The sequence below is a fragment of the Limanda limanda genome, chromosome 5, assembly GCF_963576545.1.
Source record: "Limanda limanda chromosome 5, fLimLim1.1, whole genome shotgun sequence".
Taxonomy (NCBI): Eukaryota; Metazoa; Chordata; class Actinopteri; order Pleuronectiformes; family Pleuronectidae; genus Limanda; species Limanda limanda.
The window spans coordinates 13,310,768-13,450,215 of record NC_083640.1 but is presented as its reverse complement, the minus strand read 5'-3'; the positions used below and the strand labels follow the sequence as shown (position 1 = coordinate 13,450,215).

The 139,448-nt window shown below is 41.6% G+C and overlaps 12 protein-coding genes and 1 non-coding gene across 18 annotated transcripts in view; 6 read left to right on the top strand and 7 right to left on the bottom strand.

Annotated features, from left to right (window-relative positions):
- The window catches only part of thbs4a (thrombospondin 4a), an 8,588-nt gene extending 6,100 nt beyond the window's left edge, over positions 1-2,488 (bottom strand). Inside the window, exons 1-5 of the mRNA XM_061070872.1 lie at positions 2,407-2,488; positions 1,457-1,654; positions 1,097-1,344; positions 811-913; positions 555-646 (exon numbers count right to left, since the gene is read on the bottom strand). Coding sequence (XP_060926855.1) covers positions 555-646; positions 811-913; positions 1,097-1,344; positions 1,457-1,654; positions 2,407-2,488 — 723 coding nt within the window. The remainder of the gene's footprint in view (positions 1-554; positions 647-810; positions 914-1,096; positions 1,345-1,456; positions 1,655-2,406) is intronic.
- Positions 2,489-4,605: 2,117 nt separating this feature from the next.
- On the top strand, positions 4,606-10,015 carry mtx3 (metaxin 3). 2 transcript variants are annotated; one of them, XM_061071605.1, is made up of 9 exons: positions 4,606-4,695; positions 5,958-6,027; positions 6,234-6,310; positions 6,400-6,492; positions 6,583-6,765; positions 6,859-6,935; positions 7,305-7,462; positions 7,720-7,808; positions 7,983-10,015. In XM_061071605.1, exons 1-9 carry the CDS (start codon positions 4,615-4,617, stop codon positions 8,076-8,078), a joined length of 924 nt encoding a protein of 307 aa, XP_060927588.1. In that variant the 5' UTR covers positions 4,606-4,614; the 3' UTR covers positions 8,079-10,015. The 2 variants fall into 2 exon arrangements, with proteins under 2 accessions (XP_060927588.1, XP_060927587.1); XM_061071604.1 differs by lacking the exon at positions 7,720-7,808 and having other exon boundaries at positions 4,612-4,695; positions 7,983-8,052.
- A 3,118-nt stretch (positions 10,016-13,133) lies between these two features.
- cmya5 (cardiomyopathy associated 5) lies at positions 13,134-24,430 on the bottom strand. Its single transcript, XM_061071150.1, has 15 exons — positions 24,315-24,430; positions 22,839-23,478; positions 21,693-22,676; positions 19,244-21,578; positions 18,975-19,048; positions 17,228-17,323; positions 16,832-17,054; positions 16,344-16,496; positions 16,120-16,254; positions 15,540-15,686; positions 15,274-15,415; positions 14,293-14,426; positions 14,107-14,206; positions 13,459-13,650; positions 13,134-13,386 (listed from the first exon to the last, which is right to left on the bottom strand). Exons 1-15 carry the CDS (start codon positions 24,428-24,430, stop codon positions 13,134-13,136), a joined length of 5,724 nt encoding a protein of 1,907 aa, XP_060927133.1.
- A 1,241-nt stretch (positions 24,431-25,671) lies between these two features.
- Positions 25,672-32,301, bottom strand: tent2 (terminal nucleotidyltransferase 2). Of its 2 annotated transcripts, none has more exons than XM_061071194.1 (15): positions 32,232-32,301; positions 31,760-31,956; positions 30,776-30,883; positions 30,403-30,649; positions 30,171-30,285; positions 30,001-30,086; positions 29,840-29,897; positions 29,510-29,576; positions 29,340-29,416; positions 29,080-29,208; positions 28,942-28,985; positions 28,308-28,444; positions 27,201-27,292; positions 27,007-27,086; positions 25,672-26,897 (listed from the first exon to the last, which is right to left on the bottom strand). In XM_061071194.1, exons 2-15 carry the CDS (start codon positions 31,876-31,878, stop codon positions 26,808-26,810), a joined length of 1,449 nt encoding a protein of 482 aa, XP_060927177.1. In that variant the 5' UTR covers positions 31,879-31,956; positions 32,232-32,301; the 3' UTR covers positions 25,672-26,807. The 2 variants fall into 2 exon arrangements, with proteins under 2 accessions (XP_060927177.1, XP_060927178.1); XM_061071195.1 differs by having other exon boundaries at positions 31,760-31,914; positions 32,232-32,299.
- Positions 32,302-40,219: 7,918 nt separating this feature from the next.
- On the top strand, positions 40,220-53,610 carry homer1b (homer scaffold protein 1b). Its single transcript, XM_061071999.1, has 8 exons — positions 40,220-40,522; positions 42,678-42,809; positions 44,323-44,412; positions 46,944-47,092; positions 52,068-52,224; positions 52,453-52,563; positions 52,660-52,740; positions 53,419-53,610. The coding sequence occupies exons 1-8, from the start codon at positions 40,220-40,222 to the stop codon at positions 53,608-53,610; spliced, it is 1,215 nt and encodes a 404-aa protein (XP_060927982.1).
- A 3,322-nt stretch (positions 53,611-56,932) lies between these two features.
- LOC133001528 (junction-mediating and -regulatory protein-like) lies at positions 56,933-72,285 on the bottom strand. 2 transcript variants are annotated; one of them, XM_061071127.1, is made up of 11 exons: positions 71,175-72,285; positions 68,155-68,328; positions 64,133-64,283; positions 62,904-63,073; positions 62,649-62,814; positions 62,176-62,214; positions 61,581-61,750; positions 60,831-60,914; positions 60,654-60,749; positions 60,063-60,567; positions 56,933-59,964 (listed from the first exon to the last, which is right to left on the bottom strand). In XM_061071127.1, the coding sequence occupies exons 1-11, from the start codon at positions 71,976-71,978 to the stop codon at positions 59,657-59,659; spliced, it is 2,667 nt and encodes an 888-aa protein (XP_060927110.1). In that variant the 5' UTR covers positions 71,979-72,285; the 3' UTR covers positions 56,933-59,656. The 2 variants fall into 2 exon arrangements, with proteins under 2 accessions (XP_060927110.1, XP_060927111.1); XM_061071128.1 differs by lacking the exon at positions 62,176-62,214.
- On the top strand, positions 66,186-66,257 carry trnaq-cug (transfer RNA glutamine (anticodon CUG)). The gene has a single exon. It is a non-coding gene; the product is annotated as a tRNA-Gln (tRNA).
- Positions 72,286-75,235: 2,950 nt separating the features above from the next.
- On the bottom strand, positions 75,236-79,055 carry LOC133001733 (betaine--homocysteine S-methyltransferase 1-like). Its single transcript, XM_061071404.1, has 8 exons — positions 78,954-79,055; positions 78,408-78,540; positions 78,136-78,248; positions 77,854-78,045; positions 77,612-77,759; positions 77,257-77,439; positions 76,022-76,250; positions 75,236-75,655 (listed from the first exon to the last, which is right to left on the bottom strand). The coding sequence occupies exons 1-8, from the start codon at positions 78,972-78,974 to the stop codon at positions 75,538-75,540; spliced, it is 1,137 nt and encodes a 378-aa protein (XP_060927387.1). The 5' UTR covers positions 78,975-79,055; the 3' UTR covers positions 75,236-75,537.
- A 1,132-nt stretch (positions 79,056-80,187) lies between these two features.
- Positions 80,188-83,025, top strand: cenph (centromere protein H). The gene is made up of 11 exons (XM_061072073.1): positions 80,188-80,304; positions 80,392-80,464; positions 80,902-81,044; positions 81,602-81,657; positions 81,737-81,782; positions 81,894-81,962; positions 82,111-82,167; positions 82,259-82,322; positions 82,449-82,500; positions 82,616-82,776; positions 82,886-83,025. The coding sequence occupies exons 3-11, from the start codon at positions 80,923-80,925 to the stop codon at positions 82,976-82,978; spliced, it is 720 nt and encodes a 239-aa protein (XP_060928056.1). The 5' UTR covers positions 80,188-80,304; positions 80,392-80,464; positions 80,902-80,922; the 3' UTR covers positions 82,979-83,025.
- Positions 83,026-83,740: 715 nt separating this feature from the next.
- dimt1l (DIM1 dimethyladenosine transferase 1-like (S. cerevisiae)) lies at positions 83,741-87,918 on the top strand. 2 transcript variants are annotated; one of them, XM_061071499.1, is made up of 13 exons: positions 83,741-83,889; positions 84,473-84,546; positions 84,678-84,764; positions 85,262-85,323; positions 85,706-85,799; positions 85,892-85,941; positions 86,042-86,165; positions 86,292-86,384; positions 86,687-86,751; positions 86,859-86,922; positions 87,045-87,151; positions 87,244-87,295; positions 87,651-87,918. In XM_061071499.1, exons 1-12 carry the CDS (start codon positions 83,832-83,834, stop codon positions 87,284-87,286), a joined length of 921 nt encoding a protein of 306 aa, XP_060927482.1. In that variant the 5' UTR covers positions 83,741-83,831; the 3' UTR covers positions 87,287-87,295; positions 87,651-87,918. The 2 variants fall into 2 exon arrangements, with proteins under 2 accessions (XP_060927482.1, XP_060927481.1); XM_061071498.1 differs by lacking the exon at positions 87,651-87,918 and having other exon boundaries at positions 87,244-87,644.
- Positions 87,919-88,541: 623 nt separating this feature from the next.
- On the bottom strand, positions 88,542-93,882 carry LOC133002041 (kinesin-like protein KIF2A). Its single transcript, XM_061071776.1, has 15 exons — positions 93,781-93,882; positions 93,543-93,638; positions 93,398-93,452; positions 93,145-93,307; positions 92,844-92,934; positions 92,637-92,700; positions 92,435-92,526; positions 91,901-92,043; positions 91,524-91,728; positions 91,303-91,413; positions 91,145-91,212; positions 90,387-90,534; positions 89,847-89,948; positions 88,737-88,872; positions 88,542-88,646 (listed from the first exon to the last, which is right to left on the bottom strand). The coding sequence occupies exons 1-15, from the start codon at positions 93,880-93,882 to the stop codon at positions 88,561-88,563; spliced, it is 1,662 nt and encodes a 553-aa protein (XP_060927759.1). The 3' UTR covers positions 88,542-88,560.
- A 6,766-nt stretch (positions 93,883-100,648) lies between these two features.
- Positions 100,649-120,167, bottom strand: LOC133001311 (kinesin-like protein KIF2A). Of its 2 annotated transcripts, XM_061070857.1 has the most exons (21): positions 119,986-120,167; positions 114,179-114,273; positions 113,338-113,460; positions 112,233-112,287; positions 111,168-111,284; positions 110,979-111,023; positions 108,471-108,571; positions 108,233-108,328; positions 108,087-108,141; positions 107,834-107,996; positions 107,532-107,622; positions 107,325-107,388; positions 107,123-107,214; positions 106,481-106,623; positions 106,111-106,315; positions 105,890-106,000; positions 105,732-105,799; positions 103,816-103,963; positions 103,502-103,603; positions 101,662-101,797; positions 100,649-101,571 (listed from the first exon to the last, which is right to left on the bottom strand). In XM_061070857.1, exons 1-21 carry the CDS (start codon positions 120,044-120,046, stop codon positions 101,486-101,488), a joined length of 2,157 nt encoding a protein of 718 aa, XP_060926840.1. In that variant the 5' UTR covers positions 120,047-120,167; the 3' UTR covers positions 100,649-101,485. The 2 variants fall into 2 exon arrangements, with proteins under 2 accessions (XP_060926840.1, XP_060926841.1); XM_061070858.1 differs by lacking the exon at positions 110,979-111,023.
- Positions 120,168-123,746: 3,579 nt separating this feature from the next.
- unc45b (unc-45 myosin chaperone B) lies at positions 123,747-131,821 on the top strand. The gene is made up of 20 exons (XM_061072022.1): positions 123,747-123,806; positions 124,237-124,398; positions 124,483-124,519; positions 124,613-124,788; positions 125,882-125,971; positions 126,087-126,254; positions 126,384-126,549; positions 126,648-126,818; positions 127,134-127,305; positions 127,386-127,686; positions 127,931-128,025; positions 128,908-129,049; positions 129,132-129,272; positions 129,374-129,501; positions 129,920-129,986; positions 130,198-130,311; positions 130,498-130,613; positions 130,691-130,808; positions 130,932-131,087; positions 131,520-131,821. Exons 1-20 carry the CDS (start codon positions 123,747-123,749, stop codon positions 131,790-131,792), a joined length of 2,853 nt encoding a protein of 950 aa, XP_060928005.1. The 3' UTR covers positions 131,793-131,821.
- The last annotated feature ends 7,627 nt before the right edge of the window (positions 131,822-139,448 follow it).

Sequence of the window (139,448 nt, the reverse complement as noted above, 5' to 3'; positions counted from 1 at the left end):
GGCAGCAGTCTAGTCATCTCATGCGACAACAATTAAATTCACTAGATCCAGATTTTTGTTTTGATCTGCACCCAATTTTCTACATATCAGTCCCCTAAATATGCCAGATTTTTTTCCATCAAAATCCGTGAATCAATCTCTGAGAAATCTAGTAAAACATTGAAAAAACGCCTTCACTCCCAATGTTAAAGAAGGTGAACATTCCTTGATCTGGCCCTGATGTTAAAATCTAACAGACAAACTAACTTTAGATTTGACCACCAAACTAATCTAACCACAAAGAAAAAATGTGATCCAACCCTTTTAAACAACCAGGGTTGGAATTTATCTATAGCTCTCAAGAATCCCCAATAATATCATATACTGTACATCTGAATATTTATTGTCCATTTCCATTAAATCAAACCATTTTTCATCACCATCAATTTTAGCAAAGAGGGTGACATAGCAAGTTCAATGTCTTTAATGGATTTTCCAAACCTTGTGATCAATATCAGTGTTTGTTTCTTGTGTGTTTGTTCTCCATCGGGAGGTGAACTGTGTGTGTGCTCCACCTGTTTGAGCAGCATCTCCCTCAGCTCAGACAACATGCTCTTCAGCTCCTCCATGGTGACCTGGTTTTGTTCTACCCTGCCTCCCTCGAAACCTGAGGGGATGTCACAAATCAGAATTACAGATTATTTACATCACTAATAAAACCTTCAACATTGACAGATATTTCATGTTAGAGTGGTAAATATTTCCCGCTATCTGAGAGGCAAAATCTTGAAATCTCAGACATCTATCAGGTTTAAGTAAAGATGTCCTCACCCAAGAGCTGCACAGATTCACTGTGCTCCACACTACAGTCCTGCAAAGTGGCCACGTTGTCTATGGTGTCCTCTGTCACCAGCTTGAAGTCTGTCAGTTCATTCTGAAAACAAAGAAGAAAACAGTAGTAAGGATGAAATTAATGTACCTGAAGTCTATTAAGATATGGTTCATTCATTCACTTTTCCCAATGCTGTAATTTATAGGATTCACTATATATTTGTTCCCAAGCAGTATATACGGTTTCTGCAGCATAATATAGAAACACTATAAATTGGTGATTCACCTGTCCACTTGACTGCAGCGTCCTCAGTGCCACCTTGTTAGGACCCGGTGGGAGTGACCCGAACGCAGCTGGAAGGTCATCCAGAGAGTGCGCCAGTGTGCAGTCGATGTAGATGTTGAGGCGAGGTGGACCACGCTGCAGACCCCTGGCATGTAGCATCACATGATGAATTCTGCCGTCTGCCAGGGAGGCGTGGTTGAAACTGGTTGTGCCAAATCTGCCGTCGGTCCTCAGGTAACGAATGGTAACTGCAGATGGCAGGAAATAAAAATGGAGTGAAGGACAGTGGACAGAAAATCAAGAGTGAACAAGTTACAATAGCTGATAGTGCCGTGTGTGTGTGTCAGTTTGATAAGTCACCCTTGCTTTGTTTGGCCTGCACACTGAAGTCCAGGTACTTGGTGTTGTCTTTGGGGTTGATGACACTGAAAAGAGAGGTGGGGGCCTTGTTGTGGAGCCTGAAGGAGGAGAGGAGGAAAGCCTCCTCCTGCCCTTTGCTCTTCAGCTTCCCTTGGAGCAGGTCGGGCAGGCAGTCCGGAGACGCCAGCAGGTCATAGACTGACACAGGAGAGGATTGTTACAAATAACGGTCAGTCAGCAGTGTGGAATATTCAGCTCAGCAACTGAAAACACTGGTTTTACTATAAGAGGTGCTGAATTTTTCTTGTCAGAATGAAAAGAGACATTTCTGAGTTTGTGTCTTGACGGTTTTGGCTTGGAGTCTACTCTCCATTGCTACTGCCGAGCAGTGCGTTACTTTATTAAGTGTGACAGCATATCTGTGTGTGTGCACCCGTGTGTGTGTTTATGTTTGTATCCTGCTGTGTTTTACAGAGTGGTAGATGGGAGTTCCAGAGAGGAGCAGCAGGAAACTCTTTCCACTGGAACAGCTCCCACCGCCTCACACTCAGACACATGCACACTCAAAACACTTGCACACAGCCATTACCTGAATTCAAGATAAATACGCAGTGACAGGAAATTGTGTGGAAAAAAGTGCGTGCAGTTTCCAGGCAAATCAAGGGTTTAGCGCATGGACTTTGTCAGTTGTTGTTTCGCCATCTCATTTAGGTCACACTGCCTAGATCCTGGATTGAAAACTTTCACTCCAATTTAAAAATCCCCAAAAGTATATTTCGTTCCAGAATTTTTATTACAAAAAGCAGACGACAGGTTGTCTTATATAAATGGGGGGGGGGGGGGAATTTCAGGAAATGAAGATTCATAGAGCTTCAACATCTACAGCACAAAGAAACACACTGTGTCTAATGTATTCCAGAAGCAGGGTGAGCTGAGGAGCCAGGACTTACCGGTGCCTTCAGCTGAGACAGTGAGCACCAGCTGTTGCAGCACCAGAGACAGAGCTGCTGCTCGGGCCCACACACACATCATCAGTGCTGCAGAGCGGGTTTCTGAAGAAAGATGTAGATTTCCTCCTGTGGATCAATAAAGAAAATCCCAGGCGCAGAAGGATGGACGAGTCCAGAACTTGAAGCAAAATATCAGCAGAGGTGAGAGGGCTTTTTCTGGGGGGGCCAGAGGCAATGTTAAGGGGAGGGTTCTCTTATGCTACTGTTGTGGCAGTGGCACAGGGACCTTTTTACTAGTCTGGGGGAGTGTCTCCCTGCTACCATCGGCCAATTAAATGATAAGTTGCACATTATACCGGTTAATAAAAGCTGAATAAACGAATGCATTCTACAAATAGCAAGAGAGTTAATTTTAACATAAAACATGTTGTAATTTATTATTTAAAAAAGGACTGTGAGACTGCTACATTGATTATACTTGTAATATGAGGTTTATTTCCTCCTTTTATTCTGTAAGTCCTTTTTGTCTACAGTCTGTTGAAAATGTAATAGGATATGCTATCATAAAAATGCTCTAAATCAGTCTGTATGTACCGAGCCAGTTCTAAAAATGCCTGAAATGGATCTTTCCTGGATCTCAGGGGAGGAAAACAGTATTCCAGTTTTCAACCACTTCTCATAAACAGCATTAACCTGTGTCAAAGATGTGCATCATCTCCTGTAGCTCACTTTCAGTAAGTCAGTTGAAATGTATTACTACACGCCATGGTTTAAGTTATAATTCAATCTGATTGAATTTGCTCTAAATGCCCCAGCAACCCGTCTTTAAATTCCATCTGTTGAAGAATGTGGGGAAGGAGAAACAGAGAGGGCTACAGACTTTAAGCCTGGGAAGATTTCCTGATGTCTGCTACTCATCTTAAAGTTTTCTTCAAACGATTTCAACATCTCAACAGAGACGTTTACCATCCCTCAGTGCATTATCACCTTACATTGGTCTGTGTCTGGCCAAACACCTGGCAGCCTTCAGCAGTCTGACTGTCGGCTCCAGGATAGACGTCATGTTATTGCTGCTGAAAAGACATAAAGCACACACAAATAAAGGAAAAATACTATTTAAGACTGAGATCCAAATATAAATGGAGGCATGTTCTATCCAAATGTATATAATTAAACAACATTGAGTTTAATTCTTGTAATTAAAATATGAGTATCCAAGCTTTTGTTTTTCTGTGACATTTTATAACTTCCCAGGAAGTATACAAGGAAGGAGGAATGGAACAAGAGGTGAATCCTTAACTAACCTCTAATTCTAATAAATATATAGATATATGAATTAGAGGTATATCCCGAGTACGTGAGGGTTTTGTCTGACACACACATCTTGAAGCTCTTTAAGGCAGTTTTGTAGTTTTTTTGGGCCACATAAATATAAACTGACTTGTTTATTGAATCAGCTTTAGAGCAAGACACACAATTCCTGATTCGGTGAATCCCTATTTGAGTTCATCATTGATTTGATGTGGGATCCAGTAGCTGGTGAAACAGTCCGACCACATGGTATTTTACTGGCTGCTCTGGTGATTTATAAGCACTGGACCATACCTTCTCCTTGATGCTGTTCTTTCTCATTACATGTACTATTTTTGGTTCTCTCTCGAATAAACCTGTTGTGCCTCATTCCTGTATGATTACCTCACTATGACTTAACATTTTATGAGCCCTAGAGTCAAGTAAAGGGCCGTTACCGAATGACAGAAGTCAAATGCGGGTGATTTTATGATTCCTTAAGGACACTATTATTACAAAAGTTCCTCTTGACAGGAAACATATAAACATATTGGATTTTTCACCTATTTTGATCAAGTGATTTTTCAAATAATATTGATTCACTTTAACTAATTAAATTTGTTCACCTGATTTGATCAGGTGTTTTTTTTTTACTATGATAATATTTATTTACTTTATATTCTTCGTCTATCCCCTTTTTCACATGATTCTTTATCTCTGTTTTTTACAATATCTCTCAAATAACATATTTCCTCTTTATTTTATTTTATTGAGTTTTATTACAGTTTTTCTTAAATTGTTCTTCTCTTTTAGTGGACGCAGATTTTAAAACAATATTTCCTTTCTTTATTTTATTCACCTGGTTTTTCGTTCACTTCTGCAGGCTCTGACGTCACACGCCCCCTCTATGAATCCAACATGGCGGCTGCCATGGAGCTGAGATGCTGGGGAGGAGACTGGGGTTTACCTTCTGTCCACTCCGAGTCCCTCATAGTTCTGGTAACGTTCTCATCCAACATTAATCATAATATGTCCATTAAGCCCGCTAGTGCTTTTAAAACGAGCGGTTCTTCGCTCTCTGCTCTGTGTATCTCTGGCTAGCTTCCATGCTAACTTGTGCAGTGTGTCTCTGTGCATCTCAGGTTAGCTTCCATGCTAACCTGTGCAGTTTGTCTCTGGTGCGTTGACGTGCAGGATGATCGTGTAGTTAATGTCCCAGTTGCACGTTACACCTGTTTGCCCTGTCCTCTGTGTCTCTGTCATGTCGCTGTGTCTCATTACAAAGCTTCAAGGTCAGTTTACACACAGTTTCATTCCCAGTCTTTATATATTCGAGCTCACTCTCTCGCTGCACATCTATCAACTGGGATCGGTGCAGTGAACTGGTTAGAAAATGAACAGACAGTTATTTCCTGTCTATTATCATAGTGCTCCTCAGTGAATACATGCAGTGACAACTCTTGCCACCAGGTGACGCCGCTCATTTAAAGGACTTGCCATTTAGTGACAAGTTATTTAGTGACACTCGTGATGTTTGGTTTGCTTTGGTTTATTGACAACAAGCTGATATTGATTTTAAAATGAAACACATCAAACGTTGTCAGCGACAGGTCTGGACGTGTTGGATAGAGACCAGGTTCATTATGTGACTATAAGGAATCTCAGAAAACAGGAAGTTAAACTTAATAACTGATAATGTAAATCATATCAACGGTCAGTATTTTTTTCAGAAAGTTGACAAGGCGTCTGTTTGACATTTACTGGCAAATAAACCTGTGAGAATTCTCTGGCTCAAGCTTCACTGATGTGATTTATAGCTTTTCTCTGGTTTATAGTATTGTAAACTGAACATCTTTGGGTTTTGACTAAATGAGACATTTCAAGATGTCTTCTTGGTCTACTGAACATTGTGTTTTCCAATTTTACTACTAATACTAAAAATATTTAGATATTATCATTATATCTATTAAAATGATTTGTTGTTGGAACCTCTAACTGATTCTAAAATATACACTTGTCATTATTTGATGTCTTTCTTTGTGGTTTGCTTGTGTTTCTTGCTATAAACCGTGTAAAAATGCTCCTGGTGGTACAAAGACCTCTACAAACATCCAGCTGCATTACAACATTGATACAATATAAAACCAGCTTCATTTTTCAGTCACCAGTAGTTCCATTCTAACTGACTTTTTAAATCATAAATTCAATGACTGTTGTCTCTATTTGTATATTTTCTGATTCAAGTGTGTGTTTTCTTTCAGGCATACTCAAAGTTCGCTGGGGCAAAAGTCACAGTTTCTCCTATAGACTGGACATGGAAAACTCTAACAGGTGGGCAGCAACTTCTCATAAAAACAAACATTTTAAAACATTGACAGAATGCGGTATGCCACAATATGTGGTAATAACATGTGGTGGGTGGAGAGTTCTATGATTTTACTATGAATGTAAAATAACTCACACAAATAAATAACACACAAATACAATGTTGAAGAACTTAAACTTTGTCTTGAATATCCTTTTTATTCAACCTGCAGCCACAGTCCCAGAGCTGCTGTGTGGAGACGCTGTAGTTCAAGAACCATCACAGATACTCAACTTCCTGAGGAAACAGGTGAGAGTCCATCCATCATCTGATCATCATGTCCCCATTTAACAGAATTCATGGCTCGACAGTTATTGTTATGATTGTTCTTTTTCCAGAGGTATAACGCAGACTATGAGCTGACAGCCAGACAGGGAGCAGACACCATGGCTTACATCGCCCTGCTCGAAGAGAAACTGCAACCAGCTCTGGTAAATCCATCGCTCCTCTACTTCTACCTGTTTTCCAGTCAAACCTATAATTGGTGAGTCGTGATAATGTTTCTGTTCTGTGTCCAACAGCTGCACACGTTCTGGGTGGATGCAGAAAACTACGCCAATCTGACACGGCCATGGTTTGCTTCACATTCGCCGTTCCCACTTAACTTTCTGGTCCCTTGTCGCCATGCCAACACCGCTCTCTCCCGCATCCTTCTAACCAAAGGAGAGGCGCCTCTACACAGAATCACTGAGGTGGAGGGGAAGGTAATTACTGATGTGTCTGACTCATCAGCCTCACGTTGTGTCAACTGTGTCTTTCTATACAACTCTGACTCTTTCTCCCTGCCTGTGCCTCAGATCTACAGTGATGCTAAAGAGTGCCTGAATCTGCTCTCGTACAGACTGGGGACAGCAAACTACTTCTTCGGCAACTCGTGAGTTGTCTGATGCGTCTGATAGACCACGTCTGAAAATCCAGAATATGTGCAAAGTGGAAAACAGAATGAATCGAGAAGCTTGAAAATTGAGATGCGAATTTTGCCTGTTGAATTATATTTGTGGTCAGGAGTCATTTGTTTTTCTTTTTAAGTATTGATTTGGATGTTTGATTATTTTTTACTGGTATAGGAAAAATAGGCCACATTTTGGTGTATAGATGGAACAAGTCCTCTTTCTTCATGAATACGGAATAAAAATGTTAATTTAGACGATATGATCAACTGTAATTTATTGCTTTATGAAGCTCTCTGACAGTATCAGTCACATGAATTTGTGTTTGTATACATGTGTGTTTGTGATTTTAGGCCGACCAGTCTGGATGCCTATGTATTTGGTTTCGTGGCACCCCTCATTAAAGCCAATCTTCCCAGCAGCCCTTTGCAGAGCCACCTCAAACAGCTGGATAACCTCATGAGCTTCTGTGACACCATCCTCGCGGTGTACTTCAGCTCGGACCACCCTTGTAAGATCTGCACACTCTGGAGCGATTCACATTTTGATGACAGTTTGAAGACAGGGGATTTTTACATTTGCACAGAAACTACTTACTAACCTCTCCAGAATGTTCCTTCTACTTTCATCTGTGTTTCCCTGCATGCCTGCTCTCTTTTATCTTCTTCTTTTTTGGGTGTGGAAACATTTAGTACTCTTCCCGTTACACTTATTCTCTGCATTCTCCTCTTCCTTCTGCGGGTGTTCCCTTGGTTCTTCTCTCTCCAGGTCCTCCCCCACCTGTTCAGGAAACAATGGATGCAAACCTGCAGAAACTAACTCAGCTTGTAAACAAAGAGTCCAACTTAATAGAAAAGGTGCTTCTGATTTCCCTTTTGCTTCTCTTTGTCTTTATGGGTTCATGGTTGCATTGAACTGGTCTCAGTCTCAACTGTAACTACATAAACAGTGCATAGCTCTTGAACCATTGTCATATTATATTTCTGCTCATGCATGTGTGCTCTGACTAAACCGTACATCCTGTTCTGTAGATGGATGATAATCTTCGCAGCAGCCCTCAGCACAAACCGCACAGACCAGACCCCAAACCCAGTCTGCTCAGCGAGAAGAACTCCTCCCCTGCCTGACCCTTCACCTCGCAGCCCTGATCCAGCCTTATGAATCCACGTGGAACCGCCCATAGATGAAAGGTGCTCTGACTCAACGTTCTGAAATAATAAAAAAAACATACTGACAGAACTGAGCTGCAGCTTCTGCAGCATGAAAGGAAAATAACTTAATAATTAATGGAAGTCTGACTATATAACTATAAAAAAGACCTTTTTAAGGCAAGATAATGATGAAAGATTTCACAGATGTTCATATGAAAGCGAAGGAAAGTGCTTGTGTGAGGTCTTTAAAAAGGTTTAGTGCATGTATGTGGTAAAGATGGAATGCTATGAAGTGGTGCCCAATGAGAAAGACACAGACAGCTGAGGGAAACTTAGAGTTGAATATGAAAATTTAAATTCCTATGGTAAATACTAAGTTAGAGACATTGGTCGCTAAAGTAGAACGGTGTGGGACTAGAGCACCTTATTTCACCATTGAAGAAATCTCAAATTACTCTAGTTTATAAATCTGTGTTTTTATCATGAAGCAGACATGAATCCTTGTATCTACTGTAAAATCGTCTGCACTGTAAATTCTAATAGAATTTAAAGTAGATGATTATGTACAGTATGTATGCAGTCAGACTATAGGAATAACCAATTGCTTGTATAGTTGTAAATACTTTCATGAGTGTCCTCTAATTGATACGATCAGCTCTTTCACAATCATTGCTTCGGCCTTGAACTCCTAATAATTTCCAAACGTTTTCTTGACTTTTCTTTTCACATATGAAGAACGCAGCAGGAGATTGACCAAGTCAGATGCGTTCAGAAAACATTAAAATCTCCACGATTTTTAGGCGAGTGTTGCTTCTGGGTAGATCACGTGGGGACGTTATATATAAAGTCTGCTGCATGTTTTTTGTTTATAGCACTTTAATACAAGAATCTGCCCTTATCATCAAAAGCTCTTGAATCTCGTTGTCTTTCCAAGCTGACATCTTTGTGTTTGTTGTGTTTTTCCTCCTGAGATATTTGTGTTCTTTTTGTTTTGCTCAGTGATGCGACTTGGCTCACTTGGACATTCTCCGGATATTTAACTCGAGGGGCTGGCAGGAAAAGCTAGAGAATGTCCGGAGCAACTGTCTCTGACATTTGTGTTTTCACATACAGCCCCTCTGGATCATTTCAGGAGAATATGTGGAGTTAAGTGCAGGTCTGAACGCAGCTTTAGATACACTGAGGTAATGGAAGGGCTCTACACACTGTATAAATGTGTTCATGCAAAACATTTGGGACTAACCACTGTGTCTTTCTATCATTTCCGTCCTTATTGTGCCAGATATTCTGGGTCATTAACCCTCCGCTCACTTCTGTTGTTGCCAGAACTTTTTTAGGACCACATTCTATGTGTTATTATTTGTTATTCCTGTTTAACAAACATTCTGCTCAAACTGAAGTGTCTGTCCCGTTTGGGAAAGTCTCATTCGCTGCCTTCTGTTTTCCCTCATTATTACCGTCTGATTATCTAGATTGGACTGTAAAATGAGTTGCCTGTTTTTCTTCACTTGTCATGTTCCCAAGTCTCCTCGCAGCTCAAATCATTACTGAGTCCACTCTGTGTGTGTGTTTCTTTCATGATCCGTGTCCCAGTTTAAAAATGTTGATACTCAAAAAGATTTATGGCTTTTGCAGCTTCTAGAAAATACTTCATGGACATGTTCACCTTTAAAGTTCCATACTCTCAGACTAAAGAGTCCACAGGTGTGAGTGTGTGTGCGTTGCAGAGGCTTGTGAGGATCATTTGGGTGCAGTGTGCCTTCATGACTGCTGGTGTCAACATGCTGACCTTCGCTGTTTTGATACATGGTCATAAATTATGTCTTTGTCATTTCCGCTGCCGTTGTCCATGAACCTGTTCATGGTTGGAAACCATATCATATTATCTTATTAAAAATAATATTTAAACTGTACTTTTGTCTCTGTATTTTTATTTTTAAAAGAGTAAACGTCTCCATCTTCTCACTAAGCCAGTGCATCATCAAGCTGTGTTATTGGCTGACTGGTCTTTCCAGTGAAAATTACAGATGATTTCACTGTTATCCACCGTGCCTCTGTGATTTTGTGATCATGTGTTTAGATGTTGGGGAGGATAGAGTGCTCTTTGTCTGCTTTTGGCCTTAGACATGGAAATAGTCATAGGTCACGTGTGGGAGAGGTTTGTGAAATAAATCACATCAAACTGGGTCACAGAACTAGTGTTAAGCAGCGAAACCGAGTCTTCCTGAATTCAGCTGTACAAAGTAAAGTGTTCCAGCTTCTCTGCTCGGTGTGATCCGCTGCAGGACTGCTGAGAAGAGTCGATTTCAGTAAAATGAGGCTGTCACTTTTCAAAGAGCTCCCCTCCCAGCTCCAGCTGAGCACAGAGCTGTTCTGGAGGCCAGCAGCTGTTCCCTGAAGGCCTGCATGTGTTTGCCCTCCTCTTCTCCCCTCTCTCTCTCTGCCCTCTGCGTTTCCCCAGAAATGAGGAAAGGTGTCAGACAAAAAACAAATGGGGTTGAGTGTCTGGAAAAATAGTAACATAATAATTGAATGATGACATGTCTGCTGGAAAAGACAAGCTTGTCATTTGAGGTGTTTAAACCTCAAATCCTCAGAAGCTGTAGGTCATAAAAAGTATTTGAAAGTTTAAATACATGATAGATTCAGCAGAGAACATTTGTAAAAGTACAGTATAGTTGTCTGAGGTATATTTCAAGGTTAAAGGTTCTTGAACACTTTTTGCACATTTAATTTGTTTATCAAAGTTTATGTAAAATATTTGGTTGATAATGTTATACTATATTAAATTGCATTTAGTGTTTAGGGTAATGACAAGCACATGGCAATAGGATATTTAAAGGCATATTAAAACAACAGAAAGAAACACATTTGTAACTATTACAAGCGATTTCCAAACTCCATTATCAATTTCTTATTTTTGCTCTTTACTCAATATTACAGCTAATGGCGCATGTAATGGAGTCCTGGGGCCCTCTGGTGGTGAGTGTGAGTATGACAAGTGTTGAGCTGAGTCAATGATCAGTCCAGTTGTGCAATTAGAAAACAAAAATCTTGTTCATTCAGCTCAGGGTTAAAAATCTGTTTTAACAGGACAGAGGAAGTTAAACAGTTTATCTCTGTTGACCATCAAATCCACATAAACACAAATTAAAGAACTGATCTGTTTACAAAGGTTATTTACACAAATAGACCTATTCACAATATGAAACACAGTTTAAAAAGTGCTACAGTATCTTTTTGGAGATATAAACGTTCGGCTGACAAAAGACTCGATCTATCACAACTATGACTTCAATGTGTTGGAGCCTTTACTCACAGTCAGGTCAGTAAGGCAACTGAGAGTATATATTAAATCAACAAACATTTACAAAACATACATTACGGCCATAATTACAGAATGATCCACAAAAAAATGCACTTCTCCCTCAACAAAACAAAATACAAGATGTTCAGCGGTGAAAAAAAATGTCAAGGCACTAGGTTTGAAATCCAGTTGTGTTGCACACTTGCTTCTCTTTGATATTTGCAAAATAACAGTTTTAATTTCTGCAGGTTTTCATTTGTGTTTGATCTAAGGCTTGGCAATAAAACCATATCAATAATTATCACAAAGTCATTTTAATAGCAAAATGGCAAAAGTCACATATATAGCTCTATAATGACTATACATTGTGCAGGCACAGTGAAGAGGCATAACTCCTAATTTACCTCATTGTGTTTTTTATTCTCTGTCCATAAAGAAGAGATTAAAACCACATCCTTCACTCAGGAGCAAAATCCGTCTTTAAACCTAAGACATAATAATGTAAGATTTATCTAAATATTTATTTATCAACTAATATGAGCCTTTTTTTTATCTTTATATAATTTTTGACCATATCGTTCTTCCTTAGCTCAATCACAGGAAATTGAGCTCTATGCTGATCAGGTTCCTTTAAAGGGCCCATATTTTATACCTTTCTGGGATTTAATTTGAGGTACTGGTACCCCTAAAATGATATATCAGTGGTTTAAAGCCGAAATAACTTTAGCTATGTGTGTTTCCGTGTCCTCTCTTCTGCTTCTCTCTGGAGCTGCAGACAGAACAGACGGTTTTCGCCTGCCTCTTGAGCCCCTCCTCTGATTGGCTGACTGTACTATGAGTGACCCGCGATCAGGCCCATCAACGGTCTCATTCTGGCACCTTCGCTCAGGTAAACACAGCTGAAAGACACGTCGTATGTTTGCAGCTATAGAAGACACATTTTACAGTCGGTTACAACCGGATGTTTCTGAACGGTAAGTTACACCGTCCTCATGTTTGTTCAAGTTTTAGCAGGACATTCGCCAATGTACGAAATAAGTTCTGAGTTACAGCACGGAGTTTCAGTACGGAGTATATGTCTAGGTTACTTCGTACTGAGCGACACTGCACGTCAATAATAAAGCGTACCCGCTGGTCTCGAACAGTAACGTTCTTAGGAGGAATGTGAACGGACACATTCTCTTCCTTGCATCCCTCCACACTGCAGTGTTTCTTCAGTGTTGTTTGCTGCTAGCAAGCTGCTAGCTCAGCAACATGTCTGGGAGTGGGGGTGATGGGTTTGTAGGCTGGACTGGTACCGGCTGGGAGGGGCTGAGAGACGAGTGCGATCCCGAATGACATCATAACGGGGAGGAAGTACGAAACGAGACGTTTCAACAACATATTTCTTAGAATGGACTGAGTGCAAAAGTCCGCGCAGTGACCTTTTTCATACTTTGAGGGTCCCTACTGACCCCTTCAAGTAATAACGGATAGTTAAAGCCCAGAAAATGTGTTTTAGACAATATGGGCCCTTTAAACAAGAAAACAACAAATCAATGGCGCTCTTTAAATGAGTAGGATCCATTTGTGTCTTCCTGCTTGACTGTGGATTTAAATATATTTTATGTCCTGTCAGATCTGTGCTCTTCTCGGTAGAATAGTGGTCATTAAAAAAAAACATAAATAAAGTGATATTGTCCATCATGAAGTGTAAACTCTTCAGTGTGTGAGGTGGGTAGGAGCTAACTCTCCTTGGTAAACTCTGGCACCTCCAGCACCATCCTGACTTCCAGACTGCCCGGCATCTCCAGGGCCAGAGCGGGGTGGCATGGCTGGGTGAAGCGCTGACTGAACGTCCCCAGAAGCTGACCACTGAGGGGGTTGTAGAAAGACAGACGACCAAGCTGGTAATCCAGGAGGGTACCTACTCGCTCCGGCATCTCAATCACAAACACGCTGGACTGAACTTGGTTGTAGAGCAGCTGATATCTGCAACTGCAAAGACAAACAGAAGATTTAGAGAGATGATGTGAGGTATCTTTAATAAGAAGGGAGAGGTATGCTTACCCTGAGGGTGTAGGGACACACTGCAAACACCATGACTGGCTGTTTTCCCCCAGTGAGCTGTCTCTATTGGCTGCGCTGTACGCCACTCCAAGTCTGTACGCTGTGCTTCCTGAGACAATCGTCTCCCAGTAGTAACGCCCTCGTGCTGACAGCAACTCACCCAGGACGGATGGACACCTCGACAAAAAATCACTAAAGGTTTACACATGTTCATGAAACATTTCCTCAAGTAGAGGTTATAGAAACTGTGTTAAAGGTTCAGTGTGTGAAATGTCGGGACATCTAGTTGTGATGTTGTATGTTGCAGCTGAATACCTCTCACCTCACCCTCCCCTTCCAAATATGAAAGAGAATCTGTGGTAGCATTTAGTTGTCATAAAAACTCAAAAGGTCTATAGTTTGTCCAGTTTGGGCTATTGTAAAAAACATGGCGGCCTCAGTAGAGTGGACCCGCTCCTGATGTAAATATAAAGTATTTAAATATAAAGGGCCCATTCTAGGATAAAAACAACAATTTGTACAATTTAGAAGAAACACACTAGTGAAAACATCACTAGCATTTGTGTATACTTATATTCTGACAATAGATTCCTTCCACCTAAATCGTAAACACTGGACCTTTAAACTCACTGTTTGTCTTCGGGTGGCATGTTTTCACGTGCGTCCTGGGAAAAGTGCAGAGCAGTCTGGTCCTCTGAAAGCTCCAATGCAGGGTGAGCCGAGGCCTTCAGCAGGTGGAACCTTGTACCTGGAAGAAAGAACATGTAACAGAAGAGAACTTTAAAAACAAAAACAACAACAAAAACAGTTAAAGTGTCTGTTTTTTTTTTTAACCTTTAGTGGAGATGAGTGCTGCCTCGCTCTGTTCGCTGGCTCCAGTCTCATTCACAGCTTTGATGTAAAATAGATAATTCTCATTGGGCTGCAGAAGAACCCTCTGTTCACAGATCCTGATACCTGAGATACTTCTGGGAACACACACACAAACACACAAACACATTTTAAACCATTGTACAGCATAAAGGTTTAATGTATGAGAGCAGCAGCATCACTGGATTCAGAGGCCAGCAATAAGAGTCAGACATAATGCTGTTGCATTGGGGACAATTTTGTATATTTAAAAAGCAAGTAGCTACTTACCTTTAGACAAGAAGTAGTACTTTTACTTGAGTAAATTTGAGGCTATTTATTTGTACGTTTACTTTTGTAATCAGAATCAGGTTTATTGGCCAAGTAAGTTTGCACAAACAGGGAATTTGACTCGGTAAAGTGGCTCACAGTGTGCTTACACAGAATCACATCACAAAACAAAACAGTAAAATACGAACAGTCACAAAAACAATACAAAATACAAACAGTGCAACAGTCTAAGAAAAGAAGTGCAGGTATAACACGGTATGTGTATTACGGTTATATTGTAATGTATAAATACTTCCTCCACCACTGGGTCATGGCCTGACATTTTAACCTACAACTCATTATCAGATAGTAATTTTCCAAGTTATAATAACAAAATATCTTTTCGAATTAATCATTGCATTTTTCTGCCTAATTAATATATTCTGTTTACAATGTGGATATATTTCTTTCTATTTCTAAATAAAAATATATATTTATTTGGTATATTTACCTATTTATGAATTTCACTGATGTTTCTGTCATCTTTACTGCTGTAACACAGTAGAACTTATTAAGGATCATCTGATCTTATCTTATCTCAGCTACATCATTTTCCTGATTCAACTACCTATCAGATTAAAACAGTGCTACAAACAAATGATCCAGGTCAGATCATGCATGGTCTCAGAGACGCACCTGAGCCCCTCTCCCTCCAGGTCATACTGACGGCAGTACTCCAGAGTGTAACTCTGTCCGGGGGTCTGCTTCTGCCACCTCAGCGTGGCCGAGTCCCACATGATAGTACAGCGCTCTGTGTCAATCACTGGCACTGATGGAGCTGCCAGAGGGAGAATGAGGAGCTGAGACAATAGACAAAGTGCTTCTGCCTGGATAAACATTGATATGTCATGCGACAGATATCTAAACTCTAGATCAAAAAGTTAAAGTGGTTGTGCACTGACCGGTAGTGAAGGCGAGTCTGTCGCTGGGCAGAGAGCAGCCTGTGTAGTTGACAGCCATCACCCACACCTTGTATGTCTTATCAGGCTCCAGCTCCTCCAAGACACAGTAACTCTCCTTCACTGTCACACGGTACTCCTCTGACACAGCTGTGGACAACAGCAATATAAGCATGAAGCATTATATCAAGAGAACTATACCCACTACAAATACTGGAAAATAATACAATATAATAATACAATATAAAACTAAGAAAGAACAAACGTTTATTTTTTTTGTCTCAAGATAGGTCATCATCATCATACCATGTTATCAAGTTCAGAGCTGTAAGTCTAAATAAGTTGATACAAAAAACACAACTTTTCCCACTATTTTCATAGTTTAAATAATAATAATAAAAACAATTATATTTCTATAACACCTGAGTAACAAGGTGCTTCACAAAAGACATGTAAGTACAAAGTTAGCAAGTCCCAGAAGCCAGACCATACGCCAGATAAAAGAACAACATTAATACAGTAAAATACATATTTTTTAAACACACACAAAATTAAAACTATACAAATGTCAGACAGTATTTACCTCCATGTGGATCCTCCATGCAGTAGACCTGGAAGCAGTCTATGATATCTCCAGGGTTGACCTTCCAGTAAACAGTGACACTGGTGCTGGTGGCTGAGCCTGGCTCCTGGGGCTGCAGTGTGGGCCTCTGAGGCACTGAGGCACAGAACAAAACACACATGCATGACACTAGACTTCATGTGGATTCACATGTATCTGTAAAGAGATGTCTGTATTAGACAGACCTGGGATTCCCTTGCGATGTTCAACGTGTGAGCTGGAGGTGTTGCCCTTGGCGTAGTCCTCGAACACCAGGAGTCCCTTGGGACCCAGCTCCAGTGACATGGCTGAGTCTAGAGCTGCATCGAGCCTAAACACACGACCACAACGTTTAACTTCTGGCTCAACAACGAGCAAATGGCATAACCTGTCTTTGCTATAGGTCGAGCTTGGTTTGTGAAATCAAAATCTACACCCCAACTCAATCAGTAATGGTATATCCCTGCTGGTCAAGCAGCATGCTGCACTGGTTATCTCTATCCATCAACATTATTTAGTTGTTAGGAAAACCACACTAGCTCACGCTCCATTCACGGACATTACCTTGCACGAATGTCCTCAGGAGACTAATAGGAGAACAGATCGAAGAGGGGTTCATCAGAAGTGTGACTCAAACCCTGATCACCAATCTTTGTCCAATCAAGACACCAATGGTCTAATCAATCTCCAGGACTCACCCGTGCGTCTGTCTCGGCCTCTCTGGCCGTGGTCTCCAGCGTGACCTTGGTGGTGTCAATGCTCTCTTGGAAGGAGACTATTTGGTCGTACAACTGCTCCAGCTTGGCCTTCTTCTCCTCCTCCATGCTGACGGACATGTTGTTGTACTGCTCCATCACCAGAGCCATCATCTCCTCGTTCTGTGCCTGCATCGCCACCTCGCCATCCACACACTGGTCCTGGTGGCGAGGAGAGTGACCAAGACACAAAGGCACTTTGATTTCACAAACGTTCTCTGGTAAAATTATGTACTGCTGAAAAGTCATGCTAAACAATGAATATTAATCGGATCCTACAAACACTAGAGCAAGAGAAAATGAAATGTGTTTGACATTAAGTGAACACGCCTCACCTCCACAGAGTTGTAGGCCAGCTCCAGTTCAGACACCAAGTCCTCAATGTTCTCTGACTGACCCTGCAGCTCTGAGATCCAGTCACTCAGCTTCTCCTGTTATACAAACATGTATTCGTAAATCACCAGGCATATATATATATATATATATGTACATGTTTATATATTTATATATCAAGAGTGAGAGCCTTAGTTTTGAAAGCTGCACCAAACTTAGACTGTCTCTGTAGTATTACTAGTGATTAAATTCATTCATTTGCTTCTGAAACATGAATTTTGCAAAGGCAATCTGAACAATGTGTGGGAGATGGAGTCTCCTTCTTACTGTTGTTATTTCGACTGATGACACAGGTTAATCTTTAGGTCAAAAAGTTGCCTCCAGCAGCTTTAAGGGGAATCATCATGGAGGATTCAGTAGATCGCTCTCTGATCCTCGTAAAGCCGACTGCTCTCCACTTAGACTGTGGAGAACAGGTGAGTGTGTGTCTAGAGGAGAGTGTGAGGGCACACTTGCAGACATGCATGTCTGGAGACGTGTCGGAGTGTATAGCTGAGAACTGGACTGGAGACAGGTTTGCTAAGCTGTCTTGGTAAACTTGTCACCACTGATGTTCCACTCGGTGTAGTGTCTGAGTGAGGTCAGACTTGTATCACAGCTTTGATCTGCTTCTTATTTACAGTTTACAGGCTGTCAGTGTTTCTTATAAATACAACATCACACAGGCACCAGACCAGGTTCAGATTTCATCTGGAACTGACATCTGATCATTCTCAGTTTGGTCCAGCTTTCCCATCATTTAGATGCCAAATATCTTACTGTGATTGTTTATCGTATGTTTTCAAATACATCTTCATAGATTTATATAAAAACAAATGTTTCAAAACGGAATATTTTCTCTCCTGATGAATGTAGCATCAAACTGAGGAGCGTTCTCTAATTATAGCTTTTTGAAAACTGGGGGTAATACATTTTTTTAGATTGGTGTAATAACATATTTTAAATAAAAATGTGGATGACCCTGTGCTGATCCTAAGGAACTCCACAGCGAGAACATTGTGTGTATGTGTTTGTTTGTGGGTATGTGTGTGTGGGAACAGATCACATCTCAGTCTCTGCTTGATGATGACACACTGGACCTTTCCACAGATCAAAGTGGAGCATTACATCACAACAATTCAATGTGCTTGGCCACAGCCTGAGGGAAACACAACCTTGCCAGGATGAGTGGAAAAGTTATATCCAACCGTTATAGGACCAGTTTATTATATGATGATTCAAACCAATTCCAGTAAAAACCGTGACTATCATAGCCGTGTGTAATAATTCTGGTATTATTCGTATTAGTATGATGATGACCTGCAATTTGATTACAGCCTGCTGTAAGTTATGGAAACTGCTGCTGTGACGTTTCAGCCACGAGCCGCTGAAGCACTCAAACACCTGGGAGACGCTGTGACCCTCCGAGGCCACGGACAGACGAAAAGGAAAAACATGTTTTCTCTTCTAACCATTCAATGTGTTCATATGGGTCTTCCTTAAAGTCTAGTGGTTCATTATTCATTCATATTTCATTGTTTCCCCATAGTGTAACTGAACATAATCTTTTGTTAGAAACTCATAATGACAAGTAAACTGATCTTCATGTGTTATTTCAGTGAAGTTGCCCTTTGCAAACATGTAAAACTGTACATTTAAAACACCATACATACAGATCACAACATAGGCAGTATGTGCTTTGTACACTACCTTATTTTGGTCATACGCTTTGTCCACCGACATCACCTCATGGCTCTGATGTTTCCCTGACTCACATTCGTCCTCTGGCAGCAGACATCCACAGGTGAGACAGAACCAGTCCATCCCCTGCAGCTCAGCAGCCAGTCGGGCCTGATTCTCCTCCTCAGCATCGATGATGTCATAGTCAGCCTCGATCAGCTCTTCTTCTGGGGACACTTTCTCCTCCTCCTCCTCCTCCATCTTCATCTCTACACCCCTTCTCTCCTCTCTGATCTGGCCAGACTCAGCACTGGATTCCTCTGCATCTCTTTGTGTTTCCGATTCAGGCATCTCCTCTGCATCCTGTTTAGAAATCACCTCATATTCCAACTCTTCCACAGGAGCTTCTGGAGCCTCTTCAACCACCTCATCTTGCTCCATCTTTTTCTCTGTATCCTCTCTTTGCAGATCAACATCTGGAGCTACATCCTGGATTATACTGATTGCTTCTGGGCCATCTGCTGCTTCGTTCACCTCGGCCTTCAGTTCAACATCTGGCTCTTCTGGTGGTATATCCTCTCCCTGCAGCCCAGATAAATCCTCCAGGGGAGTAAAGGTCCTAAGAGGAGAAAAGACACCCTCGTCTTCATCTACCTCCTCCTCTGTCTTCTTCTCCTCTGTGTCGACCTCCTCCTCAGGAGCAGGTGGTGAGCACGCTCTGTCTAAGTCATATTCAAGTGGTTCTTCTACCTTTTCATGGACTTCTGGTTCTAATTCCAACTGATTCTCTGTCTTTGTTTCTTTGATTGGCATTGGTGTATCTTCAGATGCTACAAGATGCTCATATACACTATCAGGTTCTGGGACAGCTTGTGCATCACTTGGGGTCTTGTCTGACCACTGACTGATTTCAATGTCCATCTCTACAGCTTGTCCTTTGGGGACGAGGAGGATCAACTCGTCACCTACACTCACCATGTCTTGAACTACAGTCCCAGTGTCGTCTGTGGGTGTTTTAGCCTTGACTTCAGTCATTGACTCCTCTGGTTGCTGCTGCAGGGCTTCATCGATTTCACCATGTTTTTCGTTTGAATCCGCCTCGACTTCCTCCAGGATCACGGGTTTTGCGACTTCGCTTGAAATCTCGGTTCTAACCTCTGATTCCTGATGAGCTTCAGCCACAAATTCTGGTGACTGGCTCTTAGCTGCAGCCTCCAGCCTTGCCGTTGGAAAATCTGCTGTATCATCATGTGCTGCCTCCTGAAGATCAATCTGAACCTGGGTTTGAATCTCTTTTTCATTCTCTGCTTTTTCAGTCACCTCCACGACTGCTTGCACTGCACTATCGCAGTCGGTGATGACTTCCACAGGTCCAACATCCTCAGGAATGTCTTCTGTTTCCTCACACTGTGACTTGTCAACTGATGTTTTCAGTTCACCTGAGGTTTCGGTCGAGGTGATAATTTCCTCTTCGACCACGATCTCTGGTTTTGTCTCAGTCGTTGTTTTCTCATCAGCAGCCTCCATCTTGGTGTCAGCAGCTGCCTCCTCATCATGTGCTGCCTCCTGAAGATCAATCGTAACCTGGGTTTGAATCTCTTTTTCATTCACTGCTTTTTCAGTTACCTCCACGACTGCTTGCACTGCACTATCACAGTCGGTGATGACTTCCACAGGTCCAACATCCTCAGGAAAGTCTTCTGTTTCCTCACACAGTGACGTTTCAACTGATGTTTTCGGTTCACCTGAGGTTTCGGTCGAGGTGATAATTTCTTCTTCGACCACGACCTCTGGTTTGGCCTCAGTCGTTGTTTTCTCATCAGCAGCCTCCATCTTGGTGTCAGCAGCTGCCTCTTCAGACAAGTTCTCTTCACTGGTTTCTGTTTGGATTTCTGATTGAACGTCCCTCTGTGGCACCTCGTTGCTTTCAGGTGCTGTCTCATCTTTGGCCTTCACAAGCCCTTCAGGCATTTTTTCCACCTCTTCTTGTGTCTGATATGGTTGCTTGGTTTCAGTCAAGCTTTGCTCACTTTGTTTGTGCTCTTTTCTCTGAAGCTCCTCACTCTCTCTTTCTTTTTGCTCTACTTCCTTCTCCACCTCTTGAATATCAGGAAGTGGTTCATCAGTGCTGCTAATCTGGGGCTCGGCCTGGTCTTTTTTTACCTCTTGTTTAATTTCCTTAACCTCTGTCAGTTTAAACTCCTGAATTGATTCTTCAGGTGCTGTCTCATCTTTGTCCTTCACAAGCTCTTCAGGCATTTTTTCCACCTCCTCTTGTGTCTGACATGGTTGCTTGGTTTCAGTCAAGCTTTGCTCACTTTGTTTGTGCTCTTCTCTCTGAAGCTCCTCACTCTCTCTTTCTTTTTGCTCTACTTCCTTCCCCACCTCTTGAATATCAGGAAGTGGTTCATCAGTGCTGCTAGTCTGGGGCTCGGCCTGGTCTCTTTTTACCTCATGTTTCATTTCCTTAACCTCTGTCAGTTTAAACCCATGAATTGATTCTTCAGTTGCTGTCTCATCTTTGTCCTTCACAAGCCCTTCAGGCATTTTTTCCACCTCTTCTTGTGTCTGATATGGTTGCTTGGTTTCAGTCAAGCTTTGCTCAATTTGTATACTTTCTTTGTGCTCTTCTCTCTGTTGCTCCTCACTCTCTCTTTCGTTTTGCTCTGCTTCCTTCTCCACCTCTTGAATATCAGGAAGTGGTTCATCAGTGCTGCTAGTCTGGGGCTCGGCCTGGTCTCTTTTTACCTCATGTTTCATTTCCTTAACCTCTTTCAGTTTAAACCCCTGAACTGATTCTTCTTCCAGCTCTCCAGTCAGCATTGAGAGTTCCTCTACTTCTACTTCCTCCTCAAAAGTTGCTGATTGCACATCGTCTCTCCTATCTCCAGCTCTGACCTCCTTTATCTTCGGTTCCTCTGTCTTTGTCTTGTCTATTTCTGCTTCTTCAACCGTCCTTGTTAGACACCCTGTCATCTCAAACTTAGTTTGTGAAAACATCATCCTCCCCACCCTCATATCCTTCACAGACTCGGGTTGGGCCTCCACTGTGGAAGTTTCATCCTTCAAAATAAACTTCTCCAGGTAGCCTTCTGCCTCGTCTGAATCCGAGAAACGTCTCTTGTAAGACTTCTCCGACGTGACGCTCTCCGCTTCTGAGTATTCCTCGTCACTCCTCAGCCGCTGGCCTACAGCGTCCTCGTAGAGGTCAGAGTACATGAAAGACATGGCGGTGGGCTCCTCCAGAAGGATTTGGTCGATGATCTTCGGGGGTCCAGCGGAGATATAGATGGGTGTGAGCGTTGTCTCTTCGCTCCCAAACAACACCGAACCGCCCTCCTTCATCATTCTCTGGCTCTCTCGTCTCATCCTCATCCTAACTCCTCCGTCTGCCTCGTCGTCGTCCTTCCGCTGCGGTGCATCAGCAGGAGATCCTTCTCCGTAAAAGACCTCATCCAGGTGTTCTCCAACCATATCCACATCTGTTACAAAGACAAAAGAGTCTTCGGATGCAGAGGGGCTGTCTGTGGCCGTCTCCTTTGCAGGTGTTTGCTCCTCTGCCTTGGGTTTCACTGGAGGCTGTTGTTTCTCCTGCTGCAGCTCTGGAACTTGTTCTGCAGGAACTGCATGATCCAAAAGGGTAAAATTCTCAAAGTAGTCAAAGTCACTGGTGCTCTCTTTCTGAGTGGGTGTGTTTCCGGCTTTTGTGTCTGCTGATGGCTGAGAAGAGTCCTGTTCCGAGGGATGAGGAGAAATAAGCAAATCAGGACATAGTGATTTTTAAATCTCCAAATAAACATCTTATAGGACAAATTAATTTACGTAAATGATAGGACTAGCATTAGAAATTAGATATCCCATCATAATAATTGTTCAAATCAATCAGATACGTACCTCTTGGTAACCCAATACTTCCCCCTCCTCTGGCAGGACGTGATTTGGTGTCCAGTCATGGGGGTTTCGGGACCTGATCTGTGGAGTCTGGTCCAGATAAGACAAATTGTCGTGCAGCTCCGTGCTCTCCTCCTCATCCACAGTAGGAAGTTTGGAGGGGACCCTGATGTTGAGGATCTCATAACCCTCAGAAATCAAACTAAACAGTTGCTGATCTTTGTTTTTGATTTCTTCCAGGTCTGGCTCTGTTTCCGTTTTCTCCTCTTTGACGTTAGGGAGAGAGACCTCCATCATCTCCGGTCGCTCCACTCCCAGAGCTGAGGTGGATCTCGAGCTGCCAGGTCGGCTAAGCCTGTCCCCCAGTCTGCTGCTCCTTCCTCCAGACCTAATCCTCCTGCGAACTATTTTCTCCTCATCGAAGACGATGGTGATCTTCCCCGCGGCTCCAGAGCCATCCATGCTGTAGCCTTCAGAGATGGAGCTTGTCTCAGAGGCCCAGGGAGTAGAGCAGCGGCTAGAGGCCGTCTCCCAAACAATACCACTGTCCTCACTCTGCACTGTCACCATGGAGAACGATGGATCCACCATCAGGCACTGCAGTTTGGGCTTCACTGACTGGTCCTGGACAACCTCTCGCAGACTGAAGGAGGGAGAAATGGAACAGAGTTAGAGGAAGGAGAGATCAGGCTGTTTGTGCCATTCACTGGAGGAAGGGGGATGACTTAACACTCTGAGTGCAAAAGGAGATCCTCCTGGCACGCCTCTTGGAAATGCCAGCAGAGAACAAACCAATGAATCAAATCAAAACATATCTGAGCAGCATCTGCCCTATTTCATGTTCGCAGCACTGAGGTGATTCAGAAAAATCTAATCTGACAACACCAGAATGCCCGCTGATCTTTCTCCAAGACGATTACTTGACATGTCAATCTCCAGCATTAGACCACGTGTTCAAGCCCAGGCTGCCAATGTGAGGGATGAGCTGAAAAATACAGCCTGGTACAACTTGCTTCATGGAGTGGGGCTACAGCGAGGTGACATCCCAAAGCGTCACTCATGTAATATAAGAGAAGAGATGCCTGGACTTCACAGATCCATCCAACATATCGGTGTCTTCTACTATTTAAGACATGTCACGGATAGCTCCAGCACTGAGTATGAAACACGATAAATGAGATCGGTGATATGGGATGGTGAATATGTCAAATAGTCAAATAGAGCTACCTGCCTTGCCACACTCTAAATTCTTGCTCTGAACTGAATCACAGATGGTCATATTAAGTATTAAGTAACGCACTCTTTGTGTGACATGGGTCTCATTCTCAACAAGGAGACAAGACAAGGCCACAAACAAGTGGTTCTTCCACTCACCGACTCCATTCATACATCTCCCAGCAGAAAAGACCCCACCTCACCCAAACTGATCCACAATTGAGATTTTTCAGTGTGTAAAGTCCAGATAAGTGAGTGAAGCACCTGTTCTGCAGCTCCTCTAACTCGTCTTCATCGTCCTGACTGACGGCCTCGGAGGCTTCAGACTGAAGCTCCTGCAGCTCTGTCATCTCCGGCTCCAGACTCTCACACGCCTCCATCTTGTTATCGTCCTCCCGGCTCTTCCACTCTGCAGTTCCCAATGCTGTTTTTCTGTATGTTTCCTTTTTCACGGTCGTCTTGATGTTTTCAGCTCCTCTGAATTGGGGAGAGTTGCTCTGCCTGTTTGTGTCATTCTAAGTTGGGAGCTGTCCATCTGACTCAGCGAGGGACAGAAATAGACGTGAGTGGGGGAATGAACAGAGGGGAGTGGAGATAGAGAGTGGGTCCATTTCACTTGCTGTTGAGTTAAGCGCAATAACACACCAAATCCAAGTAGTCCGATTTTAAACCTGTTATACAATATTGTTACAGATCTGAGTGAATTGCCACCATGTAGCTCGAGGCGTTTGCCAGTGTCCAACAGCTGACTGAGGGTATGTGCCTTTAAGATCAAAATCCCCCAAGTTAAATATAGGACATGTGCTGAAACAGTACCCCCCCTGCATGGTCCCCCTGCTGCCGGTGGCAACGCTAAAGAGGTCCACGCTCAAGCACCCCCCCCCCCCCATGCAAACATCTACCCCCCCTTGCTCAGCTGGCATGATGCAGAAGTCACAAAAACCGATGAGTGCATAGACAGTCAGAGCAGGCTGCTGAACCAAAGGTGCATTTGCTTTATAACCTTTTTCAAGGCCCGTGAATCAAAGGCACCTGTGATGCACTGAATGACGTTACAGCTCCTAGTACATTAAATCAAGGCACCAAATGTACATCTGCAAACTAGAATAAGCGCCCTAAGTTTGTATGCCTCCCCAAACCAGTGCAGTTTCAGTCAACACAGGTTTTTTTCCCAAACTCTTTCCCCAATGAGATGTAATGAGTTAGTCTTTAAGTGACAACTGGCCAAAATCTGAAGAAATTCCCTGAAGGCAGACTTTAGATGCCATATTCAAGAGTCCAAAAACATGTTTTGAGATGCCACTGTGACCTTTAGCCCGAATCTCATCATTTCATCTGTGAGATTAAGTGAAGATTCATGCCAAATTTAAAATAATTCTCTTGAGACGTTCTTAAGATCAGGTCACAAGGCAAATAAGTTTTTGTCGGGTCACAGCGAGCTTAACCTTTGACTTCCAAAATAGAATCGGTTCATGTTTGAGTCCACGGAAAGGTTTGCATCCAATTTGAAGAAGTTCCCTCAAAGCACTCTTAAGTTATCGTGTTCACAAGAATTCGCGGATGGACAACGTGAAAACAGGATGCCTCATAGAGGTCAAACATGTGAAGTGACATCATCATAAATGTTCAGAAATTTTATTTTTTTTAAACAAACATGTGGAAGGCAGTAATGTACAAAAAGAGCTGAGGAAACATATAAGCTATAGACACAAAAAAACTAAGTCACTCAAGTGTGAATTCTGTAAATAACGTGAGTATTAAGTGAACTGAAAATGAACGAATAACAAATCTGTACTTGTCCGAATAAATCAAGAACATCATAGATCAAAAGGTTTGTTTTTGACCACTTATTCAAAAATAATACAAAAACATCCGGTTCAGTGATAAAGGAGTGGACAAATCCAGAGTGAGGCATCATTGCAGCCCTCAATGATCACCTCAAAATCATTCAAACCTAAACAACACTTTAAAAAGCTCAGAAATAGAAAGTAGGTGATGATTTAAAAAAGAGAGGATCCTTAATGTAGCGGTAGAAAAAGTGAATTTCGTGTTTAAGCCAAAATCACTTAGAAACTGACCAAGAAAAAGGCTGTGATGTTACAAGTTGATCCCAATAGGATATTCATACTGTATATTTTAAATGTATACGTCAGAAACAAGATTTCCCATGACACTATTCAGTACATCTGTGACCACTAAAATAAGTTTTTTATAAACCTGAAAACAGTTGATTCCATTTAAGCTCACTTCAGACATGAGCTGCTTGCAAGTGGATTTTGCATCTTCTCTTTCTTTGTTAACAAACTTAGCTTCATCCCAGGATTTCCATGTGCATTGGGACCAGTGGTGTAGCAGCAATAACCATCTCATGTAACATGAACAATTATCATCCTGCTTCAGTGCATCTCTCTGTCACCAGTTTAGGTTTCGACTCCAGAGCTCTCTGGTGTCACTCAACAAATATTGTAAATTATTTACACTCTTGTTTTCTGGATAATTATGGAACAAAAATTTAAGAAAGACAGCAAAACATTTGACGCTGCAGTATATTCAAAAGGTGATGCCACAGGACACACTGTACGTGTCCGATATGAAAGCAGCCACAACTTTCAGCGTCCCAGAAATGTTTTGGGCTGTGAGGTGCAGAGGCAGCACGGCTCCTCGCTCAGCACATCCCAAAAGTCTGTCATCGTTTCTGGGAAAATGGTCGGGTTGAGGTAGAGGACTCCACTCAGCTCGTCTAATTAGAGGAATCCCTCATCTCCTGCCTGCAGACTCTCTGTTAATGACGGCGCTGACTGGGAGGATCGAGTCCAGGTCCTTCCTCTCACGGAGGATCCGAAATGACTGAGCAGACAGAGAGATGAGAAACAGATGAGAAGAACCTATACAAGAACACAGCGGCTAATGGAAAGGAAATTAAATAAAGAGCACAGTTATCTGGACTAGCATGTACCTCTGCAAACTGATCTTTGATGGTGTCAAACTTGATCTTCTCATGGACAGCCCTGGCAACGTTATTTCTTTCAAATGGCTCTGAAACGCAACAAAACACCATCGACCAGATTAAATATGAGTTTCTGACACTCAGGTTGCAGTTATTATTAAGTGGAGGTGGCAGAAGCGTTTTACATCCACTGAAATGTTTACCTTCCACACATATGTATTTGTTTCTCCACTCTTTGGAGTTGTTCTTGGGAAAAGCTCTGGCCTCTCGAACAGAGATCACATGTCTGTCCCACCTGCAAGACGTTAAAAAGGGAAGAAATTTAGCACTGAAATTAATCACAATGAACAAGTTCCTCAAGAACCACATCAGTGACTTTGCAGATTGTAGCTAATCAGCTACAAAACATCCACATTTTAATGCCAACAAGCAAAAGTTATTTAGATTCTGGGCACCTGTTAGTTTCAGTTCAGTTCAGGATGAAAACAGAGACTTCCTCAGAGACAATAATAATATCCAGTAGCTCTTTTTTTCTTTTTGTTACATGATCAACTTTTTTACAAACATTGAACAAAGGCTTTTCATTCTTACTTTGCCATAAAGTTACTGAAAGAAAGTTGATGAAATAGTTTTCTCTTCAACAGTTTCTGCCTGTCTATTGTCTGTCTTTCTATTATTGAGTCTTAAATGATGGAGCTTCATTGTACCTTGAATTTGATGCATTCAGAGACATTTTGTATTGTGAACAAAGTAGGATCCAATTAAACATTCACTGTCACATAGTTCAGTCTTCTCAGATATAATTGTTTAGTTCATGCATTTGAGCTGTTGTTACAAATGGTTTTGTTACGATTATTTTTTTCCCAAGGAGTAACATCAAGGGAAAACTAGAATCACCGTACTGCAGTTGTATATTCCTCCTGCAACTGGCATGAACATCTAAACCACTCATCAAGTTTGACCTGTTTGAGTGTTTGATTCTGTAAAATGGAAAAATAAGTGCATGTTTTTGTGGTGAGTTCTAGTTCAACCTCTTGACTGTGGCATGACATGGGAACACACATACTGCAAACAGTGACGTTGTATGTCATGAGGCCAAAGGTCCCACCTGCTCCTGCCTCTCACCCAGAAACATGACACCAGAGTAGAGGAAACAGGATAGAGGAAGGAGAGGAAAGATAGGGGGACTGAAGAGGGAGAACATGTTGGCGACAGGAGACGAGAAATGGGAGCGAGACATGAGCAGGCAAAGGCAACCGTGGGTGCATCTGAAACATGAGACTCATTAATGCGATGTTCAAGGGAGATACCTGAAGTTTGTGGCATAGTATTTAAGGAAGCCCAGAAGCAGGTCTCCTAGAGAAGACTGGTTTCTAGAGATGAAGGGGGGGATGTGTTTGGGTGCCTCTGGAACCATGTCGATGTCCATGAAGGGATTGAAACACTCCTGAAAATCAAGGCACAGGACAAATGCTCAAAACTGGGTCACACTGCACATTAGGGAGGTGTGAAATGATTTACAACCATTTGAAATGTGGATGATAACCTGTCAAAGTTAATAACAGTTATAAAAGGTCTTGAGTTTTGTCCACAGCTGCTTTTCATTATTAAATATATTTTTCTTTGTGATGGTTGTTCTCTTTTACATCATAAAAACAATTGTCTGCAAACATTTTATTTCGTGAATTTCCTGACATTGTGCATCTTTTCACGAAATAAGCAAGTATCAGCTGTTTTTTTTTATGTGAGTACAAACGCTAAAAAGGGTGATTGACTCTTTTCCCACTGCCAGTAAAGGAGTTTGTATTTCAGTTTTTTTCCACCTGGTGCACCATGTTAGACGTCATGAATGCAACAAATACTGAGGCGCTCTCTCAACTCATGGCCATACAGTTATGATTCTGAGAGAAAGATGTACATGACATAAGCAATGAACACACTCACTGGGTGGTCCCTCTGCAGAGAAGGAAGGACAGGTTCATTAAGAGCTGTAACAAAAGCAACATCACATACATGAGATTCACTCCAATCAAAGGTTCAGAGGAAACAACAGATTTTTTCTTCGTCTGTGATTGTACTGACTTTGCAGGTAGTGCAGGATCATAAGCACCAGTGTGTAGCTGCTTAATGTTCCTTTGCTGGCATCATTGATGTGGTTATGCCGTGCCCACTTCTTGATGACGAGAATCAAGGGCTTTATCCTGAGATCAGCTGTGAGAGACAACACAAACAAACACAGCAGATCGAAACAAGGAACCTCTTTATTTTCATTCCTACAGCTGACATGGACAAAGACGATGAATAGTTACTGCCACAGAAACTGAAATTTTACTCTTACCCACCATAAGCGTAACTCCTCAGAAGGAATGTGTTTCTGATGCCCGTTAGGTTGTTGATATTTAGATCAAACTCCAGATTACTAAAGGAGGGAGGCATAGTGACAGATTCACATTCAGACTACTTTCTGATTTGATGTAGTAAAGCTTCCAATGTTTAACTCTTTTGCTTCTACCTGTCCTTTTCTTTGAACCTGAGGATTGGCACTTTGGCTCTGATTAGCTGGGTCTTTTCGACATAAGCTGTAAATCAAAACAAGTCATTAGATTCCTTTTAGTTTCAGTTTCCTTTCGCTGCAAACGTGAACCTCCTTTTAAAACTGTATAAAAAGCTCCACCTAGTGGAGGCTGCAGAGAATACAGAGACAGAGGAGAAAAAGAGGCAAAGCTGAATAAGAAGTAAGATGGTAGTAAGATAGCATTACAGTGTTTCCATTTTCAAAGCGTATATTATATATCTTATTCAAACTGATTGGATATTTGCAAAATTATTTCTTATTACTCACGGAGTGTTTTAAACAGCTTTTGCAGTACAGAGAGCACATTAATAGCATCAGGTCTTTTCTGAAACAAGAAACAATGTGTAGGTGTCCAAGTGAAAGTAGATATGACTGTACATTTTAGATATATACTATGACATTTGCTGCAGCGAGCCAGAGATACTTACTTGAACCTGAAGGACCAGACACAGATCAGCATCACTGCTGCGGCAGCCAAATCCACTCATGGAAGATCCAGTCAAGTAAAGTCGTGCTACAGGCAGAAACACATTCAATTACAAAAGATCACAAGAGCAAATCTGAGCAGAGAGTGACGGTATAATAGTTTAACACACACCTGCAAAGACTCGCTGTATGTCTTGCTGCAGCCGAGCTCTGCACATCTCCTTCCAGGTCAGATCTGAAAGTTGCTGCTGACATGCCTCAAACAGCTCCAGCATCTGAGTGCTCAGCTGAGGGCACAAACACATGTAGCCTTAAGTAAACCAAAGCACGAACAAACACATAGTCTAACTTGATCTATGTTAGCTGCAGATTAAGACCATCTGAATAGTAGCCAGGGACAGTACCTTGTCCTTGGTATAGGTCTGCAGGCGGATGGGGTTTTCTGGGACAGGAGGCACCTGAGGCCAGGGATTGGGGTGTGGGCTGGGATGAAAACCAGAGAAACACGATTGCGAGGACCCAGCAAACACTTGGTCAGGACAACAAGAATGGGGAGGGGCGCGAACTGAAGTGGACCCTGTCTTTGGGTGGGTAGAGGAGTCGAGGCATTGGCGTTTCACGACATGGGGGCTGTATTCCTCGTTCTGCCTCCTGGAAGAAAGACACCAATCCGGAAACACGTGACATAAGACATATTAAAACGGTAAACTTTGAAATGATGGATGAGAGTTTAAAGAGATATAAGCATGAGAGAGAATGAATAAGAAAATGACTTACTTGCGCCTGTTGCTCTGGGGGGCTGTGTACAGAGGGGCGACCTGAGAGGTAGATGGTGCGGATTTCCATTCATATGTGGGTAACCTCTCTAGACCAGGAACATTAAAGCTACAAAAAGACAAGCATGTTTTACTGTACAAGAATCTGTCTGCACGAGCCGCTTGGCACATCAAACTGCAACGAAGACAAAGTTATTATCTCCCAGAATAACAAACTCCAGTTTACAACAACTTAGCTCCGACACTGAGACACACGACTGGACAGCCTGGCATCAAAGACTTTCACCTATGATGAACATTTTGAAGCTTGGTCGGGAGAATAGAGATGATAGTAGATACTGTACGATTTGTTCATTCTATGGTATTTCTTCATGTATTTATCAGTATCCTATCTCATACTTACTAGGTACCATGGAACCATGCTACATCCATATACACGAGTGACGACTGTTTTACCTAAATGTAGTTGTATATCTGTCCTTCTTCAGAACGATTTTTGTAACTATTTTACCGTAAGACACTAGCTGTTAAGGCTGTAACCTCCTCCACCGGAGTCTATCATATCCTCTACTTTATAGTAGGGTCTGTGCCAAGACCTTGGTTTCTATGGCAACTGCCTTTGGGGAATCTGCCAGCATCAACCAGGCTACAGACAATAAACTGTTGATTATAGGGCCTTCTAAATGACAATTTCACATTAAGGGGACATAATTAAAGAAAAATCTTGCTCTTAAAGAAAAAAGATGCTTAGGCAAAGACACATGAGCAGGAAAAAAACAACAAACAATAGAATGGATAAAATCAAATAAAGTTTGACTAAAAGCCAATATCAAGCATATCCAAAAGCTTCCTCAACAACTGTAAACTAAAGGGATTTAAAAATAACAAAACCTATAGTCTGTTTCAGATTAAATGCCAGAGAGTCTTTATCGTGTCTTTACTGCTGGTCACCGATGCTGCTGATCTCCAGCACACACGGACTCACCTTCTGACTGCTGCCGGCCTCTGGTGGTTGTAATCATAGTAGCGGGTCACTGGAGGTGGCGGGTGCGGGCCGTGGCTGTGGGCTGAGCGGCCCCTCGGAGCAGCGCCGCGGGGGAACATGCTGCGGCTCTTCGCGGAGATCCAGCATCAACCCCGCTGAGAGGAAAACAATGGCACCTCGTCAACAGTCGAGCAGCACTAGACGATGGAAGGTGACACACACACTCGGAATTACTTCACATTAAAGTGACGGAACACCCATTAAAAGTTAAGAGGAAACCTAAACTTCCTCCAGGCTGTGTAGCAAGTTAGCAAAGTTAGCTCGTGTAAAGTAGCACCTCGCTAGCTAATTCAAACATCGTCAACCATGCTAGCTTGATATTAATACCATTTCTCTGTAGGTTTACATGAAGAGTACCCATGTGATGACATGTGCTAGCTGTCAGTAACAGAACCCACGCTCTGTCACTCACCAAATTTCATGTCAAACGTCAACAAACTCCAGCAGCTACTTTCGAGCGTCCATACTTCCGCATTGATGCCGTGACGTCGTGGAGCTCTGCTTAAAGGGAACGTAGCACTGCGCCCGTTAAAGGGAACATCCACCCAAAACACAACATAGCGAACAAAAGGGTTTGGCTCCTCTGCACCGCAGCTACAGATTGTGTGAGTGTTCTCTTTGTTCCCTGTTTGATTCCCGAATGACTTTCCTTTGAAGGAGGGGAATCAGATAAGGCAGATCACCAGTAAGATCACTATGGCTGATTCAGGCTTCATCACCTCACTCTCTCTCGAACTGAATCGTTCAAATTCAACTACGCTTTTTAATGTTATAAACAATACAGACATGTTTCTTTTTTTTATATTTATTTCAGGATGGTGGTTCACTTATTGCCCACTGTGTTTCAGTTACAAGATATGAATGCTGTGGCAGACGATCGTTACTGTACACAGACACACAAATATAGACCTGTACAGTAAATTAGACAGATTTTCATGTCATTTCATATCAGGGCCCGAGCACTGACAGACACTGACAGGTGAGGCCCTATTGAAATTGTAAGGATTATTATTCAAGCAAATGAATTGGCTTTTTGAGGGCTTTAACATGCTCAAATTCTTACCAAAATGTGCAGAAAATTTGAAAGTGGTGAAAATGAACGTATTCTGGAGGAATTTTGTGATTTTTTTAATTAAATTAAATGAATAAAAAAAATATTAAAAAAAATTAAATGAATGTGTGCAGTGGACTTATGCGCAGGATTCATTTAATTTAACCAATTAACAATTTTCTTTTTAATATATTTAATTTTTTTTATATATATTTTTTTTTATTTTATTTATTTTTTTTTTTTTTTAAATGTACATAGATATTGTGCAATGAACTCCCTAGGCCAAACAGCCTGCTCATTCCCATGAGAAACTAAGCACATTAAGAAGTTGGACAAATTATTGTTTGTGTGTGTGTGTGTGTGTGTGTGTGTATTTTCTACTTAACTAGATATATTTGACAGCCTTACTTAAAAATTACTTTTATATTTTTGGATTTTAGATACTGGATGATTTAACATGCTTTAAAAACCTATTGTTAGAGAATAACCCAGTAGTTTCCAAACTGTGCTTCTGACGCCTTTCAAGAATCAAAGTGAGGGACACATTTAATTTAATATAATCCTGAAAATTCATGCAAACCCTTCTTGTTTATATTATTTGTATTGTGTTTTATGTTACTTTATGCTGTTGTGAGTTATTTGTGTGATGCAACATGAACAACTGATCAATTCAGAGGAACCAGAGGATGGTCAGAAATCAGATATGCACATATGACAAATGCAATTGGTGCATAAATTAGTGACTTTTGAGAGAAGTGACAAATATACAATGTCGATTCAAAGGCTGTCAAAAACAATTATTGACAGATAATAGCCCAAATAACTCTTGGAGCATGAATTGGATAATTAGTTTTGTCCCTTTATTATTGAGCTGTGTCATACTTAAAGAGATAATCATTATCCTCTCACCACTATAGCAATGGAGGGGCGGGTGGAGTGTTTGAGCCCACAAAACTTAGATTATGAGTGAATTTTCATTTCTGGGTGAACTATTCCTTTAAAGACACACCGGTTACACATTCACTGCACGTAACAACACACGCCTCACTTTGAGCTGCAGAGCAAAGTATGTAATCTCATTTTGCAGCCTTACAGAATAACATTGTCTCCAAGCCTATGGGTGAGTGGGCACAACTTCCCATTAAACTTATCATGAAACAACCTCAAACATCGAATGGCATTGGTCCCTTGAGCGCCGAGTGACGTCACTGCGGAGGACGGTGTCGTGACGTAGGCAGTTCGATACTGACACTGATCTGAGTGGGAGGGAAGCGGTTGCATCCATCTGCCAGATGTGGAGCGGCTTTTTTTGGGGGGGGTGGGGAGGGGGGGGTTGCACATAGGGTTCCTATTAGATCAATACAGCACTGAGAGAGGGACACAAGGCACATAGAGGCTGCAGTAGAATGTAAGTCATGCGAACATTAAAACAGCATTGGTAAGGGGCTCATTAACGCACGTATCAATTGGTTTCTGCAGAGGCACAACCGATCGCTTTTCATCCAAAGAGCTGCATCAATCTTTATTACAGGAGCGCACCGGTGACGCTGAATGTGGGGGAGAGCTTTGAAATAGCTGTAGTCTGGGCGAGAGTGGGGGGGGTGTAGCCTGTGAACCCACGGTAATGAGGGAGGGAGGCGAGGAGGGAGGGAGAGACGGAAAGAGAGGTGGACAGTTGTGATGCTGTCTGTGCGTTATCTGCTGCCTAAATGAGGGTTGTCTTTTCCCAGCTCAGGCGGCAGGGCTCTTCCACCCTCCCAGCGACCGGGATCTGGCATTCACGCTCGGCTACAGCAGGGCGCACGTCGAGTCTCCATCGGATCCTTGCGCTGGATCTCCCACAGCCCCTCTGCTGCTGCTGCTGCTGCTGCTGCTCCATCACCACCGAACGACCCCCAGCACCGGAGGAGAAGAGGCAGCAGAAGAAGAAGCTGAGATTTCCGTGCCATGTGCACAGCGACATGTATGTGTGATTTCACCGGCGTACAGCGGCGAATGGAGCGGCTGTCATCAAATTCCTGAAGACGCACCGCACCGATAGAGGGGAGGCTGTCGTGTAGAAGAACCGAGAGAGAGAAGACCTTCATACGCAGCAGCAGCCAATCCGAGACATTCATTTTGTCTTTTTCTTTATTTTTGCCAGTGAGCAGGATCAGTGGTCAACTGTCGCTCTCCATGTCAACCTTAACAATGGGGTAAGTGTGATTATTATCCCACAAAGGCTTGACTGTGAGATCCGTTCGCCACCTCATCCTCTCTGTATTCACATCAGCTGCATGCGGCCGCCTCACACCATATGAACTTCCCTGCCATGGAAACCACAACACGCATAATAATATAATAACGCGGGTGCATATGCGTAAAACACCAGGCCGTCTTAACACGAGGGCTTGTGGCGGTGGCACATATTTGCCGGGCGTGTGGCTTAGTAATGAGCTTGTCATGGCCGTCATGTGCGGCACAGGGAAACAGCCGATTCTGATGTGTATCATGAAGGAACTTGTATCTCTACCCTCACGATAAGATCAAATATGTTCTGATGGGTAAAATAGAAGCCCGCCTCAGGATCAAGACAAATGCAGGTGGAGAAGTTCCATCATCAAACTTTTTACCGATCCAGATCTGCAGGGAGACTCTCCAGGTTGCCTGCATAGGAAAGTTTAAATTGGAATTTACAATCTGAATTCCTCAATGCTCCATATTTATTTTGCTGCCTTGTAGAACAATACGAGATTGGATAATGATGCTGTTTTTCCTAGGCCTCTCTGTCCCACTGTTTACTCCCCACCTACATTATAGACAGTTATGTAATTCTGAAAAAAGCCATTTGTAACACCAGCATCTCCTCCTCAAATATTCTCACGTAGAGGTGCTGTGGTCTGATCTTCTGTAGGATGCTTGTCCTGCTCAATAGGGAAGGTCTGCGAACCATATTGTCAAAAGCAGGTAAATGGCAATATAGCTACAGTGCTGCACAAGGCTCCAGCGACAGAAAGTGGCTTCCTGTCTCTATGGCAGCACGGTGACCGCTGCCATACACATCCTCAACAAACAGACACCCATCAGTGAAGTATCTAGCCTGGTGCGCAGCGCTGCTCATTTGCATGTCCCCTAACCCTGAGCTCAGCGGTCCATTCCCCCCACCAAGCCTGCCGTTCATTAACAGCTGTCTCCTGCAGTTCATTGTGATTAATTGCACAGCAGGAGGTTAACAATATGGCACAGGCATGGTGCGATTTCAAGGCATCAGCCGAAACTCCTGCATTAACTATTTACAATACACTGGAGGCCTCTCAGGCGCCCACTCTGCCCTCCTACAGTGTGGGCAGCACACATCATTCAGCAATCTCCCACTCAGCCCCAGCTCTCCACTGAGCTCTGCCACACTGGTGACTAACTTACTGTTATGCAACTGACTCAGTGGCTCAATTGATCCACAGCGGATTGAAATATAAACTCTGTGATTCAAAGCACAAAGCTGGAGTGTGAACATGTGCAGGTGCAGGTGAGATGAGAGCGAACATGAAGTGGGTGTGTGCAGGACTGCTGTCTTGCTGCCTGTCTGGCAGGAATGGCACTAACACACAGATAGAGTCATATTTCACATACGGCCTCGTGGCTCAATACCAAACCGCTTACAGGTCTAATGGTAACGACACGGAGGAGAACATTAGTGTTATGGGATGAGAACAGGAGATGCCTATCAACACTCTCTCTGCTGCGCTCTCACTTCCTCTGGCAAACACAATCAGTGCTCAGACGGACTCAGCTTCTCTCCCTGTCTTTGCTCGTGTGTGTGGGTGTGTGAGAAAGAGAGCGAGTGTGTGGTGTACAGGCACATTTTAGGTCATCCCTGTAGATTGGGGCAACAGGGAGCCTTCTCATTAATTACTCCTCTCTACCTTGAATAAGATCTACTGGCTGTCAAACCTGTTGCCGTTGAGTTAATGAAAAAGACAGGAAGGACAATTTCAAGAGAGTGGAGGAGTAGAGTTGGAGGTGGCGCGGGAAAGTGAGATCTCCTGAGATGATGCATTACGCTTCAGTTTCACCATCAGCGTCTGTAGAAAGAGGGGCAGCTGCATAGTCAAGGGGGACACACTGAAGTAGAAAGAAAAATGGAGTTTGTGTGTGTGTGTGTGTGTGTGTGTGTGTGTGTGTGTGTGTGTGTGGGTGTGGGTGTGGGTGGGTGTGTGTCTGTGAATGCCCTGTAGGCAGCTGTACAGAGTTGTTCACAGATCAATATCAGTGTTAACATAAGGAGAGTTGAGGTGAACACCAAAAGCTCAACATAGTACAAGTTTTTGTAAATTTTACATCTTTATGTACAATTTTACAAAGTCCATTAACATCCCGGACATTTTTCATGGGGTCTATTTATTTGGTAAAAACTATTCACAATTAGAGCTACTACTCCCAGACAAATGTGGACATTGTTTCTGACAAGATATGTGGGGACAGAACTATCTCAACATCTGGGCAAATCAAATCACTAGATACCACGAGAAGTATGTGAGAATGTTCTGTGTACTGACCCTTTAATTCACATCACACATCAGCCAGTCTGTCTTTATATCAGTCCACCTGTAGTGACTTTTCCATAATTTACCCCAAGTGTCATTTTAGAAGCTGGTATCATTCCTTATTGCATCGCTGAGGAACTCCAACTAAAAGCTGTCCACCAAAACTATAATTAAAAATTAAAGGAGCATTAAAACCTCAGTTTTCTTATAAACAAATAATTTCACGTTATATATATATATATATATAAATAAAAAAAATTGGATAGTTTTACAATGTACAATGTAAAGTAAAATAATGTTATATATTGTAATGTAATAATATAACGTTACATTGCGTTATGTTACATCACGTGTTATGTTACACTTAATACTGTGAAGTCGCAGCAGACCATGAGCCGTTGTTACGGCTCAGGAATGGGTTTTGCTACTATATGTTAAGTTACATTACATTATGTTACTTTATATTATATGACATTCAATTATTATATTATGTGTGATGGATGGTGCACTATGACCAATAGCTATTTGACATTGTAACTTTCTGAGCGTATAGATCTGAGCAGCCACAGTTCATCTAATTGTGTGCACCTCCCAGTTTAGAGCTTCCCACTTCCTTCATCTTCTCCTGCGAGAAGATGGGTGGATTCATCAACGCTCAATCTTCTCCTACATTCATCACCTCCTCCACGTTCCTCCTCCTCATCCCTCCCTCCTTCTCTCACTTCATCACTCTCTCTCATTCTGTCTGCCCTCTCTCTCTCTCTTTCTCTCTCTGTTTTAACATTCACGTTCCATCACCTGCCCTTGTGTGACGCAGTACACTCTGCATACTTAACACCTCCTCCTCCTCCTCCTCCTATTTTTCCTCTTCCTACTCCACACTTTCTCCATTACCTCTCATTTGCTCCCGACTAAAACCACCACTTTTCTTACACTCGTTTCCAGCTTCCATTTCCTCTGTGTCCTCCTGTTAATGCGGCGGGCAGCGATAGTTTTCAAATTCACACTCTTCACGACTCCTTTATGCAGTGATAGAAGTTGGATAGCTTTTCTATCTTCCTCTCTTCTCCCACATGCTAGGGCTAGACATCATTGCTTTAGTGTGAGAAGATCAACATGGTCTGAGTTGACCCCCTTGGGATTGCATTTCACTTGCAGAGTCTTGTTTACATATTTTTTCAAAAGACCGCTGTGGGAGCAAGTCGTATAACTTTCACGTTATATAAACTTGCTTTTAATGAGGTAAAATACACACAGACATTATCTTTATTCAAAATTTGTAAGAAAGCAGCATTCATCATTTCGTTATTTATTGCAATGTGTTTTGAGAGTTCACTTGTAGGAGTAGATATTGCCTATTTGACAATTGGTGGGTTTCATTCTGGAACTAAAGTGTTTGGCTCAGGTGTTCGTGTAAAACTCAAAGCACAAAAACGCTGTTGTGTTTGGTGCACACACACACGAGAAGCTCAACATTTTACCACAGCTCCATCAAATTATGCAATGAAACGCGACGCCGGTTTGCCAAGCGGCTATTGCACAGATCATACAGTCAGGCCGTGGTTGTGTGATGTGTGCCGGGAGAGAGTTGAAATGACTCACAGTTCTGCCACTTACGCTGCTGTCGATGATTATGATAATTCACAAACAGCACTCCACAAGCGGCTTTGTGGGACGGCATTAATCATCCCAGATTCACTCTCTGCCTTCCCATACTCCTCAAATTCCAAATCATTCTGTCTCTTCCTGCCTATAACTTCCCTCTTTCTGTCTCTCTTTCTCCGTGTCTCCATGTTTTTCTTTCTTTCCCAGTCTTGGCTAATCACACTCAGGAGGGGTGCTGCTGCTGAATTTTAATATTAATTTATACAGCAAGCCTTTTGATGTCCCCCATCACCCCCTCAGTGCAGTGTAAGCACTTCTCTATCTCCTGCTCTGCCAGCACTGCCAGCCCAGAATATCTCCCTCTGCACCCTGTGCTTTGAGTGTGTGTGTGTGTGTGTGTGTGTGTGTGTGTGTGTGTGTGTGTGTGTGTGTGTGTGTGTGTGTGTGTGTGTGTATGTGTGTGTACTGACTGTAGATATTACCCAAGAAGCTCCAACAATACTGGAATATATGAGGGAACTGGAGGAGCAAACCGTCGAGCAAGGGATAAATGGACGAAAGAGAGAGGGAGTGAAGGTTACGTGAGAGTGACGGGTAAATGGTTGGTCAATAAAAAAACAAGAAAACGAAAATGACTCTTATACAATCCCCAACAAACACAAATCAGGGTGAGTCTAAACTCAGGTTTAAGTATCACACAAAGGTAAATAAGGAAGCAAGTCAACTCATCTGAACCCGTCATGGATTTTTGATCTTCTCCTCTTCACACATATACTCACATATTTGCATTTATACATATTCATAGGTTCATCGCAAGGATGTTTATGAATTGTGTGTGTGTGTGTGCGTGGCAACTGCAGCTCTGTGGGGTGTGTCTGTGGTTGTTAAGCATGGCCTACTGTCTATATTAAGCCTTGAACCCTCTCGTTTCCCCCCCTGTGCTCCCGAGTGTGACCCTCGCTCAGAGCTGCAGGCATTCCCATATCAGAGCAGTGAGAGTCGAAGCTGCATTACACAGGGAGAAGGACTTTCTGCGGGAGAGCTGCACGCACTGCACGCACTTAGTGTGTAGATTTGAGGGATAATGTGTTAGCAGACGTGTAGATTTAACATGTATGTGTGAACTCTGCTGTAGTCGAGGGTTCATTCAGCTTGTTGTCTTTGGATACAAGACTATGAGTGTGAGCAGTGGTCCTTTGCCTTTCTTCCCGTGGTGTAACTATGGAGGATGGCGAGTTGGAAATCCGGTTGCCAGGGCGATCTGACTCCCCTGTGGGCAACAGGAGGTCCGATGGCGGCGGCGGGTTTGGTGAGACGCTGGTGCTGCGGCACAAAGAGGTTCACCACTTTTTCTTCGCCCCCTTCAGGGAGCAGCCCATCTACAGCACCAGGGCCCACGTCTTCCAGATTGACCCCAACACCAAGAAGAACTGGCTGCCCACCAGCAAGCACGCTGTCACAGTCTCCTACTTCTACGACAGCACGCGCAACGTCTATCGCATCATTAGCCTGGACGGCACCAAGGTGAGCAGTTGATTCAGATTGTTACTGTTCACCTTTCACACACACACACACTTCTTTATACGTCTCCTGCTGCATCCACCCTTTGTGTTATTTCTAATTTCCGCCAGCTGGCATGGTTTTATTAAGGTGTTCCAGATGTTTCTATTTAATCACCTCATCACACATCACACATCCTTCCAGGAGATTTTCAGTGGGACTGTGATCTACTGAGTGTTAATGGTGTTAATAAGCTCTGCACTGGAATCTAATGTGCAAACACATCTCAAAAGAGGTCAGTGTTGCAGCCCGAGACCGACGACTCGTGTTTCATCCTGTGCCTGCGTGCATCTACTGTATTTGTGCATGTATGTCTTAATGTCTCAGGTTATTCTTGTTAGAAATCCAGGAAGGATATTTCTGCTGGGCATGGTGTGATGGAAGATTTTATACTGGGACGGACCAGTCACACACATGCACTCTGCCCGCCAGATATGGAGACAGGGAGGGGGTAGTTTAAATGAGAGAAACAGATGACGGAGTGAAAAGGATGTGTGGTAGAAGGAAAAAAAAACTAAAGAAGGCTGAAAAGTTTGAAGCCAGATAAGAGTTAATCTTAATAGTTTCAATTAACAGCCATAATATTGTAACTATCCAATGTAGAATTACCACAGGCTACGAGAAACAATGTTATATGAACCTGTAGAAGCCAGGAGTATATATGATATCTACTGTGTTTTAAGACAAACATGTCTTATTCACGATGTTAAGGAGAAGTACTGAGCTACCCACAATCCTCGGGTGTAATAGCGACGCCTCTGATTTAGGGAGTTCACTGTTACCATGGTAATGTTAACTGCATCTTCGAAAATAGTGTTGGATACGCAATATTTGGATCGTTCAGTGTTACTACACCAGGTATACTATACTATACACAGGACAATACGAGTTTTTTGCAACACAGCATTAACAAGGTTAAATTCAAGAGGAGAGGTATCATTTGAAATGGTATATGGGACACGTAGTTCCTTCTTTGTTTTCCAATATTTAGTTTTGCTCCAAATCAAATGTTTTATGATCATGTTGCATGCAGTAGCTGTTCGGCCGGGTTTATATAAGGATTTTCTGAAACGCCAATGGAGAAAATGAATGACAAATTTACTTCTGGAACCAGAACCGTTGCGCTCAATAGACACTTGATCCCTGATTTCCACACACACTCTCTGACTGCTACTCTTCTCAAAGTCATTGTCGCGTATTGATGCCAGCCAGAATATCAGCTATTACACAACACTGCTAATTGAACAGCCATTAATTTGTTCTCTACTTGTGTTACCTAACAAAGGGAGTAGACTTATGTAAAAGCAATTTCTATTTTTGTTTATGGAAATTAAAGGATCTCAATACTCCGTGACCAGATGTGAATATATACTTTCAGTCATTACTTGATTTAATTGTTTATATGCCAATAACAGATTGTTGATCTAGTGAGTTTTTACCACAGCCGGATGGTGTGTGTTGGACTGACTCAAAGTATATGTATTTATACATTTTTTCAAACCATTAACCATTTACTTTGTAAATCCTTGTTTTACTTTTTCCATGTCAGCCATTTCCTTTTCCAGTTTTGGAGTTGCTGGTAGAGTTACCAGCCACTCTACCCCCTATGTGTATCTCTTTAAAGTTTGTTGTGTTGTAATGATGCTGCATCACCGACTCTGCAGCTCAAGGCTTTCAAAGTCACACTGAGCCGCCCTCTGTTCACTTACAAACATGGATGTTATCGTGTTGGTGGGCGTGAGCCTGACGTAGAACAGAAGCTATATAATTACTGTTCTCTCAGGCCTCCCCTCCGCACATGCAAAGAAGCACAACTCTCACAGTGCTATTTGTTACAGTCTATAAAGCCTCCGAAAATTTTGTGAAATTCTCAACGCAATTACTCAGAAGCCCCTGGTGACGAATACAGAGACTTTGCTTTTTCTCAGATTTAGTGCAAATCCAAAATTATCCAGTTAGCAATATTTCTTAATAAATAACGGAGCAGAGAGTTATCATCAACATTTTTCAAATAAAGAAGATAGTTATCGATTAATTGTCACACACACACACCTACATGTGTGCACTGCAGTAATACAGTTACAGAATACATGCTAAGTGGGTTGTCTCTGTCTTGCAGGCAATAATCAACAGCACCATCAGTCCCAACATGACGTTCACAAAGACCTCACAGAAGTTTGGTCAGTGGGCGGACAGTCGGGCGAACACCGTCTACGGCCTGGGATTCTCCACTGAGCATCATCTAGCCAAGGTGCCACATGCACACACACACACACACACACACACACACACACACACACACACACACACACACACACCTCTAAGCATCAATCATGGTGGCTTCTCTTTTCTGCTTCTCCCTCACTCCTTGAGAGAGGAGGACGTGTTAACTTTAATTTTACTCTAGTTGCTATAGTTTCAGTCAAAGTGTAGAATCTGCGTGGCAGTTTGCTGTGAGTGTTTTTGAAAGTTATTAATATGTGTGTGTGTGTGTGTGTGTGTGTGTGTGCGTGTGTGTGTTTGGGTAGGTGTTGGATTCTCTCCTCTGCAGTATGATTAAGCTCTGTCGTGAACGGAGGCTCACAGCATCCCCACACATTTCACACACACATGTCCAGTGTATAATATGAAATGTGTTTTTAATATGAGTGTATGGGTGTACATACACTCATATTAAAAACACATTTCATATTATACACTGGACATGATGGGTGGAGCCAGTGATGCTTCAGATTTATAAGGACAATCCACCAATTTTACATATTGGTTTATACTGGTTCAGTCCTTTAATGAGAATTGTCTCGTGATCTTGTGCATTATACATATATATTATCTTGTGTTTATAAACAAACCGTATAAGTGCCTGGTATCATATTAAAGGTGTAGTTTAAATTGAAGCTTCCATCATCGTCACACTCCTGAAACACTTACACTGAGAACTACTGGGTTTATTTCACTGTACCAGACCTATTATATTGCACTGAAGTGAAATGATATTGAGTTACTGATTGCAGCTCACAGCATGGCAGACACAGGACTGGCTCCATTAGAGCTGTCAGATCTCCTCACCACTCAACTCTCTTTACATCTGTATGTACTGAATAACTCTCTAAAACTGTGGGAGTGTATTGTTGGCAGCTAACCACACCCTGATGGGACATCAGGGATGTTTATATTTGCCCAAAGCCCCTCAGCTGAGCTCACCTTACCTCTCCAAGCTCACTGGAAATATCTTTGCACCCGACAAAAATAACCCCACAGATCAACTTCAGCCACCGGCAACTATACTCATTAGAAGGAAACTATACGAGGAAACGGCCGAGTGGCACAGTCTGCTTTGTTCATGTGTGTGTGTGTGTGTGTGTGTGTGTGGGTGCATATGTCTCTGATAGAGAGGTGACTAACGGTGACCTAGTTAGCTCACATTTCTGCTTGGGCATTATGGGTAGGGGCCATCTTTTCTAAGTTCAACTGTGGGTCGTTATTGGCAACAGATTCTCTACGTCCTTCGCCTAGCCACACAGTTGACCTATTACACACTGATCTGCGTATGTGTGTGTGTGTGTGTGTGTGTGTGTGTGTGTGTGTGTGTGTGTGTGTGTGTGTGTGTGTGTGTGTGTGTGTGTGTGTGTGTGTGTGTGTGTGTGTGTGTGTGTGTGTGTGTGTGTGTGTGTGTGTGTGTGTGTGTGAACATATGGCTTTACTGAACAGATTAAACCTCATTTGAATTAAAGTCCATACTGATATCTGTCCTCTGTGTCCAGTTTGCAGAGAAGTTTGCGGAGTATAAAGAAGCGGCGCGGCTCGCAAAAGAGAAGAGTCAAGAGAAGGACATGGCCTCGTCTCCTTCTCAGGTACGTTCACTACACAATACCCTAACCCCGTTGGTTGTAGTTGTGGGTTACTTCCCCTATTTCATACCGTACTGTGAGCATAAGCCATCTCCCTATGAAAATATATGTAAATGAGCTTAATCTACTCCACAGCCATAGATACCCACCTCCTTAATATGGCAATCATGCAAAGTTAACTGAAGTAATTCCCGGATCTGCCTGTTTATCAGGTTCCATTCCAAAATTAAATGAATTTTCCTTCCCCCATGTCCCATGAAAATCTTTTGTGTAATTTTGCTTACAAACAAACCGATATACAAACCAACCAATGAACCAATTAACTGTGGTGAAAACATATCTTCCGTGGTGGATGTAACAAAGCTGTGTGTGAGCTCACCATAGTGGGAGAACATAATTAGCTGTATGTTGTTATTTGTTTCTGTAGGGTAGCTAATAATGAAGTGTTTTAGGGCATGTAGATGTGTCTGAGAGAAAATTAGCTTGTTTCAGAGGAGAATCCCCAGAGAAATCTCTTTTTTAATTTAAAGGCTGCTAACAGGCTTCATGTCCTCCCCTGTTCATTATGGAGGCAACAGGAGCCACCCCCCACCGCGCTGCGGCCTATTACTTGTGCTATCAATGCGGCGGCCCACGTGGGCTGAAATGCCACAGTACCTTTGCGCTTCCCCATGGGAGGATGTTTTTTAATGAAGCCAAGTGGACAGCTTTGCTCTCGTCGGGGGTCGAAGGCTGCACGTGTGCACGCTGGCCGGCGCAGTTCGCATGTTGCTGGAAGAGGAGGGACTGGCGTTGCATTGTGCAGCCTCCCTGCTATAAGCCTGCAGCAGAGCACTGAAGCTGCCTGCTCTGTTTCACCACTGAAAGTCAATGTTTCACCCACATGCCTTCTGGCTCTTTCTAATCTCCCCATCTTATCTTTCTCTACTCTAAAAAAAGAGACGAAAGAGAGGAATTGTTCCGATGAAACGAGATGAGAAAACACGAAGCTAAATTCTATGTGCTGGTCCCAGTGGGCCAGACCCCAGAGGAAAATGTGTCCGGAACAGATATTAAATGGTATATTAATGAAGGTTGAGTGCAAAATGTAGCGCCCGCCATAATCTTTCTCTTATCTCGCACTTCCTGCTTGTCCATTAGAGACGTAGAGGCAGTGTCATTGTGCTGCTGCATTGTGCCTGGGCCCAGAGTTGTAACAGCTTTGTTTTATGTACGCGCAGCAGCTAAATGATTTGTCTCTCGTATAATTCTGTGCTTGTATGGGATATAAAGATAAGCATTAATCTACAATTTCCCACTGTCATAGTAAGCTATTTAACGGCCTATAGGCATGTGGAACCACAGCAGTAAGAGCTTTATCACTGTGTGAGACACACACACAGAAGATTGTTTATGTATGAGATTCTTATTTTTATCTTGTCGCCATAATTATTAAACATTTTGTATTATTACCTGTGAGTTAATCATAATTTATTGGGTAATGTAGGTACAGTCCCTCGGTGGCAAAGGGCTGAAACAATTTGTCGACAGAAAATCTGCATCAGTGTTGATAATTCTGCACAAGAACAGCTTTGATTAACGTCTCAAACATGAGAGTTTAGTGTTTCTCTATTACATTTTGTGTTTGAATCATTTTAAAATAAACTCATATCTCAATTAATTATGAAAAATAATCCACAAGTGAATCACTAGTTAAAATCTTTGTCACTCCAGACAATAGCGTCTGTCATTATTCATTATTCAACTACAACACAGTTCTTATTCTGTGTAAAAACAAATGACTGTTCCTGCTTTTGGTAAATGCTCCGTTTCCTGTTCGCATGATGCTGATGCTCTGGATCAGACATACATTTATTTATGGAAGTTGCCAACGGGAATACTTAATTGTTGAGCTCTTAAAATATCTATATCTTTAAAACTTTTCTTACTAAGGTTTTATACATACAAACATTGCAGATATGTGCTCCACACAAAAAAGCTAATATGACATAATAGTTAAATAAACAGACTTATGGATGCAAAACAAATCTGTAAATAAAGCATTAATACATACGTATATCATGTAAAAAAATAAAATATAACATAAATATACAAAAGGGTTTTTTATTGCTCAATAAAAAATCATTGCAAATTTCCATAGTTTTATTCTCCATACGTGTTAGAGTCTTCATATTTTCTTTGAATCCACATAGAAATCCGTGGAAATTTGGGAAATTTGGGAAGTCAAAGTTATGGTTCTCACCTTTAAAATGTGTAATAAAATGTAATACTATGATTGAATTTACACAATGTATTATATTTCAATCGAGTCCAAATTATACTTGAATGGATGCTATGGTAAAAAGTGTGTCATAGATTCTGGTTTAACGTTGCAGAATTTGTTTTCAACAACTTTGTTTTCAACAAAAACTGTACATAGATAAATTGGATATATATTGTGTAAATGTGAAGAGTGATAAAAGGATTAGGATTTTGCAATCATGTTCGACATCTTAACCGACAGTAACAGCTGAACACCTCTGTGTCACGTGCAGGAGTCTCCGGCTGGTGAGCTCGCGTCACCTTTGACCCCACTGACCCCGCCCATGGAAACCATCAACGGCACGGATGACATCTGCGACTCGACTCCCAACTCAGACAGTCGCCCAGAGCCGTCACAGAACGCACTGGCCTTCACACACAGGTACACTCCACAGCATGGTGCCGTGGTCCCAGTCCCGTGTTGTCATGGTTATTATAATAGAAATGTTACAGCATTTACTGCCAAATATCACACACACCACACACTAATATAGATGATATGTAATAGTTTCTCTCAGTTTACCCATATGTGTGAGGTACAGAGGTGCACACCTCTCGCGTTGCCTGGACGTGTGTGGGTGTGTGTGTTTGTGTGTGTTTGTGTGTGTGCGTGCGTGCGTGCGTGCGTGCGTGCGTGTGTGCGTGCGTGCGTTCGTGTGTGTGTGTGTTGCATGTCAGCATGGTTGTGGACTCCCTCTATTCACCGCTGCTCTCTCGTGTTTTTCCTCTCCAGGGAGCAGTTTAAGACTTGTCGGGTCTGCTCTTTCTGATAGGGATGTCGTTACAAGTCCTGACAACTTCCACATCATAACTACACAAAGCATATGACAATAAAAATATGACATAACTCAGACAAATATGCTCAGCCACAAGCGTTCCCAAAAAACAAAAGCCTGGTCGCAGGTCAATGAGTGGGAGAGTTATGCAAAACCTGCAGCTCTGCCTGGTTTTACTAACTGATAGAAGCTCCAGTGAGGAGGGATATGGGTGCAAGGACATTACAGGACTATTTCTTGAACGATCTCAGTGACACTCACATTGCGTCACTTCACGTGGACCAGCAAGACATGAAACTAAGTGTTTCTCAGGAAGTAGGAATTATTTGTTGAATCTGAGCATGCTTTTAAACTCACCTATTTTTCATGTTTGCCAACTGCAATGCAACGATATCTTATAAAATTGTGAATTCAAAACTTTTGACTTTTATGTTGTTTTATGCATTATAGAGTATGTGACCTCTATATGCATGCGGCACTACTGTTGTATACATTCCTTGTGTCTATGTGTTCTGTTTGCACAATGAATCTGGAAATGAATGATTCCTGTAACTTGTGACTGTCAATACTGGAACTTCACATACACTTAATAATAATAATAATAATAATAATAATAATAATAATTAACTTTATTATATTCACTTATATAGCAGTTTTCAAAAGGGCTTCACAAACAGAAGAACATAAACATTACATACACTAAATTATGTAAGATAAGGGGGTCAAAGTGCAATGTAAATATTTGTTACTGTGCATAATGGATTTTTGAAGAGGTGTGGCTGTGAGGTTCATCACTGAAAAAGGTCAATGACGCGTTTATGTAAGACTTATATAACACACTGTGGATAGTGGGTGGCAGAGAAAGACCAAGACAGACAGACACCAGACACACAGTGCGTGTGCGTGTATGTGTGTGCGTGTGTATGTGTGTGTGTGTGTGTGTCACTAGATCTTATGTACAGACTTTATACAAAGCCCTTGTCTTTCGCTTGTTCTTCCCCTTTCCAGTTTCTGACTCACACATGAACTGAGGAGGCTCACAGCATCCCCACACATTACACATTACACATTACACATAACACATTACACATTACACATTACACATTACACATTACACATTACACATTACACACACACACACACACACACACACACACACACACACACACACACACACACACACACACTGTAGGGCTTGGACAATCAGTTTGAGTCGTTTTAGTAAATTAAGTGATGTTTTTTCTCTGGAAAGGAAATGTTCTGTCGTTTTATATCCTGTCTCTTGTAGTTGACTGTAAACCCATTTCAAATTTTTACAAATCTTCTTTTGTAAAATCTCTGTAATTTGTGCCACTTTGATCATTTCTCTTTACTGCGATTCTTAATAATTAAAGATATCAATCAATCGCTTAATGTATTATCTTTCTTATTTGGCTAACTCTTGGTGTTTGAGTGGAGAACCTTCCCATCTTCGATATTTAAAGATCATTTAAGAGACCTTTAGAGATTGACTGAAGTCGAAATGCCTAGAAATCCTCACCGCAACATCACAAACTCTGTGAGGCTACACAGATCTGTGGAGAGAGAGCAGGATGTAGAGAGGACACCCACTGCCTGCTGCAGCCTTGCTGCTGATATGTCTATTAATGCTGCATGCGTGGGAGAGGGTCGACTCTCGGCATTTGCGATGGCAAGTATGGATGTAACAAGCAAACCTCAGTCTCACATTTTCTGAGAGACATATGCAACGACCATCCAGATATTTTATCCTTTCTGCTTTTACTGTGGCTTCATCAGCCTTAAACTGTATTTGGTGACTAGTTGTAAGCATGTAGTTTGATGGCCAGAAGAAAAGAATAAAACATTTTGTAGTATTTTTTTGTGTGTTTATTTGTACACATCATCAGACCCACGTAGAAATGCCCCTGAAAACAGAAATCTGGTGTTTTTTCTCTACGTGACGGTCTCAGTTTGTCTCTCTGTCATGTGTCTGGAATTAGCTGAGGACTTATCTGCACAGCGTGTACACCACGCTGCTGTGTGGGCAGGTATGAGTGGGTGCAGAGGGCAGAGGAGGAGAGAGAGCTCTATGCAGCGCTGTGAGAGGGGATTGTGTATCGCAGGATGTGGGCGTGTTTGGCAGGTCTGCAGTGCACTCGTTTTGAATCGTTGTCAGAATGTTATAAGACCTTTAGTTGGGGCTGGCTTTGCTGCGTGTGAATGGTCGTCTAGTGGTGGAGGATGTAGGCATCTGTTGGCGGATTTGCTCTGGGCTTGTGTGAACGGGGATGATGCCGATGTCATGCGTCAGGATGCCGCCTGCATCCTCCGTTCCTCCGGTGCTGCCATGGCAACTGCTCTGCCTCCCTGCCTCTTGAAGGGCTCCATGATGAGAAAGAACCTACCTGATAACGCGCGGTGGTCAGCAACACGGTAGAAACATGGAAAACTGTAGAAAATCTTTTGTGTCATACAAGTTGATGCTCTGTGTGTTTGTTTGAATTTTTTATTGAGCCTGGGAGGAGAATTATCTTTGTCATTGTGAAAAAGTAAAAGACACTAAACAAACTGTTGATGTTTTATTCATTGAAGGTGAATTAGCAGTGTGTACAGTATATACAGCATTCAGAATAAAATACAATAAAACAAATTAAAATAAGACAGAAGTTACATTAATCAGATGGAAAATGCTGAAAACACATAACTTTTGTAATCTTCTGTATTTGACAGGAAACTTTTGATTTCTACAGTCTGAGACTTTGAAGATCTGAATTCATTTTATCCAAGCATGGTGAAAAAAGTGTTTAATAATTTCATCCTGGTACAAACAAGAACTTATTTCTTCCTAAGTTCAACATCACATGCTTTTCTCCCAAATGGCTATAAATTGAAAAAAATAGATCATAAACAGAAACTAAAAAGAATCAATAGCTAGGATAAATCCTCATGATAAATGATTGTTGTCTCAATAATCACATCATCTTTACAAAGAGAAGTTCAGCGACACAGCAGCAGCTAACTTACCCTCCACGTCTCACACACCCTCCGCTCTGCTCACCCAGCATCGTGCTCAGGTGCCCTCCTGAAACCTTTCAGCCAGCCTCATTTAATGGAGACGAACGCCAGTGTCAAAACTTCTTGCACTCTTTCCTCTCCTCTAATTCTCCCTCCGTCGCTCTCACTCGCTCTCTCCGTCCGTCTCGATCTGCACATCTTGACGTCTCTCCCGCTCTCCTGCTCTCTGAGCTGCTGTGTGGGGTTTATACATTGGCGGGGCTGCATGCTTTGGTGACAGCATCCCTCCATGTGTGTACATGTGTGAGTGTGTGTGTGTGGTTGTGTGTGCATGTGTAGGATGAAGTGTCGTTTCCCTCCCATGCGTCACACACGCAGACACACTTGCACTCACAGAGGGGGTGGCTGTTGCGTAAGAACTGAAGGCGCCGTGGGAGTCCTGAGTGAATTAGATCTGGGCTTTCTCTCTTTTACACTCCACAGAGTGGGTGTTATGGCATAGTGGAGAATGGCTGCAGTGTTTGAGCGTATATACATGTGTAGGTTCCATGAGGGGGCAGAACAAAAGTGAAAACACTGTTCTGGGTCAAACACATAGACTCATCACTCCTTGAACGAGCTCAGCTTCTTTTTTGTGTTTGCCTGTGAACGTGTTTGCACCACTCTTAGGGATTACTGTGAGGCATGTGGGAGTAGGCGCTCCTTTTCAAAGGTACTTGACTCCATGTCAGTACTCCACAACATGTAGATATCTGAGTATACACCTGCCCAGGTCAGACATTATGTGAGAGTCAGAGTGGGCTTTATATAAAGCTAAATCAATGCCTGCAATGCTCAGATCTAACAGGGGAGATTCACAGTGGAAGCATTTCTCCTTCATACATACATATATCTAATATTACACTTTAACACAGTTTTTTTCCCCCTCCAGCCTTTTCCTCCCACACATGCCACACATCCATCTGGAAATCCAATCACTTCTTCCTTATCTCTCATCTAATTTCCCCCTCTGAGAGTAGCTGGACCAGATTAGGCTCCAGCCAGTCTGAGGGTATAATCTCAGATTACAACTCATGTGGCAGACGGCTGCTTTCACAGCTTCTGTCCGGGAAGTGCCACCCTCCTGCCTGAGTGCCCGCTGCAGCCTCCGTCAACTTTCAGTGTTGGAGGATGGATGGACGGATGGATGGACATACTGTATAACTGAATGGTTCAAGACTGTTAACACAAAGCGCTTGTCTGGATGGATGGATTGATTGGTGGATGGATGACTTAATGTCTGGAGGGTTGGATAACTGGATGTCTGGATGGATGGATGGATGGATGGATGGATGACTGAATGTCTGGATGGATGGATGGATACTTACAAATTAGAGTAGTTCTAATACAGTATTTGTGTGAGTTCTTGTTAAAAATTAACCTTCACAGTCACCACTTGATGTTGTCAATTTAGAACAGACATCACAAATGTACACATTTACACAGTTTACATCCGACATGAAACTATACTCACTTATAATTTTATGTTACTGTTGTGGTAACCTGACATCTCTTTGTGTTTTGCAGCCCCGCCATGACAAAACATTGGGAGGCTGAGCTGGATGCACTAAAAGGGAACAATGCCAAACTAACGGCAGCTCTGCTGGAGTCCACAGCCAACGTCAAACAGTGGAAACAACAACTGGCTGCCTACCAGGAGGAGGCCGAGAGACTACACAAACGGGTGAGGGAAGGGACACGGGAGTGCCTGCTTGTTTTTTTTATGTGTGATACTTTTCTTTTCAAAGCAAACAGGAGGGATCATTTGGAAAAGATTGTGTGAAGTCTAGATGAGGGGATGGGAGTCATGAAAAAAAAGAGGAGAAATGGGTGTAAGCAGGAGGGAGAGTAAAAAGAGTTAGTCTGGAAATTAAAGATGGGTCATTTCACAATGTCCATTTCCTCCTTTCAGGTGACGGAGCTCGAGTGCCAGAGCAGCCAAAGCCCAGCGATCAAATCTCAGAAGACTGAACTCAACCAAACCATAGAGGAACTGGAGAATACGCTAAGGGATAAAGAAGAGGTGTGTGTGTGTGTGTAGGTTTTTGTGTATTTGTGTTTGTGTTGGTGTGTGTATGTGCATGTTACACATCCTTATCATCTAATTACTGTCCTACAGGAAATGGAAAAGTTAAAAGAAGAATTGGAAAACATGAATGACCTGATGGAGCAGAAAGACACCCTTTCCCAGAAACTTGAGGTGAGTGAAATGAAACTTCAGTTGGGACCACATTTGTCAAAAAATAATTTAATTTCAGTAATTACAAGAAACTTATATTTGGTGGTATGAATCTGCCCTGGGACTTAACTTCCATTTCACATTGCACACGAGGAAAGCCTAAGGTTGGGAGAGCACACCTTCCTACCCTTACATGAGCATTCGTGGAAAGTGAGGCAGGGAGAGCGGCAGCTAAAAGAACAGAGGAGGCATCAATAACAAAGCATGACATAGATTAGGTCGGATTCAGTATACAAAGGAGGTGCTGGGGTGGAGGTGGGTTGAGAAGTGGCTTGCAGAGAAAGCAGAGTGCATAACATGAGCTGTGCCAATTGAAAACATAGGAGGAGATCATAGCATGGAGATCTGCTGCTGTCAGTTGACATACTGGATTGTGGCTGAGCTGGACTTTATGAACTAAAGGCAGCGTTTCCCTGTGTGTGAGACTTCTTTAGACTTGGGGGGGACAATTGCTCATGTTAGCGATGGTATGTTGTTCCACATTCTGGTTTCCTTGATGCATCACGTCTACATTAAACTCTTCTGCATAAGACATCAGCTGCTGCCTGAGTTCCCCTTTCACCAGCCTCCAGAAAACTTACATCACAGTAGGTAGGCCTCATATTACCCACCTCATAGACACTGCCTCTGTTTCTCCAGGAGACCGATCTGCGCAGTCGGGTGCTGGAGGAGCAGCTGGCGGGTGCAGAGCAGCGGCTGGAGGAGAACCAGGAGGAGCAGGAGAATTTCAGAAAGAGCCTGCGGACGCTGCTGGAGATGCTGGACGGCAAGATCTTTGAGCTGACGGAGCTCAGAGACACCCTGGGCCGGCTCATAGAGGAGGCCAGCTAGAGACAGGGCTGCCCGATCTTCAAAGACAGAGCCATATGATAATTGACACCCCCAACTCAACCGCATCAATCCCACCCCAACATGCCCCAATGTTTCTCCTACACCCGACACACACTAAGACTGAGACCCTGCACTGCCCCGATTCTAATTTTGCTCAAAAAAGGGCAGCTAACTCCCAGTTTTTAACCTTGCAGGCACCGAGCTCCAACCAACCACAGGCACTCCTGTCGTTCAAGACAATGCAGGGACTACCTCATCTTGGCCTTCTGATTGGCTGGTGTAGAGGTAACCTTGGTTGAATTGATCCTGTCGTTGAGATGCCAGCCACACACACACACACACACACACACACACACACACACACACACACACACACACACACACACACACACACACACACACACACACACAATCACACACATATACATGCACACACACACTCTCACCAAGAGTTAACTTGAGAACTGTGCCTCAGTGCCATCTGCTGTTTGACTGGGAGAGCCGCACCACAGATTGCAGCATGACAACATCTCTCTCTCTTATACACACGCACACACACACACAAACACACACACACACACACACACCATCTCTAAACTGCCCCCCCACAAGGGGAATGTTGAAAGTCATGTGGAAATAATTGCCGTTAAGACTCTGCAAGAACTGCGCCAAAGCTGCCAAATCCCCCCGAAAATATTGTCCTCTAACTAGCAGATGCTTTGATCCAAAGTGACTTAATGTACAGAGAAGTGCTGAACACAGAGAGTCCCACGTTTGAGCCCGGGCTGCCAGCGGAGTGTCACTGGAAACAGAATTAACGGATGGCTCTGTGTACCAGCCTGGACACACTGGGCTTCTCCGAATTAGAGCTTGCTTTATGCTTCTTGAGTGAAAATGAAAGACTGCAATGTATCCACGGCCTATTTAAAAAGAAAAACCCAACATGATGGATAGTGTTCAATCTTCCAGAGGCATCGCTCGTGCCACACAGAAATTTTAATGGGCACACGCCCTTGCTAGATTTGATGTGAGAATTCCTGTATCCAGACTGCTTCCACCGTCTCAGACAAGTGACCTATCTTCCTGCCAAGCTCAGTGTGGTGTGTGTTTCTGAACAAGGCCTGACCTTACAACAAGACGTGTGCCTTCAAAGCGCACGCAAGTGGACACGTGTTTGTATATAATTTGTGTGTGTGTGTTTTGTGTAGTGAGAGGAAGACCCTGTTTTTTTTGTTTTGCTTTTGGACATCAAGGCCGATACACACACACACTGAGCAATACCAAACAGGCTCTATAAGACACCTCTATCTCATTCTATCAGGTACTCTACTCAGTGGACTCATGCAGATAAAGGTCAAACGCAGCTCAGTTGATCGCCCCCATGTCCGACAGAAAGTGTACACAACCGTTGACCGCGAACCTGTGTGGCAGCCCTGTCGAAGTAGTGCGTCGTGAAGGGCTTACAGAGCGTCATCTCCATGTTCGTAAATCTCCACCCTGAAGCAGGCTACAGATATTCACTCCCCACTGGGTGAACACTAAGAACTGTACGCAGTTTCTATTTGTTTTGTTTGATACATAGAATATAACACTGATCATATAATTATAGAACTATATAGGACAACTTTCTACTCATGATGGCATTGTAAATGAATGGATGAATAACACAAATGCAGTAACACCCTGCCGCGGCTTATTGTTGTGTATTAACCAATGGAAAAGTATCGCATAGTATAGTAGAGTAACTAGTCTGGAGGTAAACAATGAAACACTCCTCAATATCTGTTTAAAATGGCATAGCAACACAATGTAAACGCAGTGTTAAATGTTCTGTACAAAAAATATCCACATATAAAGCGGCTCCGGTAAGAGTAAAATCCAAAACTGCATCTTTAAAAAAAAATCACGAGAAATTCGAAAACGCTATATGCTCATATGAAATGCTGCTCATCCTGCCTTTCAACTGAGCACCCTGTTTACACTGTGTTATTACACTATTGTAACTCCACTATATACCCAGAGATTTAATCATTAAGTCCTATAGCCCAGCAGAACTCTATACGTAAAACATTAGTGTAGTTAGTGACACAGCAGGTTAATACACTGGAATAAGACCCATGTAAAGGGAGATGTTACCTAGTTTTTTTTCTCTTCCTGGTTTAACTTTGGCAGTCAAATGTCAGAGATGGAAAACCTTAATATTAATGCTGTTGTTAAATGAATGCCTTTGTACAGTAGTGGATAAGAAGCTTTTCATTCTCCTGTTTTGTAACTTATGGTATTTAAATGTAGGTATTATGATTATTATGATTATTGTATTTAGAGGTATGAGAAGACTGGCAATATTTTTGACTATTTAAAGTAATTTTGAACTCATGATATTAAAGAGGTACCTCAGGCTGAAGATGTTCGTAGATTGGTGAGACTTGTGTGTATGCAGGTGAAAGGATTTGACTGTTTATTATTTAATTCTTTTATCTTATTCAAGGGCATGGTCTTTCAGTTTGAGAGCAGTAATAATAGATTTTCTATTCAGATTTTGTGATGCTTTAGCTCAGACACACTCAAGTAGCCCCTGCATTTGGTTTAATTTTCTCTGCTTGTGCTCAAGCTGCATTTGCACTCAGATCTTTGGTAGCTCAGTTCTTGGATTCTTTATTCTGCACAACAAGTCTGTCAAAATTCCCCACCAATATAACAGGAGTGCATGAACCCGGGTTAAGTAACCCCCTGTACTGTTCTCTCTCTAAAACAAAAGAAGAGCTAAGGCACCCACAGTGAGGGCGGGACAATTTCACCCGACAACACAGCACATGCCATCTATTCTATTGTTTGGGAATTTTGACAGATTTGGTGCACAAAACAGACCGAGAGCAAAGGAGCAGAGAAGCAGCAAGTGTGAGGAAAAGAGCTGAAGCTGGAACACAGGAAATCCAAGCAGCAAAATATCTGAGTGTAAAAGCACAAGCAGAGCACAAGCAGAGCAAGTGTTATGGGGCTATTTGAGTGTAAGTGCAGTGTTTTGGGAAAAAGCATCACGAAACAAAGTCAAGTGCTGCTCTCAAGCTGAAATACCAGGCTCTGGAATAAAAAGCAAATGCTGATGGAGGCCGATCAGGAGACATGCCTGTTTGGTGCTTCTTCCGAGCTCAAGCCTTTTGTTGTGTTGAATTTGCCTGGGCTGAGGAACACACCCCTGTGGACAAAGTAATGCTATGTTTTGTATTCAAATACATTGACCGCACAATTCAAGGTGTACAAATCCCTTTTTGTTGTTTCTTTTCTTTTAAATTAAAAACACATTAACTCAATCAGTCGAAAGTGATAGAGACAATCTTCACAAGGTTTTATTCAAATGCAGGGGTGACGTTGTAAAAAAAGAACTGAATAAATGAAGGTGATAGGACTAAAGGCAGAAGGGTTTCTTTAATGAACAGTATCTGTGTAAAAACAACTGCAACCTGCAATAAGTAATCTGAACACATTATCAAGTTGTTTCAACCCTTTTTTTATGCATTTCTTTATACTGATATTGCACTTGTCAAGTGAGTGCTTATACACACAGAGGGTCATAAATTGTATATATATATAGCCTGTGGATAACAGGACCACATAGGAAATGTTTAGAAGCAAACAAATTTGGCTGGAAATACTTTGGAATCAAGCAAAATAAAAAGAAAGAAAGCGATGAAAAATTACAGTTAGCCGACAAACAAGCTCTGTGAAGGTTATTAACAGCTAAAGGTCTGTTTAAAACAGAAGACAGTGTGTTTATAAGGTGACCCAGGTGATAGTCAGGTCGTGGCAGAGGTGTCACTTTCTCAACTCAGTTTCCCTAAAGTTTTCAGCACATTGTTGGCCAATGTTTTAAGCAGCAACATCTTTTGGGAAACTGTTCTGGTGACATCCAGCCAGGTGTGTTCTGGGTTAAGTTTAAGATCAGGGTTAGATCTCTGCCTCATGCTACGGTACATGATGAAGTTACCATGAAAGAACATTTGTGCTGACAGTGACAGAAGACATGTAAAAGTGCCTCGGATTTGCCCTGACGGGGAAAATAATAACCCCCTTTTAGCACTGAGATATTTTCCATCTGTGTAATGTCACATATACCTTCATAACTTTTCTGTTTTACATCATCGGCCTCATTATTCATCTCAAAACAAGCACGAGAGAAAGAAAAAACGCAAATCTTTGCATCCAAGCTGTTGAAGAATGTGCACGCTGAGGCTGCTCCGACTCAGAGCTTAGTTTATGACACATGTTTTTGCTTCATGTTAAAATATGCGTGTGCCACTTTCCTTTGCCGCTAAGCATCTCACTGGTCCACTCATACCTTCCCTTCAATGCAACTTTTTTCGGTCTAAATCTGCATGTTCAGTACTTTTAAGCTTCCTCAACTACTACAGAGATAATGTTTCACCAGTGTTTAAAAACAAACAACAAAAAAATGTTGTTTCTGTACAGATAAAGTGATTCAGAATGTGTTTCATATATCAACAAACCATTTTAAAAATATCAGTAAAGGCTGCACATTCACTAGAATGTTTTTGCTCACGTTGGCTGTGAGTTTAGTGCACGAATCCATGCGTGTGTGCGTGAGTGTGTTTTCACCTCAAGCGCTGTGAGTAACAGAACTCCCACTGTGCCGCTCTGCCCACTGAGTGCAGAGGAAGAAATTAGGGAAGATGCAATAGAGAAGAGGAGCGAAAGTAAATAAGACGGCAGGAGAGACCGCATCAATCACGACCGCCTGCTCCACGGCCCACGGTTGCTCCCTGCAGCTCCGAGACAATCCAGCCTCCCACATGCCATCCATCATTCACACCAGCGTGACCGCCCTCACAGCTCAGGCACGACTGTCCCACGTACGTTTGGGAACCACCGACCAATTCTGCCCACACAATTACCGACATAAATCGTGACCTCCACTCCGGTAAAGAAACTCTCTTTCAGCTCTCCTGCTCTAGGGGACCCGCTGCAGGTCAGAGATGTTTTCCGGATGAGACGAACAAATAAGTGACTCTGCATATGTCCATGTTTCACCAGCCTGGCCAAACACAGCGGGTCAAACAGATGGATCGATACATCCTCCCTCACCCAGAGAGGGTTGGGGGTGGCGGAGGCCGGAAGAAGCCAAGCGTGGGGGATGGTCACGAATCTGGTGTGACAGACTAAAGGATTTACAGTATTTGCACAGTGTCAGATTAGACAGGCAGGGGTCTTTACACTGACTGACACCACCACCCTCTCATGTGACAGGGAAAAACCAGCTGTTTAGCCCAGTGTGATCAGTCATAATACACTGGACGAGCAAAAACAGGGTGGAAGTGATGCTTGATGTTGCCATGGTTTTCAATCTGGGCGGTAAATCCTGATACCAGTTTAAATTTCTGTGTAATCTTCTTTAAGGTTTTCCCTCATGACCTCAAATCAGCAAACATACCCACATATCATTTTTTGTTACAGTTTCTCATTTCTGATGCTTGGGGGCAACTGGAAAAGATTAGATCTGAGGTTTTCACTATTACAAATAACCGTCAGTGCAGTGTGTCGATGTCAAATGTGTACTGTGCTGTTTCTGAATGTTAAAATGGCCACAGAGGGTTAGTGCAGAGCTCAACAACCTAACATAGGACAAAAGAAAAAAAATAAAACATGGCATTGTTACAGTCTGATTACAGGAATGAAACACAGTGACATACAGTGGAAAAACCACACAGTTCATGTGCTTCATGGAGGTGAATGCAGTGTGAAAAACCAACCGGTCCACCCTCGTCCTTTGGAGCATTTAGTGGTATTCAGTTTGACTCAGGTCCTGGCATAGTCACAGGGAACTGTACATGTGCGACTGGGCTGTGTGAGTGAGTGATGTATATGTGTGTGTGTGTGTGTGTGTGTGTGTGTGTGTGTGTGTGTTTGCAGTACAGCGCAGCTCTCTACAATGCAGTACAGTACAGTTCATGCAGTGCCTACAGGTGCAGGCATTTGTGTGTGTGTGTGTGTGTGTGTGAGTGTTATTTGTTGTGCCTGAGCATCAAGCCCTTTAGCTTTCCCAGTCAGGGTAGGCGAGCCCATCATCATCCGAGTCAGAATCCGGTGAGGCCTCCTTGATGCGGCGCAGCGCCTCATGAATGCTCCTGGTCAGGGGGTCTGTGGAGGCCGGGAGCTCTCCCTTGTCCTTTCTCTCTTTGTGGGGGACACGTCTCAGTTTGACCCCCTTGCGAATCTGAGCCAGGATGCTGTTTGTCTCGTCGTCATCGTTGGTGGGGGGCAGAGACCGCTGGTCGACCTTCCTCAGGTGGAAGCTCCCTCTCTTCAGGGAGGCCAGCACCTCGTCCATGGGTGAGCTCACTGCAAGCAGATGGAAGAGAAGACACACAGTGATTGGCGACTGTAGCTGGATAATCTAAAAAACACTTCCGAGAGACTTTTATTACATGGTCCTGTACCTCTTCTGTTGGCGTCAAACTCTGGAGTTTTCCTCAGCTTTTTACGGGCATTCATCAGCTGGCTGCTGTCAAAGAAGCGAGGGAGGAACGGGCCGAGCGGGGAGAGAGAGAGCTCCTCTTTTGCACTCTTCCCCTCGGCCTTTGGCCCGTGCCAGCCTGGGCTCTCTGACGGTGAATGCCCCTCCCTGGTTGGCGGGGGAGGTGGAGGGGGCGGTGGAGGTGGAGGGGAGATAGGGGAGGCCAGCAGGGAGGACAGCGAGCAGGGGGAGCAGGAGGACTCTGCAGGAACGGGCGCAGGCAGCGGAGGGAGGGACGCCGTGAGGGCTGTGACGGGCTGGGTGGTGAGCGTGGCGCTGGGGTCCGTCTGCACGCTGGTGCTGAGACACAGCGGCTGGACGCACTCCTCCCGCACGCTGCCCAGCTCCACGTTCCTTCCTCGCTCTCTTCTTCTGCTGTGGGCCACACGTAGTCGAGTGGACTTCAGAATCACCTGACCTGGGTACCGCTGGAGAAGACGCAGAGAGAAGTGCATCAGTGAAACTATAGGATGAAAAATGTAGTGACGTCTACAGAAAATAAGAGAACACGTACCTGTTTGAAAGTGCGTAGTCTGTCCAGAGTTGTCTGCCTCTCCTGACTTACTCTACTATTCTTCCTCTCCTCATCTTCCTCTTCTTCCTTTTTCAGCTGGAAATTAATTCAATGACTTTGAGAAGGAGGGAGTTACTGATAACAACACACAGATAGAGAGATAAAAAACACATCTACCTGTAAGACCTTGTGAGCTACAGAGTCTTTGTGGACAGTTTGATGATTCTGCTGTTTCTGAGTGTGGCTGGATACACAGATCTCCTGCAGACAGACGAGTGGAACAAACAAACACACATGTTCATACACACCTCCATCAATGAAACAACTGCTTCCTTTATAATTCTGTTGAAGGCAACATTGACTGTTTTGATAATTAGTGGACATTTAAGATAACAGCAGCTTACTTTACATGTCTATCTTTTGGGTAATCTCACAACCCAATCCAATATTGTCAAGAATAGTTACAGTGCAAAACAACAACAATTGAATTGATTAAGTAAAAGCCATCTCATATTTTGTGGACAATATAACCAGCAGCAAAGAAGGAAGAGAGGCCGCCAATTTGAGAATATTCAAATTAAAAGTTCATATTTTTGGCTGTTTCTTGATACAACAGGACAAAGTGTCACTTTTACAGCATAAACACACTTTATTACCTCGGCCAAGGAGGTTATATTTTCATCTGCATTTGTTTGTTCTAGATCTTGTGGATTTATATGGTTTCATAGGGGTATAAGCTTTTTCTAGCCGGTGTATTACAAGGAAAATAGGGCTAGAAACCTGTAATTGCAACCTGTGTGTTGCTGATAAAAGTGGCTTGTTTAATTAAAGGGGACTGTTGAGCCTTGGCGGAGGTAGGAGCTCTACTGAGTGGTATTTTAGTTTTAGGAATTAACACAAGTGTGAGTGTGAGTGAAGGATACTCACCCGCTTGTTCTTCAGATAGGAGCGCTTGGCAGTGATGCGCCCCCTTCTGGCCTCCAGCTGTCGAGTGCTGACCTGAAGTCTGCGCAGCTCTTCCTTCTCTGCAGTATCATCCTCTGTAATTTCATCAGCACATTCAAAGGTGTCATAGTACACCACTTCTTCCTGACGCTCTGAAAGCACATGGACACAAGAATAAAGACTTAAGCAGACACAAAGTTACAGATCTTTCATGTGACACAGCACCGCGGTAAAAATCCAGACAGTCTTGATCCATGTATCATTCGTTTCAAGACACATGCACGTCTGACAAATTGTGTAACAAAATAAAGTTTGGCCTGTGACCAGTTTTTTTAATATCCTATTTTTTATTCAAGCAACAAAATCGTATTTGTTTTTTTGTTATCAGATAAATAAACAAATGCAAAATAACAATTTTTTTTTTTCATTTTATGATTTTTGAATTCTTAATTAATTATGGAAAGAAAGAAAGATAAATGGATTAGTCTTGTAACAGGTTTACGCACAGCCAGCAATATAGAATAGTTTGTACAATTTTGTGTCTCCTCAAGATTCTCAAGAACAGAGATTTCCAAACCTTTCTGCCCCTGCCTGAGACCTATGACCCCCGTTAGCCCTGGATGTGGTTGGAGCAGACAAAGGTTTAATTTCAGGTATATTGCAAATAAAAAAACGACCTACTTGCACATGTCACAATGTTTGCTATGTTGTATATGAACTTGCTGCAAGTGTTGCTATCACTAATCTGTCAATCACCTCAGGTGTCATGTGGGGGCAAATAAAATCAGAAAGCTGATGAGATTTATTTTATTTTCATGGCTTAAATAGTTGATCTTTTCTAACAATTATGGCTAATTGTTTTCCAATTTAATTATATTTCTGGAAATTACTACATGACTACCCCTTTGTTGTCTTGCAACCCCCCAGGGTGTCCCGACCTCTAGTTATGGAATCAATGGTCTAGAAAATTTGATTATGCATCACAAGCAGCTTATCCTGAGAACTTTCATCCAAAAGCAGCTCGTAAATTCAGCCAGAATCTGTTCGTACCTGACATTTGTCTGCGGATGCTGTCGAGCTGTGCGGTGAGGAGCAGCTCTTCACACTGTAGTATATCTGCCTGGATGTCATACAGGTGCAGCTGGAGCTCATAGTACTGTGTCTCCATGTGGTCCAAGAGAACCATTGCATCCTCACCGCTGCACAGACTCTGCATCTGAGAGGACAGATCAAAGGACACAATGTCTGTGAGTGTGTTGGTGTCTGTGCATATGATTTGGATTCTGTGGAGTGTCACTACCACACCTCGTCTCGCAGGGTGTGTTTCCTCTGCTCCAGGCTGATCTCCCTGGCTCTCTGGAGCTGCAGGGTTTCCTTGGCGACAGAGTAGCGCAGTCTCTCCATGCGCTCCACCGCTGCCGTCCACGAGGATTTGCCAAACTTACGCTGGTCCACTTTCATACGCTCGAACACCCCTGCACACACAAACAAAAAGACTAAGTAGAGGTAACTGAGTTACACATCACACCATTAAATGTGACATATGCTCACGTCAGGGAGTCAACATGTCACTTATGATTCAATTCCTTTTAATGTGATGACTTGAGTCTCACAGAGTAAAGGTTTATTACAGTTATGCAGAGAGAGACATCTATTGGCCACATTTGAACACTACAACATCTTGATTTGTGGTCTGCCTTTGAAGCCCCCCACTAAATAGGGCGGTGTGGCCTAGGGGGAGAGTGGTCGTCCTCCAACAAAAAGGATGGCGGTTCAATCCTCACCCTTCCCCGTGCATGCCGAAGTGTCCTTGGGCAAGAAACTGAACCCCTGAATGGCCCCTCATAGATTGAATGCACTTTAATCCCGATGATGTTTTCCTACACTTGACATCTATTGCACTTCTGTCCGTCCTGGGAGACTGATCCTCACATGTGGCTCTCTGAGGTTTCTACATTATTTTTACCTGTTAAAAGGGTTTTTAGTAGTTTTTCCTTACTCTTGCTGAGGGTTAAGGACAGAGGATGTCACACCATGTTAAAGGCCCTATGAGACAAATTGTGATTTGTGAATATGGGCTATACAAATAAAATTTGATGGATTGATTGATTGACTTATTGTAAGTCGCTTTGGATAAAAGTGTCTCCCAAATGACATGTAATGTAAATAGCTTTTTGATCTAAAAAGATTCAGATAACCGATGGACTAATCAGCATTGGAGAAAAACTGGGATAAGCAGGGGACTGTTGTGGAGAAACCCCGCACAGAGAGGAAGTGCTGGCAGAGCTGTTTGATCAATAGGATGTCCTTGTTTCCTCCGGTCTCTGTCAAAGCATGGCTGTGTGCGCTGTCTCATTACTACCAAATCACATTAGCCCTGCCGTTCAAATCCAAACACAGGTCAATAGCAGGCCAATGCTAACGCTATATGTTCTCTGTGTGTGTGTGTGTGTTTGTGTGAGTGATCATTCAAAGTCATTCCTCTGCTGCTTTATTGACTCGACATTGGCAGTGACAGTGACAGTGTGCCATACCTTTCTGGGCTCTGGCAGTGATCTCAAAGTACTTGACTGTAAACTCCTGGATGTTAAGCACTGCCTCTTGCGCTTTCTTCTGCCAGTCACAGTCCTCCTTCTTTAGCGCTTCTATCCGCCTTAGACCCAAGTAGTCATTGTCGATGGAGATCTGTCGAGAGAGACAATGACGGTCCTCAGTAGGGGAGTGATTAGATAACAGACTTATCGTGTGAAAAATGGTCTGAAAAAGAGATAAATGCATTTTTGATATAAGGTGATAAAAAAGTAAATTTTTGACACATGCTTGTTTCTATTTACGATTCTGAGCTGCTGGAACACCAAATATGTGACACATTACTGCCACTTAGTGGCAAAAGTAAATGAGCAAAAAAAAACGTTCATTTAGTTGTTTGAGTGATGACAGATCTTGCACTACAAAGATCAAATTAGTTAGCCTCAGTTGCTCTAAATCTAATATATGACTTTATTATAACTGACAGAGAAGATTCTTAGTAGCGCTCACACACAAGCAGCCACACCAAACAGCTTCAAGTACGATAGAAGTAGCTCAGCATCAGATCATATTGGAGTGAGCAGATAACAAGTGTAGGTCACATGTCAGGATCATTATTATCTTGGTGAGAGAGAGAAGGGATGGCAGCTCCTGATATAAAACACAAACATATTAATCTAAAGACACGTTGCCTGAATAAAATAAGGAATGAATTCTAACACACATTCATCCACTTTTGCAAACACAGTTTTTTCATACTCATAATTCAATCTTTTTCAAATATCAGCATCGGTGTCACAAGGTTAACAACAAATCCATTTTCAACCAACTTACAAAAATATCAACACCGTATCAATTAAATTCAATTAAATTGATTGAAACTACTGTTAATTTTTCCTGTAGATGAAACAATTATATTTATAAAGACTTAAACAACCACTTAAAGCCTATTTTACATATTTAATATATTTTATTTAACTGAATTTCAGGACCATTTGGAGAGCATCTGACATTCCTATATCCCCATATAGACAAAACATCACAGACGGAGCAAGGCCGATTACAAAATATTGAGTTTAAAGCCCAAAATCTGGAATATAAACGACCAAATGTCAGAGGGGAAAACAAGAGCAGTGTAATACAAGAAGGAAAATGAGCACTATGGGCAACTGAGTTACGCAGCATCTCTGTGTGACCCCGAGTTACCTCTCTATACCTGGGCTCACGCTGCACGACCCAGCAGTGCACCAGTATCATTTTCCACTGCAACTTCCTCCTGTGCGCACTCCTCGGATTTTTCCCCCCCTTATCAAAGTTTAATTTAAGAACTGTTGTATTCATATGCAGTGATGCAACACAAGTTAGTGTTGCAACACAAGTCAGTGTTGCATCAACCTACTATTTAAAATCGAACTTGAAAACATATACGTAATAATCTCTATAGTGACTGCATAAGAATAGAGGATGGTTATGATATAAAGATGCTACGACATAGTTCGTAGCTAGAGCTGCTCTCCAGCAACATGCAAACCTCGTCAAAAAACTCAATGTGTTTTGTCTGTTATCAACATTTTATCTACACAAAAGGTTAAAAGAAGATTTAAAGGATATTAACCTTTCCTCTCACCATCCTGTTGATTCAACACCTTTTTTTAATTCATCATTTGACACAACTTTACTTTAATTGTAAATATGTGAACAAGTTTTTGGCTATTGGATTAAAAAACATGGTTCTGTTGTGTTATAGTTAGTACTCGGCATGCTTGAGCCAGTGACCCAGGCTGAAATATCAGCCTGGCTTCAAATTTCAAATACCAACTTTTAAAAACTTTTTAAGAACTTCCAATTCTCTCATTTCCCACTATTGTTGTTTTGTTAAGTTGTTTAAGAAATGAGGAATTGAGTTTAGAAACATAAATGACAACTTGTAGACGTGACAGAATGAGACACAGAAACTGAAAGTGAAGGAAGTTTGACCAACACAAGTGCTACAGACACTAGTCCCTAAAAATAGACCCACAAGAACTGATTTACTCTCCCCCGGTCACCCAGATAGATGGTGCCATGGTGTAATGGTTAGCACTCTGGACTCTGAATCCAGCGATCCGAGTTCAAATCTCGGTGGGACCTGACCTTTTCTGGACGTTATTCTAACGAAGCCTCTCAGGGATCATTTATTCAAACATGTTTACACACTAAATACCTGAATTAATTTCATACCTTACAAGTGTGGAATCGGGGAGTCAACTGCGGCAAGAACTTTGAACTGCTGACATAGTGATTTTAAAGAAAGCGCAGCCAAAACTAACAATCAATTTTTGCAAATCAATAACATTCTCCACTATTTTGGGTGAGAGGAGGGACACACTACCAGAAAAGTTACCACCTACACTATCAAGCTACTTTGGACTTTGATGTTTACTCAACACCTCATGGATTCTCATTCAAATTAGTAGCATAATGTGACAAAAGTCCTTAGTGTAACGGCATTTTAGAAAGGCAATCACAAAAAAGTCCACTGTAAACCTGCCAAACAGCAGTTTGTACTTCAAAGCTCAACGACAAACCCAGCACATCATCTAAAACCAGTAAGATAACGTGTGTACAATAGGGTGCTCTGCCGACTTTGTGTTAAATGATTGAGGCATATTTCAATGTTTGATCAATTAGGTTAAATGGTTTCATTTGCTTTAAATGTTTTTTACATTAAACTGCTTTTATTGGTCTGATTACAGATTACAGTGTCATTTGATTGACAACACAAACTTTTCTTAAACTTTTTTATCAATATTTCTATATACAACTTTTTATGATGTGATCTTCCTTGTTGCTCTTTATTTCCATAGTTCATACTAAGTCGATAGAATGTAAAATTGCACTGGAATAGTGCAATTTATTTATTTATCTATTTATTTCCCACCTCTGTAAAAATATGTCACTCAGCTCATTGAGATACATCACACCACGCTTACATTTCAGTCCTCAGCTAAAAGGTTCCGGACTTTATTCAGCCACACCTAAACTCCAGAGGTCTTTAATTTCACTCTCCATCTTTCAAAGTCTGCTACACGTCTGCTGATCCCAGTGTGTCAGCATCAGCCTGTGCCTGCTGTAAACCTATAGGACTGCACACAATATCATTTATTCATGTCTCTGGGAAACGTCAGGGAACCGGAGATCCATGCGGCTCACAGCACATAACTCAACATCCACATGCCACGTCCAAAAAGTGCTTCAGATATTGTGGCAAAGGAAAAAGAACTGACAGGAAGTCTGTTCACAGCTGAGGTTGGAAAAGGCCATATGTGCTCATTGTTGACGGATGTCGTGTGGTAATATGATACTGAAGTGTTTTTATTACTGATGTTCTGTGTGTGAGTCAGGGAGCTAAATATAAATGTGCCATCAGCAGTGCAGTGACTGAACAAAGCCTTTCCGCTGTTTATCCACTCACCAGCCTCTGTCTTCTCTTTGCAATTAGATACATCTCACCCCCTCCCTTTGCTTTAATGAGCATTAAAGTAGCACATTTTTCATGACACATCACAGTCAGACATGCACATACATGAACAGTGATGCACACGCACAGAGCGGAAGCTAGTTTAAGAGAATTTTCAGTGAGAACACACTGTATTTCATGTTTTATTTTATGTCCGTGTCTTTAGAGACATACTGAAATTAATCTCCAAACCTAGTCCCATCTGTATGCAATTTGAGCATAGTATCTGAATCAGAGATCTAGAGCCAAACTACCCGAAAGCACAGGGAAAAAACCGTGGTCATATTGGTCTCTGTTGTTTTCTCCAAGTTAAATGTCTTGTATACTGTGTTCTTGTCAGTGGAGCATCAAGAGGCTTGGTAAAATGCCAACAAATTACTGGGTCGCTACAGGATTTGGGCCCAGACATAAGAATCAATGGATTAAAAATGTAGAGTGTGTGTCTGTCTCTTGCGGTGCAGACTTTTAAATTATTTGTTGCATATTTGCAATGTGCATATATTCACTCAAACAGCCGCGGAGGGTTACCTTGATCTGCTGTCTGCGTAGCATCGCCAGTTCCCTCATGTCTCTGAAAGGCTGCAGCAGATACTGGTACAGCTGTGTGGAGGCATCCAGTAGACCTCCATAGGCCAGGTCTTCTTTCTCATAGAGCTCCAACAACTCCACCATGCTGTCCATGGTCCTGTGCTTCTCCAGCAGCTACAAGACACACACACATACATGCAAAGACGTTTGTTTCCTTATCACCAAGTTCAGGCACATTTCTACATTCCCTTTTAAAATCGTTTCATTCTGTGTAGTTGAAAAACATGCTTCAAGTAGCCATGTATTCTGCAGATTTGTGTCTGTATTGCAGGGTAACAGGCAACAGCTATACTTTGTCAGATGACCACATTAAGTAAAAGTCAGGTGAACCAACTTAAATACGTCTTTTAGTGTTACTCAGTTACTCAATGGAAGCTTGCAAATCGCCATCAGACGATGGGGATGCTTTGTGTGTAACAGTAAATAATAGGAGTGTATCTGAGTGCACTCAATGAGCAGAGTCCTTTCTGCTGCTGGGAATACGATCGATACGCACACACATTTTTGCCAGACTGAACAATCCTGTACGGCTACAGTCGAAGCACTGAAATAGCCATTAACTCAGCCCGCAAATTGAGTGGGAGGATGTGTGTGTGTGAGATAGAGATAGATAGATAGATAGATAGATAGATAGATAGATAGATAGATAGATAGATAGATAGATAGATAGATAGATAGATAGATAGATAGATAGATAGATAGATAGATAGATAGATAGATAGATAGATAGATAGATAGATAGATAGATAGATAGATAGATAGATAGATAGATAGATAGATAGATAGATAGATAGATAGATAGATAGATAGATAGATAGATAGATAGATAGATAGATAGATAGATAGATAGATAGATAGAAGAGAGAGAGAGAGAGAGAGGGGGGGGTAGTTTACTTAAGAAACAACAAACTGTGACTGTGTTAAATGAATTACAGAGCACTGCTGCTGCCACTGCAGACAGTAGAGCTCAGGCTTCGATAAAGAGCTGAATAACACCAGGAGCTCCTCCTTCATCCTCAGGATAAACACGTCATTCAGTGTCATTGTTTTTGGTTTTTTTCCAGTAAGGACAGTAAGGCAACACTTCCTGTGTCTGGTTTTTGGTCCTTTTTTTCTAGTGTGCGTGTGTTTGTTTGTGTGGCTGTGTGTGTGTGTGAGTGTGCTAATGGCACTGGGTGTGGGCCTGACTGGGTGGAATGACTGCGATGATTCCTCTATGCTGCTCACAGCTTCTTTTCACTGCCATAAACAGAGCAGAGAGGAAACTCATTGGCCAGAAGTCATATAAACAATAAGTGTAAATACATTTTGTCTATCTCTCCTTACTTACCAGTGTAGAGATTTCAGAACAGGGGCGATGTGGCCTGTTCTTTTGGTTTTGGTCAGAACTCTTACCTCTAAATTTTAAAAAGAGTTGTAGGTGCCTGGATGTCTTTTTAAGGAAGTCCAGTTAAAAGTCTGTTGCAGTAGTCAATTTGACTGGAGATAAAAGCAAGAGACAAGACCATTGCACACCTAAAATAAATCGTTTTTTTACTTTCCTATGTACAGTCCTAGATGTATTTCCTAAACACAGGTAAACATAGGTAATGTTGATCTACCATTTACCGTCATAGCCAGGAGTAACGCTGTGATGCTAAAAATAGAAAACCTCCATTAACACTCCCTCTCCCCTGCTCTCTGAAGGGGCTCTTACGCTGTCTGGCTGCGTGAGTCAGGGATGCATTAATCTACCACCATTGATAAGTGGGAAAATGTGAAGACCAGAGCGTATCAATACAGTGTCTGTTTATCTTAGGAGCAGTTAATCAATCACTAGCTGCTGCTGCTGCTGCTGCTGGTGTTGAGCAGGCCTCTGTCTGTATTCACTGTGTCCAATCAGAGATAAATACAAAGCACTAGAACTATGTTTGATTATATTATTTACATACACGTTTCACAGAATTGTGAAAAATAGTTAATTTTATAAATGGAAGACTTAATTGATTCAATCAAATACATGTTACTCAGGTTCATAACCATATGAGTTGTATTAATAGATTGTAATAAAGACAAAACCATGATATCGTAAGTGATTCAATAAACATTGTAATACTGTGTGTAACTTTAAATCCTCTTCAAATAAGAAACAATCCTTAAAAAAATGCTGACTAGATTCTGATTCACCTAAATGCTAATAGTTGGTAAAGTCATGGAAGAAAACTGTGAACAGTGCAGCTCACAAATTTTGTTGTTGCACTTGACTTTTTGTTTGTGTGAATGTGGGTTTTTACACATTCTTTCTTTCTCGCATTGACATGTGGAGCTGGTTATTCTGCTGATTTTCAGGAAACCTTTCATAGAGATTAAAGAAAAACCTCAATCTTGTCCCTGTCAACTATCTGGTCAGTGGGGCAGTGTTACAGGACACATGTATATGTTTTGTCTTGCCCAAGTCTACAGAGGGTAGATTGTCTTACGGCTGGTTTCACAATGTAACTTCCTCTTCTCACAGATCTCAATTATCTCCATGCTGTAGGTATCTAATGTGTGATGCAAACCAAGTTATCGTGCAAAGCCTGATAACTTGGTCCACTGAGCGGGCTGGATTATATACATTTCGCAGATAAGATGAAGCATAATAAAAGTATTGATTAAAATACACAATTTTTGTGTTTCTTTAGTTTGTACTCAAATTTACCAAAGTTTTGTGGTTGTGTGACTTATGGAGAATCTCAATACAGTATCACATGCCTTCTCTTAACCTGTACTCTACTGTTTTGCACTTAATGGGATGCAGCCATCCTCCTCAGGCTAATGTCTGGTGCATCACATTTTCCTCATCATCTCTATGGTCTGACACAGATTCCAGGAGACCAGTGGTTGTGCTGGGATGCTACATGTGGATGCGGTGTGCAGATGTGAAACAGGCAGGTGGTGTACTCAGGGAGGTGCTGTGGGAGGATCAGTGAATCTCTCACCTCCTGCAGATGTTTTGTTGCCCGGCTCAGCGCCTCCTCGTACCCGGACTGCCGCAGCTCGCTCAGGCTCTCGTAGTACTCGTCCGGATCGTCGTTCTCCGTGAACAGAACCTGCGAGAGGATCCTCCACCCGCAAGTGTCGAGCGCGTAGCCCAGGTACACCTGCAGCCGGTAGCACAGCTCATCCATCTCGGCCTCGGACACCTCCGCTGGGCCGAAGAGCACCGTCCACATCCCCACCGGCTCCTCGGGGAACCCCGGCAGGCAGGGCTCCAGGTCCGAGTTGACCGAGCACAGCTGCTGGTGCACGGCCCGGAGGTCCTGGAAGGAAAAGAGCCCGGCCCAGCTGCAGTCCTCCCGGCCCAGAGCCTCCAGCTCCTCCGGGTCCAGGCCGTCCACAGCGGGGGACCCGGGGCCGGGGCCGACGGGAGGTGCTGCAGCTTTGACCACAGTCTGGATTTTGACAGGACTCGCTTTAGTCGCCATCGCAGACTTGGCTTTACCCGCAGCCCCTCCGGCTCCTCTGCCCGCCGGGCTCCTGCTGGACCCTTTCTCCCTGACAGGACTTTCGGGCCATTTTGTTTTTTCTCCATCTTGACCAGTCGCCTCCTCCACCAGCAGCAGCGGGTCCCGGCCGAAGCTTCTCCTCTGCACCGTCCTGTTGTGACACGTAACAGCGAATCGACCCTCCACCTCGTTCCAGGCCACGATGAAGACGAATTTATGCTTCTCCTTCTCCTCGAACGCGTTGGGGCGGACGGCCACCCAGCCCGACTCCAGGTTCTCCTCCATCGTGAAGGACATGTCTGCTGGAAGTGATGAACCGGGGACGCGAGTGTTTACAGCTGCGTGTTGGACCGAACCACGGTCCCTCTCGGAGGATACTGAGCCCTCCTCCTCCTTCTCTCAAGCGGATGAATGTTGAGCCGTGCGCCGTCGTCTCCCATCTCTGCCCCACCTGTCCTCACTCGCCCTGTCTGTCTTCAGCCCCTGATGTCGCTGCCGTGTCCCATGTCTCCTCCGACACACAACATGTATTTGTTTACCAGCTGGCGGCGGTGGCGCTCATCCTCGGTCCCCTCTCAGTCAGCTCCAGACCCTCCTCCTCCCCATCATCCTCATCATCCTCCTCCTCCTCTTCATCATCATCATCATCACGGAGTGACGACGGGACTCGAACGCAGCACCGTCCACACACCAGCGGTACTGTGGTCAATAGGAACGTGTTAGTAGTGTGCTAATGTTTGCATCGTCTCCAAACTCACAACAACATGTTTTCTTTATCGTTCGCCACAAGTTAAGATGTCGCGTTCATATGCAGTGAGACATATCGGAATTCCCATGTTTTCAAAACGTAGGGAATTCACCAAACACGGGAACGATTCTGTAGGTTATCAAGAGAAACGAATAGTATATCTATGATTTTCTTTTATCATATACTTTCATATAGCTCATACCCACACACTTTGTAACCACAGCAGAAGAAGCTGTGGTGTTTTTGACAAGCGTCTGGGTTATTTTTCTGCTGCCGCTTAATACGCAACATGGCAGAGACGACATATCGGGGGAGCTCTACTTTGTCCTGACGGTACTTGAAAGCAACATCAACTTCAGCAGGGCACGTGAGGACGTGCTGACGTCATGGATCGATGGTGTGTAGCTGCAGTGTCAAGAGCAGTGTTTACAAAGAACAAATAAATACACAACAATGTGCCTCCTTTTTAAAATGCATTTATATTTATTCATGTATAATTGTGTAGGACTTATCTAATAAAAAAGGTTGACTTGACCCTCTCCTACCCAGCACAGTACAGCATAACACAGACCACTGAAAACACTCATTAGCCACATAATCTTTTTGTATAGTTTTATGGTACAGACATAAAGGAGAGGAGAAACAGCCTAGTGTATTCAAGCGCTATCAGATAAATGTATAATAAAAAATAGCGATTATAATAGATGCATAATCTGATATCATTACAATAGTAGCCATATAAAAAACATAAAAGGAAATATTACAAACTAAACAGTCAGTGAAACCCAATCCCAACTATAACTTGCTTGTGGGACATTAATGATATTACTCATTATTTCATAGAAATTATATTCACCTTAAATTAACAGCCAGAGTTTAAAAATGCAATGCACTTTTAAACTCTTTAATTCATTCACATTCATTAAAACAACCAAGGATTTAAAACTAGAGTTAAACTGCTTCCACTAATTACTAAAGTAATGTGGTAAACTTTGGAAAAATGCTGTACAAAAATGTTTGATTTAAATATAAAGATTAATTTAGTCTTCTGGTTGTTGTCACAGAAGGTGTGGGAGAGAGCAGCTGAGTTGACCTCGTTTAAAGACCTTGGCTGCACTGTTAAGAAGACAGGGGGGGGCATCACATCTGATGACACTTACTTCATGGGTTCCAACAGCGATTGCAGCTGCTGCGATGAGCCCTGACCGTGACCCCTGGCACAATGTGTTTGCATTCCTGAGTAGACCCCCGGTGCCCCTCTCAAACTCTAAAACAAATTCAATCCAAGTTTTTTTCATAAAACACTGACTTAGGATGATCATGGCTAAGAATGCTGAAGAGGAGAGAGAGTGGTTTCAAGACAAAGACAGGATGGTAGATCCACTGAAGGGAAAGTATTTTTTATAGTTGTGTGGCATGATTCTGTAGTGATATGTCAACACAAATTGTGTTTCAATTGTTTATAGTAGATTTTGGAAGCTTTACACAAGTTTTCCTTTCTGCGTTCAGCTCCTCTGCTGTGGCTGAAATCCACACCAGTAGTTTCTTTCTCCAGACCCAACAATCCTTATTATACACCCCAGTAAACCCACATTTTGCTTCACTACTACAAAATGTATAATGTTTTTCCCGACTCTAGTTACATTTAGTCTCTAAAGCAGAGTCCTCCTCGACCATGAACAGCTGCACCCTTTACAGGTGTGACTTCTTGCTTTAGAACAAGTGGTTTTCAACTGTTGTAAGAAACTGACACTATAAGGCTTAATGAATTTTAGCCTTTTTTTTATGTTTGTCTTGCACAGAATTGTGTGACACATTATCTTGTGTTGCAGTTAGATTTTTGAAAACCTGTTCAAAGACAAACCCTCAACAACAATTGAAGCCATTGAGGTTGAAAGTCATAATGATTTATAGGACATAGGGATCTGTGGCATAAAAGTTACCGGTCCGGACATTGTGTCCAGCGATCAGAGTTCAAATCTAGGTGGAACCTCACACAGTCTAACCTCACTTCACCTGGAGCAGATCTTGGAAAACATAAAATGGATGTAATGTACACTCAGATAATTTAATATACACTGTTTTATTGAGACTTCTATGTCAGTATTGCAAATTCTATATAAACAGTATGACTCCAACCAATTTATCAAAAGTTAATTATTTTTATTAAAAGAATATTTAGTATTAAAAAAAGTTTTAAAAATGGCTAAATGGAAGAAAAATAATATATAGATGCCAAAATGAACAGTTTAACAGTTCTATAAATCAAAATGGTTCCGTTAAAATTGAAGACTTTATTTTGTTTAAATATTCAATTTTTAATTGAGCATTATTTGACTGTTGCAGTTATATATGTTCATAAGCAGACAATGACATTGACAAACAGAGACAGGATTGCAAAAATCTTGAATTGCAAAATGAGATTAAATGTATCACTCAATTCTGTAAAAGATTAAAAAACTCTCGATTGGTCTAAAGTCTCCCACTGAAGGCCCTCGAATAGTGTCGACATGTTTTTAACTTGTCCCTCTCTAAGTTCTTACACATTAACCAGCACTCTTTATGACACATTCATTCAAACTAGATCTAGAACCTGTGTTTGACAAGTCATGTGAAACACAGCTTGAGTATTAAAAAAAGCTCAGAAAAATAAGGAAATCTGCATTGTAATATTCGGCTGAACATATTGAAGGGTACGATTATGACCAGGTGAAAGGATTTTCTCAGTAGCCTTAAAGATTCCTCATTTTAAATTTTGGAAGTTTAGTTGGTTGTAACTCTTGTAATTATTGACAAAACAAGACTGTTGCTGAAACAGTGATTTATTCTTTTATTGAATGCAATTATAATACAGTTAAAACTTTAGTTAAAAAATTACAAAAATCTGTGTAGTAACTGTGGAGATGTTTTATAATGATTCAATGTATTGACAAGTAAAAAACAGTTTGTTAGTAGGTTCATTAATAGTGTTAGATGTGTTCGCTCACACATTAATCACGCCATCATACAAAGAGGGTAAAGGACAAATCAGTTGGTGAGTATGTGTTGAGAAAGAGCTGGTTAATTGTTTACACAAAGACTACAACACACTCTGCAGTACAGACACAATTATGCCGGTATGTTGGACTTCAGCTGATGCTCCTGATCCTCGGCTGGTGTAGCCATGGAGGGGCATTTGGGACGTCCAGAAGCGGGCAACAGGTTTTCCCAGTACTCTCGTTGAGCCCTACAACAAATTGTGAATTTAGTTGGCTACAAACCAAGACCTGTACTGAGCAGAAACACACACTTCCCAGTTTACCCTCTATTTTTGCATCCTCTATAATAAGCGCCACTACAGCACCGTGTGCTTTGTGTGTACAATATGGGCCACTGTTTTCAGTCTTCTGTCCAAATTTAATGCAGATGCTGCAGCGTCATTGAAAAAACAGCAGACTAATATATAGGGTTAGCATAGTTAGGAGTTTGCATGTTCTCTCATTCTCATCTCTCCCACCAAATGTCAGGTGGGATTGGCTCCACCCCCCCTGCAACCCTCAAAGATAAGTGTTATATATGATGGATGGAGACTAATATAGTTTGTCGGTCTTACCGGGCTCTGACCCAGGGTTTGGTGTGCATCTCCAGAGCAGCTCCCCAGAGCCCATGCTTCTCTGAGGCTGGAGGGAGGAATCCTCTCTCTGCACACAGCTCCTCTGCTATAGCTCTGATATGGTAAGGCTCAAATCCACAGCAACCGCCAATGTAGCGAATTCCTGCATTGTAAGCCTCCCTGGCGTATTTATGAATGTCCCAGCGGGTCATTGCTCTGGTCTCCAATGCTGAGAGGAGAACAAAATACATGATTTAGAAGATTATGTTGAAGCTCTCATCAAGCTACACATACGAAGAGTTTGCAGCACATGGGCTCTAAACTCAAATCCCCTCAGATTTTACACTTAAATAAATGTGCAAAATTATAATAGCAGATATAAATTGAAAAATAACAATGACACTGAAGGGCATTAGGGCATATTTGGAATCATGAGCAGGACTATTTAATTACAGACCCACTTTACTTTACCTAGTTATGGATGTCCATAACAAAGTAAATGGATGTCCATCAAATGGATGTTTGGATGTCCACCAAACATCCATAAACAGTTATGGATGTTTGGTGTCATGTTCTTATCAAGTCGAAGGGAAAGTTATCCTCTTAAAGTACCGTAGTAACAACAATAACAATTGTCGAAATTGACAATGATCATATAATAACATACGCCAAGAAGGTTATGTTTTCACCCCTGTCCGTTGCTGTGTTTGTTTGTTTGTCAGCACAATGAAATTTATTGACCAAGAAAATAACCCATTTACTTCTTTTTTTTAAGGGAATAATTCATTGATCTTGATATTATTTAAGGGAGCGATAAGTGTGTGCAATTTGGGGCAGCTCGATCGAATTTAAAATAACTCCAAAACAGCTGAACCGTTTCCCTGATATTTTTGGGGGAGGGCCATAAGCCAAGGAAGACCCTACAAAACGTTGGTGCTGATTCGGATCAGGGGGCAGATCCCGTGATTTTTTAAAAACTCTTTCTTAAAGATTGTGAGATTTTTCAACAATTTCCTTGATTTCAAATTTTATTGTTTGAATGGATCTTGATGAAATAAATCTGACATGTTCAGGGGACTGATGTTTATGAGTGTTGACAAATAAAATGAGTGCATTTAAATGTGGGTTCATGAAGTGATTGTTGGGTCTTGGTGGAGGGATGTGCTCTACTGAGGGACATTCTAACTGAATAATATTTTCTTGGTTCTGCAAAAAACAAATACACAAACACCAACCAAAGGGGAACTCCGGTAGGGTGAGGTATCCACTGTGGTTGCGCTCAGGTGTGTGAAAGCCCAGCGGCTGGATCATGAGGTGGGCTTTGAGACCAGCTTTCTCTAATCCCTCTTTCATCAGCTTCACTGTGTCAACGCATGTCAGAGGGTCCAAGTGGCAATTTACACCAACAATGTCAGCTCCTGCACACACACACACACACACACACACACACACACACACACACACACACACACACACACACACACACACACACACACACACACACACACACATATATAAACACACATCCAGGTTGTAAAGCTGAAATATGATGTCAGATTTAAAGTAGCAGAACGCAGGAGGTCATTGTACCAGCTTTGACCAGCCGGACTGCACACTCTCCAGGTGGGATTCCCTGCATGTCTCCCTGAGGAGAGATGCACATTGTTGCACCCACTGGTTTCCCGCTGGTCTTCAGCACCTGCACCGCCCACACTGCCTCCTCCACGTGATCAACAAACTGCAGGAGAAATGTGCATCCGATCAGGAAACGTTCACTTGGGACAAAAAAGCAGATCTGATGCATAGTTATATTCCTTTTGAGCTGCTCGTACCTCTACTATAAAGAAATCAATGTCCTTTTTGAGGAAGTCATCCATTTGTTTCTTAAAAATGGCCTTGACTTTGGGCTCACTGCGACTGTTCTGATAACAGGGAGTCATAGACACACACCCAGCGACCAGTGCGTTCCCCTCGTTGGCTACCTCCCTGGCCAGGTCACAGGCTGCCTCGTTGATCTGCGCCCCCTAAATCAGAAAGGATCAAATTAGATTGACACTATTGTAAACAGAATATTAGAGTTGTTTGTATTTCCACGTAATACGTTTTTTTCTAACACTGATGTTGGAGACATTGCCACTGATCTCCAGCTTGTCCTCGCTGCAGTAAAAGGTGAACGTCTGGATGACATTGGCTCCTGCTCTCAGAAACTCCCTGTGAAGCTGCCGCACTGTCAGAGAGAGAGAGAGAGAGAGAGAGAGAGAGAGAGTATAGGCTTGACTAACTGGGGGAAAACCTATGGGTAAAACGCAGGGGAATGGATAGGCATATATAATGTCTGCATTAACAGAGTCCGCTGCTCTTTTATGACAGATTATGTAACGTATACCTGCTTCAGGGTGTTCAACAGCTGCCTCGGGTGTCCAGTGTCCTGCCTTCACATAACCACGTCGCTCCAGTTGCATCACATAACCGCCATCTCCTACGACCACCTCCCCAGCATTTAGGCGCTCCAAGATACCCTGAGTACACACACACACACACACACACACACACACACACACACACACACACACACACACACACACACACACACACACACACACACACACACACACATGACATTCAAACACACACACACACAAACACAGACACACACGCACCCACACACATATCGACGGGACATACACACATTACTCTGGTGCCTGGGAAGGTATGTCACAATACAGTATGTTTTCTCCAGTATTAGTTTTTTCTGTAAACTAAACATTCCATCCAAATACAGGAATACTACATGTTATTATTGATAATAAAACAGCCTCCACACGTCTCAATCTGTAGTTTAACAGATATTATGTTTCGGAAGTTTTAAAGAATAAAGCAAACTTGCAGATTTATGTACAAACTACCAGCAGCAGCTGAGTTCTGCTGTTACCTTGCTCTTCTTGCTCTCCATCACTTCTTCTCTCTGTGCAGCTGTAACAACTGAACCCTGTCAGCTGGACACTGACCTACTTCATGTTCTCTGCTCCTTTTATGAATGTGGCCTGTGTGCAGAAATCATTGCTGTAATCTCGCGAGATAAAATTAGTTGCATAACAAAGCTCTTAAAGGAGAACATTTCTTTATTGATCTTTCTAGGAAAGTGGGAGATCAAATGTAAGACTTTTATTGTTTGCTTTAGTTTTATATATATATATATATTAATTCAAAGAATTATGAGGAAAGTCTTAAAGATAACCTCCAAAAAGGTTTTAAAACTTTTTTTAAGTTTTAAGGATGATAAGGAATAATCTAAAACCTTTATGGTACCCTATATACTAATAATAAGTAGTAATATCATAATATAGAAATAAAGCAGGGATATTAAGTTATTTTTTTAAGATTTTGTAAGTGAGCTGAATGTATGGGTTATAATTGCTTTCCTAATCTGAAAAGAAAATCAGAAAAATCTTTGGAAGTCTCTTAACTGTCAGCTTTTGTCATCTTTTTGAACAGAATTGAATAGAGCTGTTTTATAAATTACTGATTTTCATCAAAGAAGAAAAATACAGGTTCCATGAAGCAAAATTGGGGCAATTTTCTTTGAGTTTTGCAATTGTGATTTGCACTTGAGGGGGACCACACAATTCACAAGAAAGAAAGAAGGAAAGAAAGAAAGAAAGTAAGAAGGAAAGAAAAAAAACTATGAGCTTGTCATACATTATATTTACAATCTACCATTGTTTGGACTCTGCCTTAAACACGGTAAAATCAAAAGTACCTTTGGACACTGTGAATCCAGCTCTGCCCGACCTCCTTATCTCTTAGGTTAGTTAATAATAAAGTGAAAGTTACATTCAGGCAATATCTGTGACCCTCACCGCATCTAACTTTATATTTTATTTTAGGGGTATATTTGATCGTATTTTATTATATTTCATTACTTTAGTTTTATTTTATTTTATATATTTCATTCTATTTAATTTGTTTGCTTGCATGGTTTTCTTACTGAATATTTCGACCATGGCTAGAATGCCAGAAGATGCTGTATGTTATTAATTTTCACATGAGTCTGGACAAATAAAGTCTCGAATTCTTGAAAGTCTGGAAATCTTGAAATGTTTACCGCACCTTCCCTTCTCACTCCGGGCCTGCAGGGGGCGCTGACAGACGTGTGTCGTGATGTCGTCACTTCCTGGCGGGTTTATTTCTCTCTGAAACTAAAGGATGTAAACACAACCACCGTCCACGTACCGAGAAGTGACAGTAAACAAAGCCTCACATGGAACAGCCGCTGAAAGCTTGTGAGAAGTTATGTTGAACTTGTATTTGTCAGTCGTAGCTGGTCGCTAACACTTTAACGTCTGTGTTTGATTTCAATTTACTGACAGCGTTAAGCTCGATTAAACAAAGTGAGATAGTTGAATTCAACTCCCATTAGTCCGGGGTGTGACCTCAGCAACGGTGAGTAGAAAATAAACTTCTTCAGACGTGCATTCGTATCATTATAAGTTTGTTTAAACTTTACGCTGCATTAAAAGAGGTGGACTCTTCTTAAACTGGGAGTGTTGGACCAAATTGCAATTTCTAGACAGTTGTAGTTTGAGTATTTATTATTTGCTATGCTTCCAGCCCACCCGAAAATATTTACCTTTTAGTATGTTTCGTATTTCTTGACTTTTTTCTTCACTTCCACCATAATTCTACTTCTATTTTTATTTATTGCAATTTCAGCAGTGTATAATATTGTTTCCCCATAAAGCCAGTTCATTAGACTCTGACAATCATACTTCTGCCTGCTAAGATCTTAATCCAAATTCAGGAGCATGTAACAGGAAGTAATTTATTATTTAATAGGTAAGTCTGCGATATTGAATTGACATGGACTTTTCCTTGTGAAGATCTTTCATCATCGCTCTCTGATGGACCAATCTGACAGCGTGAGAGACCTCAAGCACACGATGGAGGCTGTGGCCCTGAAAGACGGTCCTGCTCCCGACAGCTCCAACGCACGGAGGGACACCTCGCCCGCAAACATGCTGAGGTTCGTCTCTCACATCTGCTCGAACACTTCTGTTTTTAATACACTAGTGCAGTGCTTGCTCCAAACATGCCTGTTTTTGCAATGGGCTGTTTGCTTGGCCTGTGGTGATGCTGGTTGCAGTAATGGAGTTATGACAAGTAAAGACCAGCTGAAAGACACAGAACCCTGAAGCTGCACCACGGCTGCTGCTCAAAGAGCTTTTCTCTGGTTAATTATGAAGCTTGACTCAGTACGTAGAACGCTAAACTGGAGAATCAGTTGTTGTTGCTGTTGTATTGAAAACACTGTTGTCATGGTCAACAACGCCCCTTTTGTTGATGAGTCCCAGCCACCGCTGCTAAAGAGCCCTGCTTGCCTGTTTTTTCAAACTTTATTAATATTGAACGTATTGCATGTACACATCTCATCAAAGTGGAGACTTAACTTCCTTGACCCCTTAATATCACACATGCCAAGTATAAAGGCGATAAGATGAATTGTTCCCAATTAAAATACTACTTCTTGACATGACACTGCAGCTGTAATCTTTAGAATCTCTGAAATCACTCTCTTTTCAGAATAAAGCAGCAGATGTCCAACCAGTGTTTTGAGATGGCTGTACAGCTCAATGCAGGTATATATGTTTTTCATCACCTTGTAATATAATGAATTAAACAATTGAAGCATTAACATCTTTCTCTTTATTGTGAAAGGGAAAGCAAAGAGGTCATGCAGCACATCTGAAGCAGAGAGAGACTTGTGAGTATTTAACCAATGGGTTTTTATCTAAAACTTAAAAACAAATACAGGATTAAGTTCATTTTATAATTTACATTGTTGTAATGCAATATTTTTCATCTACGTTTCCAGACCAGATTACGTCAGTGAGCTGGAAAGAGTCAAGACAAATCATTTTAACAGCAGGTTGACACTGCATAGGTAAAGTGCTTTAAAAACATCCTTTATTCTCTTTGATGAATGATGGATTTCTCTGCATGTATTATAATACAATGTGAAAATATATGATCTTGAATCCGTAAACCCTTGGTTAACTTTGGAATTATCTGATTTAACTGGTGTTTTTCAGGATGCAGATGTGGCATGCAATTGGAGAAAAGCTGAAAGAAAACAATTCAGAGGCAGAGTGTGTTAACTCATAGCTGAAACAACTTTTACATTTATTTTGTTAACATTATATGATATTGATTGACAGCTTTGTACGTTTATATTTTTAGCGCACTGAAAGCTGTGAGCGATCGCTGCATGGCTTTTTGTTCACATATAAAACAACTTCAGAAAGTAAGTCGTCTCTTCTTCTATTGAGCAGATCGGAAGGAGCTCTGCAAGTTTTCTGTTTTACAAGTTGATACATGTATTCGAATAAACGTGTAAAATTGAGGTGATTTATTTACATTTTTTCTTCAGGGGTCCAGAGATCTTCAAGATGAAATTACAGAAATACAGAAGAAGAGACTTGGTATGTTCTGTGGTTCATTTCAAATTTTCACTTGATGGAGTTTTCTCATTTATTGTTTTGACAGAGTAGACTCACTTTGTCAATAATATTTGTGTGTGCATGTGTGTGTGTGTAGAGATGAAACGGCTCACACATGAGAAAATGAAAGAGATGGAGGAGCTGATGTCCAGGACAGAGCACCCGGACACAGAGAAGTACAAAGCGGTGCTAGAGAAAGGCAAGGCGAACCTGGAGAAATATAAAAAGCTGGCCATCATGACACAGAACGTACTGAGGGTAAATTGTACAAGATTAAAAAAACACATTCTATCACTTAAAGGTCTGACTGGTTAATGAGTGAAGTGAACTTAGCAGCGGGTGTATTGACACGTGTGTCTCTCCTCAGGGGATCCTGCTGGCCTGTAAAGTCAACTGGCTGGATGATCCCAAACTTCGAGACATCGCCATGACACTGGAGGAGATTCCCATCTCTGACTAGGAAAAGGAATCTTTTCACTCATATTTATGTTTCAGTGTTGCATTGTTTAACAGATAATAAAATTAAATATAAAACCAGCTATTCAAATTGTTATTACCTCCGTTATATTCTCAGTTTGTCTATCTTTTAGTTTATGTTAGGATTATACAAAACTACTGGACGGATTACCACAAATCTTGTTGGAGGGAAGTGGTGGGGGTCAGAAAAAAAGCCATTATATTTCAGTGTGGATCCAGGAATTTGTTTTTCCCTTTCTTCTATATTGTGAGATGTGGCGTTTTTTTTTCCACATTTTCATTGATTATTCTGAGAATAATAGAGGAATCTTGATGGAAAACTTGAAATCTATGAGTGTGCGATATTTAGTGCAGATCCAAATAAAAATCTGGTTGTAGTGAATTTAACGGTGGTTCCATAGGGGGACTGTCTGGCCTTGATGGTGGTTCATTGGAAAAAATAACTCCGTACATTTAAACAATTCTGCAACTGAATACAATTTTGAAGTTCCTGTGTACATTTGATATACGTATACATCAACTAATTCAATTTTAAAGTATTTTATATTTCCATTCTACAACATTTCAGAGGCAAACACTGCAGTTTTCTTACTTCAGTTAACTTATATAATGACAAGGGAAAGAATATACAAGGACACAAAAACAACTCATGATGATCCCAGTGATGTTGTAGTTCATGAAAGCGTTCAGCTGCCACTAGAGGGCGACACAGGAGGAGAGGAAAGCTTGAAATCGCTGAAGAAGAACGGAGGGTTTACACGTGTTTCAGGAGCCCGCACGGATTTATCTGCTACAACTGTCAACTTCGTGTTTGTGGATCTTCAAACGGAGCAAACATGCCGAAGGTGAAACGAGAGAAGAAAAGCAGGCAGCACCAGGAAGTCAAGAACCAAGGTTCGTCTCTACGGGGGAGGGGGTTAGCATTAGCACCACAGCTAGCATCACGGTCAGCTGCTGAGAGAAGAGTCAAACCCTCTGTATTTACAGTCTGTGGTCAAACCTCATCTTCATCATCGTGACGATACCAAACATTCACATCAGTGTCAAACACCATTAACAATGAATGGAGTTGTCATGTGTTATCAATAAAGTTTGGTTGTGAAGCTCACGTTCCCAGTTTGTTAAAAGGTAAACAAAGTAATTCAGACAATCTTTATTTAAACTGACATCTCAACACACTAGTCTATATCACTAAATCATTATTTAATGTCAAACTGATAAACAATGATGCGGTTTGTTCTTATATTTAATTTTAAACAATCATTAACTGCAAGTGAAAACTAGAAAATCATGTTTCTCTTTCTCTTATTGAATTCAACTGTTATTATTATTGTTTATTAACTGAATATTAACTCAACACATAATGTAAACTGACTATTTAATTTATGTTTATAAACTGTTTATAATGTATAAGAGTATTGTAGAAGTAGTTTGTTTCCTGGTCTTGTGACACTGTCCTGTTTACTGTCTGTCGCAGGGATCATGTTCAACACCGGCATCGGCCAGCACATCCTGAAGAATCCCCTGGTCGTCAATAGCATCATTGAAAAGGTGGGAGTGCACTCTGCCACTGAGATGTGAACGTACAGTTTAATTTCCACACACAAGCACCTCCGCAGACATACAAATGTATCGTCATTATACACAGTTTTCCTAATTCGTGTGTGTGTCCTTTGTTTCAGGCTGCTCTCAGGCCGACAGACGTGGTTCTGGAGGTGGGGCCCGGTACTGGAAACATGACGGTGAAACTGCTGGAGAAGGCTAAGAAGGTGAGAGAGCCAGAGTGCTACCAGGTCGAGATAGGAAAGTTGACATTTAAACTGCTGTGAGCAATCAAGTGAGTGTGTTGATGAAATCTCTGAGACAAAACGTGTCACTAAGAATACAAACACTTATGGGTGAAACTGGTCAGTAACAGGTGATACTGACGATGATGTAAACTTTGGAAGACGAGATTCAAGAGCTTTCTGGTGATGAGGGCTGATGTGAACTTCTCAAACAAGTTGCAGGGAGAAGGAGTCGTTGACCTCGCAGCAGAAATTATACGTCATGTCCCGACTCCTGCATGTTCCCGACAGTTCTTTGTGTTTGTGAGACAATCTCCTGCTGCGTTCTTCGTGTGCGAGAGGCAAACCACAGAAAAAGTCCGGACCTGAGTTCATGTCAGATTCTCATTGAATGAACACAAACTTTAGCATCACTATTAACAACCAACCAACAATTATCTGAAGGTGTTCGTTCTAAAGAGTAACTGATATTCCTGCAGGTGGTGGCCTGTGAGTTGGACGGCAGACTGGTGGCCGAGCTTCAGAAAAGAGTCCAGTGCACGTGAGTGACGACAACTGCACTGTGCCTCCATAATAGAGCCCGACAATACGTGATTTGTGTTTTTCGAGGCCAATAGAAAGAAATTGTCAATATTCCTCAGATGTAACCATAAACTTTTCTAAATAACTATAAGTAAATAAGAAAATGTATATATAATGTAGAACTTGATTTTAGAAAATAATTTTTTTCTAAATTAACACAAAATGTAAAAAATGCACATCTTTTCTGCATTGTTGATTTTTCTGTGAAAGGCTCATATCGGCAGGTTTTTATCGGCCAACCATAACTCAGCCGGGCTCTACACTGTGTATTGCATGGTGTCTACAATTGAACAGAAGTTGAAAATGTAATCTAATGAAAGGACGCTGTGTTTTTCCAACAGGCCCATGCAGACCAAACTTCAAATATTAGTTGGAGATGTATTAAAAACAGATCTGCCTTTCTTTGACGTCTGTGTGGCTAATTTACCGTACCAGGTAAATGGCTCTCCTCCTGCACGCAGCTGATCTGACAATATATCATTCACTGCATTTATCTGAATCTCTGCATTTCTCTATGCGTTGTGCAGATTTCATCACCGTTTGTCTTCAAGCTCCTGCTTCACCGACCTTTCTTCAGGTCAGAAAGTTTCAAAAAAAATCGTCAAAAGGTTTGAGCTCCACTGGTGTCATGTGCAGGTCGACCATACAGAAGCTCTTTTTGTTTCACTTCTGTTCAGGTGTGCCGTGTTGATGTTCCAGAGAGAGTTTGCCATGCGGCTGGTCGCCACACCGGGAGACAAGCTGTACTGCCGCCTGTCCATCAACACACAGCTCCTGGCTCGTGTCGACCACCTCATGAAGGTCGGTGTGCAAAAGCAACTCTGACACCACTGCATCACGACAGTGTCTTTGGAGGATTCACTTTCATCAAGATTGTTTTCCGTTGCAACAACCGTAGCTCGCTGTTGATGTTTCCCCTTTAATCAGGTGGGGAAGAATAATTTCCGCCCTCCCCCAAAAGTGGAGTCAAGTGTCGTCAGGATAGAACCGAAAAATCCCCCCCCTCCAGTTAACTTCCAGGTAGAGTTTCTTAAAATGGTTCCCACTGTGAGACTGTATTCTACGGTGGCCGAGGCTTCACACACAAGTGCATTAATGGAAAACTAAAATTACAAACCCACACGATGGAAACGCAACCACAACGGAAGTGAGCGACAACGGATGATGATGACAATGAAACAAATGTTGTGTTTTCGTTGTGTGGCTTTTGTAGTTGTGTTTTCGATAAATGCATTTGTGTGAGACGTCTCGGCCACCTTAGTATTTATAGCAGGAGATGAACTGTAGACATTTAACACTGTGCTCTCTTCACTCCTGGACAGGAATGGGACGGCCTGGTCAGAATAGCTTTCGTGAGGAAAAACAAAACACTCAGTGCAGCTTTCAAGTGAGTAACTAACCGCCTGCTGAAGCTGTTTCCACTCCACCTGCAGCCTCTTCTGCCAGTGTGGGGGGAAAAAACACCGTCAGTAATATGGATTTCTAATTTTCCAGGTCAACTGCTGTGGAACAGCTGCTGGAAAAGAACTACAGAATTCACTGCTCTGTGCACAATGTGGTGAGTGAAAATCCCAGTGTACAGCTCTGTCAGCCATGTGAGATTCTGACTAAATGCTGCCACTTGTTAGACACTCCTTAGTTTTTTGTCTGAATCTATAGTCTCGTGCTTCACCTTGACAGGAAGTGCCCACAGACTTCAGCATCGCCAAGAAGATTGAGAGCGTGTTGCAGGAGGTCGATTTCTGTGAGAAGAGAGCCCGGTCCATGGATATCGATGACTTCATGGTGTAAGTTTCTTCAAATTCCTTTTTACCAAAGAGTCTACCTGTTACAAAATGACTGACTTGTTTAATCGTGGGTATTTTTCTTCATCCTTCAGACTGCTGCACGCGTTGAACTCTGCAGGAATCCACTTTTCTTAAATGGCAGAGGTGACAGAAATGAAGCAGCTGTATGACTCCAGTCTTTGTGATGGGGGGGGGGGTTAGTGGTCATGTGAGTGGGAAGAAATCAGACAGTCTGACTCCGTTCTTCTTCTGGAGATTTGCTTGGAGGAACTGAATTTCCCATGTTGAACCACAAAGAATATGTAGAGGAAACATTGAAAGAGCTCATATTGAGCTTTTTACCCTGATGACTGTTAACTTTTGGGACTGGGACAACTTTTCACTGATGGAGGCTAAATAAGTTGCATGTGTGTATTTGTGAGTGAGAATTTGTCATCCATCAAAAATAGTCTGTAATAGATGATTATTCTAATAAAAAATCTGTCTGAAATTCTTTCAGTATTGGGGCCACATTGAAGAGAAAAAAATCAAGAGATTTGAAGAATAAACTCCTAATATGACAGGTAGTACGTCGTAATTTAATGAGTAAAAAGTCTTAATATTTCAAGCTTCCTGGAGTTTCTCCTGGATCCAAATCAATCATTGTTTCTTGAGAAACTATAAAACCTCTTTGAATATCACACCAATGTAACCAACGATATCCTCACAGCTGACCTCTGCTTGTTTGGCCAATTTTTCCAAGTCTGTGTTCTTTCTTCAGAATAGACTACAGTCTAAAGAGTCAAAAGTATTTAGTATTTTGTTATTTGTGAAACTATAAAGTTAATCAGATGAGATGTGGCTGATCTTCTGATTTTTGTTGTCATAACTCCACTGTGCATTGTCCTATCACCACCAAACTTCTGTCTCATGATCAGTCAAAGCCTGAACAACTCTGTCAATACTTCCTCAGGGTCATAGCGCCACCTACTGATTCGCCATGAAACAGGTACTTTGTAAATCCACTCTGCATTGTCCAACTGGCCCCGAAAATACTAACCTTTGATCACAATCTTGACCTAAACAGCTCCATATATTAATACTAGTGCAGGGTCATAGCACCACCTATTGATCAGTGTGAAGATGAAGTTGTCAGAGAAAGTACAAAGAAGTATAAAAAAATAATAATTTAAGAAGGAGAGGAAACTAAACATTAATGAAAAAAAATCTACTAAAAGAAAGAAAACATATTTTCCTTCCTGAGTTTTCTTATAAGACCATATTGAGTGATCAAACATCAAATGAGATTCCTTGAGTCTGGTTTTTCCTTTTTTAATGTTTCACGGCTGCTCTTGACAGCCTGAGTTGTGCTGAACATCTAGTGGTTACATTTCTGAATGTGCCACTTAAATCTCTTCGGCCTCCAGTCACTAAAGAGCACGTGGCCTCTTGGGATTGATCTGCTTACTGGCCTGCTCCTCCTCCTGGAAAGTAGAGCGGAATGACTTCACTTTATCTGTCGAAGAGAGGAAGAGACATCATTGTAAAACAGAAGTGATTCGTTTTTGTGCGTCGTCATCGAAATGTGTCTCCACTGGACTCGTACCTCGGAGCTCGATGAGGATTTCTATTTTCTGGTCTAGGATCTGCTCCAGCTGAGTGGCGTACGACTCAACATCATAATCCACCTCCTCTGTCATCTCCAGCAGCTCCTTTTCATTCTCCAGCCACCGGATCGACTCCTGCTCACAGAGAAAGGTGCTTCATTAGTTAATGAAATCCAACCAGAAACACAGAAGAACAACATCTTAACTAGCACAGCCTTTACAAATGATACCAGTGTGAGCTTTTTGAGAGAGAACATGAAAACTACAACTCCTTTGTTACCCACAGTTGCTAAAATAATGAGTGATGTCAAAATTGATGTTTAATAATATCCTGCATTTATTAATACTAATGGTAAGACATGGCTGTGTTAGTTCCAGCTTTATTTGCATACCTAAAGCAGTTGGGATATACTGTCTTCATATATGGACATAAAAAGTCATACAGAGGCGAGCTGCAGTATTTAGGGCATCTTCACACATAAAATCGGACAAAGCGTTATGTCTTAATTAAATGTTTACCTTAATGATAAGATAAGTTTTAGTCTCCCAGGGTTTTTAAGGGAGCAGACTATAAAAGACTTTTATACGACATGTATAACCCATACTTGATATTGACTGGTTTTTAGATGGGCATGCATCTGAAATGTATTTGTTGTCAATTCAGACATTGTGTTTTGTACTTTTTTGAATGAAGGGCATTCAAATTCAGTCTTTTTGTTTGAATGGAGAAAATTAATGACCTGCTTCATCATCATGGTTCGAATACCAGCAAAATGAGTGTCCATGTCGTTTACACATGATATCGTCTGAGGCAAAGACACCAAGCAATCCTGCGAGCTGCTTCCACTTCTTTTTCCTTCTTCTATTGTTTAATGCGTTCGCAACTTTGTGCAATTGGTCCGAAAGTTCAAACTATCAAAGAAAATGTCTTCACTTTGCAAACGGACCGCACCAAGGTTTTGCTCTGTCCAGACCAAGACCACCTAAGGCCAAATCTGTTGTCTGTTGGTCCAGACCAACGTCCGGGGCACCTTTCAAATCTGGTCTTTTAGTTAAAAAGTGGAAAGGTCCACAGCGACCTCATTGTAAGTTTTCTTCAGTGCTCTTACCTGGAAAACAGCTCGGTGGTCCTCTGGGACCTGAACCTCCATCTCCACTACCTGAGACACGGCCCTATGGAAGGTAAATAGCTGGGGAGACACCTCCTCCTCCTGGAAAACATTTACAAGAGTTCACAGCTTTTCATTTTTAATTTAATTATTTTACATTAATAAGTTTATTGTATTTGTATTACTTGAACTAATAATGTATTAAGTTTAACGCTTTACTACTAACCATGTCAAGCTGTGTCAAAAGGGTCTGAAGACATTGATAATGTAGGCATAAGATTACTGTGACTTTTCGTCAAACGCCATATCAGTGGCATGGTGTTAAAGTTCGACGAATTTTATTTTATTTTATTTTGTCTGCCTGTTTTTATTAAAAAAATTGGGACAGACAGGCAGACGGATTTGATTTTTTATTTTTTATTTTTTTTATTTTTTTATTTCTTTATTTATTTTATTTATTTTATTTATTTTATTTATTTTATTTATTTTATTTATTTTATTTATTTTATTTATATATTCCATACCCATAATCGTACTTACATTCTGCTCACAGAGCAGGTTGAAGTCGTCTCTCTGTGGCGGGATACTCAGCCACTGCTCATCTAAAAGATCCAGCTGATTGACAGCGTGGATGTTGGGTCGACCACCCTCCATCACTTGGTTGGTGTCCACAGTCAGCTCCTTGACTCTGCAGAGAAAAGACAATGAGCTGGTCAGGCAGAGTTTCCCGCGGCGCAGACCCACTCTGAGCGTGGCTGCTGTTTGAACTGGAGGTGCAGCGTTAATGGTCGGGTCAAAAGCGTTCATGAATGTAAAGTACAATTCAATCAAATACATGCCACCTAACGACTGAGCTCATGTTTAATCAAGCCTCAGTCAGCTAATAAGATATCAGCACCTTGGACCTAACCTGCGGGTACAGTGGTAACTATTCAGGAACATGTGAGAGGGATTACCCGCTCAGCATTTGATCCAAACAAAAGCCCATCTTTGATACTTTTACTAAGTGACGTGTGACCCCAGACCAGGTATCAGCGTGCCCTTATCTTCTTGTTTGCACAGATTACCGACTGTAGAATTCAATTGAATCCTATCAATTTGTAAACCTAGGAGCTTGCTGCCTGTAGCCTTATGACCACATCGGTCAGAGTTGCAGATTATTTTCCTTCGAGAGGCTGCAACAAACTTTCCCTCTCCAAGGGGAGAACGGAGGAGAGAGCAGTGGAAACGCTGAGGATATTAGTAGCTATGTTACTTTGTAAAACATTATTTTTTCATTTAGCTCAACATATTCCCACCTGTTAGCGTAGCGTAGTGTGTTGAGTGTATTTTCACAGGATGTCAGACCAGGAGAGATTGTTGCAATCTGTGGAGATGAAGAAAGAGGATCATTAAGATTAATGTCATGTATGGCAGAGGTGAGACAACACGTTAGTTACAAAAACAGAGAACTGACCATGCATGTGCGTGAATTTTCCCCAATGAAGGAGTCTCTCAGGACCTGGGTCAGCTTACTGGCTCTAAATGGAGTATGGGGCTTGTTGAGGCCTAGAGCCCTGATGCACTCCTGAATCATGAAGAAAGGGAGTGTGATCATTTAGAAAAGCAATTGAGTGATTATGAAATAAAGTGAAACGCTTGATTCTCTACAAAGAGAGCAACTCCCCGCCTACAGACCTTCAGTGCCAGCAGGCTTTTGTTAATCTCAGCTCCTTCCAGTTGCATCTGGCGGTCAGCACTCGACGTGTCAGCGCCCCTCTCGTTTCCTGCGAGGTCGATGAGGGAGAACTTGCCGTGCATCTTGCCCTTCCTCCGAAGAATTATCTGGAATACGGCGTGGCTGCGAGATGAGTGAGCGTTGGCTGATGTCTGCCCTGATGTTCTAGGAGAGAGAGCAATCAGACATAAAGATGAACAAAAGGTAAACGAGGGTGCAGAGAAAATGCACCTGCCAGAAAAATTTGATCATAATAATATTAAGTGCAAAATAACAAATTCTGAGTCGTGAGATTGCACCACTAACAACTAGATTGCCTGAGTTTCTGTTTTCTTACCTGCAGCTGTTTCCAACTTCTATCAGTTTCAGGACGTCCTCTGTGCACTTCACGTCCTTCTCTTGAAGCCCCACAATCTGCACCTGCTGTTTGCCATCCTCCAGCACCCTCAGCTTAGTTTTACGATTCAGCAGGTCAAACACCTAAAAGGTACACACAGCAAAACAACAACAAAAACTCATGATTACCTTTAGTGCTGTGGCGATTATATGCCATTGACTATAATTAAAACTATATTTTGTCAATAAATACAATTCAATTTTAAATATTACCAATATGAATAATTCAAAACATGTAATACATTAATAGGCAAGTTATTAATGTATGAAATCTATGATCACTCTAACCACCAGTGATCATTAAAGTATTTCGATATTACATTTGTGAGCATAATTAATTTGCTGAAAATACTTTTTTTTTTACAATGTTAAAAATGACATTCACTTCGAGCATCTTTGTTTTTCAAACTTTCTATAGATATTGTGAAAATACCCTTACCATGAAACATTTTAAAGTTAATAACACATGACTTGCCTTTCCAATGTAGATTTCAAAGAAGGTTGCATACACTTGTAGATCTAATTTCTCGTAGTTTGGTTTCTTCAACAGGAGAAATACATCCCGAGCTGCAAGAAAAGAGATGAGCGATTGAAACATTTAACATAAATTACATTTGAACAACTTCCATAATTAGAACACAACAAATTAGCTGAGAAAACAAAGTTTACGGACTTACCAGCTAAAGCATAAATTCCTTTGGAGCAGTTTTGGTTCTTCCCAGAGAAATCTCCACCCATAGTCTAAAATAAAGGACACAGCAAAATAAGGGAGGTGACATTTTGAAGTTATTTGCAATAAAATTCCTCCAAACTCTTTTTGGAAAAATTAGGTTTCTTCTGTTTTAAGAAATGTGTTTTTTGGCTTTTCATTGAATGTAACTCACGTGTGTTTTTCCGCTGCCCGTCTGTCCGTAGGCGAAGCAAGTGGCCATGCCTCTCTCAAAGATGGTCTCCACTAGAGGTCTGGCAGTGAACCTGCAGTGAAACACAGAGCACACATCCATTCACTACTCCTCCTGCCAAAGATATAACATCGAACCATTTTACAAACAAAAAGGAGACATGTTAGTTATTCAATCAGTTCTGTAAAACAATGCATTATCCCTATCACACTGACTACTCCTGTGTAACTTGTGCCTGTTAGAACAAGCACATGAAATGGCTTGTTCTCATGTTGTTACAAACCTGTAAACCATCTCGTTGGTGGTGCTTTCATCAAAAGCGTAGTCTAAGCGGAATGTCTGGTTTTCCAGGTATCGAGTCAGGTCCACTTTTTGTTTCGGTTCATGCACCATCACCACATCCTTACTGGGGATGGTGATCACATCCAAATCCTTCCTGGACAATTCTGCAAATCAACAAAAAAAAGACTTATAATACTTTTATTTTTAATAAAATATGATGTGTGACAGTTGCTCACAAAGATAAAAGACCTTACCTTTTTTGTTGAGTGGACGTTTCCTCACACAAACACATATTCTGTGCTCTTCAATCTGGTGAAACAGAGTAGGACTTTTTAATTATAGTGACTGACGGCTAGCAAACAACAATCAAGAAAGAAGAAGAAAAAATAGTCTACTCACCAAATCTGATGCAGTCAGTGGCTGGCAGTCTAGACTGGCTCGGAAATCTCGGATCATGTACATGATCTCATAGTTAGGAATGGTTGTATCCACCTCCTGAAAAAAAATGACAAGAGGGAGATGTATTCACTTATCAGAAAATCATGTAATGTATTTCAGGATATCAGCTCAGTACCATTACTGATTGATGATCAAGATTAATTAAATAAATTCAGAAAGTTGAATGATATTGTTGTACCTGAGCTCTCCTCTCCCTGAGCTCCTGTTGCTGAAGCCGACGCCTCTCTCTCTTCTCCTGCAGTTTCTCCACCTCTTTCACACAAGTCGACTTCCTCCTCATTGCTATAAAGACAAGAGAGACTGTAACTCTGCTCCCTTTCACTGCCAATATGCCATCAGCTTCTCTTTTAAGATATGTCTCTTCCTCTCTCATGCCTCTTCCAATCCATTTCTTCTTTTTCCTTGATCTGCACACTTGACTTGAGCAGCATCTTTCTCTCAGTGCATCTTTCCTTTCTCTCATACGGCCTTCGCTCAAACAGAAGGGGGATACCTTGGCCTATTTCCAACTAAGGTAGAACAGTGATAGTATTCAAGCACAGAACAGGATGCGGTGTCTTGCACACAGTGGCCCCAGTATAACAGCAGCTGGTTTCTCTACATAACTAACATAAGGACTTTACAATCTGCTCAAAACATGCAGAGGGCATGTTGTTTTGCTCTCTCTTCATTCATCACTTCTATTTGCATCCAAAGACACAACTGGACCAGAGGACTTGCCGTGTAAGATATGTGCTTTGTATTAGGACAAGTCAGTCGGGCCCAGGTCTGTTTAACATTAAGTGAACCTGACAAGACCCAGCTAGCCAAGCTAGTGCTGGCCGATATGGCCTAAAACAAATATTGCGATGTTTTTAGGCTGTATCGTGATACACGATATACATCTCAATATTTTGAAAACACCTCTAAATCACTGTACAAATGTTAAATTCGTAAAAGTCCAAAGGAAGTTTCTAAACTAGCGGACATTAGTAATTTCCAATGGTCCCTGAATACACCTTGTTGGAAGATAACAGCAGACATTTTGTCTTAAAACACGGTGTAAATTACCTCGTTTGAAGCTCAAAGAGAATTACATGCTACTTTAAACATTCACATGACAATTTATACTCAATGGTCACGATATAGTCATTTTATACATCATGCGTGGTAGAAACCGCAATACATCGAGTTTATACGATATCCCGCCCACTCCTAAGCCAAGCCATCTTTATTATACTGCAACAAACGTGCAAAGCTGACAGCAGACAAGCCTCGTTTTTCATCCATCACCAGGACAATAAACAGACAAACTTTTGAAAAGCTCTATTTTACCCATCAACCGGCTGCCCAACCACCTGCCCCCTTGACCCCATCCCATCTCACATATTGCTCCCGACCTTATTCCTTTTCTCACCCATCTTATAAACACTTCCCTGTCAACAGGCTGTTTCCCTAACTCTCTGAAGGAGGCAAGAGTAAACCCTCTCCTGAAGAAACCAACCCTCAACCCGTCTGAAGTAATCAACTACAGACCGGTCTCTCTTCTTCCCTTTCTTTCCAAAACTCTTGAGTGAACTTTCTTTAATCATCTCTCCTCCCAACTTCACCATAACAACCTTCTTGATCCTCACCAGTCTGGTTTCAAGGCAGGCCACTCAACTCAGACTGCCCTCCTTGCTGGGTCCGAGCAGCCTCTCTCTCCTCTGTCCTTATTCTTCTGGATCTTTCTGCTGCATTTGACAGAGTGAACCACCAGATCCTTATTGTCTCCCTTTCTTATTTCCTGTAGATTCATGCTGCACAACATCAGAAGAATACGCCCCCTTCTCACTCAGAAGGCAGCGCAGGTTCTGGTCCAGGCTCTGGTCATCTCACGCCTAGACTACTGTAACTCCCTCCTGGCAGGTCTACCAGCTAGTGCCATCCGACCTCTGCAGCTCCTCCAGAATGCAGCAGCTCGACTGGTCTTTAACCAACCTAAATTACCTCACACTACTCCGCTTCACTGGCTACTAGTGGCTTCCCGCATCCGTTTCAAAACATTAGTACTTGTGTACCGTGCTGCGAACAGATCGGGTCCAGTTTACATCCAGGGCATGGTCAAACCTCACACCCCAGCCTGTTCACTCCGCTCTGAATCTGCCAATCGGCTTGTTGCTCCCTCACTGCGAGCTAAACATTCATCAATATCACGACTGTTTGCTGTCCTGGCTCCTAAATGGTTGAATGAGCGCCCCCAATGACATCAGGACATCAGAAAGTCTACACAACTTCAGCCGCAAACTAAAAACACACCTCTTCCGACTATACCTTGAATTAAAGTTTAAACTAACAATTTAGTAGCACTTAAATGGCCACTACTTATAGCACTTTGTAGTTTGGCTTTCTTGAAGAAATTGTACTTTCTTGATTCTTGTTGTTCTGGGTTTCTACCCTCATGCACTTATTGTAAGTCACTTTGGATAAAAGCGTCAGCTAAATGAAATGTAATGTAAAGTTCATCAAATGACAGTGAGCATTTGAAAGGAAAGGAGAATAAAGAAAAAGGTAATTGTTGCCATCTGAGCCTGGAGGAGCATGGCAGAGTGCCACAGGCTTTTCCACATGTGCTTGTGTGTTTGACTCAGCAGAAATCAGACGGATAAAAGAAAGCACAGTCAAACAGCAGCACAAACCTTTTTTTTAAAAACTTGTCTAATACCCTGAAGGTCTGTCTGCTGGATGGATTTGTTGTGCTACTTCACCACCACACCACAGCTCTGAATAGTATCTGGCAGACATTTTGGGTGTACAATCTTCTCTTAAGGACTAGATTAATCTCAGATTCTATTGGGTACTCTATTAGAATCACCATGAAGCACTTAGGGCAGGGGAAACATGCAGGTGATACAAACAAAGCTGTCCAGACTCCTTTCTGGATATCAGGGGATGTAAGGCCTCTGTGATACACATTTAGTCAGCCAAAACTTGAGATGTTAAAATGGTGATGATTTTTTTTTTGCAGGTGGCCCAGAATCAAATGATCCAATCCTGAATTTAAAAGAAGAAAAAAAATGAAAATACAGTATTGTTTTGAGGATGTTACCATTCTGTAGTTGCTGTTGAGTCTGAGCTAGATTGGGCAGCACAGGCTGCTGTGATGGAGGCGGTGGCCCCGGCTCTGGTTGCTGAGGCTGATGGGGTCTTGCCCGGGTCGGAATCACTGATAACACAAAAAAGATTAAGAACAAGCCTGTCTGACTCATATGCTCCTAAAACAACACTTGTAAGATTGAGATTAAAATAGAACCCTCAGTTTTAAATAGAATATTTAAACAACTTAAAACGTTTTTGTCCACAGTGGACTCCGACGCAAAAGTAGCAACTCAATTTATTGAGTCGTAATTAAAAACTAAGGCTGCGATCAGTACTGTGCGGACCTGAGCACATGTTGGAGGGCGAACAGGTAAAGTGCGAAACGGCTCCTTGTTGCGTGTGTTCTGTGCATCGCGGGAACTATAAACACATCAGTTCAATTCCATCTAGTGTAGACCACACGGTGAAAATTTGATATAATTGAATTAAAATGGTAAAAGAGGCTTACTTTCTTTGGCAGTAGGTGTTGCTATCACTATAACTAAGAGTAATAGATCTGTTTAGGTCAAAAACACTCGTTTCTCTTCAGATCGTACAAATCTTTCACCATGTCAGTCTAAGACATCAAAGGAATCTAAGGACTGCTGACGTTGTGACTTTAAAGGAAAATGACAAAAATTAATTCTTTGCTTAATGAATCCTATGAAGTGTTTTTTTATAAAAAGCCGAAGTTTGAACAGTACTTCACTATAAGCTGATGATTCGGTTACTATTCAGCAGACAACGATTTGATTAACAACAATACATTTCAATGTAATAACATCCACAATATTCTCTATAACTGCACATGGCTGTTTTTTCATCAATGAATTGAGTTTTTTACCCTGATGACTGTTAACTTTTGGGATTGGGACAACTTTTGGGTGATGGAGGCTGTATAAAAATTGTGTGTGTGTATGTGAGAATTTGTCATCCATTCTAATCAAAAACAGTCTGAATTTCTTCAAAACTTGACATTTTCACTGTTTACAATTTTTCGATAGCAAACATTTTTACTGGATAGATTTGGAGATTTTTCAAAGTAAAAAGTAAATTTTGAAAAAACGTGAGTATTGGGGCCACATAGAATTTAGAATGGCATCAGATAATGGTTGTGGACCACGGCCGAGGTGGCAGCTGATGATGGATCCTAATTGGCGGCAGTGGACAATGATTGTGGACTATGGTGGCATCCGATCTTGATGGTGGATCATGATCTTGCTGGCTAATGACCATAGACTATGATTGCAGCAGGACTGCTTGACAAATGATTACCCTCATCAATGCTGGTAAAATCTTTATCTTGATGATGTTTTCCTACTCCATCTATTGCACTTCTATCCGTCCTGGGAGAGGGATCCCTCACCCCTCGCTTTATTAGTAACAGAAGAGATAGAGTAACCTTCATGGTATGAGAGGGAAAATCCAGTAGTATGTCCTGCTGCTAACGGTGAAATGAAACTCCCTTCTTTTTTTTTCTGTTCATGCGTTTTCGATCTTTATAAAACATCTCATTAGCTTCACACTATTGTATGTGGGGGGGGAAATGTTTTTTGAGAGAGGATTCCAGATTCATTCACTAGACTGGCACTCAGTAGAGCTCAACAGAGCCGTACAGGTTCATCTCTGATCCATGCAGCTTCCTTCTACCAAGTTTTGTGGTTATTGGTCCAGTAGTTTATTACATGTTGACTGACAAATCCGAGGTGAAAACATAACCTCCTTAGCAGAGGTAATAAAACCTCCACACATTTATCAAGGAAATGTCACCAACATTATTAATAATAAGAAACACAACAGGAAATTAAAAGTAGAATGAAATGTTTAAATAGTTGACGGGTCATTTTCTGTTGGTCGACTTATCAATTCATTTATTAAAAGCTCATTTTCCCCTGCTACTTAGTCTATAGGGTTTTTATATTGTTTTTTATTTACATTGTATATATTGGTTTATTTTTGTCGTGCACTGGTTGCTGGTTATACATCAAATTGCCCTTGAAGGATAATAAAGATTTTCTTCTATGAACAGCTTTAGTTAATCACAAGCTGCACAAACCAAGCAAGAGCACTAGAGGAACCCAGCAGCCAGCAGGGGGCAGCAGCAGCAGACTGTGATACTTGTAAGGCTTCAGAAGACAAGTTTGGAAACTACTGGGTTATTCTCTAACAATAGGTTTTTAAAGCATGTTAAATCCTCCAGTATCTAAAATCCAAAAATATAAAAGTAACTTTTAAGTAAGGTAGTAAAGTAAAAACTATTTTTTCTGAAGTGTGTCTAAAAAGCAGCATAGAATGACACGGACACACACACCATAATTTGTCCATCTTCTTAGGGTGCTTAGTTCCTAACAGGAGTCAGCAGGCGGTTTGGCCTAGTGGGTAGAGTGATCGTTCTGCAACACGAAGGGCGCGGGTTTGATCTCCAATCTTTCTTATCTTCGTGCAGGAAATATTAGATTATATTATATAGATAATATACTGAACTCTTGGCAGGATTTCACTATGTAAATTTAAATTAATTAAATATAAAAAAAGAAAAATTAAATTAAATTAAATGAATTAAAAAAAATGTAAAAATTAAAAAAAAACAACAACCTGCGAGCGCAATGGGATGTGCGCAATGGGTTTCTGCGCAGGATGTGCACAATGGTCTTCTGCGCAGGATGTGTGCAGTAGATGTTTTTTTAATTTACTTTAAATTAATTTAATTTTTTTTTAAAATATATTTAATTTGAAATAGTTATGGTTCAGTTTTGTTTGTCCTGGGGTTAGAGAATAATGGTGTGACGTTAATATATTGTTTTACATTGCATGTGTCACGTCATGATAATTCAGTCTCTTGTGCTACCCTCTCGGCATTTGTCTCCCTAGGCAACCGCCTATGTCGCCTGTACCAGGAGCCGCCCCTGCTGGCCTGCATGCAGGCCCCAAATGGCCACCAAAGAGAATATGTGGCACATTTTAAAACGCAAAATGCGACAACGGAGACCCCGTACTGTTGGACACCTTAAGACTTGTTTGCAGGAAGAAAGGGACAAAATTAAACCTGAAACGCTTCATCTTTTGGTGTCATGAGTCCCTAAACATCTTTTAAGTGTTTTGAAAAGGAATGGCAACATTACAAATGGTAAATGCTTTACCGTCCCAACTTTTGTTGTTGATTGTGTAGTTACACTCTCTGGCCGCCAGAGGCTGTCAAGGTAGTCTGTGATACATCAGTGTTTCCAGTGAAGCCCTTTCACAATAAAACCTACTAATGAGGAGTGTCTCTCAGACCTGTTGGAAATAACTTCCTTATGAAAACAGTGACTATTGTCTGCAGTGAAAACGGTGACATCAGCAGGACAAGCCTGTTATTGCGGCTGTATGAAAACTCCTGAAGCATCGAGCTGGGAACTGGGATGCATTTGTCACTTCAAGCAGGAAGCAACTGTTACCATGGATACTGACGCACATTGCTTCTCTAGATACGGTTGCTATGCGGCGTTTCTCTGAAAACAACAAAGATGGGTACAATGTAACAAGGCAGCTCGTCTGTGTAAAGGTTAATGGAGGTCATTCAGTCCTTTGTTTTGTATATTTGTCTTTGTTTAAGGAAAATACAACAGTGTCCAATATAATCACAAAAGAACCCGCATCTTATCAGGTGAAGAATAGTATCTTGAGCGTCTCCAGTTGGGCCCCCACTGGGAAAGTCTGAGGCAGCTACTGGGCCTTCTTCATTTCTACGTGTTTGATTTGGCCTGACGTAATTCACCGTGTTATTGAGTGTAGAGACAAAAGAAAGTTGTGAGAAGTTAATTCATTCCTTGCATTAGTTATTTGCCGGGTTATTTTGCTTCAAATAAGTTTTATGAACTTTGACTGCAGGAAACCTGTGACTTGCATCTTTAAACATGGCCGCTTTAGTAGTCATATTGAGACTTGTATAATGAACTGACCAAAAAGCCTTTAAAATGAAAGACAGGAATCTTTTATTACTTCATCCAGCATTACATCCGGTGCAAACACTGAGCAACATAACCAATGTTATGTCTCTATACATTTATTAATAGCAGGTTTTTTTGTAGTTTAGTTTTATAACAAAGTGTTAAACAGGGGTGGAAAACATGTTTTACATAAAGTAAGAATTTTTTTAGGTCAGTTACCACATAGAATGCAATGGCACAAACTGAAGCATACTACATGTAGAAGAAACCTCAGGGAAACAAGGAACAAAACACAAATAGGAAGAAGCCCGACACTACAGCAGGGAGGAAATGAAAGAAGAGATCGCTTATGAGATATGTCTTTACAACTGAGGAGTCAAAGCATGAAATCTTAGGACAGTGGTGTACATAGCTATCACTGAGTGCACATGCAGACATGTCAGCCAGGGACAACCACTAATTAAATACTGGTTCACTGCGGTAAACCTTAAAAACACAATTGATGGAGATCTCTTCTTTAGCCAGGTCAAAAAATATTCTGTTCAAATAAAGTACAAAGAAGTATAAAAGAAAATAATTTAAGGAGAGGAAACTAAAACATTCTTCATGAAAAAAATCTACTAAAAGAAGGAAAAACTATTTTCCTTCCCGAGTTTTCTTACAAGACCATATTGAGTGAGGAGCCAGTTCTGTTAGAGGAGAGGGATCATGACAAATGAGATTCCTTGAGCCTGTTGATACATCAGACAGTCCTTTTTTAATGTTGTTTCACGGTTGCTCTTGACAGCCTGAGTTGTGCTGAACATCTAGTGGTTACGTTTCTGAATGTGTCACTTAAATCTCTTCGGCCTCCAGTCACTAAAGAGCACGTGGCCTCTTGGGATTGATCTGCTTACTGGCCTGCTCCTCCTCCTGGAGAGTAGAGCGGAATGACTTTACTTTATCTGTCGAAGAGAGGAAGAGACATCATTGTAAAACAGAAGTGATTTGTGTTTGTGCATCGTCATCGAAATGTGTCTCGACTGGACTCGTACCTCGGAGCTCGATGAGGATTTCTATTTTCTGGTCTAGGATCTGCTCCAGCTGAGTGGCGTACGACTCAACGTCATAATCCACCTCCTCTGTCATCTCCAGCAGCTCTTTTTCATTCTCCAGCCACCGGATCGACTCCTGCTCACAGAGAAAGGTGCTTCATTAGTTTGATTGAATATTTATTTAAGCCTCGGAAGACACATTGAGGGATAAGACCCTCATTTACAATCGTGCCGAGGATACAATAAAAAAGTTGATACATTAAAAGTGAATACATTGACTAAATAGGAATGAAATAAATATGCATATATATATACACAGTAATACAAGGTATAAAACAATTAGTCAATAAAATACTATGGCCAAGTCAAATAGCAGTTACAGTCATTGCAGGAGAAGTCAGCTGTACATGAGACCAGACTCGAGAACTCCGTCAGTGAAACAAATGAGCGCAACTTTAAAGATTTTTGGACCTCATTCCAAATGTAGGGTGCTTTATAACAGAAAGCTGTCTTCCCCAAGTTGGTCTTAACACGAGGCAGATATAAGGAAAGCCAGCTCTGGGAGCGGGTATTGTGGGTATTACAATTCCAGCTGAGGAGAGATATAGTGGCAGTAGCCCAATGATTGTTTTGTAAATATAAATCTTCCAATGACCATCCCTTTTTTTAGACAGGGCTGGCCAGCCAACCTTGTTATAGAGAGTACAGTGGTGTGTGCCATACCGGTCTCCTGCGATTTTGTTCTTAGCTTTTTTACAAGTTGACTCACATGTGGTTTAAAATCGAGCTTCTCATCAACCCAAATGCCTAGGTACTTATAGCTGGTGACCCTTTCCAGATTGGTACCATTTCTAGAGCAGAGTTTTAAACTGTTAAAATCAGTGCTTCTAGCTTTAGTAAAAAGAATCCAGTTAATGAAATCCAACCAGCAACACAGAAGAACAACTTCTTAACTAGCACAGCCTTTACAAATGATACCAGTGTGAGCTTTTTGAGAGAGAACATGAAAACTACAACTCTTTTGTTACACAGTTTCTATAATAACGAGTGATGTCAAAATTGATGTTTAACAATACCCTGCATTTATTAATACTAATGGTAAGACATGGCTGTGTTAGTTCCAGCTTTATTTGCATACCTAAAGCAGATGGGATATACTGTCTTCATATATGGACATAAAAAGTCATAAAGAGGCGAGCTGCAGTATTTAGACATAAAATTGGACAAAGCGTTATGTCTTAATTACATGTTTACCTTAATGATTGGATAAGTTTTAGTCTCCCAGAGTAATTAAGGGAGCAAACTAAAGACTTTTATACGACATGTATAACCCAAACTTGATATTTACTGGTTTTTAGATGGGCATGCATCTGAAATCTATGTGTTGTCAATTCAGACAATGTGTTCTGTACTTTTTTGAATGAAGGGCATTCAAATTTAGTCTTTCTGTTTGAATAGAGAAAATGAATGACCTGCTTCATCATCATGTTTGACTACCAGCAAAATGAGCGTCCATGTCGTTCGCACATGATATCGTCTGAGGCAAAGACACCAAGCAAACCCGAGAGCTCCTTCCACTTCTTTTTCCTTCTTCTATTGTTTAATGAGTTTGCAACTTCCTGCAATTGGTCCGAAAGTTCAAACTATCAAATAAAATGTCTTCACTTTGCAAACGAACCGCACCAAGGTTTTGTTCAATCCGGACCAAGACCACCTCAGGCCAAATGTATTGTCTGTTGGTCCAGACCAACGTCCGGGGCACCTTTCAAATCTGGTCTATTAGTTAAAAAGTGGAAAGGTACACAGCGACCTCATTGTAAGTTTTCATCAGTGCTCTCACCTGGAAAACAGCTCGGTGGTCCTCAAGGACCTGATCCTCCATCTCCACTACCTGAGACACGGCCTCATGGAAAGTAAATAGCTGGGGAGACACCTCCTCCTCCTAAAAAAAAAACATTTACAGGAGTTCACCTAACTTGACTATCAACACAAACGGATCTTACATACACATCTGGATTCCAGTGGACATAACTGACATGTTCAATTCCGATTCTTAATTATCCATGAATTACTTTAGAATTTGCTGTATCCTAATATGTGATAGGATGTTACATATAACTTGAAGATTAGATCCATACCCATAAAACTACTTACATTCTGCTCACAGAGCAGTTTGAAGTCGTCTCTCTGTGGCGAGATACTCAGCCACTGCTCATCTAAAAGATCCAGCTGATTGACAGCGTGGATGTTGGGTCGACCACCCTCCATCACTTGGTTGGTGTCCACAGTGAGCTCCTTGACTCTGCAGAGAAAAGACAATGAGCTGGTCAGGCAGAGTTTCCCGCAGGGCAGACACACTCTGAGCGTGGCTGCTGTTTGAACTGGAGGGGCGGCGTTAGCGGTCGGGTCAAAAGCGTTCACGAATAGCACATGATGACAGCATCATGACAGCAGTGAGATCATGCATGGGGAGAGATGACTGTGTTGGTCCTGTAAATGTTTATATAATTTCTGTGACCATATACAGTGGGAAGATTGTCTGGTTCACCTGTAAAGTACAATTTAATCAAATACATGCCACCTAAAGACTGAGCTCATGTTTAATGAAGCCTCAGTCAGCTAATAAGATATTAGCACCTTGGACCTGACTTGTGGGTACAGTGCTAATTATTCAGGACCATGTGAGAGGGATTGCCCGCTCAGCATTTGATCCAAACAAAAGCTCATCCTTGAAACTTTTACTGAATGGCTTCAGTTTTCTGTTTCATCCTTCCTGAGTGTCAGAGGGAGTTTTCACTCAACGACTATGTGCATGCATAGGTGGAATATTTATAAAAACAAAGTGACGTGTGACCCCAGACGATCCCAGGCCAGGTATCATTGTGCCCTTATCTTATGTTTTCGCAGGTTACCGGCTGTAGAACCATTTAATTGAATCATATCAATTTCTAAACCTAGGAGCTTGCTGCCTGTAGCCTTATGACCACATCGGTCAGAGTTGCAGATTATTTTCCTTCCAGAAGCTGCAACAAGCTTTCCCTCTCCAAGGGGAGAACAGAGGAGAAAGCTGTGGAAACGCTGAGGATATTAGAAGCTATGTTACTTTGTAAAACGTATTTTTTCAGTTATCTCAAGCTCCCGAGTTAACACTGACAGGAGAGTGTTCTGGGTGGGGGTCATCTGGTGGTGTAACTTTGCTGAGATAATATATTCAACCTAAGCAAGCATGAGCAGAAAGATTTTCAGTGTTGAACTTTGCCTCTGAACGTCATCAAGGAATCATAAAACTGTGGCAACATCCATAACCTCACAAAGTCCAGTTTTGAACTGTAATGTATATATTCACAGATTTCCCGCCCATTCAGGCCTCACCAGTGATGATGTCACACAGAACAAATAAAGGACACATTGACATATGGTTGAGTTAAAACATTATGTTCACAGCTTATTAAAGATTTAAAAAACACAAATGAATGCACAAATGAAAACAAAGAAGAAGGATGACAAGTGTCACATCGTGCAAAAGAAGGATGAGACGACAGTGGAGGTTTTCCACAGTGAACTGCTGATGAAGCGAATGAAAGCAGCGAAAACTGAAGGGAACGCATGCTATGTGTGTCTGTGTGTGTGTGTGTGTATTCGGTGCTGTTCTCTTTGGGGAGCTCTTGACCTGCTGGGAGAGGTAGCAGCAAAGTCATCGTACTCAAAGGTATTGGTGGGCGAGAGGTCAGAGCGGCTCCCCTGGCCGCCCTGGGAGAAGGGGATGTCCGACGGACTAATCCCAAACTCCTTCACTCTACACAACGGCACCAGCCCACAGACGAGCAGAAGGCGGGAGAGAAGAGAGGGAAACAAAGCAGGAAAAAGAGAAGTGAGAGGAGACACGAGAGTTAGAACTACTGAGGGTAGGTAGAGGAATTTACAGTTACATTTGTACAGCTAATTTTAATCTACACAAAAACCACTGGGGATTATAGTAGAATTATAAGACCTCTAATTTCATAATTTCCATTGCTTTCTGGCGCAAGAGGCACTGTTGAAATCACTTTAGTACATCAACATATTCCCACCTGTTAGCGTAGCGTAGTGTGTTGAGTGAATTTTCACAGGATGTCATGCCAGGAGAGATTGTTGCAATCTGTGGAGATGAAGAGAGAGGATCATAAAGATTATTGTCATGTATAGCAGAGGTGAGACAACACGTTAGTTATAAAAACAGAGAACTGACCATGCATGTGCGTGAATTTTCCCCAATGAAGGAGTCTCTCAGGACCTGGGTCAGCTTACTGGCTCTAAATGGAGTATGGGGCTTGTTGAGGCCAAGAGCCCTGATGCACTCCTGAATCATGAAGAAAGGGAGTGTGATCATTTAGAAAAGCAATTCAGTGATTATGAAATAAAGTGAAACACTCGATTCTCTACAAAGAGAGCTACTCCCCGCCTACAGACCTTCAGTGCCAGCAGGCTTTTGTTAATCTCAGCTCCTTCCAGTCGCGTCTGGCGGTCAGCACTCGACGTGTCAGCGCCCCTCTCGTTTCCTGCGAGGTCGATGAGGGAGAACTTGCCGTGCATCTTGCCCTTCCTCCGAAGAATTATCTGGAATACGGCGTGGCTGCGAGATGAGTGAGCGTTGGCTGACGTCTGCCCTGATGTTCTAGGAGAGAGAGCAATCAGACATAAAGATGAATATAAGGCAAACAAGGGTGCAGAGAAAAGTGCAGCAGCCAGACAAATTTGATCATAATAATAAATAGTGAAAAATAACAAATTCTGAGTCATAAGATTTCACCACTAACAACTAGATGTTCTGTTTTCATACCTGCAGCTGTTTCCCACTTCTATCAGTTTCAGGACGTCCTCTGTGCACTTCACGTCCTTCTCCTGAAGCCCCAAAATCTGCACCTGCTGTTTGCCATCCTCCAGCACCCTCAGCTTAGTTTTACGATTCAGCAGGTCAAACACCTAAAAGGTACACACAGCAAAACAACAACAAAAACTCATGATTACCGATAGTGCTGTGGCGATTATCTGCTATTGACTATAATTTAAAACTATATTTTGTCAATATTAAGCACATGATAACGTTGTGTAAATCCAGGGCCTCTTAAATCTTTTCAGTTTGTTTCTTGTGTGATGTAGTAACTGTGTGATTGACACCCCAACATGGTGAGTATTATTTATTAGGGTAGAATTAACAGTGCAAACTAAGTAGAGAGCAAAACTCGCCTCTCTCTCTGTTAGAGCTGCAGAGGAGCCATTTGGAAACAGCTTAATAATAAATAAATACATTTCTATTTTAAATATGACCAATATGAATTATTCAAAAATATTTAATATATTCATAGGAGAGTTATTATTGTATTAAATCTATGATCACTCTCACTGCCAGTGATCCTATGAGCAGTTTATAGCATTTCAATATTTAATTTGTGAGAATATTTAAAAAATAATTATCACTTGCCTTTCCACTGTAGATTTCAAAGAAGGTTGCATACACTTGTAGATCTAATTTCTTGTAGTTGGGTTTCTTCAACATGAGAAATACATCCCGAGCTGCAAGAAAAGAGATGAGCGATTGAAACATTTAACATAAATTACATTTGAACAACTTCCATCATTAGAACACAACAAATTAGCAGAGAAAACAGAGTTCACGGACTTACCAGCTAAAGCATAAATTCCTTTGGCGCAGTCTTGGTTCTTCCCAGAGAAATCTCCACCCATAGTCTAAAATAGAGAATACAGCCAAATAAGTGAGGTGACATTCTGAAATTATAGTAAATGAATTTCCTCCAAACTCTCATAGGAAAAAATAAGTTTCTTCTGTTTTAAGCAATGTGTTTTTTGGCTTTTTATTGAATGTAACTCACGTGTGTTTTTCCGCTGCCCGTCTGTCCGTAGGCGAAGCAAGTGGCCATGCCTCTCTCAAAGATGGTCTCCACTAGAGGTCTGGCAGTGAACCTGCAGTGAAACACAGAGCACACATCCATTTACTACTCCTCCTGCCAAAGATATAACATCGAACCATTTTACAAACAAAAAGGAGACATGTTAGTCATTCAATCAGTTCTGTAAAAACAATGCATTATCCCTATCACACTGACTACTCCTGTGTAACTTGTGCCTGTTAGAACAAGCACATGAAATGCCTTGTTCTCATGTTGTTACAAACCTGTAAACCATCTCGTTGGTGGTGCTTTCATCAAAAGCGAAGTCAAAGCGGAATGTCTGGTTTTCCAGGTAGCGAGTCAGGTCCACTTTTTGTTTCGGTTCATGCACCATCACCACATCCTTACTGGGGATGGTGATCACATCCAAATCCTTCATGGACAATTCTGCAAAACAACAAAAAAAAATAATTATAATACTTTTATTTTAAATAAAATATGACGTGTGATAGTTGCTCACAAAGAAAAAGACCTTACCTTTTTTGTTGAGTGGACGTTTCCTCACACAAACACATATTCTGTGCTCTTCAATCTGGTGAAACAGAGTAGGACTTTTTAATTTTTTGTGACTGAGGGCTAGCAAACAACAATCAAGAAAGAAGAAGAAGAAACAGTGTACTCACCAAATCTGATGTTGTCAGTGGATGGTAGTCTAGACTGGCTCGGAAATCTCGGATCATGTACATGATCTCATAGTTAGGAATGGTCGTATCCACCTCCTGAAAAAAAATGACAAGAGGGAGATGTATTCACTTATCAGAAAATCATGTAATGTATTTCAGGATATCAGCTCAGTACCATTACTGATTGATGATCAAGATTAATTAAATAAATTCAGAAAGTTGAATGGTATTGTTGTACCTGAGCTCTCCTCTCCCTGAGCTCCTGTTGCTGAAGCCGACGCCTCTCTCTCTTCTCCTGCAGTTTCTCCACCTCTTTCACACAGTTTGACTTCCTCCTCGCTGCCATAAAGACAAGAGAGACTGTAACTCTGCTCCCTTTCACTGCCAATATGCCATCAGCTTCTCTTTTAAGATATGCCTCTTCCAATCCATTTCCTCTTTTTCCATGATCTGCACACTTGACTTGAGCAGCATCTTTCTCTCACTGCATCTTTCCTTTCTCTCATGCGGCCTTCACTCAAACAGAAGGGGGATACCTTGGCCTATTTCCAACTAAAGTAGAACAGTGATAGTATTCAAGCACAGACCAGGATGCGGTGTCTTGCACACAGTGGCCCCAGTATAACAGCAGCTGTTTTCTCTACATAACTAACAAAAGGCCTTTACAAAACTCAAAACCTGCAGAGAGCATGTTGTTTTGCTCTCTCTTCATTCATCACTTCTATTTGCATCCAAAGACACAACTGGACCAGAGGAATTACCGTGTAAGATATGTGCTTTGTATTTGGGAAAGTCAGTCGGGCCCAGGTCTGTTTAACATTATGTGTAATAACTAAGTGAACCCGACAAGACCCAGCTAGTCAAGCCAGTGCTGGCCGATATGGCCTAAAACAAATATTGTGATATTTTTAGGTTATATCGTGATACACTATATACATCTCAATATTTTGAAATCTCCTCTAAATCACTGTACAAATGTTAAATTCCTAAAAGTCCACAGGAAGCGTCTATGCTAGCCGACCGTAGCATTTCCGACGGTCCCTGAATGCACCTTGTTGGAAGATAACAGCAGACATTTTGTCTTAAAACACGGTGTAAATGACCTTGTTTGAGGATCAGAGAGAATTACATGCTACTTTGAACATTCACATGACAATTTATACTCGATGGTCACGAGAGTCATTTTATACATCACGCGTGGTAGAAACCGCGTTACATCGAGTATATACAATATCCTGCCCACTCCTAAGCCAAGCCATCTTTATTATACTGCAACAAACCTGCAAAGCTGACAGCAGACAAGCCTTGTTTGTCATCCATCACCAGGACATTAAACAGACAAACTTGTGAAAAGCTTCTTTTTTTTTTTAAATGAAGTGTAGAAAATCACTTTTCAACCAGAGGATTTTTTCAAAATTTCCCACCACAGAACACCCAGAGATTAGTATCAATTCAGGTCAGTGACAACCTCAATAAGAAAACAAAAGTTAGCAAACGTGTGAGTTAGCCCTCTCGGACTCTTTAAAGGGATAGTTCACCAAAAATGCACTCATTATCGAAACGCCACTATGCAGATGGAGGTGTGGGTGAAGTGGGTGAAGTGTTTGAATCCACAAAACACTATTGAAGTTTCAGGGGTAAACTTTGTTGCAGCCAAATCTGTTACAATTGAAGTAACCGGAAACTTATACTTCAGATGTAAGAAAAATCCATACATGCCTCCATAGAACTACACCATGTTTTTAGCCTAAATGTCAACTTATAGCTTCCTACGAGGGGTGTTCACGGACCCTTGGATACATCATCGTATGGCTGCGATCACAAGCTTAGCCACTTCCAGTTCACTTTTAGGCTTAAAACGCAATGTTTTTTATGTTGTTTTATTACGTCTGAAGTATAAGTCGTCAGTTACTTCAATTATATTGGATTCTGCTGCAACAAAGTCTACCCCCGAAACTCCTGAAGTGTTTGTGGACCCAAACACTTCACACACTGCTCCATCGGCATAGTGTTGAGTAATGAGATCATTTTCATTTTCCGGTGAACTATCCCTCAAAGAGTTCATAACGATCAGTGTCATCTGATAAATCATAGCAGCCCAGCTTCCCTCTGCAAAGGCAGACCAAAGCCTGCTGGCACCAGGCACTGAGAGTACCAGAGCAAAGGGATTCATAATTTGCTCTAATCTGGGAAGAGTAGATGAGTTGGGCCAGCACTGGGACACAGCTCTACAACAGGGTTGCAGGACCCTCACTACTTAAGGGTGATTAAGTCATAGAAGCAGTCGGAGGGGCAACTGAGGGGATGAGGAGGGGGGACAAGGTGTTTCCCTCCTTCTCTTCTTAGTTCATCAAATGGCAGTGAGCATGTGGAAGGAATTGAGGACACAGAAAAAGGTCATTGTTGCCATCTGAGCCTGGAGGAGCATGGCAGAGTGCCACAGGCTTCTCCCCATGTGCTTGTGTGTGACTCAGCAGAAATCAGACGGATAAAAGAAAGCACAGTAAAACAGCAGCACAAACCTTTTTTTTTTTTTAACTCCTTCTCTAATACCCTGAAAGCCTGTCTGCTGGATGGATTTGTTGTGCTACTTCACCACCACACCACAGCTTTGAATAGTATCTGGCAGACATTTTGGTTGTACAATCTTCTCGTAAGGACTAGATTAATCTCAGATTCTATTGGGTACTCTATTAGAATCACCATGAAGCACTTGGGGCAGGGGAAACATGCAGGTGATACATACAAAGCTGTCCAGACTCCTTTCTGGATATCAGGTGATGTGAGAACTCTGTGATAAACATGTAGTCAACAAAAACATGAGACATTAAAAAATTGATGTTTGTTTCTACAGGTGGCCTACAATCAAATGATCCAATCCTTCATTAAAAAGAAAAGAAGAAAGAAATAAACTGTATTGTTTTAAGGATGTTACCATTCTGTAGTTGCTGTTGAGTCTGAGCTTGAGTGGGCAGCACAGGCTGCTGTGATGGAGGCGGTGGCGCCGGCTCTGGTTGCTGAGGCTGCTGGGGTCTTGCCCGGGTCGGAATCACTGATAACACAAAAAAGATTAAGAACAAGCCAGTCTGACTCATATGCTCCAAAAACAACACTTTTAATATTGAGATTAAAATAGAACCCTTAGTTTTAAATAAAATGTTCAAACTACTTAAAATGTGTTTGTCCACAGTTGACTCCGACACAAAGTAGCAACTGTGCAGTACTGTGCGGACCCGAGCACTTGCGATCTGGGGACCTGATGCGGCCATGTTGGAGGGGAAATAGGTAAAGCGCGAAAAGGCTCCTTGTTGCGTGCGTTCTGTGCACCGCGGGAGGTATAAACACGTCACTTCCTCATCCGTCATGGACCACGCCAACTAATCATGAATTACCGTCCATGCCATCTAGTGTAGAATTTGATAAAATCGAATTAAAGTGGTAAAAGGCTTACTTCCTTACTGGTGGGGCTATCAATATCACTATATACAGACTAATCAGTCAGACAATCATGTGTCAAAATTTCAGCCCCACGTTGAAACTTTTATGTAAATCAAATCAAAGTTGTAAAATAAGGCTTACTTCCTGTTGCCAGTAGGTGGCGCTATACATACAGGATAAAAGATGTATTCTGGTCGGGGCTCTGATGAAGCCTGAGCAATTTGGGGCCGATTGGACAATGTGCAGTGAAGTTGAAAGAAACGTCCTGTTTCATAGCGAATCAGTAGGTGGCGCTATGACCCTGAATTAGTTTTGAATATGGATCTGTTAAGGCTGGATCATAGGTGATGATTTTGTTACAAATAGGAAAATGCACAGTCAAGTTACAACAACTTAATTTTCACGGTTATCAGTAGGTGGCATATTTTGACATATGGATCCGTTCAGGCCGGGACTGTGATCATAGGTGAGTATTTTGGTGCTGATTGGACAATGCAAAGGGCAGTAAAAAAGTACTAATATATATATATTATTATTTATGAGAATAATTTAACAAACAAACCTCTATTATCCTTGGACGGAGTGTCATTCTTATTTGGTGCTATCGTCCGACGGTTCTGCAGGAGAAAACCAAAGCCATAGTAAGATATTGTAGGACAAGAGGTTTCCTGATTTCACGGTTACACAGTTCATTCCTGCTCAGGCCCTGAAGGAGGAAACATTCTTTTTTTTATGTGCCTCTGTTATGTAGTGATACAGAAATAGACGAACCCTGAAAATCAGATTAGTGCTGAGGACAGAACCCTCTTCCATTGACAGTAGTGCATGTAAAGACACAGCTCATGCATGAATCCTGAAGTATCTTTTACAAAAGTCATAAGAACAGCACACATACATACAGAGTATATAGATTACCAGGCTAAAGGTTTAAAGGGTTATTTGAATGCGCATAATGTATGCCTCTGAGATTAGGGCAAAGAAAAATGTGAGATTTTAAAAAACAAGCAACATTGGAATCTTTTTGTTAAAATCTTCTTCTTTGTTTGTTTTATTCGCAAGTGACAACCGATGTGTTCTTTGTTCGTTTCTTGTTGAATTAAATTTAATAAAACTTAATAGTTCAAAGTTCATCCCAGAGGTCTCAGAAATTTGATGCACTTGCAAGTTGCTTTGCTTTTTTGCAGAGCCCTGCTTTTGGCCAATTAAACTGGACATTAGCTACATAACCGACTTAATTGATACTTAAGCCACATAATTTTAATTTGACATGGCCTCACAGTTTTTACTTTAAATGCTTTGTGTTGAAAACATAAGAAATAATTCAATAGCACAGGTTGAATCATGACTGCAATATTTAACAAAACAATCACTGTGATTACGTGGTAATATGCAGTCGCTCTAATCTCCTGTGTACTTCACACGGTGTACAGAACAGGACCAATTAGCTGGTAACCTTGAAGGATCCAGGTTCTATATTAAGGTCTAACTGCAGCCACATAACTACCTGAGTAAGCCTGAGCACTTTAGATGCCTTCTTGCTTTCATGTGGAGCCAGATACTCAAATCAAAATATAAAAGAGTTACAGTTGTATTTAAACAATATAAAAAAAAATCACATTTTGCACATGATTTGTTGCTGACAGATAAAGTGGGGCACTGGTACTCACCTTTGCAATCTTATTGATCTTCAGACATGTGGGTGTTGGTGGGGGTGGAGTCTCTGGACTAGGGGCAATCTCCTCATCGGGAGCCACATCTGTGTTTAGTGCAAATATACTCTCCAAGTCAATCTGTCCAGAAACAGAGGGGCATTGATGTTAAAGTCATCTGATTACAAATGTACGCTAATGAATGTTACAACACAATGTATTACCAACAGTTTCAATATAGAAACACTTTCGGCCAACTCTAGGTTGTGAATAACCCTAAAACATTTTTTTTCCCACAAGGATTTAAGTAGGATCACAACTTATGAAGTAGTCTGTTATTTGTGTTTTACATTTGTGATAAATTCACAATATCAGTCATTGTGAGAATCTTTTAATTTTTATATAAACTAACTTTTTTTTTTTTTTAATTGCGGAGGAAAGAAGCCTTTAAACTAGTAGAGGGAGATACTGTAGCAGAGGTTAAAACTTAAGTCATTGTCAAATTAGTTGGACAATCACAATAAAATTACTTTAATATGGACTGGACAAAACACAATATTATCTACAGATAAGCACGTTAGCAGTTCATGAGCGTTTATATACTGATTTTTAATACAGAAAGAATACAATGGAGCTACTTAGGTGAGAAGTGGGATATTCTGTTGAGTATACAGCGTATGACCAGAGTAACAGTCTGTGTTGGCTCACCACGACGTCTGGTGGGAGTGTCATACAGGCAAACTGGTTGTGTAATAGTCGCAGCTACTGAATATCTCTGGATGCATTATTCATTGCTTTGGATAATAAAGGAACCGGCTGCTGCTACTGCTGTTTTGAGTGATCGTGAATGGTGGCTTACTTCTTTCCCTTTTGTGTCTCCATTTTCTATCCACTCCACTGTGACGCTCTCGTTGTCATCATTCAGCGAGGTCACCATCGCCTGGTGTATACGTCCTGTGGAAGTATCATAGAGAAGAGACGCAAACATGAGATTGGCAGAATAACTTGAAAGCAATGAAGGTAGTTCTATCTCAAACCCGCTCTCTTTAAGGGTGCCACCAAGTTTTTAAAATAGCTGCAGTATTTGCATTCTCAAGTTTTACTAATAGCAAGGATCATTTCATATAATAAAAAAAAACAGGTATCATCAGTCTTAAATGAGCGAAAGACAACATGCTAAGGTTAGTTTTAAGTTTTAGTTCTGACCATGATCTTTGATAATGACCCGTTGGAGAAAATCAATGATAACGGAGACGAGCACAGCTGCTGCTTCTTCAGTGTGCTTCTGTCCGCCTCTCTGTCTGCAGTGTAATAACACCAGCTGTAAAGAACATCCTCAGCCCTCCCATCTTTGACTATGAGGATCTGACTGTGCGCTGTAAATTCCCAGCACAATCCAGGGAAACACCATGTTCTTGTATCCATTATTCATAGACACAGAGGGTGCAAAGATGCATTCAGTGTTCATGACTGCATAACATTTGATTGATTTACCTTACAGTGGTTTTACACTGGCAAAATGCAGCAAAGAAAATCTAGCGCCTTAAAACAGGGGGAGCTGGGAAAAAAACATGTTGTGCATTTTAAAGACATTTGGACTTAAGAGTGTAGACTGATCTCAATCTGAATAATAGATTTACATCAGCTGCTAGATGCAAATCAATATCGGATCAAAAGCATCCTCATCAGTAGTTCAACAGTATCATGCCAGAGATTTCCATAAGTGCTGGCTGTCAGCCAGATGGCCAGACATCAAAACATTACCAGCCAAATACTAGCACTTCTTTATAACATTATAACTACAACCTACAGTATTTTTGTTATAAGACATCTGGATCTTAAGTTATCAGAGAAACAGACTAAACTAAGGCTGCTTACACAGATATAACTTATTTTAAATAAACCCTCAGTAACTTCTGCTGCTAGTGATCTCTCAATCAAAACTGTAAAAAAATACCTAGTTTCATTTGACTCAGGCGCAAATTGTAATGAGGTAATCTATTAAAGTTCTATTCAAATTATGTAGCAGACTCTAATGACTAATCATGATTCAATGTGAGTGAGTCAGCAGTGTGTCCTTCCCCACACATCATTGGCCCCGGAAGTTATGGCAGAGACAGGTAAGGCCACGTGTAAAACACAGGTATGACGCAATTAAAAGGCAACCAAAATGAAACGTCCCGTTCCCTTGAATAAAATGTGTTTTTTCCCTGGGTTTGAACATTGTTGGATACATTTTGGATCATTTAAGTCCACAAGATAACATAGGTGTAGTTGTTTTTAGACATTTTAATGAAGAGCTGTTACATTAACTTTCAAGGCCTATTTAACCTATGGGTGACATATCCAAAAGGTGTTGTGCAACTTGACATCAACTGTCTCAATCTCTTACTCTAATGATGGGATGAACAGCATTTTCCCACTAGATTATCCCTTCTTTGGTGCAAGGTGTGGAGAGCACCTGTCTAAAATATTTGATAAGTGCTGATGTTAGGCGGAGATCTAATGGCTGTGAGTGTGGAGCCTTAATCATTTGTTTCATATCATTTTCATATTTTATAATTTTGCCCTTTATGAAGACACCTGCATTTATTATGTTGCCCCTGTCATTTATTAAAGTTGTTCTATGATTTGTCAAATGTCTAACTGTGCATGTAACTTTTAGTGTACTTCTGTAACTACTGTGCTGACATGTCCAAGGTCTGGGCTGTTCAAAGTCAGCTCTAAATGATACCAGTTCAAATCTGAATTTCAAACAGTGATCATCTAGGTTGCAGACAAACCCACTGGAACCACAGGCTTGTGGCTCTTGGCGTCACATCTCTACTTAAGGAGCTGCAATAGACACTGCAACACTCAAGAGGAAGTACAATGCCCACTAAATCCCTACTGCTTCCTGTTAAAAGTTATTTGCTAGCAATACAAAAAAATGGTACGTGTGGCTAACTTAGTTTATGTCAATGTTTCAGTTTGCTCCCACATCCTTCCTGTGGGTTCATAGAGACTGGACTGCTCTGATCAGAAATAGAGCTACAGCAGCTAAGTCAGAAGTTCTTCCATTACACGTACAGTATGTGGAAAACTCTCCTTGTTCCACATTTTCAGGAAAACTGAAGATAATATAAAAATACAATTTGAAGCTAGTCCAAACCTCAAGCATACAATTTGTAGTTTTGTCCAATCTATGGAAAGGATAGATGACAGACGAATCCAATTACAACAGTGAACCAGCAGCTGGACACAAATAAATGTTACATGAGGCTCAGTTATTCTTCCCAACTCTGCTGACTTAGCAAGACGTCTGTCCTTATGAACCAGCACACAGTGGCCTCCTGTTTGTTGAGAACTTCTTCTCTGCTATAAATAGAAACCAGCGTGTCATGATATAATGACCTCAATAATGGGTCTGAATACAAATTGTGTTTGACATCTTGATAAATAATAGACTAAACATCAAAAGATTTACAAGGTAGCTGCTTGTCGAAGTGTGTAAATATAAATACACAACCTGAGAATGAAAACCAAAACCACAACAACAGATAAACAACAATTGGCTTGTAGCACACCTTTCTAATCTGTGGCTGCCAGAGGCCCCAAGAGATTGAGCCACAGAAGCAAGATCTACATCACCACTAAAACATTGTTTTTACTGTAGGAGCAACACACTGCCTCCACACAGGGTGTAATACTGTGACAATGCTAAACTTAAGATTCTTTTTGAGGAATGATTAAAGGTTTAATATCTTTTTTCTTCAAGCAACTACATTCGCCATATAAAATTGATTAAATAATGACAATTATTAGTCCAAAATCAAACTATAAATACAATGTATATTTAGTAAAAACAGATTTACCGAAAAGGCAGAAGAATTGGTGATTGTAACCAATGTGATTTAAAAAAAAGGATTTAGCGTTTTGTCAAATAATTAATGATTCCATCATTAAACATTTCAGCAAACAAGATCCAACTGAGCTGAAATATTTAGTCACATATGCTGGTGTGTCTTACAGCAGATGATTTGCTAATATGCTGTAACTGAATTCAATGTCCCTGTGTCCCACTTTTATACTAAAACCTGGCTGATTGGATACACTGACACCTCCCAGGAGCTGAAGGGGCTTAAAAGGGGAGCTTCAAGCTCTGTTAAGCCGGAGAAACAAACAAAGCCCCCAAAGCATCAGTTTCACCACAAAAGTTAAGGGACCCATAAATGTCACAGATGCACCCACAGATGCACATAGCAGGTGGGTGGCCCATGCCTCTCTAGTACGCAAATATAAAAGGAACTAGTATATTTCACATAAAAATGTAGGCCCAATAACAACATTTTGGAGATGAACCAGGGAATCTATTATCACATTTAAGAAGTGGATAAACACTCCATTGCAATGAGGGTTAAGCAGTGACTGCAGGTTAGCTGTTGGACAGTAAAATATTATTCTCTTTGAGATCTTGCTTTCATCAGGACTGACTGGGAAAAGGGGGGGAAATGCAGAGGGAGCGAGAGTGAGTCCTGGCAGAATCAAGTGAGCTGACTACAACAGATGGGGTGGTGGCTAATAGTCCGAGTCTGGCTTGAATCTGATCACCACCACATCCACACCCACCCACCCACCCACCCACCCACCCACACACCCACACACCCACACACACACACACACACACACACACACACACACCCCCAGAGTGAGGGCAATCCCTGCTCTGGATGCAACACCAGACAGCAGGGAATCAGACAGACAGAACCACTTCCCTCCCTGGGCCTGCTGAGCATTTCCTTCACATCAACCCCCCCCCCCCGGTCTCCGGATTTGGGATGATGGCATTAGAAGCAGAATTAACATCAACCAGTGCATTATTTTAAAATGACACTTAAAATGCTTTTTAAACTGTTTACTTTGAAGTACGTTGTTGAATCAAGTATTCAACTATTGAAAAATACTCTCACTAGGTTTAGCCTACTTCAGGAAGGCCCGGCAGGAATGACGTAAGCTTCTCAGTCATCTTTTGGCTGCCCGGCCCTCAGGCAATGCTCATTGACGACACAGGACTAGTAGAATAAAGCAGACATTCACACAAGAGTCATATTCAAACAGCCAGCTCTCCCGTTGTGGGCCTACTCCTCAGTTTACCCTTCTAATCCAATGAAACTCCAGTGTGTTTACGGTCATACCAGTTTCTTCTTGGTGATAGTTAAACTACAGTATGGAATACCTCTGTAAAAATCCCAGAGCTGCCACAGTCACTTCATACACCTTTTATGGCTTGTTGTCATACTTATCTTGGTATGGGATTATATTATGGAAAATATCATTTCATTTATTAAAAAGGGGCAACCTTGTCCAAGAAAGGTTATACTGTCAATAAATAGTATCATCAGTCATATCTAGAAAACCAATCTAGTATCTAGTAACATTCTACATTCTGCTCCCCCACTCATACAAATACACGTACTACTTACTTACTAGACATTTATATTTTTTTATTTAATATTCCTCACTCCTTCACCCTGTAAACTGCTGCTTCATTTTACTATGTTATATGTTACAAGGTTATATGTTATGTTATTTTATTATCTTGTAATGTCCTTCTACTGCGTAGATGTTGCCTACCAAGTCACAAGAATATCACTGCTCTGCATGTGACAATAAACTTTGATTTGAATAACTTGGGGATAGTACAGTCTATGATCCAGTAACTACATCACCTTTGACACTCATGTCGGTAGAACTGGGTTCAGGTTTAATGCCCATTTAAAGTTAAATTGGCTGGAAATTCTTCTTCAACTGTGGTCTTATATTCCCCATCTTTGTTATCTGGTGTTTTTCATGATTCGTGTAACTGTGTCCTTGCTGTGTTGCTTTTTTTTTAAATCAACTCCTCGTGGTTTGTATGATTGTGAATGTTTCCTGTTCTCAGGTCTCTCATTAAAAAATAGATCGCAAATCTCAATGACATCTGAATGAATAAAATGAAATAAAATAATACCAAAAATACGTTTGTCTGTGGTGTTGCCACAGGATGTTAACAGGACGTGTAATGACGTGTCTTCCATAACAACTAACCTTCGTTTCATCAGCTCAATTTATGGATTATAAAGGATGAAATATAATGTCAAACAGCAAACTTCCTGGGTCGGGGTTTGGTTTCAGTCCAGTGTTGTTAAGCTTCAGTACATAATAAAGCCGGTTGGTAACATTAGCTAGCGTTAGCTTTTAAGCTAATCACATCGAAGGTTGCTCTCCATCGAAGCAGCTGACGTTAAGCTAACTTGCTTAGCGATTTGCGCTAGCTTTGCTAATGTGAAATATTGATCACTTGTTAGAATACATCATGTGTGTCTTGTTGTACGCGGCTGGCGACGTTTTCATTTGAGCTTTGTTGATTTCTCATTGGCCGCGTTTGCATTTACGATTTGAATTAACAGCTAACGGCTAATGTGTGTTGAATTCGCATTGCAGCTAGCTAACAAAGATAGAGGCTCATTCAGAGGCTCTGGCCGTGTTGAAGCCCCCCGCCCTGGCAGCCTCTCCGGGCGGCCACCGTGAGCACCCCCCTCCGCAGCGAGGGGCGACGGCTGCTGGGTGGAACAGCCCCGCAGCAACAAAGATCCCCGGGCAACTTGCTCGGTGCTACGGGGACAGAACCGACAGGATGAAACTTACCATCACTGCGCTTTATCTCCACATAAGTGCCGACCACAATCTTCCCAAAAGCCGACGCCATTCTACATTACTTAAACAAATAGCAGGAACAGGACCGACGACTTATTGCGAGCCGGGCAGACGCAGCTTCTTGTGTTTAGCAGTGTTTGGTTGGGAGGAAGATGAAAGGCAGCAGAAAGGAGCTAGCATTACGTGGCTAACACGAATAGTTTAGCGTTTCCGGTCCTGCCTTCAGTGTTTCAAAATAAAATCCAGACAGAAACAAAATCATCCTTGCTTGAATAAAAATACCAGATAGATAACGCATCACACTTACAATCTCCAAAATAGTTGCAGATTGTAATTTATATAGTATAATAACAATTGAATGCAGAAAGTTATATATAACCTAACGACATTCATGAAATCCAGTTAGTTGGTGGAAAACAGACAATAATAATGTTGGCCTTATGCATTTAACATATTTGAAGGCACATAACATCTGCCAATCATGGTGAAGTAATCAATCAACTAATTGATGTATAATATTGATGATGCCACTGACGGGGTGTGAGTGCATTTACTCAGTTGTATACATTTAAGGTTCAGTGTGCAAGATTTAGGTGAAAGGGATCTATTGGCAGAAATTGATTATAAAAAAATCATAGTGATGAGTGCAATCATCTAAATTGTACGAATAATGTTTTTTCTTTACCTTAGAATGGGACCTGTATATTGTAATACTTATATTTATTATTACGTATATTTAGATCAGGTGTGGGTCCTCTCCACAGACGCGGCCAAGTAGTCCAAACTGTACAAACTAGACGCCTTTTGAGTTTTTATGAAAACTGAAGGCTACCACAGGTTCTCTGTCATGTTTGGAAGGGAATGGTGAGGTGAAGGGTATTCAGCTGCAATATGCAACTTCACCTCAAGATGTCACTAAATTCTACACAATGAACATTTAAGAGGTAATCTCTCTCCTCTGAAATGGGGGCAAATATATAAACCAATATGTCATATTTATTTTTCATGCAAGTACAATTTGCTGATAGTAATTCAACTTATGTACACATGTTAATGCATGGCATTTACTCATAAAATGGAGGGTTTGTATTTTGATATTGCTCCTGAAGTAAAGGAACCCGGTACAATAATCCCTATTTATCAGTGTAATTGTCACTCTAACTGTAAGAGATGTTTTACACCAGCAGGTGGCATCAAAGCTCTAATAGTCAACAAATGACACATGTCAAGGCCCAAAAAGAGCTTTCTCCTCTTTGTATTGTGCGTTTGCATGTTAGAGACATCTAGAGAGAGAGATAGACATTTAATAATGCCATTTCATCCTGTAATGATTATGCAAATAAACTGATCCAAATTATTCTATACTATCATTATCCTGTCGCTAACAATTGTAATGTTGACCTTTAGACCACTGTATTACTGTCCATTGCACAGATGTCCCATGGCACATATTTAGTTAGGATGGGAGTTTGGTATGTTTCATGGTTTATGATGTGTTTCTCTCATGAGAGCAAGATCTTCAACGTAATTTATTTCCTATATTTTAAATAAAAGACATCAAATTGTTAAAGTTAAATTTGTTAAACCTTACACCCCAGCCCGTCACCAGCACATCCACTCTGCTCTGCATTAGCTTGCTGCTCCCTCACTGCGAGGGACAAGTAGCCTCTCAACAAAATCACAACTGAAGCCCAGAAAAACATTACAAAATCTACAAAATCCAAAAAGCAATGGTCTGGTCCAAATGTCCACTTGGTCAATTCAGAGCTGCTTAAGGTACAATGTGTACAAGTGTATGCGTAGTGTGGTTTATGTCTGTTGATGTTTTGTGTTATGTTTGGTGTCTGTTAAAAGCCCTGTGATTATTCTCTGCAAACCAATTTCCATACAAAGACAATTAGTCTTCAAACACAATTTAGCATGTTTACAGGGGACAAACCCTCAGTCTTTTGGCTTGTACCTCTTGCGACCAACTGGACGTAACAATCACCAATATCAGCTTTTATCACTGTTGACATTCCTGCATGAATTGTATTTTACATTACATTTGGCACATTTTACAGTTAATGTAAACAACATCTATGCGTGGCCATATAGAGGTTCAGTATCTTGCCCAAGGACACTACGGCAGGATTGAACCGCTGACCTTCTGGTTGGAGTACACACACTCTACCCCCTCAGCTACAGTCTCCCATTGCTGGTGAGCTGATGAGTTCAACGATGAGTCATGAGACTGTGGCGATATGCACATGAAATTAACACAATAGGGCCTTTTATCATCCATTTCTCCCTCTGACTTGTCAACTCTCGACAGGACCATTGTAATTCTTTATCAACAGATTGTCCCAGTGTGTCTATGAAAAGCCAACAGCTGGTTCAAAATGCTTACAGGGACTAGAAGATGGGATCATATTACTCCTGTCTTATCTTCTCTATACATATACAAAGCCCTAATAATCAGGCCCCTTCTTATATCAAAGAGCTCATAGCAGCTTATTGTCTCAATACGTGTCGGGGAAAGTGATACCACGTTGCAGTGAATGAATACATAAATCCTGGGCTTTACCTCTTTGGGGGCATTTTGTATTCTTCAGTTGTACAGATATCATGATGTGTCATTACATGGTTGTCAATATATTATTGCAGAATCGCTGTATCAATATTATTATATTATTTATATATATTATATAAAATGTGATTGTGGGCCATGTATCAAGTTTTGTATCGTATCGTGAGTAGCGCTGCAATTCCCACCCCCTAATAATATACAGTGACTTTTGTAGTGGGATGACATCCTGCCTTCAGTGTCATTGGGTTCTATATAATCAAATGCATTCTTTGTAATAAATCAGCTTATAAATTCCCACATGCTTATTCCTATTTACACTCACAGTGGGACTGCAGCCTATCCCAGCATGCACTGGGAAGGAGACTAACACCCAGTTCATCAGGTCACCACCTCACTGGAGTATGGGATTCGGGATCATTCTCTTTCCAGAAGCTACCAGGTTCTTCTGTTTGTCACACAGCTGTCGGTCCCTCCTCCCCTCACCGCCACTTTGGCATCAGGCATTTGCTGGTGAGTTCTCAGCTGTCTGAGCCTGAAATAGATCTTATCAGGAGCAGACCACCTCTGACGGGGGTCAGTCTCGCAGAATTTATTGAATGGGAAATAACAGTTTCATTCAAGAGGCCTTTTATATTTCAAAAACACTGAAATTATATTTGTTGGAACACAAGTAATCATAGTTTATGATTACCTTCTGTTCAAATGATCTTTAAGGGGCCTTTGTATACTTGGAATTAACCCCTGTGTGTGATGGATGGTCCACCTCAGTCCTGTCCCATCTCATTGAGCTGCAGTATAAATATAAATTGAGGTGTTGGTGAGGGGAAACTTACACCAGACAGAAAAAGTCTGAGCCGAACACTGGAGGTGAAGGCCGTCTACGTGTGACAAAAAAACTGAAGAACGGATCCATAGAAGAGGATTGAGCAAGACACACAATCCATAAGGTACAGGACAGCTTCCACAGAAAACTTTTGGTCCCGGTTTTTTCGTGTCCATCAGGCATGGATAGGGTGCTTAGGATAAGAGCACAGTGGGGGGTGGACTGTGCCATATCAGGGGGAGCATGAGGACATGGTGTCTGTCTATCAGGAAAGAAGCATTTGTTTCAAGGCTCCACTTGGGGTACGAGACCATGCCCAAATAAGGCCTGCAGGGCTGGCCATTTAAAGTTAGGGATAGCATGTGCCTGGCCATTTGCTTCAGGAGAGCCTGGTCAGCAAGACACCTTTTAGCAACAATGGTAAGTTTTAAAGACTTAAATTATATTATTATATTAACAGGTTATGATCGCTGTCCTCCAGGGTGATTGTGAAATAAAGTACTGCTTCTGAACTGGTTCCATACTTATATTCTGTTGATCTTTACAGTTACAATGGGCAAAAGTATAAAACTGTTCAGGAGGTTTGTTTTAAACCTTTAGATCATTTGAAATGTTTATTTTCTAACCAGAACCCTCTGTATGTGATTGGAATGTTTTAGTTTAATATGACGCTTGACACATGCCGCATGAACCTGAAGTTGTGAAATTGTGCTTTTGCTGGTGAGGTTATGCCGTCAGACACAAGAAGCGTGTGCGTCTCGTCGCACATGCTGAGGATCAATTAACATGAAAGTTAAGGATTTATAAGGATTTTTTTTATTTTATTCATGATGATTGAATTCTCCCCCAGATGGGAGACGCAATCCAGTTAAAAGACGAGGGAAACAAACACTTCCAGGCTGGAGAAACTGACAAAGCCATTGACTGCTACACTGCAGCCATCAAGCCATGCAAAGACAAAAAGGTGCTGGCTGTCATTTACAGGAACAGATCAGCATGCTACCTCAAAAAGGTAAGCAGTTTTTGTCAAAGCAGATTTGTAATTCCTCTGGTGAATAGAATGTGATTTTAATGTTTTCTGTTTTTGCCGTTGAAGGAAAACTATGCCAATGCAGCATCTGATGCATCAAAAGGTATCATAATCAATATAAAATTAAAATAACCCAATAAATATTAATTTGAATTATGGTTCCACAAACTCATTGTGACTCACCCTACTTTTTTAGCAATTGATGTAGATGCAGCAGACATTAAAGCCTTGTTCCGGCGATGTCAAGCTCTGGAGAAACTGGGGAAACTAGACATGGCTTTCAAAGATGTGCAGAGATGCGCCACCATCGAACCAAAGAACAAGACCTTCTTGGATACTCTCCGTAGACTGAGGGCAGAAATCCAGGCCAAGGTCAGTATTAACCAGAACATCACAATATACAGGGCAGTATATGACTGCATACATCACTATACATAAATACATGCAGCATTCACTGCTTTCTAATAAAAAATCTATTATTACTATTACATTTCATTTAGCTAACGCTTTGATCCAAAGCGACTTACAATAAGTGCTTTCAACCATGAGGGTACAAACCCAGAACAACAAGAATCAAGAAAGTAACATTTCTTCAAAAAAAAGCAAAACTACAAAGTGCTATAAGTAAGTGCCATTTAAGTGCTACAAAATTGTTAGTTTCAACATTTTATTCAAGGTATAGTTGGAAGAGACAGTGGAATTTTCCTCCACACTACACTGATAGATGTATTTAACAGTCAACATTCAGCGGAAAAGAAAATCATATTTACCCCTGCCTGGGAGTTTATGTTTTCACCCCTTTCTTTTTGTTTTTTGATTGGTTTGTTTATTTGTATGCAAGGTTACACAAAATCTTTTTCGATGGATTACCAAATGACTTGGTGGAGGGATGTGGTATATGTCGGGGAAGAATCCATTAAATGTTGGTGTGGATCCACATCAGAAGGCGTTTTTCATTTTTAAGGGGATTGATAATCATGAGTGTGGGAAATTTGGTGCAGATTCAAGTAAAAATCTGAATCCATCATGAATCATGAATCATTCAAATTTTATTTGTATAGCAAATATAGGAAAAGCTACCCCCAGAAAAACCTATGAACAGGGAAGAAACGTAGAAACTTCAGAGAGAGCCACATGCGAGAGTTCCCTCTCCCAGGACTGACAGAAATTCAATAGATGTCGCATGTAACTGAGCACATCAACAAAATAACAATATTTACAACAATATTTCATTCTAGTGAATTTAAATGGGGTTTCATAAGGTGACTGTTTGGCCTTGACGGAGGTATGTGCACTAAATGCTATTCTAGTTGTGACTGCTTTTTTCATGGGATAATATGAAATGTTTGGACAGAAAGCAAATGGGCTGGGAATGATCAAGGGGAAATGATCACAGGAAATGATCACAGGAAATTATGCCAGGATATCACAGAACTTTCACAAACCAATATTTTTTTCTCCACAGCTTAAGACAACATTCTCTACAGATTCGAGAGTACAGAACATGTTCGACATCCTCCTCGATGAAGAGATGGAAAAAGACAAGCGGGAAAAGGTGGGTTTTATTTTAAATCTGAATACAAATAACTGGGAGATTAGTTAGTTTCCTGAATTTGCAGCTGTGGATTTAACCCTACTTCCACTTTTTGACTTACTTCTTTTATGTCTAGGCTGCAAATAACCTGATTGTGCTGTCGAGGGAGGACGCGGGAGCAGAAAGGATTTTCCAGAACAATGGAATCCCTCTGCTGCTCAGTATGATAGAGACAAGCAAACCCGAGATGATCCTGGCTTCTGTCCGTACTTTGTCAGGGATGTGCACAGGACACAAGGCCCGCGTGAGTATAGTCTTACAAATCACATCCTCTTAATAGAGTCAATATTTTAAAGTGTAACTCTTGCCTATATGATGCACAAAAACCTATGCTCTATACTTTTTAAATGTTTCCTTTCACTCCCCTGGATAGGCCATGGCTATTGTGAACATGGTAGGGGTTGATAAGATGTGCAGCATCATGGCAGTCGACAATGAGGAGATTGCACTGGCAACCTGCAACCTCTTCCAGTGCATCAATGACTCCCTCACTGGTGGAGACTCTAGGGAGTATGGGAAAGAAGAGGCCTTAGTTTTGGGTGAGACCACATCCTTGTCTGTAACTGAATGACCTCAGCTGTTGGTATTTTTCCCCCCAGCACTACTCACACTTTTTCTATCATCTGTCCCTCTGCAGACTCAGCTAAAGACCTGAAAACCATCCTCCTCTCATTGCTGGAGATGGTTCAAAATGCGAAGGTGTCCGGCCATGGCAGAGACCAGGCGCTGAACCTCCTGAGCATGAATGTGCCTCGCAAAGAAAGGAAAGGGAGAGACAACACTAGAACCCTCTTCACCATCGATCACGGTGAGACACGGCTGCATCACATCGCTCAGAATCCAATTAGACCTGAAGTCAGAACGCACCCAAATGTGTCCTCAGTGCGTCCTGAGATCTGATCACTCTGATGACATTCAGAGGTGGACTGGGATGCATGTGACCACATTCTTTTCACTGTGTAAACCTAAATCCATCCTTGGCCACATATGAAAGACTTAGCTGACGTCCTCTGACCTATTGCAGTTTAAACGTATTTTCACAGTCATGTTGCTAGCACCTCGACTCTCTGACATGATGTTTTCAGCAGATATCCATGAATGCATTTATGTGCTTGCTCTCCAGGTCTGAAGAAGATCCTCAAGGTGTGCGGTCAGGTTCCTGAACTGCCAGACCAGCTGCCCATGACAGACAACACACAGCTGATCGCCAGCGTGCTGCTGAACAAGCTATATGACGACCTCACTTGTGACCCAGAGAGAGACAACTTCAGAGACATTTGTGATGACTACATCAAGTATGTCCATAGAACACTGATCTCCGAGACGCTCTTTTTGCCATCAAGACATAACTTATTATAATGTCTCTGTTTCACAGATCCAAAATTGACCCCAACAACATGGACAAGACCATTCATGCTGTCAACACAATCTCGGGGCTGCTGCAGGGTCCCGTTGACGTCGGCAATGCACTAGTTGGACGGCAGGGCATCATGGAGATGATGGTGGCACTGTGCGGCTCAGAGCGGGAGGTGGACCAGATGGTTGCCGTGGAGGCGCTGATCCACGCGTCCTCAAAGATGGCCCGCGCCTCCTTCATTGTTACCAATGGCGTGTCGATGCTCAAGGATATTTACAAGAAGACAAAGAATGAGAAGATTAAAATACGTGCGCTGGTGGTGAGTATGCCAAGGAAAGAACAGAACACAGAGGAAGTTTTCTAATATAAGACAGGTTAATATACAGTGTATATATATATATATATTTTTTTTTTACCATGGTATGAACATATAGGAAAAGTAAATATAACAATATACTGTTGTTCCGTTGGACTACAAAGTTGTGTTGGGATGTAAGAAAGTTTGATAAGAGCACATAACTTGTGTCTATGTGTAAATATGCTCATCTCAATGTCCCCTGCAGGGTCTCTGTAAACTGGGTTCAGCAGGAGGAGATGATTACAGTATGAGGCAGTTTGCTGAGGGCTCCACAGAGAAGCTGGCCAAGCAGTGCAGAAAGTGAGTACACACACAGAGACAATAAGCAAATGTAAAATTACTATACAAAAGTTGCAATGGATTTATTCCTAGATTTGTAGCAGAATATCCCGGTACCCTGCATTCCATGTGCGTAACTTTGTCTCATTCAATTGGTCTGTTTTAAAAATAAAACACCATTCTGCCACTGAAATAAAAAAAGGTATCGAGGTATAAAAGGTATAATTTGTAAAGAAAGGCAAAAAATGCTTTGTGTTCATAGGTTTATTTTTTCTTGATTAGAAACCCTCTTCCAATCATTCCCTCTCAACATTAACAACAGCAGCTAAGATAAAGACAGTTCAGTTATAAGAAGTCTGTGTGTGGCCCTTTGTGAAGCCTGCAAGAGATTTAAATGAATGTTTGCCTAAACATGCAATACATATTGTGAAAGGGTCTATTTTAACCCAAACAATTTGTTAACATATTTGTTTGGCATTTTTGTAATTATTGACAGCACAGACTTAAGGGGGAGAGAGAGGGGCGAAGATGTACAGTAAAAGGCTGTCGGTCAGAGTCATACCTGTGGCCACTGCAATGGACTCAAGCCTTAATGTATGGGCTGCCCCATTCTTTTTTAAACGTTTGCAGGGTTTTTTTGCCTAAATTTTTACAGAAAATTAGAGCCAGAAACCCTTACTCTCTGAATTTTTAAGACAACTTGCTCTAACTTTGCAGAAGGAAAAAAAAAACAAATCAAGAAATGGAGAAATTAAAACTTCAAAACTATTTCCTTTTACAAAACCTAATTTTTGTCACAGAATGTGAAATCAATTGACACTGTAGTACACTGACTTGGCCTACCTACTACTTGACATCATCAGGATACAAACTTGGTGTTAAACCTTTCCTTTGTTCCTTTAGGTGGCTCTGCAATCCCCAGATTGATACCAAAACAAGGAAGTGGGCTATCGAGGGTCTCGCTTACCTGACTAATGATGCTGATGTGAAAGATGACTTTGTTGAGGACGAGCCTGCCATGAAAGCCATGTTTGAACTGGCCAAGGTACAGAAATTATAATCAGAAGCGAACCTGCAGTATATCTGATTGGATATGAGTAGAAATAACCTTTCTCTTTATTTTCTAGTCGAAGGACAAGACAATCTTATACTCAGTAGCTTGCACACTGATCAACTGCACAAACTGCTATGATAAGAAGGACATCCTCCCAGAGTTGGTCCAGCTAGCCAAGTTCTCCAAGCAACATGTGCCTGAGCAACACCCTAAGGTAAAGAGGAAGCACAGAAAACTCTATCAGGCAGCAGAAATGGGCAGAGCGGGTAATGTCACGAGTTGCATTAACACACTTTGCACACCCTTGTTTCTCAGGATAAGAAGGACTTTATTCAGAGAAGAGTGAGTAGGCTGCTGAAAGCTGGTGTCACATCTGCTCTAACTGTAATGGTCAAAGCTGATAACGCCATCTTGACCGACCAGACCAAGGAAATGTTGGCAAGGTGAGGAAACTTCTGTGAAACTCACTGGAAATTCCCAAAATATCATCACAACATACGATGAGTCATATCCTTTTTTCTGCAACTAAAAAACTATTTTTCACACAAATGTTCCTTCAGATAGGATCGGGAAATGAAAGTTAAAAACAACAAAAAAACATAAACTTTGTACATATAATTCATATAAGTGTTTAACAAGTTAAGAATGACAAATTCAAAGCAAACAATAAACAGTTAAAAGCTATTTGAAGATCACACAGTATAAGAGAACAGACACAGAAATAAAAAAAGTTATATATGAGAAAAGAGTTAAAACAATATAAATAAAATTAGAGTACCTTTCTTGTGTATCCGTGCTTAAACTGCAACACTGCTGAGAAATATATGAGTACTAAACTTATTTTGTGTTTCTTATCTACAGGATTTTCTTGGCATTGTCAGAGGATTCCAAAGCTCGTGGTATTATTGTAGCCCAAGGTGGTGGAAAGGTGAGCGATCGGTTTGGAAATCAAGGTTGCATGAATCTACGACATGACAAAAAGTCCTTCCACTGTATTCCACAGCTGAATACCCAGAAAAAAGTCTAAAACAAGAGTTCATATTTCCTTTACTGCTATTACCCAGACAAACTGGTTCTTTCATAGTATCCACGCTGATGTTTAGCCACTGTCTGAAATCAAACTGTTGCTCTGCCCTCAGGCTTTAATACCACTTGCTCTGGAGGGGACAGCTGTCGGAAAGGTGAAGGCATGTCATGCCCTCGCCAAGATTGCAGCTATTTCCAACCCGGAAATCGCCTTCCCTGGGGAGAGGGTAAGATGCGCTGCTTTGATTTGAAAGGAGAAAGTAAATTTACTGAGTCACCCAGATCCCTCCCAACCCCCCTTATGCTGGAAGATGCAGAGCTTTCTCAGCGTTTCTGATTGCTGTGATCTTCTGTTGGGGGTTTAAATTATCGTAACTATTAGAGTTAATCTTTAGCTGTTGCTTTGTTGACAGGTGTATGAGGTGGTGCGGCCTTTGGTGAACCTCCTTGGCACAGAAAATGATGGACTGCAGAACTTTGAAGCTCTGAAAGGCCTCACCAACTTGGCTGGCTTCAGTGAAAAACTGAGGTGACAACTCCTTCCTCAGTAATAAGTGTCTTTCGGGTCTTGCCTCAGTGTGGTTACATTTTCGTCCTGTTTTCTAGAGTAAAGATTGTGAAAGAGAAAGCTCTGCCCGAGATCGAGAACTACATGTTCGAGGATCACGACCAGATCCGACAGGCCGCCGTTGAGTGCATGTGCAACCTTGTGTCATGCAAAGAGGTGAGAACTGAAAAGTTGCCAAAATCCTTACTTCATAACTAACGGTGCGCAGTCAAACATGTGCAAACTGCGGTTTGGTTTGTAGCAGGCGGGGCTTAATGGAACATTTCAACTTTGTTTTAGGTTCAGGAACGTTACATGGAAGACGGCAATGATAAGCTGAAGCTGCTGTTGCTGCTGTGTGGTGAGGATGAGGACGGTCTTCAGATAGCTGCAGCTGGAGCTCTGGCCATGCTCACCGCTGCTCAGAAGAAGCTCTGCACCAAAATGACTCAGGTGGTAAGTACAACAGTGTTTGTATGCCCGTAGCCAGCTATGAGGTCGACAAGGTCTGGACCTCTGTAATTGTTATATGTAATAATTGAAACATTTTCACAATGGATCCTGCAATTTAATGCAACTTAATGGCATCGCATCTCAGACTCCACAGTCCCAGTTTGTCATGGAGGCTGTTATAATTTTGTTGAAATAATAGAGATGAAATTAATTTGCCATCATCAGGGACATAGAATTTTTTTTATAAGCACAGGGCAACTACACTGGTGGTCATGTGTAGAATCATTGGAAATATTTTTTAAAACGGAAAAGGAAAGAAAATCCATTCACAACCTGGATTTCAACCTATCGACTCCGCTGACATATGCATGAAACTTGTGTTTCCTTTTACTTTCATCGTTCACACACTTCACCGTCTTTGAACTCTCCCAACAGACCGAACAGTGGCTCGAGATCCTTCAGAGGTTATGTCTCCATACCAACCCTAAGGTCCAGCACCGCGGCCTTGTTATTGTCTTCAACATGCTCAGCTCCGACAACAACGAGCTGGCCAAGAAGCTGATGGAGAGCGAGCTCCTGGAAATCCTCACAGTGATTGGCAAGGCGGAGGATAATCCCAAGAGGCAGGAGCCCATTGACGTGGCGCGCACATGCCTTGTTAAAGCTATGGATCTCAGCCTCATCAAACCCTTCACTAACCCTTCTTAAAATGATGGCAACAACCACAACAGCACCAATGGACCTTTTTCTTTGTTCCCTCTGTTAAATAGAGACATTTTTCAAAATGCTTTTTCCACATCAAAAATATTAAAAGATTTAACAACCTGTCTCCCACCATGAAGCTTCTCTCTCTGTTCAACACATGTGCCTGGATGACAAAAGCCCTCAAAAAAGTACTTTCATAACAACTGAATGTTTCAGTTTCAATATGTAACAAATAAGCAGACAATCGCCTACCTACAGGCGCAAGTTAACTACACACCTAGCGGAATGTGTAGTTATTTATGTAAATACCATAATAACTGTTAACCAATAGTTGCTCTCCAAACATCTTGAATTGTGCACATTTAGATCTGGGAAATCCCTCAGTGATACTGCCAAGGTCGGTAATGATGAAATTCTGGCTAGGGGCCAGGAAGAGAAGAGAGTTCCAAATGACGTGAGATCAGACCATGCTCTCTGGGCCAACCACAATTAATCAGCACTTTCAAGACAGAAACATATATAACTGCAGGTTGCTCAACACACTCACTTCTCCTAAGGCTGAGCCTGACTTCTATTTAAGGACTGGAGTGTGTCAGTGAGTGGATTCTTTGGAATTGGTTGTCAAACAAAGGCTGGGAATCAGCAGAGCGTTTCAAGGGCTCAACTTGCCATACCTGTGAGTCGTGTACTTTATGTTATCAGTTGCTTCAGATAGTTAAAGTTTTTAATTTGTGAGCAGGCACTGCAAGTTTTCCACAAGATTGTCAGTGTCAGTGTATATCTGGATGACGTTTTACTGTCTTTCTGTTGAATGGATAAGGTTGATTGGTTTCCATCTAATATGTATACATGGATATGGAGCTATTGTGGCTATATCTATACATATATACATTTGTATTTGGTGGAATTAGTTAATAATAATGCCAGTATGGAAGGAGAACAGGAGCAAGGAAGAAAGGAAAGTCGATGAGGAGACAATGAAGTGCATTGCAGTGAGCATCATGACATCATAACTTTATCTCCAACATAGTGTAGTGAGTGTTGCTGTGTGAGCACGTGGAGATGTGTCACTGCGCTGGAGAGCCGGTGTTCTCCACAGCAGACTGAAGCCGGACAAGTGCTAAAGCTCAGACCCCTGGGAGGGTGTCGAACTCCGGGAGAGTTAAGTGGTTTCATGTTATTTGTAATTTATGTAAAATAATTATTAAGTATTTTAAAAGGACGAGCTTAAAGCATAGTATTGGGGTGGGAGTAAACAGCTGAAGGACCTTGATCAGATCCCCAGGTGCCTTTGTATGTGCCCTGTTGCAAGTATGAGTTCATGGTGGGATGCCAGTTTACTGTGGTGCAATATTTTGTGTTGTGCCCTGTTTGAGTTGCAGTGCTGCTTTAAGTTGCAGTGTCCTAAGAGTGTTTAACTCTCTTGTGGTGTGCTAGATTGGCAGGGCCCTTACACTAGTTTTCTGCCAAGAGTGAGTCGAATGGGAAAACACCAGATTGTGACCTCACAGTCTGTCTGCATGGCATAGCCCCCCCCCCCCCCCCCCCCCCCCGGAGGCGGAGATCTGGTGGAGTGTGTATGGTGTGACAATGAGAGGGGGGGGGGGGGGGGGGGGCGGAGCACTCAAAAAACAGGACAATCTGAGGAGGGCTGTTTTAGACAGGGTAAAAAGGCTGCTGTTTTAAATGATCCTTGTGGTATTTTGACCAAAAAATGTTACAGTGTTATCTACTTTGTGTTATCAGTTACTTCAGATGGTTTGTAATTTGTGAGCACGCGCTGCTAGTTGTCTGTGTCAGTGTATATCTGGAGGACTTTTTACTGCCTTTCTTTTGAGTGGATAAGGTTGACTGGTTTCCATCTAATATGTATACATGGATATGGATATATTGTGCCTATATCTATACATACATTTGTATATGGTGGAATTGGTTAATAATAATGCCAGTATGGAAGTAGAACGGGAGCAGGGAAGAAAGGAAAGTCGATGAGGAGACAATGAAGTGTCAGACGTGTAAAGGTACGGAGTAAAAGTACTCAGTTACAGTACTAAGTCGTTTTTGGGAGGATCTATACTTTCCTTGAGTATTAATATTCATCAGGACTTCCACCTTTACTCAGTGCTCAATTTGTAAATCACAAGGTGCCGGAACGCAAAGTACATATGAGAGCGCAGGGATGACGAGACGGGCACAGGTCCCGGAACGCATACAGAAAACGGTGCTGAAAAAAACATGCAAATGCCCACTGACAATGCTGTGGGACTTACAAGCCTTAATTTCAAATAATATCAATGGTACAAATTTTATGACAATAATTTACAATTATTTTAGGCTATACTGTACAGCACAGGCAAATGCCCACATCAACACAGGTGGGACTTACAGTCAGCAATTCATTTCTCAACATAGATCTAACTTGTAAAACATAAAAAATAAAAGTTCAAAGCTTACAATAAATCACATAAATCTTCCATTATTATTATTTAAAGATTGGCACGGCGGCCTATTAATAGACAGTATGCTCACCATATTTAGTTGTCCAAAACACCCCACATCACGACCATGTCCGGATTCTCCTCCTCCTACCTGTTTCGGGTTTTACTGCGTGTGTCTGTGGCAGTTCTGTGTCCTTTGGCCACCCACGACCTCACGTACGGGACTGGATTGAATTTAGCCAGGGGGGGTCCAACAAGAATTAGGAAGAGTAAAGATGATATGGTGGATGTGAGCAGAGAGGTACGGTTGGGAGTGAAAATTAAGTTCATTTGCGAAAATCCGCGCTCACATTCAGCACTCGCAATAGGAATGCTGTTGACAGCAACAAGTAGCTTCATCAGTTCATCGGGGATGTCTTTTCCTCCGAGTCTCTGTGTTTTCTGTAGGCCCGTATGACTGCGTGCGGGTTGGCAATGTTAAAGCGCTGGCACAGCGACTCAACCTCAGTCTCTCCATACAGCGCACCTGCGTCCTCGGGCCAGTACTGTGCGTAAAGCACCTTCAGCTCCTCAATTAACTTGTTATATCCAGTTTTATCAGGCAGCCGGCCTCCTTGAGAACATACGTTCCTCCAAGTTCTTAGCCACAGTTGGGAAAAACTATACTTCGGGTCGAGTTTTTTGTCACTTGATTTTCCTCCATTCAATGTGACACCATGGAGAGAGTTTTCGTTAATTCCCCTCTGGCTCACTTCAGTGTAGCGCCCTGGCCGATCCGACATGGCCTCAAGTACCCTGATTTTCCGACAAATTGTCTTGTGTGCCGAAATAATGGTAATGTCTCGTTTTTAAAGCTCGACTGAGAGCTCTGATAATTCTTGCAATGCATCGCACATGATGCATTGTAAGAATGGAGTGAGATTTTGTCGGGGGTGACCAAAATATAGCCGCGCAAGCAGAAACACAAGTTGCAAACACAAAAATCAAATGAGAGATTTATTACAAAACGTCACATCAGCGGCGGTGTGTCTTTAAACGGGCAGGCCAAAACCAAGAGGTGCGGCACAAATTAACCCCTGCCTTTAGTCCACTATATCCGCAGCGCATCGCGGAGGTGCACGCCGAGCAGAGGAATCCCCTGCACATCCAGGGCGGATCCGCGCATTCAGCCGTCGAGGCGAGCCCTCGGAGGGTGGAGCGAGGTCTTTGGGAGCGACGCGTGAGACAGAGAGGAAGAAGACAGATGTCCGTCGACCAGAGACTGCTCTCTGTTTGTGCGTGTGCTTCCGTGAGAACCGCGAGTGTGCACTGTGTGTTATTAGTTGCTACAGTTAAGCAGGTTAAGAGTTCTTTAAATGTTTTAGCAGATACAGCTGTAGCGGAGCTGGAGTCAGAACCGGCTAAAAAGAATAAGTTCCTCGTATACAGTCCTTACCTCAAACCCTCACCAACACTCAGCATCATTCTGGGGTTCAACATTTTTGATTAGTTTCTTTATGTGTAGCCGTACTATGAACATTTTTGCATTGTTAATTGTGGTACTTTTACTTTTGATACTTAAGTCGTGGACAGGGCTCAGACAAAGTGGAGGACACAGAAAAAGAGAGAGAGGGGGGGGGGGGGGGGGGAGCACTCCAGTGCTAGAAAAATGTTTTTTTGGAGGAGGTGGGGTAGTGCACTATAGGCCCCTGAGACGCGGCTTTAGAGTTTGTCCTTCATGGGGGAAAAAATCCCCTTACATTACTTTTACTTTTATACTTTAAGTAGTTTTGAAACCAGTACTTTTACACTTTTACTTAAGTAAAAAGCTTGAGTTGATACTTCAACTTCTACAGAAGTATTTTTAAACCCTAGTATCTATACTTCTACTTAAGTAATGAATGTGAATACTTTTGACACCTCTGAGTATGAGCTACTTTAAGACTTTGACTGAGCATCATGAAGGGGTCGGCCCAGTCTGCCAGTCACAAGATGTGGTTAGCAAGTGTGGTAAGTGTTGCTGTGTGACAGTGGAGATGCTTCCTGTGCTGGAGAGGCGTTGTTCCCCACAGCAGACCTTGTCGGAAGCCGGATCCGACTGTGATTAATCAACCCTGTGTGCAAAAGCTGTGGCTGTATGAACTAAATAATAAAGGTTATCATTTTCTATTACTCCAGGTTTCCTCCTCCTGTCATTGTGTATGCAGTAAAATCATTCTGTGTGCGGGCTCTCTATGTTCTCACATCTGAGACGAGATTTATTCCAACATCATCAGAGGGATTGTGATTCAGAAAGCTCTCTCCACACTGATCTCCAACATGAACAGTAGGTGTCTGACAACTTTAAACTGAGATTAATAAAAACAACCACAGAGCCTCCAATTTTATGTTGTACCTTTTTGTGTTGAAAGATTTGATCATCACCTTTCTGCTCGTTCATAGCTCTGCAGTTGCAGCAGGTCAGAGAACGTCATCTCTTGTTTACATTCATCTTGTGATTACAAAAAGCCAGAGAATAAACACACAAAACCAAACAATTTCACGTGTGTTGTATTTGCCAGGTGGAAAAGGATTTAAGCAGAAGTTTTACTGTGAGGATCCAGACTGCGCAGCTCATGTGACTGGGGGGTTCTGCGACGACGAGCCGCTCTCCTGTGGTGATCCCATCGAAGAATGTGCCGGAAACCTACCACCCAATTCTATCTGCCAGCACCAAGGGCGGGCATTCGTGTCCACGGTTTCAGGAGGAATCTGTGATTTCGAAGGGATTGACGGTTATATTAAGACCAAAAAATGCACAGGTATTTACTTTTACTCTCAAGAGCCGTTGTATTAACAATCTGTACTAATACAGGTTTTCATTGCACACTATGCTTGATCATTGAGCATTTTAATTTGTCCAGAGGATTTCACAGATTAAGTCTGATCAGAGAAAATGTAACAAAGTTAAGCAAAGTTGTAATAATGTGATGACTATCTCTATGCCGCTAGAAAGACAATAAACCACATCAACAGTGGTGAAAGCATTAGATAACAGCAGCAAGTCCAGTTTCCTGTTTCACAGATAGTAGAATAAGTAGGTGTACTTCCGGTAATACGTCTTCACAGAATGAATCATTCAAGGCTTAACCATAGAATTATATTATTTCTGCTGAATATGTTCCTTAAGACGAATAATGATGACACTGAAGATTAATTTGGATTTTACACATTTTTGGATTAAAAGGGATCATGATGACATTTATTATTCCGTCTCAGGGTTCAGGTAAAATACAAGATAGAATAAAATACAAAGGAAAGCACAACAAAGTTTATATACTGTCTAAAAGAGAGATGATTACTATACCAATACCTCAACAGCTGGAATTGGTATTTAGTGCTAAACATAACATTTGATAAAACCAAAATGACTTCATTTTCAGATTCATTGAGCCGGCAAATACATTTAAACATAAGGCTTCTTAGGACGTAGTGGAAAGTGTCAAACTCCTGCAGCCACACACATTTCACTCACACTTGACCGTCTCAGTCCCTTGAGTAATAATCTCAAAGCATCTCATAGCATCATGATAAGCATCTTAAATGATCTTAATGATAAACTTCTCCTTTCTCCAGAAGGGAGAAGTGTGAACAGAAACACCTTCCCTCAGTGTGTACACTCATTAAAGCTGCGTAAAGGAACATTTGCTTATGCATCCTGGAGTATTGCTCGTGAATATCATCATTATCTGTCTTCTCATCAGTGACCAAGATAATTTACCTTATTACTGACAACAGGATTACTGTTTAGACAATTTGCAGTCAGGACATTTTTGTACATTTGACCTCTTTGTGTATTGATAAATATCTTTGCTGGTGTCTGTAACTGATACTACGCTGACTAATAAGACTTTGTAACACGTGTCTTGTTTTCTCAACTAGACCTCGACAGCACATGTGTTTTTGCCAATAGTGAGTTTTACCTGCAGACACACCCGTCACATTTAGCTTCTCGCTGTTTTGTTCTAACATTCACTGGAGTTTTTCCCTCTTTCCTGCAGATACCTCACCACCTCAACACCGAGCCTACGTAGTTAGCATCATCTGTGGAGTTATCGGTAAGTTCTGAACTTCAGTAAACCTGACAATTTGTTTGCATGCACCATGTTTCCTTGTCTACTGAACAAGTAACTTTCAACAGCAGCCATGAATAACTCTTTCCCTTCAACCCCTTTTAACCTACGTCTTTGCATTAACTGAAAAAAGATATGGCTTTTTGATACTTTTACCACTTGCTCTATCTCTCTCTCTGTCTCTCTCTCTCTGTCTGTCTCTCTCTGTCTCTCTGTCTCTCTGTCTCTCTGTCTCTCTGTCTCTCTGTCTCTCTGTCTCTCTGTCTCTGTCTCTCTCTCTCTCTCTCTCTCTCTCTCTCTCTCTCTCTCTCTCTCTCTCTCTCTCTCTCTCTCTCTCTCTCTCTCTCGCTCTCTTCTAGCTTTCTGTCAGGGCTTAAATGTTCGTCTTTCAAATGCTGGGAACCAGGTGACATCAACATTTTATTGAGCGTTTTTTACTATTGTGCATTTATACAGTCTTCTTATAAATGCATCTCTGGATTTCACAGGGGTTGTGATAGTCCTGTGACTGGCTGCAGATGTGTTCTCGGGCCCCCCGCAGGACCGGGGCCGACTCTGGCGGGGCCGATCCGAGGACCTCACTAAACCATCCAATGGGTAGTAGCCATTGGATGGTTTCATTTAGCTGACGCTTTTATCCAAAGCGACTTACAATAAGTGCATTCAACCCCGAGGGTACAAACCCAGAACAACATGAATCAAGAAAGTACAATTTCTTCAAAAAATGAAGCAAAACTACAAAGTGCTATATGTAAGCACCATTTATGTGCTACTAAATTGTTAGTTTCAAAAATTGTTATTATTAGTTTTTTTGTTTTTTGGATGCGACCAATTAAAAATGGTTGGCGGGCCGCAGTTGGCCCGCGGGCTGTAGTTTGGACAACCCTGGTATAGACTATAAAAAGCACTTTGAATTTTTAATTTTGGCACTTTTACTTTTACTTTTGATACTTAACTACATTTAATATTAGCTACTTTAAGAATTTTACTTGAGTCATTTTCTTACCGGTGACTTTAACTTTACCGGAGTCACTTTCAGGTAAGATATCGGTACTTTTACTCAAGTATGGTTTTCAAGTACTTTATACACCACTGGCAATACATAAATCAAAGCTGTTGATTGATTAGAT

Coding starts and splice junctions, on each gene's coding strand:
- mtx3 (XM_061071605.1), top strand. CDS start 4,615: ATGGCGGCTGCCATGGAGCTGAGATGCTGGGGAGGAGACTGGGGTTTA. Junction 6,028..6,233: donor GACATGGAAAACTCTAACAG/GTGGGCAGCAAC, acceptor TTCAACCTGCAG/CCACAGTCCCAGAGCTGCTG. Junction 6,493..6,582: donor AGAAACTGCAACCAGCTCTG/GTAAATCCATCG, acceptor TGTGTCCAACAG/CTGCACACGTTCTGGGTGGA.
- cmya5 (XM_061071150.1), bottom strand. CDS start 24,430: ATGGAGGCGTGTGAGAGTCTGGAGCCGGAGATGACAGAGCTGCAGGAG. Junction 14,427..15,273: donor CTGGAGGGAGAGGGGCTCAG/GTGCGTCTCTGA, acceptor GTGTGTTCCCAG/AAGTATCTCAGGTATCAGGA. Junction 13,387..13,458: donor TGTGTCCCTACACCCTCAGG/GTAAGCATACCT, acceptor TTGTCTTTGCAG/TTGCAGATATCAGCTGCTCT.
- tent2 (XM_061071194.1), bottom strand. CDS start 31,878: ATGTTCCCCCGCGGCGCTGCTCCGAGGGGCCGCTCAGCCCACAGCCAC. Junction 30,884..31,759: donor AGGCCGGCAGCAGTCAGAAG/GTGAGTCCGTGT, acceptor GTCTTTTTGTAG/CTTTAATGTTCCTGGTCTAG. Junction 27,087..27,200: donor CAAATACATATGTGTGGAAG/GTAAACATTTCA, acceptor GTTGCGTTTCAG/AGCCATTTGAAAGAAATAAC.
- homer1b (XM_061071999.1), top strand. CDS start 40,220: ATGGAGGATGGCGAGTTGGAAATCCGGTTGCCAGGGCGATCTGACTCC. Junction 44,413..46,943: donor TGGCCTCGTCTCCTTCTCAG/GTACGTTCACTA, acceptor TGTCACGTGCAG/GAGTCTCCGGCTGGTGAGCT. Junction 52,564..52,659: donor CGCTAAGGGATAAAGAAGAG/GTGTGTGTGTGT, acceptor ACTGTCCTACAG/GAAATGGAAAAGTTAAAAGA.
- LOC133001528 (XM_061071127.1), bottom strand. CDS start 71,978: ATGTCCTTCACGATGGAGGAGAACCTGGAGTCGGGCTGGGTGGCCGTC. Junction 68,329..71,174: donor CAACAAAACATCTGCAGGAG/GTGAGAGATTCA, acceptor TGTGTCTTGTAG/CTGCTGGAGAAGCACAGGAC. Junction 60,915..61,580: donor CCTATCTGAAGAACAAGCGG/GTGAGTATCCTT, acceptor GTCTGTCTGCAG/GAGATCTGTGTATCCAGCCA.
- LOC133001733 (XM_061071404.1), bottom strand. CDS start 78,974: ATGGAGAGCAAGAAGAGCAAG. Junction 77,760..77,853: donor TTGATTTCTTTATAGTAGAG/GTACGAGCAGCT, acceptor TTTCTCCTGCAG/TTTGTTGATCACGTGGAGGA. Junction 77,440..77,611: donor AGTCCGGCTGGTCAAAGCTG/GTACAATGACCT, acceptor GTGTGTGTGCAG/GAGCTGACATTGTTGGTGTA.
- cenph (XM_061072073.1), top strand. CDS start 80,923: ATGGACCAATCTGACAGCGTGAGAGACCTCAAGCACACGATGGAGGCT. Junction 81,963..82,110: donor AGCAGGTTGACACTGCATAG/GTAAAGTGCTTT, acceptor GGTGTTTTTCAG/GATGCAGATGTGGCATGCAA. Junction 82,777..82,885: donor TGACACAGAACGTACTGAGG/GTAAATTGTACA, acceptor GTCTCTCCTCAG/GGGATCCTGCTGGCCTGTAA.
- dimt1l (XM_061071499.1), top strand. CDS start 83,832: ATGCCGAAGGTGAAACGAGAGAAGAAAAGCAGGCAGCACCAGGAAGTC. Junction 84,547..84,677: donor TCAATAGCATCATTGAAAAG/GTGGGAGTGCAC, acceptor CCTTTGTTTCAG/GCTGCTCTCAGGCCGACAGA. Junction 87,152..87,243: donor GATATCGATGACTTCATGGT/GTAAGTTTCTTC, acceptor TTCATCCTTCAG/ACTGCTGCACGCGTTGAACT.
- LOC133002041 (XM_061071776.1), bottom strand. CDS start 93,882: ATGAGGAGGAAGTCGACTTGTGTGAAAGAGGTGGAGAAACTGCAGGAG. Junction 91,729..91,900: donor GAAGTTGGAAACAGCTGCAG/GTAAGAAAACAG, acceptor TCTCTCTCCTAG/AACATCAGGGCAGACATCAG. Junction 88,873..89,846: donor ACCACCGAGCTGTTTTCCAG/GTAAGAGCACTG, acceptor CTCTGTGAGCAG/GAGTCGATCCGGTGGCTGGA.
- LOC133001311 (XM_061070857.1), bottom strand. CDS start 120,046: ATGGCGTCGGCTTTTGGGAAGATTGTGGTCGGCACTTATGTGGAGATA. Junction 108,142..108,232: donor CACTGACAACATCAGATTTG/GTGAGTACACTG, acceptor CTGTTTCACCAG/ATTGAAGAGCACAGAATATG. Junction 103,604..103,815: donor AACTGCTCTGTGAGCAGAAT/GTAAGTAGTTTT, acceptor TTTTTTTTTTAG/GAGGAGGAGGTGTCTCCCCA.
- unc45b (XM_061072022.1), top strand. CDS start 123,747: ATGTGCCTGGCCATTTGCTTCAGGAGAGCCTGGTCAGCAAGACACCTT. Junction 124,520..124,612: donor AGCATCTGATGCATCAAAAG/GTATCATAATCA, acceptor CTACTTTTTTAG/CAATTGATGTAGATGCAGCA. Junction 126,819..127,133: donor CCTCTTCACCATCGATCACG/GTGAGACACGGC, acceptor CTTGCTCTCCAG/GTCTGAAGAAGATCCTCAAG.